Source organism: Pinus tabuliformis, chromosome 2_2 (assembly GCF_031772625.1).
Source record: "Pinus tabuliformis cultivar Carrire ecotype Pingquan chromosome 2_2, CPIR1, whole genome shotgun sequence".
Lineage (NCBI taxonomy): Eukaryota > Viridiplantae > Streptophyta > Pinopsida > Pinales > Pinaceae > Pinus > Pinus tabuliformis.
The window spans coordinates 1,145,453,969-1,145,598,147 of record NC_142300.1 but is presented as its reverse complement, the minus strand read 5'-3'; positions in this window follow the sequence as shown (position 1 = coordinate 1,145,598,147).

Below are 144,179 nucleotides of genomic sequence, written 5' to 3'. Positions count from 1 at the left end.
TTACACATTTTTTATGCATGTTAAAGTTTGCATGTGGTCAAGTGTACCATGATGTAATGGTTGTTGTCATTCATGAGTTTGTGGTATGTGTTTTTGATAAGGTCATGCATTGATGAGTATGCCCTAGCTAGAATGATGGTTGCATGGTTATATGCTTAGGTGTTATGTTGCTACATGCTATCATGATTATGTTATACATGTATCACGCTGATTTATTGATATTCCAGACAAGGTATCCTCCCCGAGCTATACTAAGGTACTTTGGTTTATTGTGATTTGGTTTAATTGACATGATATACCTTGCAGGAAAAAATATCAAATGGCTAGCAAGATGGTAGATTACAAAGACTCTCCCTATGAATTAGATGAGCAATATGGTGTTGGGAATTCTTCCGATTTGGCAGATACACTAAGAAGCTTAAAGGAAGAGATAAGGAGTTGTAAGGCATATATTGACATAATCATACAAGCACATGAGAAGTTAAGAGAGGTAAATGCAGTGATACTTCAGAGTTTGTTAGATTTGCAACGATAGGGACAACTTCAGATCAACCATGAGCAGGAGGACAAAACTAATGGGTCATGTGGAAGTAGGTTGCATGGTGGTCATAGGTCAGATAGAGATGACACAGTGAGAGATGGCAGATTGTTGGACACTTTGGATAGGAGAGGTTACAGACACAAATACCATTCTAGTTTTGGTTCTGACAAGCATGATGATCGATATCATTATCATCTGTATAGGAAGAGTGATAAGGGATGCTTGCCAGATAAATTTAAGAAAGCAAAGCCACCAACATTTCATGGAGAGATGAAGAAATCATAGGAGACAGATGCATGGTTTCTTGGTGTGAGATATTTCTTCAGGTTGCATGACTATTTAGAGAATATGAAAGCCATAGTAGCTACATTCAGCCTCAATGGTAAAGTAGACATTTAATGGGAAGATGTGAAGAATGTCAGAGGTATACATGAGGAAGAATTGACTTGGAGTGAGTTTGAGCGACTATTCAAGAGGAAGTATCTATCAGAGAGCTACTTTGATGACAGGGAAAAATAATTAAATGAGCTAAAGATGGGATCTATGATAGATGTTGAGTACACTAGCAAGTTCTTGGAGCTACTAAGGTATGTGCCTTCAAGGAAAAGAAGGCCAAGAGTCAGAGATTCAGTAATGGGTTACCAATGGCATCCAAAAACAATTGAGTTAGATGATCTTAGGTCATTCGAGGAGGCCATCCGAAAGATAAAGCATTTCTACGAACAATTGAAGCGCAAGTCTGAGACTAAGCTAGACTGGAAAGGTAATGCAAAGAACAACGGAAAATGGTACAAGAAGCAAGTAAGACCATAGGATTTAGGTAATAAAGAGAATGATGCACCACCTAAGAGGTTCAATGCATCTGACATAGGACAGGGACATCAATTTGAGGAGAAAAATAAGGAGCCCATGCGGTGTTGGACTTGTGGAGGGGATCATCGCAGGAGAGATTGTATAACATCCATGGTGAAAATTTCATGTAAGAATATATAAATACCACGGGTGATGGGACACTTATTCCATGCTGAATGTTGGGCAAGACATCCAAAGGGGTGTTCATTTGGTTGTTTATGGATAAGGAAATTGGCAAAGGCAATGGCTAAGGATTTGGAAAGGAAAAAGGCATTAATTGGCACATTTATTTATGAAAATAATGGAAGATAGGAGAAAAGGAAGGTGAAAGGTCACAGGTTGTATGTGAGGAGGAAATTGAAGGAAAATAATGGAAAATGAAGAAAATAGAGGCCTCATTAATAAAAATGTTTTTGAGGATCAGTGAACAACTTGGTCAGTGTAACCTTTTGTCAATTCAATTTTGGAGCACGCTCATTATTCTCTCTCTTTCATATTCTTGGGCACTTAGATTTTTCTTGGATCACTTTGGCATTGGAGCAAGAGAGGAAAAGAAGGCAAGAGGAAGCAAAGATCAAGCAGGGAAAGGCAGGATCAAGCGGCTACAACAGACTTCATTGTAGTTATCGACTTGCATGTGTATTTTCCTTGCTAGATTTGGCATGCATGGGATTGCATGTTTTTATTTTCTACCATGGCATGGTTTTTCCAGTTGTGGTAGTATTTTTAGCCTAACCTTGCCATTTCCTAATAACTTTGATGAGATGGTTTCTCTCATGCGGTTTATGTGGGATGGTCATATTGGATTCGAAGCTGAGTGGGGTGGATCTCTGAATTGAAAAACACATGGTGATATTGGTCCTTGAATTGGTTTGAGGATCCATGAAGCCACTGGCCTAGTAACCCCTAAACCACATTGTAGGTTGTTGTAAAGCCAGATTGTGTGCCTTGGTGGGGCTAGGAATCCTTGCCAGTGAATGGCGGGATATACGGTAAAGCCAAGAGGTGGATTTTCTCTCCATTGAGCCTAGTGATTCTGGGATGGAATGCACGATAAAACCTGGAGAGTATGTCTTAGTGTAGGGCCTAGTGATCCCTAGATCAGACTGCGGATGCACGGTAAAGCCTGAGAGACTAGGAGGCACTCAAATTCCTCACGGTGTAGGCGGAGAACTCTGGTGGCATCCACATTGATTGGTGTTTTTGATATGTTCTATGAGTCCCACATTTATGCTTGGAATATGGCACAGGGGTGATTAATTGAAGAGACACTTGGCTCAACCAATCTATGGTCGGGTGGAATGTGGTAGTCCCATCTCCGGTCGGTTCATTGCATTGATAAATGAGAAATTCATTCCATTGATTTTCATGTGCAAATATACTGGTGTATATATGGATTCTGATGGTTGATATGTTAATTTAATTATGTTCCTATTATGTCGGTTATATGTTCATTTTATGGCAACAACTATGTTTGGCTCTCAACATGTTTTTACTTGTATTTGAATGGATATTGTATATATGACTTAATAAGTTATAAGACAACAAATGACATGAGGAAATAATGGCTCATGGTGATTCTCAGATAAGTAAGAGATCCCTACACTTAACTCTATTATTTACACTTGTAGGTTACATGTCGATGATATGTTTGATGAAATGCCTGTCATGGCTAGTAGGGGTTTAGTTAAGGCCTTGATAAACTATTTCCTTTTGCATCATTGTTTCCATGTACTTTACTTAATTTTGATCTTTCATTCCATTTCGGGTAGTGGCCTAGGCTTTGGGCCTGAAAAAGTGGCTCAAATCTCGAAGTCACTGGCACATAACTAGTAATTTTCGACCACAGTGACTGGAAGGCGGGCCTATGAGAGCGACTTTAGGTCTTTGGTCACTCCCTTTCCCATAACATGAGAGTGATTGAACCTTAAATTGTCTAGAACAGCAGAGGGACCCAGGGACATGTTGTCTGAGTGGCTAACTTGTCTCTTAAGGGTTCTGTGGATGGTTTTGGATGGCTGCATGTCATGTTCCATTGATTCCACTTCCTTAAGGTTACCTAGGAGGTCGAATATGATCATAGTATCCTCTCGTCTCATGTTTACCCCAGTTGGCATGGTTACTTGGGTAGATGTAGGAGGAGGTTGTTATAGAGTGGTATCAGAGCATGGTTCAATTCTTGGACTGGATGGGTTGAATGTGTTAGTCATGCTTGCATGTCAGTTGCATGTGTGTCTCTTACACTTACATACTTGTTACATTTTCTTGATTTTGGATTAGGGTTGTAGTATGGTTATCATGGAAAATTTGATATTGATTTCATGAAGAGTATTCGACATGAGTATGTGACTGGTTGTATCTGGTTATTTGTCACTTGCATTTTGATTTTATGTCACCTACTTACATCCTTGTATGTTAGGTCACACTCTTGAATATTTTGGATTACATGTATCAATCTTGTAGGTTGATTACAACAATTGATCGCTTATGTTCGACTACATACATCTATGCATATGTGTGGTTGATTTGGCATTGCTTATGCACACTGTTGGTTGCGTGTGGCAATGTGTACAATGGAGTAATGATTGTTATCATGCATGAGGTCATGGTTTGTGAAGTTGATATGGTCATGCATTGATGATTGGACTCTAGTTAGAATGGTGTGTATATGGTTTGGTACTCATGTATTATATGTAGATATACAATTTTTATGCATGTATGGTCTTGGTTATAATTTGAATATTAGGTCAAACATGCCTTATCACGTCATTGTATGCAAATTTAGGTCATAATGGTGTTATTGGTTGTTATGATGCTAATGTATTGGATGAGATAGAGCAAGAGATGTAGATCATCATAATGAGGTTGCAACATTAGACCTTGGGATAAGAGCATATCATCATACATGTAATGTATGTTGGGCATGCAGGTATGTAGGTTAAGTATTTTTATATGCATTAGGATTATATACATTAGGTTTATGTACACGTCTTTTCATGTTATGGTTACATACATGATATATTCTAATTGATTAGTGTAGTTATATGCACGTGTGTTGAATAGTCAAGAATGATGGTAACATGTGGTCGTATGCATTGCTATTGTTGTTTTATGTTAGATAACTTGATGATTAGGTTATATGTTGTTGATGGGCATGATATATAGATTATTGTTGTTATATGCTTTTAACTTGATGATTATGGTTATTTCATTGAGATCTTGATGTTGTAATTTCGATTGGTCATATGTGTGATGGTTATGTTCATTGCATTGAAGATCTTGATGTATTGTGTTAACTTGGTTTGACCTATGCAAATGGTTATGGTCACGATATTTATGTATGAGCTGACATATTTGTGATATGGTGTCGTACTAATCTAGATTGATCATACATATGTGATTGTTATGCATGAACGAAAAATGCTTATGAGCTTATGATGTGAACATGTTAGTTAATCACTGCTATGGATATCACGATTTAGGTTTGAGTTGATATGTTGTGAAGTTGTATTTTGCTAACCTAGATTGATTGTGCAAACAAAATAGCCTCCCCTGAGATACATTAAGGTACAAGCTTTCTTATGTCGTTGATTTAGTGTTTGACTGTTTGATTATGACATCTATTTGGTATGTGAGTGGTTGGTGTCTAGTTGATGTATTTAACATAGTATGCTTGCAAGTTGGTTAAACGTTTAATGAATTTCATAACATGAGTATGCGTTCCAATGATCTTGCTTTAAGATAGTTTTACTAACACATATGTGTTGAGACAGTTGATATGTACTTGAGTGTAGTAGGTTATAGTTGTAGCATTATGTCTAATGACTATGAGTTGACTATGGACTATGACATGCTTGTTGGTAAAAGTTGATTTCAAATTGATAGATATGCTTGTCTTGATATTTGGAACATGTGGTTGACATGTGTGAGAAGTTGCAGGAAATACACTTGGTATTAGCGTGACAAGGTAATAATTGATGTGTTTATATAACTAACAGTTGGGTGACATGACAATATATAGTAAGACTCAGTTGCAGCATGGTAAAAGGTAAAAGAAAGGAGTCATGTAAGAATTCCTTTGGCTATGTTGGAAACCCTAATTCCCAACGAATGAGTGCTTTGCATACAGGGAGTCTTCTTAACCTTGATTTTGTTTGACATTATGTGGATATGTGCTAGATTCATGAACATGTAATTGACAAGTATATTAGCTATTCTTTAGTTATGAGTGGATATGTCAAAGGATTGGAGTCCCTTGAGAGATGGCGTGCATTTGTTCAATTGCAAGCAACGTGCTTAGCACAACAAGATGAGGTAACTGATGCGTTGTTATGTTTATTTATACACTGACAGTTATGCATTTCTGGAAATATCGTGCAGGGGACTGCATGGCAAAGAGAGGATTCCATGAAATCTTGAACAAGGCTTTGGTTGAGTTTCCCTAGGAACCATGGGGATTGAGTCATGGTGTTGGTTGTTAGTCTTGTGCTTTTGGTCCTTTTTTATTTGCTTTCACTTGATTTGCAATTTTATTTATGTCTAGAGTATGGCCATACCACTTCATTTGCGGAGTCGTGTTGTTATTGGTTTTCATGTTTTCTTCTTGTTGTTGTTTCTATTCTTGCCTTTTATGCTTTGAGTCTAGGGAATTGGTTGGGAAAGAGAAGATTTGATGGAGCTCGGGGAGAGTTGTGTAGTACCCAAAAGGTAATGTAAGATCCAAATGAAGCTCGATGCACGAGTAAATGTGACAGAAGGTAAGACTATGACAATTGATTAGACTAGTTGGGTCCATCGTGGTAAATGGACGGTGGTAGTACAAACATGAGAAATGTAACCAGAAAAGGTAAAGTAAATGGACCTGAGGTGTCAGATGGTTTGACCAAGTTGGGAATGGTGGTTCTAAATGTTGTCATGTTGTGCACAAACAAGGAAGTTCTCTTAACCAAGACCTTATGTTATCTAGTATTTATGTTGTGATCATGATTTCTTTATGCTAACTATTATATGCATATATGTATGTATATACTTTGTTATTCTGACAGGGTCATCATGGATCATGATTATTACCGTTAAAATATATATGTATATATATGTGTGTATGTATGTCATGTTTATATATCATGTATATAGGGATTGTTCTTGTGGAGGAATGATTGCTTACGCAAGCGAATGACATGAAGAGGTTCCTAGTCTATGAGGAATCAAGTGGGAAGAGTATTCATGATGAACATATGAGGTCAGTATCATGTGAATATGAATTTATATTGTATGCTTGTATTATGCCTATGCTTATGTTATGGACAGGTTATACTGAGGGATACATCAACAAAGTGAAAGAAGTGTGGTCTGCAACATGCTGGAACAAGCATGGATAAGACACTGGAAGCAAGGATGCTTGGTAAAGAGTCTATGTGATTTTGGATGTGTGGTACAACTGTTGTGCATATGTCATATATGTTGTACTTGTTGCACCTATGATGTTGTGTGCACGCGGTGTGGTGTATTATTAACGTGTGTACATGTTGATTATGTAATGTTTTGTACATGGTGTAGTACAAATAGTGTTGTATGAATGTTGGATATGCATTGATGTGTACAGATGATGCTACGTACATGTTGGAAATGCAGTGCTATGTACAAGTGGTGTTGCGTGCATGTTGTACATGTGGTGCTATGTACATATGGTGTGGTGTGCATGATTGTACAAGTGGTGTTGTGTGCATGTGGTGTTGTGTACATGTTTTACAAGTGGTGATGTGTGCAGGTGGTGTTGTGTACATGTGGTGTAGTGTACATGTCGTGCGTGTGGTACTGTGTACATGTGGTATTGTGTACACATTATATAGTGGTGCAATGTACGTATGGCGTTGTGTACACATTGTTCAGGTGGTGTCGTGTGCATATGATGTTGTGCACACATTGTGCAGGTGGTGCTTGGTACATGTGGTACTGGTGTACATGTGGGATTGAGTGCATTTTGTACATGCTGTGTTGTGGGCATGTGATACTATGTATATGCATTGTGTAGTGATGGTATGGTGACATATGCATTCATTGTGTTGCACTCTAGACACCTACTTGTGTTATGTTGTACATCAGGTGTAGGTGCATGTATTGTGTTGTACACCAGATGTAGGTGTATGTATTGTGTTGTGTTGTACATCGGGTATAGGTGTATGAGTTGTGTTGTATACTGCGTGTACGTGTATGCATTTTGTGGTGTCACACGTTGTATGCGGATGAATGTCTTCTGATGTACATTGTGCATGTATATGTATGTACATTGGGTGTAGTTGTATGTGTTGTATGTCAGGTCTAGGTGCATGCATTGCATGGTGTTGTATGGAATGTGTGGTTGTGTGTGTGTATGATGCACACTATGCATATGTGCACCTGATGGAGGAGAAGGCACTAGGTGTTTGCTGGGTTTGGCAACCGATCCAATGTGTGTGCAAAAGAACAAATGTAGAAGTAAGGATCAATGAAGGATAAGTATTGGTATTGTATTTTAGTTTTATTATGCATGTGGTTTATGACTATGGTATATGATGATTAAATGAGATCTATGATTCTGGTTTATGATGGTTACATGCGATTTATGATTTTGATCTAATGATAGTTGTGTTTGAGCTACACTGATATGATATTTTTATACATGTTGATTTGGTCAAACATGCTAGTTTGACTTGTTGTGACAGGGAACGAATATGATTGAAAATGTACCTTATGGATGAGCTAGCAATGAGGTATGATGTGAATTTATTTCAATTTATTTTAAATCTAATAGAATTTATGTGCTTGGAACAAGAATGTGTGAACATGCCTGGTTGGGTGCTTGAAATCGACTGCAAGAATTAGCAACAGTAGTGAAAGAATTGGAATATGCAACAGTATGTTGGTAAAGCACTTCAGGAACAAGGCCATTGTGGGAAACTGGTACCCAATTGTGTCCATTGATTTCCAGGAGCATGCTATGTCTAGTATGACGATTTTGAGGCAGGTATATGCCTTGGTTTTTATATCTTCCCATGCGAGGAAGCCTTGCAAAGGAATGGACTACTCGAGATGGGTGTGCCAGCGGAACTTGGAAGGTGAGTGACTGCACAGAAGGGTTGACTGGATTTCCTGAGGGACTATGTAGCAGAGAAGGGAAGGTCGGGGATGGATTTGTTTTGGTCATGAGCATTGCTAGATGGAATCAGATGCACATTGGGAGTGTGCCCTAGAACAATGAACCAGTAATTGTTCACTGAGAGGACAGGTGGTGCGAGATTGCAACGTTATACATTAGATGCAGCTTTGAGTGTGGCAATAGATTCTAGACTTTCTAGGAAGGAGGTGAATCCTGGTACTACTTTGAGGGTGGAGGTGTGAGCCTTTGGATTCCCTTGTTGATTGATATGGGCATCATATCCTTTATTTGTTGGTTTAACAAATGTGCATATGTGTATATGTAAGTATTGTAAATACCATAATGAGATGTGTTATAAAGCTCCTGATCCAGGTGGATATTGGTGGCCACCTGCCAATTCCACATGGACCCCCACCATTACTTCTTTTAGTTTTTCAATTTCCTTAATTGTAGCACAATTTACTATTTTTAGCAGTTTTTTGGGTCCTAAACTTCCAGAGCCATTTTGAGGCCCTAAACGACGTTTTTTTGGAAATCTACCGCCAACGATTTTGTATTTAAAATTGTTTTTTATGCCGTAGTCCTCAGAGAGATCTTTCCAACGGGTTATCATGCGCGTCAAACGGAGATAATATGACCAAGTCGCGACCCTGGGAAGTTGGTTGTCCAACTCACCCCAACGGGGCCCATAAACTCTTGGTGTTACATCTCCTTGGGTTAGGGTTTTGGTTGTTTAGGGTTTGCTCTTATTGTTCAATAATAAAAAGGCCCTTGAGCCTCATTGTAAGGCAGTTCAGAGGCATGTAGCCGCCACATCTCTTCTCAAAGATAAGCTACCATCGCCCTAGCTGGTTTATTTCCATTTCTGTTTGTAAGCATATTCCAAAATTTTACATTAATGAAATGAAGTATTATTTCCGCTGCATCTTTGTGTTTATGGTTATCTCTGTAATTTGTTGTGTTCCTATTTAAATCCGGATCAGCTCCACTTTGCGGTATGTTGTCATGATGTTTTGTTTTAGCAGATGGTCATTGTAAATAATGCAACAAGCTATGTTATAAATCTCCATGGGCAGTGTGTTTTGTTTTCATCAGTCTTGTTGGTTATAAGTGTCATTGAACACCAAGGACGGTGTTCCCCCAAGGGTGAGAGTTCTGTAACAACCCTGGTGAAAATTCCATGTAAAAATATATAAATACCACGGATGATGGGACACTTATTCCAAGCTGAATGTTGGGCAAGACATCCTAAGGGGTGTTCATTTGGTTGTTTATGGCTAAGGAAATTGGCAAAGGCAATGGATAAGGATTTGGAAAGGAAAAAGGCATTAATTGGCACATTTATTTATGAAAATATTGAAAGTTAGGAGAAAATGAAGGTGAAAGGTCATAGGTTGCATGTGAGGAGGAAATCGAAGGAAAATAATGGAAAATTTAGAAAATAGAGGCCTCACTAATAAAAAGGCTTCTGAGGATCAGTGGGAAACTTGGTCAGTGTAACATTTTGTTAGTTCAGTTTTGGAGCACTTTCATTATTCTCTCTCTCATACTCTTGGACACTTGGAGTTTTCTTGGATCACTTTGGCATTGGAGCAAGAGAGGCAAAGAAGGCAAGAGAAGCAAAGATCGAGCAGGGAAAGGCAGGGCCAAGCAGCTACAACATGCTCCATTGCGGGTATTGACTTGCATGTGTATTTTCCTTGCTAGATTTGGCATGCATGGGATTGCATGTGTATTTTCCTTGCTAGATTTGGCATGCATGAGATTTCATGTGTTTCTTTTCTACCATGGAATGGGTTTTTCTAGGTGTGACAATATTTTCAGCCTAGCCTTTCCATTTCCTAATAGTTTTGATGAGATGGGTTCTCTCATGCAGTTTATATGGGTTGGCCAGATTGGATTCGAAGGTGAGTGGGGTGGATCTTCGAATTGAAAAACACATGGTGGCAGTGGTCCCTGAATCGGACTGAGGATGCATGAAGCCACTGGCCTAGTAACCCCTGAACCAAACTATGGGTTGCGGTAAATCCAGATTGTGTGCCTCGGTGGACCTAGGAATCCTTGCTAGTGAATGACGAGATATACGGTAAAGACAAGAGGTGGATTTTCTCTCCGTTGGGCCTAGTGATTTCGAGATGGAATGCACGGTAAATCCTGGAGAGTATGTCTCGTTGTAGGGCCTAGTGATCCCTGGATCAAACTGTGAATGCATGGTAATGCCTCAGAGACTAGGAGGCACTCAAATTCCTCACGGTAGGCAGAGAACTCTGGTGACATCCACATTGATTGGTGTTTTTGATGTGTTATATGAGTCCCACATTCATGCTTGGAATATGACACATGGGTGATTGGTTGAAGAGAGACTTGGCTCAACCAATCTATGGTCGGGTTGAACGTGGTAGTCCCATCTTTGGTCGGTTCATTGCATTGATTAATGAGAAATTCATTCCATTGATTTTCATGTGCAAATGTACTGGTGTATATATGGTTTTTGATGGCTGATATGTTTATTGTAATTGTGTTCCTATTATGTTGGTTATATGTTCATTTTATGGCAACATCTATGTTTGGCTCTCAGCATGTTTTTACTTGTAATTGAATGGATATTGTATTTATGACTTAATAAGTGATAAGGCAGCAAATGACATGAGGAAACAATTCTTCATGGCGATTCTCAGATATGTAAGAGATCCCTACTCTTAACTCTGTTATTTACAACTGTAGGTTACATGTCGATGATTTGTTTAATGAAATGCCTATCATGGATAGTAGGGGTCTAGTTAAGGCCTTGATAAACTATTTCTTTTTGCATCATTGTTTCCCTTTACTTTACTTAATTTGGAGCTTTCATTCCATTGTGGGTAGTGGCCTCAGCTTTGGGCCTAAAAAAGTGGTTAAAATCCCAAAGTCGCTGGCACATAACTGGTAAGTTTCGACCACAGTCGCTGGAAGGCAGGCCTATGAGTGCGACTTTAAGTCTCTGGTCACTCCCTTGCCCATAGCTTGAGAGCGAATGAGCCTTAAATTGTCTAGAACAACAGTGGGACCCAAGGACAGGCTGTCTAAGTGGCTGACTTATCTCATGAGGGTTCTGTGGATGGTGTTGGATGGCTGCATGTGATGTTTTGTCAATTCCACTTCCTTGAGGTTACCTAGGAGGTCGAATATGATCATATTAACCTCTCATCTCATGTTTACCCCAATTGACATGGTTACTTGGGTAGATGTGGGAGAAGGGTGTTACAGATTTCCCACAGTATCAGGGTGGTAGAACTCAGTTATATAGTGCACAGGAGGCATGGACTATTGGGGATGTTGGAAAAAACATTCCTTGTATTTATGCAGCAATGGATTACAAACATGCATACCCTCAGGCATCTATCATTGAGATGTACGGTAAGCTTTGTGTTAAATTTATTTCTATTTTGATTGACCCTGGATCTAATTATAGCTATTCTAGTCCTAACTTGGTGGATAAGTGTGGTTTGAGTAAGGAGTTTCATGCAGAATCTTGGTTAGTGTAGTTGGCTACAAGTACAAAGAAGCAAGTTCACCATGGGGTAAGAGCTTGTGCATTTGACTTGAAACGTATGTCTACCGCAACACATTTGAATGTATTACCATTGGGATCATACAATCTGTTGTTGGGCATGGATTGGTTGTACCTTAATAGTACTAAGGTGGATTGCTATGACAAGGCCATTGAGAGCTTGGATGACAATGGGAACCAAGAGTCTTACAGGGAAAGAAGAAATCCACATCGGTTAGGATGGTAATGACTATGCAGGCAAAGCGTAGTCGCAAGAAAGGGTGTATGTTATTCGCAATGCACATGTCTAGTGACAGGTAAGGAAGTTGAGGATGCAGATGTATTGAGAAGGTACTCATTTCTATAGTAGTTCTAGGATGTATTTCCTGAGGAAATTACAGAGTTTCCACCTCACAGGGAGGTATACTTTTCTATTGAGTTAGTGCTAGGGGTAGCTCCGGAATCAAAATAGCTTACAGGATGAGCACACTTGAGTTGGTAGAGTTGAATTTGTAGTTGAAGGAAATGTTGGATAAGGGATACATCATGCCAAGTGTATCACCATGGGGCGCACTAGTATTGTTTGTAAAGAAAAAAGATGGTACTCTCAGACTATGCATTGACTACAGGTAGTTGAACAAAATGACCATCAAGAACATGTATCTGTTACCGAGGATTGATGACTTATTCGATCAGTTGAAGGGAGCAGCAATTTTCTCGGAGATTGATTTGAGATATGGATATCATCAGATACACATCAAAGAGGAGGACATCTATAAGACAATTTTCCAGACCAAGTATGGACATTATAAGATTGTTGTAGATCCATTCGGTTTGACTAATGCTCCAGGTACATTTATGTGCTTGATGAATGGTATCTTGCATCCGTATTTGGATAAGTTTGTTATTGTGTTAATTGATGACATATTGGTGTATTCTAAAAATGAGGAAGAGCATGTCGAGCATTTAGCAGCAGTCTTGGGATCGTTGAGAGAGCATCAATTGTATGCTAAGCTCAACAAGTGCAATTTATTTCAAACTGAGGTGCATTACTTAAGGCATGTTGTCTCCAAGGAGGCAATTGCAGTAGATACAGAATATATAAGGGCCATCATGGAGTGGGTAGCTCCCAAAAATGTAGATGCGGTGAGTTCTTTCATGGGCTTAGCAGTTTACTACAAGAGGTTCATCAGGAACTTCTCACAGATTGTTTATCCTATCACATCATTGCAGAGAAAAGGTAAGAAGTTTGAATGGAGAGAGGAGTGTGAGGCTTGTTTTGAGCAGCTTCAACAGTTGTTGACACATGCACCAGTATTAAAGATTGCAGATCCAGACAAAGAGTTTGTAGTATGCACAAATTCTTGCAAGAAAGGGTTTGGTGGAGTCCTTATGCAAGATGGACGGGTGGTATGCTACAAGTCGCGAAAACTGAATGAGCACGAGCAGAACTACCCCACACATGATCTTGAGCTAGTAGTGATCATACATGCATTGAAGATGTGGAGGAACTATCTTCTTGGTAGGTGGTTTGTGATGATGAGTGATCACATTGGGTTCAGGAACTTGTTTGACCAGCCAAATCTGAACGCCATCCAAGCTAGATGGTTGGCCATGAATAGTGAGTTTGAATGCGAGATCAAGTATATCAAAGGAAAGGAGAATATGGTGGCAGATGCTTTTAGTAGGTGAATATAAGTAAATCACTTAGTAGTTATGAGATCCTATGGGACAGACTTAAATGATAAGATCTTCTAGGCAGGTTAGCAGGATATAAGGTATATGGAGATTATGTACAGGTTGCAACAAACTACTGGTATAGGTACATGTAGTAGTATAGGTAGATGTATAGGTGGTAGTACAGGTACATGCACAAGTACAAGTATATCTAAAAGTACAGGTAGTGGTACATGTACAGGTACAAGTGCAGGTGCATAGGATGTGGACTATTGCCTTACCGTAGACGAGTTGGTTAGATTCAGAGACATGATATATGTGTTGGATAACAATGAGCTCAAGAAGGTGATATTGAGGGAGTTTCATGCGAAACCATATTCGGGTCACCCACGTTATTAGAAGAAATTGACCGTAGTGAAGAAATTTTATTATTGGTCGAACCCAAAGAAGGATGTGGCTAGGTATTGTGATTTTCAGCATGCGAAGGAAGAATGTAAGCATCCAGGTGGACTGCTACAGCCGATTGCGATTCCAAAATGGAAATGGGAGGTCATTTCCATGGACTTCATCACAGGTTTTTCAAGGACAGTGAGACAACATGATTCCATCATGGTTGTTGTGGACAAGTTGACAAAGGTTGCGCACTTCATTCCATTGAAGTCTACGTTCCGAGCTAGCGATGTAGCACATGTATTCATAAGAGATGTAATCATACTGCATGGTGTTCAAAAGAATATTGTGTCAGACAAGGATGTGAAGTTCATTTCCAAGTTTTTGGAAGGAGTTGTTTGTAGGTTCTGGCACAGAGTTGGCCTTCAGTACAACTTATCATCCACAGACAGAGGGATAAACTGAGAGGGTCAATAGGATATTGGAAGACATGTTGAGGATGTATGTGATGCATCAGTGGTGAAAGTAGGAAGAACATCTTCCACTGGTAGAGTTCACTTACAAAAATGCATATCAGGAATCTTTGAAGATGATTCCATTTGAGGCATTGTATGGGCAGAGTTGCAATATTCGTATCAGTTGGAGTGATCCAGTTAACAGGGTATTGATTGGACCAGACATGTTGGCGGACATGGAACAGGAAATGCAAGGAATCAAGAAAAACCTAAAGAAAACACAAGATAAGAAAAAGAGCTATGCAGATCAGAATAGGTTGTTCAAGGAGTTCTAGGTTGGCGAATAGGTGTACTAGCACATCAAACCGAAGAAGATATCCTTACAAATTGGATCATGTCCCAAGTTGGCACCATGGTTTTGTGGACCCTTCAGTATTGTTGAGAGGATTGGGCCAATAGCCTATCGACTTGCACTGCCTCCAACAGTGAAAGTCCATTATGTTTTTTATGTGTGCTTTCTTAAAAAGTATGTTAAATATGTTGATCATGTGATTGACTGGTCTATATCGCAGGTGGAACCAGATAGATAATTCCAGTCGGACCCTTAGTGTATATTGCAGAAAAAGGTGCTCATGCTCCGGAACAGAGCAATCGAGCAGGTTAAGGTGCAATGGAAGCACTTTGGGCCTGATAAAGCTACATGGGAGATGGCAGATCAGATGCGCGATATGTATCCTTCTTTGTTTTCCGATTGAGGCAAAGAAGTTTTGAAATGGTGTTTGGTATATGTCTTGGTATATGTTTTGGTACATGTTTTGGTGATGTTTAGTATATGTACAAATGTATATGGATGTAAATACCGCCATGAGCTATGTTATAAATCTCCAATAAGAAGTATGGTTGTCATGTCATTATGATGTTATGGTTTTTATGTTTTCATGTTGGTTTGCTTCTCAGCAGGTTGATCATTGTAAATACCGCAACAAGCTAAGTTATAAAGCTCCATTGACAGTATGTTTTGCTTACGACAATTTTATGGTTATAGGTGTTGTTGAACACCGAGGAAGGTGTTCCCCCAAGGGGGAGGGTTCTGTAACATCCCTGGTGAAAATTGCATGTAATAAAAGTTAATAAAGGCAAAATAATAACCACGGTTGATGGGAAACTTATTCCAAGCTTAATGTTGGGCAAGACATCCTAGTGTGGGTGTTCATTTGGTTATTAATGGCTAAGGAACTTGGCAAAGGAAATGGAATTTTTGGCATATTTATTTATGAAAATAATGGAAATTAGGAGAAAAGGGAGGTGAAAGGTCACATGTTACATGTGAGGAGGAAATTGAAGGAAAATAATGGAAAATGAAGAAAATAGAGGCCTCATTCATAAAAAGGCTTCTGAGGATCAGTTGGTAGCTTTTTTTTCAGTTTAGTTTTGGAGCTCTCTCATTATTCTCTCTCTCTCTCTCTCTCATACTGTTGGATACTTAGAGTTTTCTTGGGGCACTCTTGGAGGGTGTGGCATACTTAGATTTTTGGAGCAAGAAGAGAAAGGAAGGGCAGTAAAGCACAAGAGGACATTGGGATCAACAACTACAACGGGTTTTTCTTGCAGGTACCGAGTTGCATGTATGTTATCCTCACTAGTTTTGGCATGCATGGCATATGCATGTGGTTTGTTGGTCATGATATGTCATTGGCATGGAGGATGACGGGGATTGACAGTGGATTTTCCTAGCCTTGCCATTCCCTGAATAACCATGGTGATTATGAATTTATTTCCTTGTTTTGTTTTGGGTTGGTTCTCGTGTTTCCTTAGCTTGGGTTGAGTTACTAGTTCTTGGAGCCTTGGTTGGAAAAACACTCTGGATCCCTATAACAACTTGGGTTGATTTATTAGTCCTAGAGCCTTGGTTGGACAAATGCTCTGGAGCCTGGTATAAGTTGTGGTTTGAGTTACTAGTCTTGGAGCCTTAGTTGGAACAAATGCTTTGGATCCCTGGAAGGCTTGGATAGAGACCAATCTGATGATGGTTTTGTGATGCCCAATCGTGAGGCAGAATCATTGTTTGATGGGTTGAGGTGGTTGGTCTCTAGAAGCCTTTAATGGTTTTGGATTGATGTGTTCTATGAGATCCCACATTCATGCTTGGAACTTGGCATGGGGGTGAATAGCTGAAGAGAGATTTGGCTTAGCCATTCTACAGTCGGGTGGAACGTTGAAGTCCCATCCCAAGTTTGGATTTTGCATCATTAATATGAGGTTATTTCTCCTTATATTTCTATGAGTATTATACTGGTTTATGTGTGGATTATATGGCTATGATTTCCTTTGTATTTCTGTTTCTATCATGTTGGTTATGTATTTGTTTTATGACAGTATCAATGTATGGCTCTCATCATTTTTCTACTTGTAAATGAATGAACAATGTATCTATGACCTAATGGATGAAATGGCAGTTAATGTGTTGAGGCATCAATGCTTCTTATTGATTCTCAGCTAAGTATGAGACCCCTATGCTTATATTTGTTATTTACTCCTGTAGATTACATATTTGTGATATGTTTGAAGAAATGTCTGTCATGGCTAGTAGGGGTCCAGTCAAGGTCTTGTTCAAGTAATTGTATTTGTACTATCATTTCCCTGTTATCTTACTGTTCTGAAGGTGTCATTCAATTCTGAGTAGTGACCTGGGCCTTGGGACTGAAAAAGTGGCTCAAATCTCGGGGATGTTGGCACAACACTGAGGAAAATAGTCTCTGGAAGCTGGCATGCCTTGTCATGAGAGCGTCCAGAGCCTCCTGGACGCTAGCAGGCCTATAACATGGGAGCGTCCAGGGGTCAAATGGTCCAAAATCTTAGTGGGACCCAGGGGTTAGTTGGCTGAAAGGTTGGGTTGGTTCCTGAGGGTCGTAATTTTGATGTTTAATGTATGTATGGTTTGTTTCTATTGGTTCCACTTCCTTAGTGTAACTGAGAAGGTCAAATAATGTCATAGTAGACTCTTGTCCCATGTTTACCTTGATTGGCCGACTGCTTGGGTAGATGTGGGAGGATGGTGTTACAGACTTGGTGGAGTGAGGATGGTATTTTGGTATGGTCTAAGGTCTTGGTTTGTCTCAATTTTATTTGAATCTAATAGTGGAAGAGTTTGACTGGGTTTTCCCTTACATAAGGGTTTTATCCCTGACTAAGTGCCTACTTCTAGTGGCACTGATCTTCATGCTTTTGATTTGAGGATTGCTTGATGAGAAGAAGATAAAAGAAGAACATAAATAAAGTTAATAAGAACGCAAGAATATCACAAGTAATTATCAACATAAGAAAATATTTTTGCCTTTTTTATTTTCTAACATGGTATCAAAGCTAAGGTGAAGGAGGAAATAAAAAGGAAGTTGAAAGTTCTATTCAAAGAAGAGTTAAGAAGGAAGGAACAAAGGAAGATCATTAAGGAAAGGATCAAATAATAAAATAAAGGCCTACTATCCATATCAAGTAAAGTAGACATAATAAAGTCTATGTCAACCTCAATGAAGAAAAAAAATAAGCTAGAAGGAGCCTCCAACTACAGGGCATGGAAGAAGAGGATGGATCTTATTTTTGCTAAGCATAAAGTTTTGGATTTTGTTCTAGGAAAAGTCAAGGAACCAACAAATGACTCAGGAAAGGAAAAATAAAAGGAAACTGACATATTGACCATGAATTTAATTGTAGATGGAGTGAAGGAAAATTTAATCCCTTGCATGTCTAATATAAAATCTGCAAAAGAGATGTATGAAGCCCTCTCTAAGTTATTTAGCATCAAGAACATTGGTGAAATAGCTAGTCTCAAGAATGAGCTAAGATAAATAAAGATGACAAAAGATGACACTATATCATCATATTTTGTAAGGATCTCTAGAATAAGAGATGAACTCCAAGCTATTGAAGAAGTTGTACCAGAGAAAGAACTCATGATTGTTGCATTACTAGTTCTACCAAAATAATGGAGCTCTTTTGCATTAGGAATTAACAATTGGAAAGACACACCAACATTTGAAAAAATGTGGAATGCATGTAGTCAAGAAGAATCATGTATCTCATTAGTAAGTGACAAGAAAGAGGATAAAGAAAACAACACTTCAAATGCCTACTATGCTCATCACAAGAAGAAGGGAGTATACAAGAAGTTTAAAGGACCAAAGAAGAAGGTTGATCTATCAAAGATTGAATGCTACAATTTTCAGAAGATGGGACATTACAAGAGTGATTGTCTTGGAAATCCAAAAGAGAAGAAGAGAGAAAGAGAACATGCAACAGTTGTTGATGAAGCACCACCCAAGAAGAACAAGACTGAAAATATGAAGTCAAAGACTTGGTTTCTAAAGTCTCTTAGGATTGTTATCCCTTGCATATTGTTCTATTTTAAGTTTTGTAGTGTTTTCTTTTATGTTTTGATTTCTAGAGTTCGTAGATATAACATATATTATTACAACTTTTTGAATAAGTTGTAGGTATCCCTCATAAATATTGGATTAAGAGGGAGCCTTCACCATTCTACTAAAATATAAGTATATTATTCTTTGTTTCATCTTTAATGTTTGATTTCTCCCTCACATCGGAATTTATTTGTATTGTATACTCATAATCCTTTATTTATATTTTCCTTGGTAGGAAATCATGTAGAATACACAAAGGATGTGGAGGAAATTTCAAAGGAAAGACTCAAGTCGTGAAAGAAGCTTTGTTGCAAAGGAATCCATTGAGAATGATACTCTACAAGTTTCTTAGACTATAAGACTTTTTGCAAGATTTTCTTCATACAAAATGTATGATCATTCTCATTCTCATTTGCTTTATATTACTAACTCTCTTATGTCTAGGGTTTTGAATCATATAGATTCTTGTTAGGGTGATTAATCACTAGATTGAATCTACCCTTTTTATATTGTCTCTCATCATTTGATCATTTTTGTGAAACCCTAGTCTTGATGCTAAGGGTATGCCAATGTTAATAATGAAATCCTAGTCTTCTTAGGGTCAATTGATAAATTTAAGAACCTATGATGAAATCCCACTCTCTTGATGTTTAGGGTTTGTTGATATTATAAAACCCTAGCCTTTTTAGGGTTTATGGTTGATGTCTAGGTTATATAATGAAAACATAGATTTTTAGGGATTGATAATTTAAGGTTTATGAACAAAACCCTTGTAATAACTAAAGTAAGGTCCTAGGAATGAAACCCTAGGTGTATATTCTTTCGTATGATCAAAACCCTAGATTGATTTTAATTGTTGTATATCTAACTTCAATGTCTTGATGTTTGTATCTAGGGTTTACCTAGTAGATATTTATATAAGATTCTAATGCATGATACGATAAACTTAGATATAAAGTTCTTTCACTGTAATTAGAATGCCAACTTGATTATTGATATTCATGACAAGTGAAATCTAGAGTTCCTAACAAAACCCATGTAGAGTTTGACATGAAATTCTAGGGCATAATATTGAAGCCACAAATTTAAAATGTGATTGATTGCTAACTTGATTTAGTTGTTGATATCTAAGACTTTAAGTCTCAATGATGGGATCTAGGGTTTGTGACAAAACCCTAGCTAGTTGTTGAAGTCTAGAATATAAAAGATGTAACTCTTGTTGATTATGAACCTAACTAGGTTTAGGTATTTGATTTTTAAATATGAGTGTTTTGATGCCTCCACTGTAATTACATGATTTTTATATAGTTGAATTCATGGTTCTGTATATTTGTACTTGGTTGTACTTGTTGTTGAAAATTTTGTAGGTACATAATCTTCAATATGTTCAGAATCGAAGATAACTTGATAATAATGATGAGCATAATGAAGTAAGCTATAAAAATGATGATGACTAATATGACCTTGTTCCCAAAGAAATTAAGCCTTGAGAAGTTGAATTTTTTGTGATGTTATAAAAGAAGGAAGTTGTTGATCTCCCTAAGTTGAGAGGGAGCTTGAATATAAGAAAGGGTATATCTACCCAGTTAGGAGGGAGGGCATATTATGATAATTATAGTAAATGCCTTGAATAAAGAATGAATAAAATTAATACATATGGATGTTCATGTTTCATGAAGTTGCAAACAAAAGACTTGAAAAGTACTGAGGTTGTGTTTGGTGTTGCTGAAGAAGTCAAAGAATAAAGCTTCCCACAAGATGTATTTGAATAACTTGATGATGATATAAGTAGCATCAGAATGATTGAGGGCCCAAAAGTTTTGTCTTCACTTGTATATATTTGAAAGTCTATTACTAATTGGGGTTATGTTTGTATAGGTAAATCTGTCCATAAGAAGGTTGAACATTTTGGAAGCATATCTGGTTTAGTTGATTAAGAGAGATGAAGCATCGTAGGGTGACAAGATGCTTGGGAGGACATTTGGCCACCCTATGTGTTGATGTCTCAATCCCGAATCAAGGAGGGTGGTGTTAGTCTTGGAGCTCCAAACTTGGATATGCACCTAGATCCTTGGGTTGGTGTTAGAGCTTAAAATACCAATGGTATCTAGAGTGGTTGAAGCTTGAGTACACCTTAGTCCCAACCGATTAGAACACCCTAGTTAGGTATTTAATTAGTAGCATTGCGTGTGATGTGACTCTTCATAGAGCATATCATTTTGAGATCTTCCATTTACCTTTGTATACATGTAATTATGAATATCTCTCTAGTTAAGAGGGAGTGTTGAAGAATGTAGCTAGTGTCAATATTCATAATTGTACTTGAGTCATGATGTAATATATTTATCAAAATAAAGAAAAATAATTTTTATTATGAAAGAAAAATGATTTACTAAGCATGGGTTTCATGCTTTATTATTTTATTTTTAGGGAAAAGACTCCATCATAGGCTTCTAGGATTTGTGTCAAGAGTCCTTGTCCTTATTGTCATGTAAAAGACCCTTCTTGGGCTTTATCAATCAAGAAAGAAATCTATTCTAATGTAAATTAGGTCATTTAGGCCTCCTCCACCAAGTCATCCTCAAAGAAGGACAAGTCCACAGGGTCTTCACTGGGGGAGCAATATCATGCCATGTGCATTCATATTAGGGGATATATAGTGAGGAAAAAAATGACATAATATATTGAACATATAATAGGGGGTAAAGGGTTTTTATATTGATAGGTATAAAAAGGGAGCTCAAAGTTAATGAACAAATATAAAGGGGTATAAAAAAATGTTAATGGAAAAATGGATACCTACAATATCTAGTGAAAGTAGGGGATTTTTAAATTGGGAAGGTGTATTGGGTTCATATTGGTAGGGCATTAAATAATGTGATTTTAGAGGTATTTTCTAATATGTAGTCAAATTAAGGGTATTGTTTAGTATGCCACGAACACACTAATGTGTCAAAGATTCATTGAGTGAAGCCCCTGTGAACAAGTCAACCTCATCAAGGGAATTCGATCTCACAGATTCACTATATATTGGCAGCTATTCAACATCATTTGAAGCGCCAACCAAAAATTTCGATCTACAGTAGTTGGAGGCAGAAAAGAAGAGTGAAATTACCAAGAAAAAGGAGAAAACCCTAGTGAAGGAGAAGGAGACACTTGTCAAGCAAGAAGAAGTTGTTTTTCTCTCTATTTGACTCACGTGTGAAATTTTGAAGCTTCTAAGGAGGTTGAAATTTCAGATCTATAGTAGGGTCGAAATTTTGGAAGCTGGGGGTTGAAATTATGTGTTGTTGTTGGGTTGAAGCTAGGAGGCAAGAAGAGACTATTGAAGTTTATATTTTCATCTTGGAAGGTTGACTTGGTGGACTAAGGAAGGTATTTTGGTCTTGTCCAAGGTCTTGGATTGTCTCATTTTGATTTGGATCTATTAGTGGAAGAGTTTGACTGGGTTTTCCCCTGCAAAGGGGTTTTAGCCCTGACTGAGTGCCTAATTTTGGTGTCATTGATCTTCATGATTTTTATTTGATGATCGCTTAATGAGAAGAATCTAAAAGCAGAACATAAATAAAGTTACTAATAACACAAGAATATCACAAGTAATTGTCAACACAAGAAAACCTTTCTGCCTTTTTAATTTTCTAACATGGTATTAGAGCTAAGGTGAAGGAGGAAAAAAAGGAAGCTTGAAGGTCTATTGAAAGAAGGGTTAAGAAGGAAGGAACAAAGGAATATCATTAAGGAAATGATCATATAATAAAATAAAGGCCTACTATCTATGTCAAGTAAAGGAGACATTATAATATCTACGACAACCTCAATGAAGACAAGAAATAAGCTAGAAGGAGCCTCCAACTACAGGGTATAGAAGAAGAGGATGGATCTTATTCTTTCTTCATTGTATTATGGATTCAGTGTCTCATCCTCTTCTCTAGTGGGCGACACTTTTTTTGTAGGTTTTTCCTCTAGTGGTGTGGTTGTTGGATTTCAGGTTGACAAGGGGTCATGCTCACTGTCGTTCACATTCCCACTTTGACTTTTCCCTACGCTGCAGATCCACTTACCTAGTCATCTGAGTTTGGTATCGACCCCATCCTTTTTTGCGCCAGAGGTTCAAATATAGGGCCCGCGTTGTGGACTCTCTTCTCTTATCAAAGACCCTATTTTTGTGGTTGGAATTTTGCATCTTGGTTGTCATAATTTATATTACGGCTTAATGTCCCATTTATATTTTTTTATCAACAAATTCACTAGTGTTGGCGATGGGGTTCACCGACCTTTTCTTTGGTGTTGTCTTTCTTTTGGATCCTTGCCTCTGATCCTTCCAGGGTTTTCAGCTAGGTCTATTATCGACCCGTATTTGTGGGCTCTACCCCATTCTTTTGGGGATTTCTTGACAAATTTTTGATTGTATTGGTTGCCAATTAATGGGTTTTTGTGGTTCCTTTCTTGGGTTTATCCAATGGGCCTGCATGCCCTATAACTTGTATATTTATTTAGACATGTTTCATATCACGATTGCATAGACAAATTTTTGACTGTATTGGTTGCCAATTAATGGGTTTTTGTGGTTCCTTTCTTGGGTTTATCCAATGGGCCTGCATGCCCTATAACTTGTATATTTATTTAGACATGTTTCATATCACGATTGCATACACACATCGTGTATCTACATAATGTAATTTTTATTTTATTTAATAAAAAATATGTTTTTTTTTTTTTTCTATACAAAAAAAGAAGAGGTTATAGACACACACACATACACACAAAATATTTTTGTAAGAAGTTTTAACGAGTGTTATGATGTGATGATAATGATGATGATTAAAATCCACTAAAAACTATATGGTCTAGTAAACATTAAGAAGATAAGAGATTAATCAAAATTCTTTAACATTTTACTTGTATGCTTAAAAAGAAGTGAGAGAAGCATTCAAATATCACCATAGTTTTTCTGACTTAAAAGGTCAATAAGGTTGGTTGTTTGACAAATATTTTGATAATTAGATCGAACATGATTATAATATGGACATTCTAAGAGAAAATGATCTTCATCTTCAACCCTCTTAAGATCACATAGGTGACAAAATTTTTCATCTCATGTCTTTTTAGGAATTGACCAACACTCAAATTTCTATTAAGCTCGTGAGAATTAGTTCTTATCTTGACCATGTTTGTTTTATTCTTAACACTAGTCAAGATAGAAAGATAATTTTGGTTTTTAAGATTGGGGTTGATTACCTACTTATAATACCTTAGTTTTATTTTTCCCTCTAAAGTATTATTACCCCATGATTTCTCTTTAAATTAGGAAGTAATATTATTTTAAATACTATCCATATTTTGCAATATGATGTCCTTCGTTATTCCCTAATGATCCAACCAAAACTGAGCATCTTTATACCACCCTAAAACTTAACTTGGATTTTTTTTTTTATCATGGAAATTTAATATGATATGTTTAATGGTATGGTTAAAATATAGCATATATCATAATCAAGTTTGTTAGTGTATGTGACATAATATGATTCAATGATTTTTTTTACATTGGATGTAATAAAGTTTATATTATTTGTTTTTTTAAGAAGTTGATAACTTTATTATAATTTAAAAACTGGTTAGTAATATTTAAAAATTTATGGGTTTTCATTTAATTTAAAAAATAAAATTATCTATATATATATATAAACAATATGTATGTATTGATGATGATGATGATGATGATGATCCACTAAAATTTATATGGTTTATGGACATTTAGAAGCTAAGAGATTAATGAGAGTTCTTCAACATTTTAATTTGTCCTAAAAAATATTGTGAGAGAAGTGTACCATTGTCACCATAGTTTTTCTCACTTACAAGGTCAAGAAGGTTCGTTCTGTGACAAATATTTCGAAAAATAGATTAAACAAGAGTATAAGATGGAAAATTTAAGCGAAAGTGTTTTTCATCTTCAACTTCTTAGGATTGCATATGTGACAAACTCTTTCATCCAATGACTTTTTGGGAATTTAGCAAACACCACTTTAACTATGAAGCTCATGAGAATTAGTTCTTATCTTGGAAATGTTTGTTTTCTTCTTAACACTAGTCAAGATAGAAAGATAATTTTGGTTTTCAACATCGGGGTTGATCACCTCCTTATAAAATCTTAGATTTGTTTTCCCCTCTAGCTCTTTATTACCCCACAAATTTTCCATAAATTTGGAAGTATATACTATTTTAAATATCATCCATATTTTGTAAGATGATCTCTTTATTTATTCCCCAATAATATAGCTAGCACTAGACATATTTATGCTACCCTTAAACTTGAATTGTTTTATCATGGATATTTAATATCATATGTTTAATGGTATTGCTAGAACTTTCTAGCAAATATCATAATGAATTGTGTTACTCTCTCTAATATCATATGTTTCAATGAAGTTTTTTACATTTTATTACATTGGATATAAAAAAGTTTATATTATTTGTTTTTGAGATGTTGATAAATTTATTATAATTTAAGGATTGGGTAGTAATATTTAAATTTTTCTATGGTTTGTTATTTAATTAAAAAAACAAATTATATATGTATAAGTGGTGGTGGTGGTGGTGGTGGTGATGATGATGATGATGAATGTCCATTAAAACTTATATGGTCTACTAAGCATTAAGAAGGTAAGAGATTAATAAGACTTCTTTAGCATTTTATTTTTATGCTAAAAAATAATTAAGAGAAGCATTCCAATAGCACCATAGTTTTGTTTACTTAAAAGGTCAAGAAGGTTGGTTGTGTGACAACTATTTTGAAAATTAGGTCGAACATGATTATAAGATGCACAATCTAAGAAAAATGTTTTTCATCTTCAACCCTCTTAGGATCGCACAAGTGAGAAACTCTTCCATCCCATGGCATTTTGGGAATTGACCAACGCTCAGTTCACTATGAAGCTCATGAGAATTAGCTTGACAATGTTTGTTTTCTTCTTAACGTTAGTCAAGATAGAATGATAATTTTGTTTTACAAGATTGGGTTTGATCACCTCTTTATAAAATCTAAGTTTCCTTTTTCCCTGTAGATCTTTTTCCCCACAATTTCTCTTAAATTTGGAAGTGATAATATTTTGAATATTATCCATATTTTGCAAGATGATCTTCTCCTTTATTCCTTAATGGTCCAACCAAGACTGGACATCTTTTTTCCACCCTCGCTTGCGCTAAAGGTGGGGGTTTTAACAAGAGTTAGAAAAAAAAAAGGAAACCTCTTGGCATCCATTGTGTATAACATCTTCTTATACATAAGATAGCTAATCATAGCCATGCTTTTAATGGAGGAAATAATTGCTTTAATCAAGAGGATAGTGTATGGAATATTTCCTTTAATCTTGAGGTTGTAGGTTATAAATTGCTTTTAGAAATGTTCAATCTTCCTCCACAACTCTCTAGATATACCATGACACCAAATCTTGCATCCATGTAACAAGAGTGACGAGAGTCTCTAAGAGGAGATTTTTTTAATCCCAATTCCAAAGATACGTCAACTTACATTTGTTTTCAAGCCCATAGTAAGTTTTGCAACCTCCATTTCTCATTTTTCTCAATACAATAATTCCAATTGAGCTTGCGACGTATGCTAAATCCTAGATATTTGTATGAATGAACTTTCTCCAAGTAGTTATTGTCATAAATAAAAGTATCATATGTGTTCTTCTTGGATTTAATTATCATGACTTTAGTTTTGTCAGTATTAACAATCATACCCATCTTGGAGCAGAAATCTTGGAGGATTCTGAGTTTCTTTCCGAGATTGTAATGGTTCCTTGCCAAAGGAACAATATCATCAACATAAAGGAGAAGAGTCATGACCCCACCAGTGAGCATGGGGGCAACACAACTTGCATCTTCCAAACACTTTTCTAGCTTATCAATTTATATGCCAAAAATAGTAGGGGATAAAGGGCACCTGTGCTTGACTCCAACATTGCATTTAATTTCTTCTAACCGATCCTTAGTGGTCCTAAGCTTGGCAATAAAATTCTCGTATAACTGTGTCACAGAAACCCTCAACTCCAAAGGAACCATTATCTCTTCTCGTATCTTCCATAGTTTTTTTCTAAGAATGGTGTTATAAGCTTTTTTAAAGCCAACAAAACAACATAAGAGATTAGTTTTTATTATTGTGACAATTCCCTACAATTATTCTGAGAGTAACAAGATGGTCCATGATCAAATGGTATCTCTTAAACCCAGCTTGGCATTTAGATCTTTTACCATGGCTCTCAAGGCAAACTCTAATCTTATTTTCCAAAATAATCTCAAACAACTTAATTAAAATGTGCTTGATCATAATGGTTCTTTAATTAGAGGGTTGCATTTATCCCCACTACTAAAGATAGGCACAATAAGGCTTAGGGAACCCTTGCTTATCTGAAATTAGTGAGCCACTTAAACAAAGACTTAATGTTTTCCAAAGAAAATATATCATCCTCTATAAGGGCATTCAAAATAGTTTCCATAGCATTAGGGGATTCGTAGAGGTTGTTAAGGTAAATATTCTGGTTTTTTTAAGAAATCAAATGATTTTCTTTAACCTCATGAATCAAAATTTTCCTCTAAAACTTTCTAAGGTCAGACTTACAGAAATGTAGTAACAATTCTTTCTTTCTATTTATACAATACAACATCTTTATTTTAATAAAATTTTTGTATATAATCTTATCAAGTTTTAATATTTGGTTAGAAACATCCTTAATTATTTTTCAATATAATTTTATTTTTAATATATTATTTAAAAATAATTTTTAATTATACACATTAATTTTAAATCAAGTCTAAGCCATGTTATAATATGAGATAATACAATCTTAAAAATATGTGAATATTTTTATAAAAAAAATTAATGTATTAAATATGATAAAAAAGTTTGATATATCTTTTTATTTTAAATGTGATTTATGGATATCGAGTGACCACTACACTATGGAAAGATTTACTTGTTGATCAAATTAGTAAGACCTAAGCTCAAAGGTATCGAAGAAATTTAAACCCAATACTTAGTAATATAAACTTTACCAATTAAACTATCTCTTAAAACTAAAAATATTTGATATATCATAAAAACAATTAAAATATATTTAACATAATATTGTGAAATACATGATTTGGCAAATTAAGTTATATATAGGACTTCAAAGAATAAAATATAAGACTTCAAATTAGTGAAAAGACGAGCCACATAATTTGGCGAGTTATATATATATATATAAGAGTCAAAGAATAAAATATAAGACCACAAATTAGTGAAAAGGCGAGATAAAATATAAGACCTCAAATTAGTGAAAAGGCAAGATAAAATATAAGACCTCAAATTAGTGAAAAGGCGAGATACATGATTTGGCGAGTTATATATATATATGTATATATATGAATCAAAGAATAAAATATAAGACCACAAATTAGTGAAAAAGTGAGATAAGAATTCATGGCCCATGATTTTGTTTATTTTAGATAAAAAATTGATTATAAATTTGGTTTAATAGTTTTAAATTAAATAATCATTTTTTAAGTTGGAGATCAGTTTTTATATGTATTTAGATGTAAAATTTATAATGACTTTGGTTTGTTTTAGATGATTTGAATTATTTGTTTGTGGGAAGTTGACGATGACGACCACGACAACATAAAATTTATAATGATTTTTATATGTTTTAGATGTAATCAAATGTGAATTATTCGTTTGTGGGAAGTTGGTAAATTTATTATACTTCAAAGGTTAATAAGTAATATTTATAATTTTTATAAATTTTTATTTGATTTAAAAATAGATTAATTATTTTAATAGGGTTAATAAATTAATTTTATTATTTAAATAATATTAATATTTTTTATTAATTTGGTTTAAAATTTGGAAAGTATTTTTGTAGTGTCAAGTATTTTAAGTGTGAGATCACAGTTGAATTGTTATCACTATACACATTAGTTTTGTCGGTCTCAAACTCAACCATTTCTAAAGAGGTTTCTTGACCAAGTAACTCGGCTCCACCTGACTTGCCTGGACTGTGTACTGTTCATTTATAGACCTCAAGGTGTGGCCTTTCCCCTTGGTACTGCGCAATGTGTAGTTCTTGCCTCCCAGGACTGCTGCACTGCATAGTTTTTGTGCCCAAGACCCAACCTTGACGTTCAAGATTGCGCAATCATTCCTCCAACCTTGTCCTAACTGCGCACTGCACAACCACAAGTCTCAAGATATTTCCTTGAGCCTTTGATCCGCGCAATTACGCAGTAGCTCAATCTCGCTTTCCTCCTGAAACTACGTAGTATGTCCTCCCAATGTCCATCGCCTCAACCTGCCTCATTTTCACCCACGACTGCGCAGTTTTTTCCCTCAGTCTGTGTTGAATTACGCACTGTATAGTCTCATTGATCAAGCCTCACCTCTGGTTTCTTGAAATGCACAATTGCGCTGTCACTGAGCCCTCACTCCTGACCTGTCACCTGGTCCCGGTTCAGTTAATGAATCCAAATGCACTATCTTAGACTAGGGGATTTTCGGACTAATGTCGTCTCACCATGAGTGAATTGCAGATGTAGGTACTCTCTCACACCATGACATGATGATGAAGAAGAAGATACATAAGGGAAGCATGTTGAAAGACATCTTTGCATCTAGACATGCAAATCGAGGCAAAGAAAAGGGACACCAATTTGCGACCACAACCCAAGACTTAAGATCATTGGAGACTCCTTATCACCAAGCCATGAGGAGGTGGAAGATAAAAGCATTCTCAAGCAGATATCAGAGACACAACAACAATAGTGGCACAACACTTCCACATCATCAATCAGTCCATGTCAGCAGTGTCATGTCATGAGTTATCATAGGCCACATCATCATTGTGAATCACGTATATTCAAAATTTATTGTAAGGTGGAATTCCAAGGGACACACATGGAATATGAAGAGTCATATAAGTTGAAAGGTCGTAGGATGTCAAATAGTCATGAGGGTAGTCAAAGAGTCACTAGGAGGGTGAAGCATCAGTGCTTGGTTATATATACACCCTCATTGTATGAGCAAAGGACTTTTTCACGTTGGCTCCTCCCGGAAGGCTCTAGAGAGACTAATTAGTTCTTAGGAGGAGCAAGGAGTGGATCCAACACTCCACTATTGAAGCTAGTGATGTTCATTATATACATGTGTCTTGGAAAATTTATTTAATAATATAAGCCTCCAAGGCCAGCCATGCATTGATTATGGATATTTGTGAGATTATTCTGTGAATGTTTGTAATTCATGCTTGCTTTAATATGTGCTAAAGTAGTTGAACTATTTCGGTTATTTTGGTACTTATCATATTGAGAATGTGTTGTAATTGCCATTATCGTTGTTTCATCCTCGTGGACTATTCCGTTGGATATTAGAAATATCTTCCTCGTCATATTAGTTTCAATAACCGTCACATATTTGTGGACTATTCCGCTTGATTTTGCATGAACCCTTCTTGTTGGTATGTGTCTTTACTAGGGTGGTACTACTACCTCTCTCTTAGAGGCTCACTTCTCCTCCCTTCCATAGTGAAATAACTTTGACACACATATGATCAAATACTCACCAGGAATGCCCCCTTTCTTTTCGAAGGCGCATGTGCGCTCCTCTCTCTTGCTGACAGTTAGAGACAAGGCATATCTAAGAGAATACATGGCAGCCAGAAAAATATTTTGGATGGGATCCTACTCCAAAAGGTGTGAGGTCTAATTAGGACTTCAAATCGTGGAGACCACTTGGTTTACATATTTGCAGCACTGTGAACAGTGGCACTAGAAGGAGGGCTATATGACAAGCTGAGCCCATGGAATTTAGTCTAAACCTCTTATCTAAAATGGCTCATAATCAAATCTTACTCCTAGGGTGTTTCTCTATTTTCCCCTTTATCAATTTTCAATCCCCGATGAGCCTCTCTATCACTTGTCCCAGTTAAAGTTTGATGGTTAGGATGGAACATCCATAACCGAGCACATTTATGATTTTCTTAAATTTTGTGAATCTTACAAACTCAATGATGAAGAGTTTTCTTGTGTGATTTTATTCTTCACCCTTGAAGGTCATTCTAATTGATGGTGGCATTCCTTGCCACCTACTTCCATCCATTCCCTTCATCATTTCCTCAAGGAGCTTCATCAAGCCTTTGACAGGTATAATTACTGAGTTGTTTGTAAAAGAATCAATCCCTTAAGAATGAAGCCTAATGAATCAGTTGAGGATTTTTCTAATTGATTCTGTCACCTTTGTTGTGAAATTTCTAAAGAAGACATGAATCAAGATTTCTTGATATAAGAGTTTGAGCGATTGGTTCTTATTTCTTTACACGATGAAGATACACCTCTTGATTTTTCTACTTCCCCAACTCTTGTGAATCATGAGACACCTTTAATTTCAGAGGAGGAATTTAATGCTCCTTTTGTTCTTCGTCCTCCTCCTTTTCCAGTTCCGATGGAGGTGCCTCTCTACGATGGTAATAAATTTGAAAAATCCACAAATCAAATTCCTAATCCATCTTCTCATTCTTCTTTTATTTCTCATAGCTCAGATTCAATGGAGGAAATCCTAGAATGGCTCATGAAGCCCATGGGGAAGACTAAATTCCCCATTCTGCAACATGATGTTATCATACATAACTCTAGCATCTAATATGATCTAGATTTTTGTGACCGTCTATCATCTACATGCCATGACTCTTTGTACTATGATCCACACAAACAATCTACTCCACCATCTAGTCTTTCACACTCTCTTTATTTTTGAGTTGTTGGTTCAAATTACGATCAGGTACAATGTAGTCACTTTACACAGGCAAAGGAGCAGGAAGGTGACGATGCTCTCAATATTTCTTATTTTTTTCAAGATCCTCCATGTCAAGATGATGCGCTTCCATGCTTGGATGATTATCAATATGCTAATATTGGTAGTGAATCAAATGCAATCAACTATTTCGTTCAAATTGTAGCCTTGTGCAACAATCATTCCGATGATGGTGACTCTACTCATGTATGCGGCTGCAAATGCCCAAGTAAATCATATGATTTTTAGAATCCTCCAAAACATGTTGATTTGACCAAATTAGATTCAGAATGTGATCCAGCCAAAGAAAATGTTTGTATCGAAACTTCCTCTTCATTTCACAATCCCTTGTGCTCTACCATTTGTGATGCATCTACCTATGACAAAGATACTCCATGTTGTTCAAGTTCTTAATCCATTGAGTTAACTTCTCAATTGACACAAGGTGGTGAGATAATTAAGTACTCTTTCCATCCCTCATCATATTTTCTCTTGCATGAAGACAACTCTCCAAACCATATTGCTCATTACATTTTCCTATTTCATACATCTTCAGATTTACAATCATATGAATATTTTAAATTGAGTAATATAGTTGTTGAAGTTGAAAAATATGATCAAGTCAGTGATAGAGATGGTTTCCACTTGGTTAATAGTGATCTCATCAAGATCAATGAAAGCATCTATCCTCACACCATGTGCGATCTGATTCAATCTTTAGGATGTGATTTTACAATTTTGGAAAGTTTCGGGACTTGTCAGGGAGTTAGGGCACTTAAATTTCCGTTGATGGCTATATAAGGATCTCACAGCTCCGGTAAGACCCCTGAATTAAGTCAAATATGGTTTTCTTCGCAAAAATCTTATTTATGCATGGCTTCACTCAATGTAAATTCTTTCTTGAAATATATTTGGCATTGCGGATATGATCTCTCAAATTTTCAAGATCTGATTTCTGATTGGATTCAAGATGTTTTATCTTCATGCAAGTCTCTTGTATCAAAATTGGGTTTGGAATGCATATCTCTCATAGAATCATCAAATTTTGAAGTTTATTATCCTAAAGATTATCTTTGGCCAAAGGAGTCATACCTATCACACTCTTTTGAAAACAATCAACTCCTCATCCTTCTTGCAAATATTTTGATGCTAATCCTTTTCTTCATCGCACTTGAAATCCTCTTGAGTATTAGTGAATGCATGGATTATTTGATGAATCAAATTCTTCTTCACTTGTTTTACCCTGACTAGTTTCATGTGTTTGTTATACTAGCATTCTTGTTCACTTCTCTTGATGATTACGATGCTAGTACAATGTGTAACCAGTCACAAGAAAATGGTTTGTTACACTTGTCACATGAGGAAGATGATTCTACTATGTAGAGCATTTCTAAAACTATTCCAATTGATTTACCTTTGTTAATTACAAGCTGGGAATTTGATGCTTTAATCAGCTCATCTGATCATTATTCTGTCTTTGATGACTGTCATTCGTTTTATCATTTTCTCACTAGTAAATCCAATGACAATTGTTTTACATCCTTCGATCTTTATCGTTCAACATCTTACTATTCATATTTTTACTGAACCGTTGAGGCACGTCATCCTTCACTGATGGTTATGTCATGTACTCACTGTCTTGACATGACTTTTGAATATGATCAAATCTATTCCCCCCCACAAGATTCTCATTATAATCATGTCCCTCTAATTGAAAATCCATGTTTTCAAAGATTTCGAGGTTTTCAAGAGGACCATCATGAATTTTATGATCCAACAATTGAATGGTTGGAGAAATCTTACTCAACAAGCTCCATTGCAATAAACAAGTTTCAGCCTTTTCTCATGCTTGCTAAGCAAGATGACACAAAAGAAGGTGCATTCGTGAGAAGTATTTGAGGTTTGTCCGATTATGGTTTCCATCGTAAAGGTAAGAATGTGAATCAGATGAAAGTAGTAGTTGTGACACATCTTTCTGCCCATACAAGACCTTCCTTTTATTGTCCAAGTTATTCAAGCTCTCATCTTTTCTCTTGCACACTACTTTTTATTGGTTTTAATTGACCGTATCTATGTGATTGCAGGTCGAGAATGACTACATGGCTACATTAGAAATTTCATTATACGTGACCCTGACCTATTAGCTTTTAGGTTAGGAGTAGGATTAGCTACATCTTAGTTTTCCCCTTTCTTGCACTTATCTCGTGCTTATTCTCTTTAGTCTCCCTTGTTTTTTCTTACTTTTCTCTTGCATTATGATTTGGTTTAGCTTCTTTTGCTTGTGCTTTGGTTTTTATTTCTTGTTGTGTCGTGTCTTTTCCTTTTTTTCATTGACATTGCATGAAGATGCTCCGTTGACTCATAAGGGAATGTGGAAAAATATAAAAGGACTTTGTGACACCACAACACTTGGCTAACTCTTTGTCCTTCTTCCTTGTTTGGGTTACATCTTTTGGTCGATGATGTTCCAACGGAAAATATGATTCTTGAGTTAAAAAAGCCTTGTTTCGAAGCATTAACTCCATGTCTATTCTAGAAACCTTATCTCTGCACTCGGGTTTTTATGTTTTATTGTTTTCAAGTCGATCCAATCAAGTAGAGAAGGACAAGGGGAAAATCTAAATGAGCAAACCAATATCAGAGGTCTTATATATACTTCTCTAAAGGGACAACCTCTCCCGCTTTCAGTAAGTCAAGATCCCTCTTCCACCCATAAATAAATAAGTGTCGATGCACAATCCTATTTAAATAAATAGATAAAGGCAAAAGAAGAGAAAGGCTTCCTGCGCAGAAAGTTGAAGCAAGCAACTCCACCGGGGTACTTTCCAGGTTCGCTGTTAGTGGAGCAATTTTTATGTTCCTGAAGTGACTCTGTCGAGGTACTGTATAGGCCTGCTGGTAGTGGAGCAACACCAGAGATGAGAAACTATACTCTGAAAATTTGAAGCTCATGAACATCATTACCTTATCCTGATTCGAAAAATTATGTGATTTTTGATCCCATGTTTGTGTTCAACTGTGTAAAGGAATGAAGGGGACTATGTTTATGCACGAGGTAAGAGGGGAAGCCATGGTAATTTCAACGATGAATCAATACTTCCTGAAGAACCAGACCTTGCACGAAAGAATTGACTAAGGCAGAGAAGCAAGAGTCCTACTAGTGTGTCGCCAAGTATTGTCACTGCGAAAAATACCCTCCAAAATTTTGCGTACACTTAAATTTTGGAGCCTTCTTTAGATCTTACAATCAGTTGTTCCATATTCACTTCTTGGTCAAATAATTATTTTGAGCTCCCATCTTCTTAGACTAGAAGTTCTGAAGTCACTTGCTTACACATGCTCAATCTGTAACAAGTGCATGCGTGCATTATTTTAAGCAAGCTTGGAGAAGCATAACACTCTCCTATTAGGATTGTGCCTGTGCGATGTCTAATCCATGTCGACAGTTAGTGTGCACTCACAATGATAATATCTCATATTATAGCTGCATTTGTACTTCTATTTCACTGAGTTTTGCAAATTGTCACTCCTGCGCACATTTGTTTTTGCGAGTGTTGCTTTCACTTGCTTGTACTGTAAATATATTTGTTATCTTTACTCTGGCATGTTTTGTTTTCACCGTCGTTCGTGCATCACAAGTGTCATTCACATTTTTATCTTCATATAGCAAATATTGTCTTCTGGCATGGGAATTTCCGCTTATCATGCAAAGTGGAGTTTTGGTTTGTTTCAAGGGGAAATCTTTGTGATAATGACTTGTTATTATCATGTAGGCTTGTTTTGCACTCATTTCAAAATATTCACGCATTGTCGCACAAGTGTCGTCATTATCATCACAAAGTCTATCTTGAGTGTCACACTTGTCATAAGTTGTCGAAGGTTGTCGCACTAAGGCAAGTATGTGTTCATATGTTCCGAATGATCTACATTGTGTTGCCAAATGTCTAAGTGTGTTATCATAGTCCAGTTCTATCACTATTCACATCAGTTTCATTGATCCCTCACTTAGCCAAATTTTGGAAAGTTCCCAACAACCTAGCCTCATCTAGCCCTCCTGAACTGTGCATTGTGCAGACTCAGATCTTAAGCAACAATATCGTCTCTTGGAACTGCACAATGTGCGGTCTTTGCCTCTCATAAATGTGTAATCACCCAGTCCCCTTTTTATACCAGAACTGCGTAGATGGCTGAACTAGTGCCCAACCCCTTAGCCTAGCTCACTGAGCTCTTAAATTGCACAATCTTCTTCCTCAATCCAGCTCGAATTGCGAATTCCACATTATTAGAGCCCAAGCTCCACCCCTAACTTCCTGAACTACAAAATTGCATATTCATTGTGCCTTTCCCTTGGCCCACCACTGGTTCCGGCTCAATCAACGGATCATCATGCAACATCTTAGATAGGGGTTTATCAGACTGATGTCATCTTGTCATGAGTTGATTGCAGACACAAAAATCTTACCATGCTATGACAAGATGATAAAGAAGGAGATGGAGAAGGAAGACATTTTAGATGACACCTAAGGAGTTGAGGACAAAGGATGATCATCAAGCAAGAAGATGAAGGAACACTGGAATATGATCAGGACTGCATGAAGACTCCATCTAATTTACAACCTTTTGGAGGATAGATATGAAAAACAAAGAACATCTCTCATGAAGTTGAAGTAATAAGGAAAACTTATCATTGCCACATCATTATGTCTTCAATTTCATGTATTTCTGCAAACATTGAAACTCATTTCATGTATTTTCTTTAAGTGTTTTGGTCCTGTTTGCAATATAGGCAAAGTGTTGTCTTTTCACATATTGGCTGTTGTATAACGTGTAAAATCCTATTATGATGGTTTCAAGGGTCTAGATTTATGTACATGATTTTTCCAACCATGTAAACTCCAGTTCCACTCATTCACAAATTTTTGAGCACTGTCACACAAGTGTCATCACGGTCGTCGCAAAGTGTATCTTAAGTGTCACACTTGTCGTAACTGGTCATAAAGTGGTCACATAGAGGGAAATGTGTTGTTCATGTATCATGGGTGATCTATGTTTTTTTGTCGTCAAGTATTCTAAATGTAAGATCACAGTTGAATTATTATCACTATACATATCAGTCTCACACAACCATTTCCGAAGAGGTTTCCCGACCAAGCAACTCAGATCAACCCACCTTGCCTGGACTATTCACTGCGCAGTTCTAGACCTCAAGGTGTGAAATTCCCCCTTGGAACTATGCAATGTGAAATTCCTACCTCCCAGGACTATTGAGTTGCACATTTTCTATCCACAAGGACCAACCTTGACTTCCAAGATTTTGCAATCATTCCTCCCAACCTAGTCCTAAATGCACACTGTGGAAGAAAAAGCCTCAAGATCTTTCCCTAAGCCTCTGAACTACGCAACTGTGTAGTAGCTTTGTCTCTCTGGCCTCGTGAAACTGTGCATTATGTCCTCCCAATGTCCATACCCTCATCCTGCCTCATTGTCACCCATGACTACGTAGTATTTTCTCTCAGTCTAGCATGAACTACGCACTGCATAGTCTCAGCGATCAAGCCCCACCCTTGGCTACTTGAACTACACAATTGTGTAGTCATTGAGCCCTCCCTCCCAACCTGTCACCTAGTCCCGACTCAATTAATGAATCCAAATGCACTATCTTAGACTAGGGGGTTTTCATAATGATGTTGTCTCACTATGAGTGAATTGCAGATGAAGGTACTCTCTCACACCATGATAGGATGATGAAGAATGAGATGCATAAGGGAAGCATGCTGAAAGACATATTTGTAGCTAGACATGAAAGCTGATCAATCGAGGCAAAGCAAAGGGACACCAATTTGCGACCACAACCCAAGACTTGAGATCATTGAAGACTCCTTATCACCAAGCCATGAGGAGGTGGAAGACAAAAGCATTCTCAAGTAGATATCAGAGACACAGTAGTAGGAGTGGTTTTACACAACCACATCATCAAGCAGTCCATGTCAGTTGTGTCATGTCATGATTTTTCATAGGCCACATCATCATTGTGAATCATGTATATTCAAAATGTATTGTAAAGTGGAAGTCCAAGGGACACACATGGAATATGAAGAGTCATGTAAGTTGAAAGGTCATAGGAAGTCAAAAAGTCATGAGGGTATTCAAAGAATCACAAGGAGGGTGAAGCATCACCCCTTGGTTATATATACACGCTCATAGTATGAGCAAAGGACCTTTTCACCTTGGATCCTTCCGCAAGGCAATAGAGAGACCGATCATTTCTTTAAGGAGCAAGGAGTGGCTCCAACGCTCCACTATTGGAGATAGTGATTTTCATTATATACATGTGTCCTGAAAATTTTATTTAATAACAGAAGCCTTCAAGGCCATCACATTCTTCATGCATGAATTATGGATATTTTGTTGCAAATCTCTTTCCGAATCCATCGTATTTGTTATACTGGATGATCGATATTTCAAACCTCCAATTGTGGTTCATCTTCAGGATGTAGAGTGAATGTGGAAAACTAATCGTACCAAGGTTAATAATAAATAGGAGTATAGGGTTGAAAAGTGTCCAACAATGCAAACCCTAAAAATAATTCTATAAATAAAATTATAAATTTTTTAAAGTGTGTGATTTAATATATAATTGATGTATTTATTAAATTTTTTGAAGATTAAATGATTATGAAGAGTTTTATATATGCTAAGAGTTGTATAAAATAGTAAGGAATATATCAAAGGTTATGTTTAATATTGGTGATAAAAAGAACGTGATAGAAAGTTATCCTTATACCCCTAGAATTTATGGAGCTCCTAAGGTTCATAAAGAAGGGATTCCATTTAGACCTATAGCAAACACTATTGGTGGACCTACTTATCATCTTGCCAAACATCTAGCCAAAAAAATGAAACCCTTAGTTGGCAACACTGATTCATTAATAAATATTCCACTAATTTTATCAATGAAATTAAGAACATCAAGCTTGATAAAAATGACACTCTTGTTAGTTTTGATGTCACATCTCTTTATACCAACATACCTATTGATGCAGCTATGGAGGTGGTTCGTAAATTAACTAACCATGACACATCCAAACTCGTTGAATTATGCCTTAGATCTACTTTCTTTAGTTTCATGGGTGATATTTATGAACAAACCTGTGGAGTGACGATGGGATCTCCTCTTTCACCCATTATTGCTAATTTATTCATGGAGTATTTTGAAACCAATTCCCTAAAAACTTCCCCTTTAAAACCTAAAATATGGAAAAGGTTTGTAGACGACACCTTCATCATATAGCCCCATGGGCATGATACATTGGAAACTTTTAAAAAACACTTGAATAGTCTTCCTTCATCCATAAAATTCACCATGGAAGTAGAAGTTAATGATAGCCTTCCCTTTTTGGGCATCCTCATTACCAGAAAACTTGATGGTTCCATATCCCACCAAGTATACCAAAAAAGACCCATACTGAGCAATATCTTCATGCTACCTCTCACCACCACCCCACCCAAAAATTAGTAGTTCTAAACACTCTAGCAACAAGAGCTGTTAGAATCTCTGATAAATAACACTTGGAAAAAGAAAAATCACACCTCATAAATGTATTCCTGAAAAATGGATATAAAAGACATCAAGTTATCAAAGCTATTAGAAATTCCAACAAAGAAACTTATAAAAACAAGAATAGGGGTAACTTTTCTGGCAAAGAAAACCTTCCTTACATACTTGGGACCACCGAGAATATTTCCCACATCCTCAAAAGAAATAATATTTTAACCACCTTCAAACCTTTAAATACCATCCACAATTTCTCAAGTCTGTCAAAGATCCAATTGACCCTAAATGCCTGAAAGGGGTTTATTTAATTCCATGCTCATGTGGGGTTCCACATGTAGGAGAGATTGGTTGATCTATCAAAATTAGAATCCAAGAACATTCTACTGACAAAAAAATTAATCGCTCAAAAAACTCTGCTCTCGCAGAACATTCCAATAAAAATAAACATCAAATTTGCATTGATAACACTCGCATCCTTGCTAAAATTGACCACTACTTTCACAGGAAATTTAGAGAGGCTATAGAAATTAACAAAATCCCGAAAAACCTAAATAGGGATGAGGGTTGGATGATAAGTAAAAATTGGATTCTGGCCTTAACCTCTAAAACTATATCTTCTCAAAATTCCTCCCTTTAATTATTCCTTTAACCAATGAGTTGCCCCATAAATTTTATATTTAATATTTCTTTATCATAACATAATACATTTTTCATCATTAAGTTAAATCAATACCAACATCTTAACATTTAAAACATTATTCATTCTACTACATATGATATTATTCTTAATTATCATTAATCATTAATCTAATAACATAACCTCGCATAAAATTCCTTCACATTTTTATACACATCTTATCATATTATAAAACATTCAACATTAATTAATCCCAAATAAATTCAATTAAATCCACATAACATTATATTTAATTATCATTCATTTATAAATCATAAAAACATAACCTTTAATATATCCTTTACTATTTTATACAACTCTTAACATATATAAAACTCTTCATCATCATTCAATAAATTCAATAAATGCATCAATTATATATTAAATCACACACTTCAAAATTTTTATAATTTTATTTATAGAATTCTTTTTAGGGTTTGCACTGTCGGCCACTTTTCAACCCTATACTCCTATTTATTATTAACTTTGGTACGATTAGTTTTCCACATTCTCTCTACATCATGAAGATGAACAATAGTTGGGGGTTCGAAACATCGATCATCCAATACAACAAATGCGATGGATCCGGAAAGAGATTTACACAAGATAATAATCACATAAACATGAAATCTAAAATTATGGATATTTTGTAAGACTATTCTGTGAATGTTTGTAATTCATGTTTGCTTTCATTTGTGCTAAAGTGGTTGAACTATTTCGGTTATTTTGGTACTTATCATATTGAGAATGTGGTGTAATTGCTATTATCGTTGTCGCATCCTCGTGGACTATTCCGCTGGAGAGTAGACATATCTTCCTCGTCATATTGCTTTCAATGACCATCGCATCTCTATGGACTATTTAACTTGATGTTTCATGAACCCTTCTTGTTCATGTGTGTCTCTACTAGGATGGTACTATTACCTCTCTCTTAGAGGCTCACTTCTCCTCCCCTCTGTAGTGAAAGAACTTTGACACACATATGATCAAATGCTCACTAGGCACAACCCCTTGATTTTCGAAGGTGCATGTGCACTCCTATCTCTTGCTGACAGTTAGAGCAAAGGCATATATAAAAGAATACATGGCAACAGGGTTGATATTCTAGATGGGGCCCCTACTCCAAACGATGAGATGTCTAATTGGTACTTCACATTGGGGAGACCCCTTGGTTGAGGGGTTGGTTTCCTTACCGAGAGGCCAATAATGTAGATACCATGGTCATCATACATCAGATCCTACTTGAATCACTGGCTAATTAGGACACAACATAATTATTTGGAGAGGTTTATTGCAACTCCGGACCAAAGTGGCGTCATGGATAACCCGTTTCCTTCCTCCGATCTATTTGTGTTTTTAGTACATCGTCCTACAAGTTATTTGTCAGAGAAGATGATACACTATGTTTCACATATGCAAGGATATCACTCTTGTAACTCTCATACTCTTTTCTCATTCTCTATTTTGACCACTTTTGGGCATATTTTGGTACTATCAACAATGGAGGGTCAATTTTACAACTTGCTTCGTGTTCAACCACCTTTTTCTTCCCATGCTAGTAGGGTTAGTTATGGAATCTTAGTTGGACTCCCAATTTCACCATCATGAATCAACCTTCTCAAAGGATTCTTTGCTTCGTCACAATTCACAGGAAATTCTAACATAGTCTCAGGCTAAATGCATTTCCTTAATTAGTCACGTTTGGCTCGACTTCTCAACTTTGAACCTCGACTCCTTTTCACTGGTTACAGATATAGGGGTCTCCAAAGCTCATCGGGGTCTTCTTTATCCTTTATTTGTTGTCGAGCCTCATGGTGCTAGTAAACTCTAGGTGGTGGGCATGGGCTCAGTATGTTTATAAACTTTGTTTGGAAGGAAATTGTAGTTCAAGGTTTAGTTGTACGTTTTCGGTTGTAGGCCTGGAATTTTCCAAAGTTCGTTCTATGTCCCATGCTTGTTATGGCCTTCAAAATGTCGAAAATTCAAGGTGCTTCGTAAAGGCTCTTGGCATAGACAAGGTCAAGTCAGCGGGAAATTGTGGCTCATGGTTTAGGGTTTGTCTCTCTTATGTGCACCTATTTTATTCTCGGTGGCTTGTGGTTTGTGGCCTCGTGGTTCATGGATTTTTGGTGATCTGTGGTTTGTGGTTCATGGTTTCTGGGCCTTGGTCACTAGAGATTAGCTAGTGCAATCATTCCAGGTCATGTTATATATTGATATTTTGTTTTAATTTACTATGGGTAGCCTCTTTTAGTTTTGGCTTAGTTTAGATGGCTTTGTAGAATAGAGCCAGTGTCTATGTAACTCCTTGAAGTGTAGTATGGGCTCAAGCCAATCTTTCTTTTTGTCTGCTAAGCTTATTAAGCCAGACACATGTAATCTTAAGCAACTCAATTTGTGTTACTGGGTTGGTTTCCCTACGGGCAAGCTAGTAATGCAGAGACCCATCTCTTGTAATGCTCTTCCTCAGTAATACAATGTCGAAATATACACACAAAAAATATTAAAAATTGAATGAACTACACATCTCTGTCTTATTATTCTGATTAGGAAGTACTTGCTATATATATATCTATATATATCTATATATATATATATATATATATATATATATATATATATATATATATATATATATATATATATATATAGATATATATATATATATATATATATATATCTATATCTATATATATATATATATATTAACTTTCATTTTGTTTTAGTCTTTAGACATTGAATATTTTTTTAAATAAAGCATTCAAATATTTTCTTTTAATACACACACACACAGATATATATATCAATATATATATATATATATATATATATATATATATATATATATATATATATATATATATATATATATATATATATATATATATATATATATATATATCAAATTGAACAATCAGACGGAGAGCTCTGGAGAACGACGGTCATGGCGGTAATGGCAAACCCTAGGTTTTCGACCCGGTGAATCACAGGAACCATGGATGGCTCCTAATCTGGTTATGTTTTTCCTGGGATATGATGACCCTCGCGGGCCCATCGAGGGTTCTTACATATTATATGCATTGACCCATACTGGGAACTCTGGTAACAGTTTTTTAGGGCTCGCAGAAAACTGAACGGCCGTATTTCTCGCCTTGATTTCCCAGTATCCACTTGCAGTCGGTCCCCCTGGTCGGTGGTCAGAGCAGGTTTTGTCGGTTTGCTATGGTGGAGGAGGATCTTGTGGACTACGAGGAGGACCCCATGCCACATCAAGACATCTGGGCATATAAAAATCAACCGGCTATGGATCCTTGGGGTAAAGATTTGCCTAGCTCGACAGTTGTTGTACATCCGCCATTCCACTCGCCGCGCACTGGAAAAAAGCAGCATCCGGCTGTCAACATAGCGGACCTTCCGGTTTTAGAGTGCCCTCCGCTCTCGCCGGCAACGCTTCATCTGCTGGGTTCATGCCTTCAGACCTCTCCATCCTTCGACTCTCCCCTTCCTCACCCCACACAGCCTCCCCTGATATCCCCCTCGCTTACTTCCCAGCCCTTAAACCCTTCCACCACTCCCATAGCACCAGTTGGGCCCCCTGAACTTCAGCGACCCGCTCTATCTACCTTCCATCCGGGATCCTGCAGTCTGAATCCACATTCCCCTATCCGTTCGGGCTGCTTCAGCTCTCCGCTTCTACATGCTCGTCCGACCAGGTCTTCCCAGCATAGCACCTCGGACCCGTGTCGCATGCTCCTAAAGGAATTCCCTATTGGCAGGCGTTCAGATAAGCAGAAAAGAGGTTGGTGCCTTCGGGCCATAGACTCAGATATTAACTTGACCTTCGGGGAGGACGTTCAAATGGAGGATGCGATTGATACTGCGAGGAGAGTACTGGTTGGCCGGGTTCGTGGTCGGACCTATTCAGTGGAAAGATTGAGGCAATGGACAGAGGAGATTTGGGGCTCCTTACTAAAAGAACTGCCAGCCATAAAGGTCTTAGCAAGAGGCTGGTTTGCTCTGCACTTCCATAGAGCAGAATACACTCAATGGATTTTATCCCAATTCTGGCATATCGAGTTAGCTCCTGTTCTTCTGAAGCGATGGGATCCCCTCTTTGATCCGGAGTGGGAACAGCTGGGTGCAGGGCCTATTTGGGTTAGACTACCGGGACTACCCATGCAATTTTGGACTCCCCAGGTGTTCAAACGCATAGGAGACGCACTGGGTACCTATCTGGAACATGACAAATCCTATGAGCGCACGGGAATTATGACCATGGCAAGGATATTAGTACATCTCGACACCAGGGTGGGGCTGGAGGAAAAAATCACCTTGCATCGCAGACATTTCTCGCGCAAACAGTTGCTGGACTATGAGGGTGTCCCTTTTCGTTGTAGGAGATGCCACAAAGTGGGCCATCTGTACAAGGATTGTCCATTGCTCTCGAGAGTGACATCAGAGAATTCAAGAGGAACAAAGCAACAACCATCAGTAGAGCAGAACAAAGGTGACTTAAAGCAAGGCGAAGATGACTTGAACCATGGCGAGATCCCACCGGAGGCGGATACTGGAGCCACAACGAAGATAAACAGTAGAAGGAAAGCTGCATCATCGCCAGCTCCACCTCGTACCCGTTCCAAGACTGCGGCGGAAGCATCATCTGCCCCGGGTAATGAATCATTTCCCATAACCTCTGCACTTTTTTCAGAAGTTATGTTTTCTGTATTGCACTCATCTCTGCATCCTCCATTCTCCGATCCGGGCTCTATCCCCTCTATTCCTTGCTCCATTGCCCCACCCCCTCCCACCATCTCCACCACTCCCTCCTCTTGCAGGATGGCTTCCTCTCGCCCTAACCCTTCTACCTCCCATACTGGTTCGGGATCGCACCCATACCACCTTCGACCTCGTGTCCGACCAAAATTTTTGGGTCTGGGACTATCCCCTGGACGGGCTTCAAAACACAAACCATCTAGGGGCCGTCCATCCAAAATCAAATCGGCCATCCAGACTGTTGTGGCAGATGTAGCACAAGGACGACAATGCACTATTGAGAGGGCGCTTAGAGCAATTGAGCCCTTAGCCCTTGGTTCCCCATGATTTGGCTCTCCTACAATTGCAGGGGATTAGCCAACCCCAAAAAGCGTTTGGCTCTCAAAAGGCTGACTCAGGAATACAGATGTGACATCCTCTTTCTACAGGAGACTCTTTGCTCATCGGACAACACTGTGAGAACACTTCAAACCATCCTGTCGGGTTGGACTTTTCAAGGATTGGATGCAAACGGCAAATCCGGTGGACTTGCTATTGGTATAAACCCCAGGACTGTCAAGATCATCTCATCCTGGGGTGGATGGGGCTTTATTGGAATGGACATCTTCATGGGAGAACTAGGGCTAACATTAAAAGTTATCAACATCTATGCCCCAAATCAGAATAGACTGGCCTTCTGGCACAATCTATTAGAAAATAATCTGGTCACAAATTCTACCATTATTGGTGGAGATTTAAATTTCTCCTTGGGGGTAGGAGAATCCTGGGGACACCATGCACAATTGGACCCTATCTCCGAGCAGATGAGTATGCTACTGGACACACACAAGCTTGTTGATGTCCCCATGAACAAGAAGGTCCCCACTTGGCATAACAGGAGAACGGGGGCAGCTGCCTTGGGACGGAGATTGGACAGATTCCTTATACATGAAGACCTCATAAATAAACTACCCCTGTACAGACAATGGGTAGGCACTGGCGGCTTATCCGATCATCTTCCTATCCTACTACAAGTCAGTGGATCAACAAAGAAACCACGCTCCCCCTTCAAATTCTATGCTGGCCATTTGCATGATCCTGACTACATCAATCTGGTCACAGACTTCTGGAGATCGCAACCCCCAATGAGGGAGCAGAGGAAGGCAACTGATTTCTGCGATAGACTCAAAGCATTAAAGAATAAGACTGAGGACTGGGCTAAGAGAAAGAAATTGAGAGATGATCAGATCCTCACGGATATTGAGATACAGATAGCACAGTTTATGGATGAAAGGGGGACTGGCTTCCAAACGGAGGATTCAAAATTACTTCTGAACAACCTGGAGAAGCAAAAAATCAAGTTGTTACAAGACAAAGAAGAACAGTGGAGGTTAAAAAGCAGAGCCATTTGGCTGAAAGCGGGAGATAGCAATACCAAGTTCTTCCACAATCTTGCAAATGGTAGAAAGGCCTCCAACACTATCTGGAAGCTACCTAGTGAACCGGAAGGATGGGCAACAACGCACCAACAATTGGCCAAATTGGGTATAACACACTTTAAAAGGCAATTTACTGCTCCGACTGCCATAAATCTCCCCGAAATTATCAACCTGGCAGGACACTTTCCAAGATTTGTTGAGCAGGAGGATACCGAGAATCTGATCCAACCGGTCACCATGGAGGAACTGGAAGGAACACTAAAGTGGTTCAAGAAAGATAAGAGCCCGGGTCCGGACGGTTGGCCTGTAGAGTTCTATCTGGCCTTCCTGGAGCTGCTGGGGGAGGATCTGCTGGCAGTCATCGAAGAAAGTAGAATCACCGGGCATATTCACCCCCCTATGAACTTCACCTACATAGCCTTGATCCCCAAATCTGACTCTCCATCCTCTTTCAATGACTTCCGGCCAATTGCCCTTTGCAACTGCCTATACAAGATTATCTCCAAAATCATTGCTAACCGGATCAAGCCCATCCTATCTACCCACATCTCTCAGGAGCAATTCGCGTTCCTCCATCACCGCCACATTCAGGAGGCCATTGGTACTGCACAGGAAGCCCTACACTCTATCAAGCAAAAAAACCTTAAGGGCATCTCTCTCAAGATAGATTTAGCAAAGGCTTTTGACAAAGTAAATTGGCTTTACCTGAAAATGATCCTTACCCATCTGGGCTTCCCCCCGTTCTTATATCCTGGATCATGGGTTGTATCTCATCTGTTTCCTTCGCTATACTTATCAATGGATCGGCCTCATCCTCTTTCAATATTGACAGAGGGATCAGGCAGGGCTGCCCGCTATCCCCACTCCTCTTCTTGCTTGTCATGGAAGGCCTGAGCAGACTTATAGCATTCGCCAAAAGAAGTGGGAGATTTAGTGGCCTAAAAATCATGGAGCATTTTTATCTAACTCATCTACTTTTTGTTGATGACATCCTGATATTCTTAAACGGGAGTGTCCGGGATACTACCTCGCTCAATGAGATTCTACTCCTATTCTGCAGTGCTACAGGCATGGAAATAAACCGGGGAAAATCCACTATATCCCTATCGGTTTGTACTCTACAGGAATCACAACTTGCCTTGCAGAAATTTACTTTCCAAGAAACTGATCTAATGGAGGGAATCAAATACCTGGGCTTCAGGCTTAAACCTGATGGATACAAGATTGAAAACTGGACCTGGCTCATCACAAAAATAGAAAAAAGAATCAGTTGCTGGTATCACAGGCTCCTTTCAAAAGCGGGCAGACTCATCCTAATTAAATCCGTCCTTGAAGCCACCCCGGTATACTGGATGTCACTTGCCTGGATACCTAGGGGTATACTTCACAGAATTCAACAAATTTGCTGTAGGTTCCTCTGGAATGGCAAGAAGGAGGGAAAGACTTTTGCATGGGTAAAATGGACCAAGATTTCTACTCCTAAGAAGTGGGGAGGGTGGGGACTAAAAACTCTCCCGGCATTTGCACAAGCCTTGGCTGCAAAACAAGGATGGCTTTTATTGAAACAGAACAGTCTATGGGCGGAGGTCATACATCACAAATACATTTGGCCATTGACCATCACTGACTGGATTCGAAGACCGAATTGGAATAGAAATGGCATCTCTGGGATATGGAGGGCCATCCTAAATGCTATGCCCATCATAAAAGATAGCCTGTTATGGAAAATTGGCAATGGCACATCTGTCTGAATTGGTATAGACCCATGGCCGGGATGCGGGAACTCCCACAGACTACCAGATGGTCTGGTACTCTTTTTAAATAACAGAGGTATAAAATTTCTTTCACAGATTGGCGACCAGCAGAACTCCACAATTTTTTCACAGGCCTGGTTAGATGAACAGCACTGGAATATACCTGCTGAGTGGTATGATGATTGGAAGAGATATATACAGGCCCTTACTGAGACTCATATTAGATTAAGGGTAGATGAGGACGAACTCATTTGGGCCCTAGCAAAATCTGGGCATTATTCGCCGAAGATGGGCTATGATAAAATCATTGAACACAGAAAACCTGAGAACCTCAAGAGCTGGTGGGTCTCCCTATGGAAACTGAATGCTCCTCCAAGAACCAGACTGCTGATGTGGAACATATTGGAGAATAAAGTCCCCACTGGTTCTTACCTTAAGAAAAGGGCTTTCTCGGGGCCATCCCGATGTGTGATGTGCTTACAAGATGAAGAAACGACCCAACATCTATTCCTCTCATGTCCGACCACCAGGACTATTTGGTCTCAGGTCATACAATCTCTAAATATAAATGTGAACTGGCAGGGGGTGGATATAAACTCTGCGTGGGATCAGTGGTGGACCACCGTAGCAGCGGAAAAGCCAAGGAATCTCCCCCTCCTGGTTTCTTGGCACATATGGGTCAAGAGAAACTCCATCATATTCGAGAACAAAACTGTCAACTGGAACCTCCTACACCCTATTATCTGTGTGGCATACTCAGAACTACCAAACGAGATCAATCATGAACAGCCCAGAATCATCCGACAGGAGCAGATAAATAAAGATATGCCGTGGGCCTACTTTGATGGTGCCGCCCAACAACAAGGCTGTGGTGGCGGCATCCTTTTGCATCTATCTGATTCGCATTACTATATGATTAGCATGGGGCTTGGTCCCGGAACAAACAATCACGCAGAATTGATATCTCTGCGACACCTTTTATACTTTGCCATCATGAAAAACTGCCGACAACTGCAAATCTTTGGCGATTCAAAAACTGTGATTGATTGGTGTAACAACACGACTGTTTGTCATGCATATACATTGAAACATATCTTGGAAGAAGTTGTTTTTTTCAAAACTTTCTTTGACCAGATATCTGTTTCTCATATCTACAGGGAAAGAAATGGAACTGCTGACCAGCTTTCGAAAGAAGCGACGCATCGTCCTCTAGGCGAGTGGATGATCGAGGAAATTTCTCCAGCAGGGACATACAGATATTTCCACAGGCCATATATAGATGGGGCATTTCAGTGAGGCAGAGGCCTCTATTATCAGATTTTGGATGAAAACTTTTTGATTATGTATTGTATATATCTCAGTATATGCTAGTTAACTGAACCACTTTATGTACAGGCGTTTCTGCTATATATTTTCATGTAGGTCTCAGCACCTAATATTGTACACCCCACGGGGTTTTTTAAATTTCTGCAACAAGACTTGACAGTGGTCGAGGGCCACAATACAGCATATGCCTTCGGGCATCAACAACATGTAATTTCTTATTAATAGAAATTATGAATTTTCTTTCTCCGGAAAATATATATATATATATATATATATATATATATATATAGATATATATATATCAACATAAATTAGTTGATTAACATAGGTCTTCAAATAATTTATTTAAACCCATTGTTTGAAAAGTAAAAGGTTTATATATCTTACTGATACTTTTTTTAAACTTTTAATTAATTTATCTCATTTTAAAGTTGATATGAATTATTCCTTCAAGCAAGGACGAAATCATGCATCGCCCCCAGACTAGGTTGTAAAATGCACCTCTCAGCACAAAAATTTAATATGGCATTTTAACATTATTGTAAAAACTCTCTAACCAATGTCATAATATGGGTTGTGTTAGTTTATGCAACATCATATGATTTTACTATGTTTTTCATTATTTAGATGTAATCAAATTTATATTATTTGTTTTTGAAAATTGATAAATTTGTTATAATTTAAAAATTAGTCAATAATATTTAAATTTTTTATGAATTATTATTTAATTTTAAAAAATAAATAAATTATTCGCCCATGAGGCGCAAAGAAAATGATGACATGGTGTTCTCTTAAGGCACTCCATGGTGTAAAGGTCGTGGACTTGAAACTCCATGGACAAAAATCCATCCATGCTAATACATAGTGTGGCCTAGGCTAGGTGCAATCCCTAAGTAATTTTGACAGTTTAGATGCCCCTCGGTCGCTACTACTCAAGCCACGGGTTAGTTATGCCAATCAACATAAGACTCATATAAACTAACAAACAAAGAAATGTCTAAATTAATAAATAAAGTTAATATATATATATATATATAAAGAAATGTGTAGCATTTTCATTATGTAAATTGGAAAAGGTCCAGGTCCCATACAATCTTGGAGAGCAAGCTCTCAGAAATATTCATTAATTTAAACTAAAGAAGGATCATCTTGTTGCCAACATTATCTACATATGAGCTTTGTACATAGCTTATACTATAAACTCTCCAAAAAACCCCACAATATTCTATAGATCGACATAACATAATTATAACTTAAAAAAAAACAACTACCTGTTGCTACTAGGTTCAATTTATCCTCTCGAAGCTTCATTCACAACCGTAACCAATTCTTCAACACCATCTGCTCCAGGTTTTGGATCTCGTCCAGCATCAACATCTACATTACCAACATTGTTGGGGACCATACCTTCCCTGAATATGAAGACTTCCTTTAACACCCCAACAATTGCAATCTCCACTTTAATTTCAATATTTTCCACCTTTTGTTGCAAACTCATCACGTCAATGTACAAACTCTCCATAGTCTTATGCAAAATCTCCATGTCTTTGCCAAGTCTCGATAACTGGGTGTACATAATTGCCATATTTTTGTTAATATCCTTAACTATTTCCTTAACCACTTGCTTACATGAACTATCAACCGGACCTTCAATGTTCTCGGAGCGTCCCGACCATGTTCTGCCACCATTGTCGTTGCTTGCAGAGGCCATCTTCACAGAAATTTTGCCCTGAATTGACACAATCCTTTGGTTTACCATTCTCAACCAACTTCAATATATAATGGCTTGGTTAAATCTGACATTCTTCCCCATCTTGTCCTTCATAAATTCTAAGTGATTTAGTATCATGTCGAAGCAGCTACCCTCCATCTCCTCCATTGCTAAAAATAACCTGGAGCAATTTGCGATGGTACCTACCTCCCTTGCGAATGTAACTATATTAAAACACCAGGTGAATAACCAAGGATGTGTTGCCCACCTATCCTCTCACATGAACTTCAATCTAATGCTGCTACACCTATGCAAGAACTCCTTACCAACCACCCCATCTCTCAATGCACTGCAAAGAGCCATCGGGTATATAACCTTATTAATTGCCAAATTGATATGTTGAAGACCCGTACACCATCTATACAACGCCGACCTAGAGCAATTAATACGAATCAGGGAATGTGACATATTTTAACAGATTGATTGATACTTAATAAGCCTTTCTCCAAGGCCACCCTGATGTCGGCTTGCGCGTCCTCTAGCTCGTTGTTAGACCACAACACATGGAACATATCAACCTTTTCAAATTTTTTTAATAAATAATTTATTATGATCATGATTGAAGAGGATTCAACTTCAAGGAGGTTCTCATTCTCGAAGATATTCAAATATTTTTGAATAATCGTCATAGAGTCACCGACTATAATCAATTTGTTTATTCCATTAGTCACGCTAATATTCAAACCCTGCCAAAGAGAGAGAGAGATTCAACTTGATTGTTCGTCGTGGTGCCTAGTCCCCATGTGAACTTTATTTCTGTTTTTTATTCGAGGTTAACTATTACACCTCCCTCTCTAGCCTCCTCAAGGTTACCTTTCGAAGCTCCTTCAAAATACAAATGGTTCTTCCCGACTTTTCTTTTCCATTCAATAAATTATTCCCCATTCAGTCTGATACAAAAGGAAGGGACAACATAAGGCTTTGAAAATGGGGTTTTAAGGTTAGCAGAGGAGATTTTGAGCCATTCTTTTTCATAGTTAGATAAGTCCTTCATATCCGAAACATCAAAACACCTAGAAGATATAGCCTCGAAGAGAAGTGTCATTCCTTTGATTGCTGCAGTTTCAAGATTATAGCACTTATTCTGAAAGATAGCCTAGTTACGACATAACCAAATCGACCAACATAGGTATTTTGGAATTGTCATCCAGCATCGCCTTAACAAAGAGTTCAGGGAATAGGGAGATTTACGTTTCCAGTGAATAAACATCTCGCTTCATTCCTCATTGATATGGGGGGCAGAAGCTAGGGGCACTAAAACATAGTTCTTGGTATCCACAATAAAGAAACGATGGAAAAATAAATGCTTGATATTTTCCTCTGAATTACCACATAACACACATCAGGAGGGGCCGCTAATTTTCCTTTTCCTTAAATTTTTTGCCGTAAGGGTTTTCTCATGAACTAATTCCTAGCATAATATATTAATCTTAGGGAGACCATCTCCATTCCAAAAATTTTCCATAATTTAGTTGGGATGGAGGAGGAGGGATTCTTGATTAAGAGAGCGTAGCCATCTTTAACAAAATATTTTTTGGATTAACCACCCATCCAGGTGTGACTGTCTCGTTTTCTTATGATGATCAGAGAAAACCCTTTTAGATTATTAATAAAATAATGTCAATGCATGAGGAGGCCATTGGGTAGGTCCAAAGGAAACCCCCACACCACAAACCCTGGTCATCCCAACAAGAAATATTTTCTAGGTAAGAAAACCCACGCACCACGAACCAACCTGAGAGTTCCAAATCAAGGACTGACGAGCAATCAGACCTGAGGAGGATGAATTTCCCATTCCCAGGTTGCCAGCCAAGATAATTCAGAATGAGAGATGACAAAGTTTTGTAGAATCTCCAAATTTTTGAGCCTTTACCTTCCCATAATTCTCCTTCCGATGTGATGAGACGATTTTTGTGGAAGTATTTCCTTATAAATGTCTTTTTCCACCACTATTTGGAATCCTAGAGGAGCCTCCAAACCAGTTTTTCCCCCAAAGCTAGGTTCATAAGTTCAGGATCCTTAATTGCTAATCCTCCCATGTTCTTAGGCTTCTTTACCAAGTTCTAGTTAACAAGATGGAATTTGTGATCATTTCTCTTGCCTCCTTACCATAATAATTTTCAAATGAGCCTGCTTATTTGTTGGTTAATGAAGGCTGGTGCTAAGAGACCGACACCCTGAAACACCAAGAGAGAGGAGTGAACTGATTTGATGATGATAACTCTCCCAGAAAAATTCCCCAAGAGTGCACCCTTTTCCTTATTTTCTATAGATTCTCCCAATATTCCTCGGATGCCTGCTTAAGGGAAATGGGAAACCGAAGATAGTTGAAGGAGGTTCAATGAGCATCCAAAGGAAATCCCAATGGGCGAGTGATTGCGTTCACCATTTGCACTTGACAATTCCAACCAATCAATTGGCATTTCAGTTTATTTATCAGTCCCCCAGAAAGAAGAATATACCTGTTAGTGTCAGTCTTTACAGCCTTCCTCCAGTGATCAAATATGCTCTTACAAAGTGGTCTCAGAGTGTCAAGGTCAAATTTTGTCATTTCAGTGAGTCTTCAAGCAAAATTTGGTCACTAAGCATTAGGTCTAGGGTTTGCCCAAATGGCAGTCCATGTCACTACTCAGCTGAGTTTATCATCATTCATAGGGTTGTCATTATCATGTCAGTGTCTAATGAGTCATTTTACACCTTGTTCATGCTTCATGTTGCACCCAGGTAAGGTCATTTCCCTCTCCTAGGGTTTTGAAGGCAATTTCTCTTGGATGGTCAAATCACCAGCAAAACTTGTTTCCTGATGTTCATACACCTTCCCCTATCCTTAATGTACCTTATCAAACACTTCCCAACACTCAGATCCCCCAAAATCCTCATTTTTGCACAAACCCTAGTTTCTAGCTACAACCTGGCAATTTTCTAGGTTTGGCCTGTGTTTTTCCCTTTTCGACCCCTTCCCCTCACTCAATCACTGAGATTCCACTTTCCCCTGCTTCCTAACATCCCTCCTCACTCCCACAAATTTCCCCAAGAATTTAGAAGCCCTCTATCCCCTTCATTTCACTCCATTTCGACAAAATCCATTGTTTCACACATCGGGACAAGTTTCACTCAAAAGCTGTTTCTGAGCAATCAAAGATGAATTTTACAAAACTGAGAGAGGTTTTTGTCCACAACATGCCAAGGAAGAAAAACCTCTTTCACTTTTTACACAGGTTGCATGGTTTGAGAGAAATGTCAAAAATACCGGCGAGAACGAAGGTGCTCCAAGGACGGTTGGCCAAAGCACAAAAACGAAGGAAAACGCCCGATCCACTCCAAATTTTGGCCAAAGCCTCTTTGACTGAGCATGGTACTTGATTGGGGACTCTCAGCCCAAATTTCAAGAAATTTGGAGAAAATTTTGTCATTTGTGAATTTTTTGTGCAATTACAGGTTTTTCCCAAGAACTGGTCTCACCCCGGGTGAGACCAGTTTGAAGGGCTGCTCGGAATTTTGCAAACTTGGCATTTTTGGAAAGGGCATTCAAAAAGAAAAATTACCAATACTTGGGAGAAGCCTGATTTTGAGTTTTGAGCCTCCAAAAGCTCAAAATACACCTAAAAAATGACTTTCTGCCCACTTTTTGAGTTGCAGAAAGTGACCTTGGGAGAAATGGTTTTTGAGGGGTCAAATCAACACTAAATTCAGAAATTCCACTTGGGATGGAAAGTAGACAGACCAAGCTTTCCAATGAGCCATCTTGCATCTAATTTGGATCAGTGGAACCCACTCAAAAGTAGCTGCAAAGGGGCGCGACCAGAACTTCTAGGGGCGCGACCAGAACTTCCAGATTTGCCAGAATTCACATTTTCGGTCAAAAAACACTGTTTTGACTATGGTTGACTATTATTACTTGTAGATGATGGATAAATGTAATATTTTCATGGCACTTTGGTAGATTTTATCTTTCTTTACCCTTCTAGAAGCTTCCATGATGTAAAAAGTGAAAAATTAATGCATGGATGAGTTAGCTAAGTAATAGAGGCAAGTTGTTTGGCTGCCTATTTTCTAGTTCTTAGTTTAGAATTAGTTCAAACTGCCCCTAGGAAGCTGAGCTCGACCCCTAGAGGTGGGGAAAGGAGTTAGATGGTTTAGATGGTCTATATTATGCTCTCTCCTTCTCATTTTCATGGTTGGACTCTTGTGTAAGGAAGCTTTATTGTATATTGTGCATCTATTTCTGCAATTGAAGGCAAGGAAAGCCAGGGTTTTACAGACATCTTTGAGGATTCTTGTGGATCTGATTGTTGATGGTGTGTCTTCTAATTGTTCTTGTAAGTTTGTTTATGTGTTTCACATCTCTCTTATGCTTCTAAATTGGACAGATGAAGTGGTAAAGTTTGAACTCATGTTTTGACATGCTCAGCTTTTTAGTTTGTTCAATTTTAGTGTTTTCTACTGTCTAGAGAGGATTCGAATTGTGTGTTTGCCCTCTTTAGCTCCTCCTCTATCATCTCTGATCATCCATCATCAGATTAAAGCATCAGCACTCGCTCCTACCTTGCCCCTTAGATTCCCCTGTGAAAACTGTGCTCAATCCCCGCACCTTGAATTGCACTTCCACCAATTGCCACCAAAAACCCCAAAAATCATCAAATCAAACCCCCTATCAATTTACTAGCCTAAAATCTTTATTTCTATTTGGTCAGCCTAATTATATTATAAGATCTATCAAATCTGACCCGAGAGAGCCTTCTCATACCTCGTAGGGCTAGCTACGAGGTGAAATGGTTTGATGTAGCCTTGAGAGTTTGTCTATCTCAGCCTAGGTGAATTCCAAGCGCTAACATATTGGCGACCATACTGGGGAGAACATATTAATCGTTTGCTCATTGTCGTGTTATTTCATAAGTCTTAGACGGAGCCTGAAGTTACGCCAGAAGCCTTCGAAAACGCTCTTGTTTTACATCAGCGCAAGTAGATAAACGCTGCTTCAGTCTATCTCCGTGGGATTTGTGAACATAGCGCTTCATTTGCATTTTACCCCAGTACATATATCAAGTTCAGATCTGATTGTTGATGGTGAACAACGATCAGACACTGGCAAGGCTGAAATCATTCACTTGGCGACTCTAAAATATTTTCGAGATCAGATCCAAAGACTCCACTGGAGGATGATCCCGACTAGCAAAAACATGAAAGGAGAATATGGCAAGAGCAGGTATTCAAGTTGGAATTTCATCCAAGATATTTTGTTCTTTGTTCTAAATTATTTCTTCTCTTTTCCCAAGAATGTCAAGAAGGCTTTGCAAAGTATATTATGCTTGAGAAAAGATCCTCGGCCTGCAGTTGATTCTTTCCCTTTGAAGATTGTGAATACCAAAGATTTGCATGCCTTTGAGCTTGATCAAGATCCTTTTTCCGAATTTTGTGATGATCATATTCAAATTGATGAATCTCAAAAGACCAAGTCTGATTCTATACCTGCTGTACATACCCCTATACCTTGTAAAATTCCAGATCGGTATAAACCTCTTGTTTTACCTTCTGTTCTTCATGCTTTCCCCAAAAACTATGATCTATACTTGCCGATGTTTGATGGTGAATGTAAGAATGTCAACGCTGAGCAACATGTCCAGAATTTTGAGAATTTTCTAGATCTTTTTGAAGTTGATGATGAAGATGTTAGTATAAGGCTTTTTGCTCTTTCTTTGCAAGCCAAAGTGAAGAGTTGGTTCAAAGCCCTGCCTGATGCGAGCATCTCAGATTTCCAGCAGTTTGTCAAAGTTTTTCTCGATAGGTGGATGATTGGGCAGAACCTTTTCTTGATTGTAGAAGAGTATAACCAGTTGAAAAGATTGCCAGGGGAGACAGTACAACAGTTTTCAGCCAGATTTAACCAAGTTTATTATTCGATGCCAGTTGATATAAGGCCTACTCCTAGATCTGCTCTCTTGCACTACCCGGGTGCCTTTGATCCGGAGATGGAGTTTCAGCTGAGAGAAAAGAATATTGCAACACTTCACGAGATGCAAAACAGTGCAGTAAGTGTAGAGGCTCATCTGCTGATCCGAAGGGCAAGGTTGAAGGAAGAAGAAATGAAAAACATAGATCCGGGAAAATCGGCATCTTTAGAGGTGAAGCTTGACATTTTGGTAAGTGCAGTGGAAAAGATGATGGACAAGATCAACACAAGAAATGCTTATGATGTTCAAGATCAAGGCTCGCTGATTGAAGAAGAACAAGTTGCTGATCCAAAACATTTTGTTTCTTTTCCTAGTTGTTATAGATCTGATAATGATTGTTTTGTAGATCACCTTGGAGAAGAGAGATCTATTGATATGACATGCATGCTTGATGATGTGTTTTATAGTGATGATTTGCCTCGTTTTGATCAGTATGATGATGATTATGTTCTCCAAATAGAGGCTAATTTTGCAATCAAACAAGCAGCTAGTTTGTGGAAGGAAAAAGTTCATTTTCAGCAGCTTGAATACAATGTTCAGCCATCATATATCAGCTATGACAGTGACGAGGAAAGTGCAGCAAATTTTGAAGTAAGTGAAGGATCTTTGCCTTTTTGTTTTGATTCATGTCAGTTCATTAGAGACAACTTCCATGAAATTAGAAATCAGCTGTCAACAAGTCTTGATCTAGATCATCTTGAAGGCAATAAAAACCTTGTTCAAGACTTCTCATATTCAGATTTGCAGCCCCCAAATGCCATTGGTTGTCAAGTTGCAGATGAAGGCATGGAAGTTGACATATTTGATCAAATGATACAAGAAGGTTCCCTACCTTTTTGTTTTGAATCAATTCAGTTTTTGAAGGGTAGATTGCATAGTAAATCATTTAATGTTGAGGATGAGACAGATGACAAAATTCTTGAGCAGCCTGTAACATCAGATTTGCAGCCATCAAATGAACTTGAAGGGCAGATTACAGATGAAGGTATGGCAGCCGAAATAGATGATTTGATGATACAGGAAGATTCTATACCCTTTTGTTTTGAAGCATTTCAGTTTATAAGGCAGAATTCTCATAAAATCTCTCAAGAACAAAATGAACAGCTAGAAGGATGTCATACATTTTCAATGGATACATTGCAGCAGTCTTTTCAAGTTTTTCATGATCCAATAGCTGATGTTTTGGATGAGGTTTGCAGTCAAAGTCTTTCTCCATTTACTATGTGTGAGCTTGAAAAATATGCTGATATGAATTTGATCTGGCAGCCAGTTTCTTCGTCATTTTCAGCAGGGGTCTCATCACAAGGCTCAGATCAAAGTTTGCATGCATGGTATGAGGAAAAGAGAAGTAATCCATTGGATGAGCTAAGTTCCAGTGAGCTTGAATTTCAAGATCCTTATGCAGTGTTTTTGGAGGTGGATAGAGAGTTCATATCATTCAACGGATCTGTTTCTCAGTTGCCATCAGAGTTGCCTTTCAATAGTTCTCTCTTGTTGTTCATAAGTGAGAACTTGCGGAGATTTCAAACAGCAGATGAGATACTTACTTGGTTACATTGGTTGTTTCATTTCACTTGATCAGGTGATGAATGAAACTGTTAGAGTAGGTTTTGATGAATAAGCTCCACTTTGAGCATCATTTTCAGTTTGTCGGTTGTGTTTAAGTATTGAGTCAGTTTTTAGTTGAGTCATGAGTCCTTTGTTAGTCCATTTTTAGTCTTGTGGTTAAGTTAGTTTGTGTCAGTTTTCAGTCATGCACTTCATGCTTAAGTAATTGACTCCATTGCCCAATAAATAAAGCACTGGTCTGCTCTCCCAAAGTTCTGCGGTTCTTGGCACCTCCAAGGAGCTACCATCCCCATTGGAGCCAATGTTAGTGTCAGTCTTTACAGCCTTCCTCCAGTGATCAAATATGCTCTTACAAAGTGGTCTCAGAGTGTCAAGGTCAAATTTTGTCATTTCAGTGAGTCTTCAAGCAAAATTTGGTCACTAAGCATTAGGTCTAGGGTTTGCCCAAATGGCAGTCCATGTCACTACTCAGCTGAGTTTATCATCATTCATAGGGTTGTCATTATCATGTCAGTGTCTAATGAGTCATTTTACACCTTGTTCATGCTTCATGTTGCGCCCAGGCAAGGTCATTTCCCTCTCCTAGGGTTTTGAAGGCAATTTCTCTTGGATGGTCAAATCACCAGCAAAACTTGTTTCCTGATGTTCATACACCTTCCCCTATCCTTAATGTACCTTATCAAACACTTCCCAACACTCAGATCCCCCAAAATCCTCATTTTTGCACAAACCCTAGTTTCTAGCTACAACCTGGCAATTTTCTAGGTTTGGCCTGTGTTTTTCCCTTTTCGACCCCTTCCCCTCACTCAATCACTGAGATTCCACTTTCCCCTGCTTCCTAACATCCCTCCTCACTCCCACAAATTTCCCCAAGAATTTAGAAGCCCTCTATCCCCTTCATTTCGCTCCATTTCGACAAAATCCCTTGTTTCACACATCGGGACAAGTTTCACTCAAAAGCTGTTTCTGAGCAATCAAAGATGAATTTTACAAAACTGAGAGAGGTTTTTGTCCACAACATGCCAAGGAAGAAAAACCTCTTTCACTTTTTACACAGGTTTCATGGTTTGAGAGAAATGTCAAAAATACCGGCGAGAACGAAGGTGCTCCAAGGACGGTTGGCCAAAGCACAAAAACGAAGGAAAACGCCCGATCCACTCCAAATTTTGGCCAAAGCCTCTTTGACTGAGCATGGTACTTGATTGGGGACTCTCAGCCCAAATTTCAAGAAATTTGGAGAAAATTTTGTCATTTGTGAATTTTTTGTGCAATTACAGGTTTTTCCCAAGAACTGGTCTCACCCCGGGTGAGACCAGTTTGAAGGGCTGCTCGGAATTTTGCAAACTTGGCATTTTTGGAAAGGGCATTCAAAAAGAAAAATTACCAATACTTGGGAGAAGCCTGATTTTGAGTTTTGAGCCTCCAAAAGCTCAAAATACACCTAAAAAATGACTTTCTGCCCACTTTTTGAGTTGCAGAAAGTGACCTTGGGAGAAATGGTTTTTGAGGGGTCAAATCAACACTAAATTCAGAAATTCCACTTGGGATGGAAAGTAGACAGACCAAGCTTTCCAATGAGCCATCTTGCATCTGATTTGGATCAGTGGAACCCACTCAAAAGTAGCTGCAAAGGGGCGTGACCAGAACTTCTAGGGGCGCGACCAGAACTTCCAGATTTGCCAGAATTCACATTTTCGGTCAAAAAACACTGTTTTGACTATGGTTGACTATTATTACTTGTAGATGATGGATAAATGTAATATTTTCATGGCACTTTGGTAGATTTTATCTTTCTTTACCCTTCTAGAAGCTTCCATGATGTAAAAAGTGAAAAATTAATGCATGGATGAGTTAGCTAAGTAATAGAGGCAAGTTGTTTGGCTGCCTATTTTCTAGTTCTTAGTTTAGAATTAGTTCAAACTGCCCCTAGGAAGCTGAGCTCGACCCCTAGAGGTGGGGAAAGGAGTTAGATGGTTTAGATGGTCTATATTATGCTCTCTCCTTCTCATTTTCATGGTTGGACTCTTGTGTAAGGAAGCTTTATTGTATATTGTGCATCTATTTCTGCAATTGAAGGCAAGGAAAGCCAGGGTTTTACAGACATCTTTGAGGATTCTTGTGGATCTGATTGTTGATGGTGTGTCTTCTAATTGTTCTTGTAAGTTTGTTTATGTGTTTCACATCTCTCTTATGCTTCTAAATTGGACAGATGAAGTGGTAAAGTTTGAACTCATGTTTTGACATGCTCAGCTTTTTAGTTTGTTCAATTTTAGTGTTTTCTACTGTCTAGAGAGGATTCGAATTGTGTGTTTGCCCTCTTTAGCTCCTCCTCTATCATCTCTGATCATCCATCATCAGATTAAAGCATCAGCACTCGCTCCTACCTTGCCCCTTAGATTCCCCTGTGAAAACTGTGCTCAATCCCCGCACCTTGAATTGCACTTCCACCAATTGCCACCAAAAACCCCAAAAATCATCAAATCAAACCCCCTATCAATTTACTAGCCTAAAATCTTTATTTCTATTTGGTCAGCCTAATTATATTATAAGATCTATCAAATCTGACCCGAGAGAGCCTTCTCATACCTCGTAGGGCTAGCTACGAGGTGAAATGGTTTGATGTAGCCTTGAGAGTTTGTCTATCTCAGCCTAGGTGAATTCCAAGCGCTAACAATACCAATCTAAGAGATTTTTAAATCTAGATGCAATCACCAAGGGGGTTCCATTGATTAGAAGGGTATCGTTGACAAACTGAGAATGATTAATTTCCTAAACATTTCTTGCAATACTAAGACTCGGGAGAGAACTAACCAGCCTCTCAACTTCAAGCATTCGACTAAAAGATTCAACCATGGTTATATAAAGAATAGGCGATAGAGGACAACCTTGCCAAAGGCCTCTAGAGGCGGTGAAGAAGGGGGTCAGGCGACCATTAATTAATGGAGAGATCCCAAGAAAGCCAATACAAGAGTTAATCTGTAAAATGAGATCATTACTAAAGCCTAACTTTTCCATAACAAGAAAAAGAAAGGAATGATTTACCCAGTCAAACGCATTTTCCATGTCGAATTTGATAATCATTCCAGCTTCTCCTGCTTCTTTACTAGAGTGCATTGCTTCCTGCACTAGAATGATGTTGTCAAGAATGTTCTGATGCTTCATGAAGCCACCTTGATTCTTTGAGATAATGGAAGGAAGCAGAGGTTTTATTCTATTGGTAATGATTTTCATCAATATTTTATAAGAATAATTGCAAAGAGAGATAGGTCAGAATCTATAGAAGGATGAAGGATTGGCTTCTTTTAGGATTAGGGCTAGAAAGGATGAGTTGGTGATTTCCCCCAAGCTTCTTTTTTAATCTGCTATAATTCAACATTTTAATGAGATATTTTTTTATGGTGCTCCAAAATATTCAATAAAAACAAATATAGAATCCATCTGGTCTTGGAGACTTCTCAGGTTCCAAATTCCAAATCACACTTCAAACTTCTTCTTCTAAAACTTCACTAGAGAGAACAAGATTGGTTGTAGGGGAGATAACTTGAGGCATTTCCTGAAGAAATCCGGAGGCCAATCCTAAAGGAATACTATATTTATTGAGAAGAGATTTAAAGAAGTTATAAGCCTCCATTTTAATTTATGCATAGGAGCTATTTGTTTTCCCTCCCTCAACCTTTATCTCCCTAATTCTATTCATGTTCTCTCGAGCCACAACTTGTTTGTGGAAGAAGGAAGTATTAGAGTCCCCAACTTTCAATCAAAGATTGCGAGATTTAAGCCTCTACACATTTTCCTCTTGCTTGCTAAGATTGAATATCTAAGAGGACAGGTCCTTTTCCTTTTGGATGTGTTTTTCTTCAATCTAAATTTTCTCCATCATGTTATAGTGATCTTCTAGTTTATGGACTTTGTCTCTTGTTTCTTTCCCTAGGGATTGGTAATTCTCTTCCAACCACTTTCTCAACTCTTTTTTGACATTTTTTAGCTTAGTTTCCTAAACATAATTGGGGGAGCCCTGAACATCGCAGAATTAGGCCTGCCTTACCATATTCCCAACCTCTTTAGATTGACACCAATCTGCATTGAATTTGAAGGGAATCAATCCAAGATTTTAAGTCTTCTCCATTGTGATCATGATAGGTTGATGATCTGAATCTCCTTGTGATTCAATAGATGAAAAGCATTCTAAACCATTGAGAAGCCAGTTGTTATGCATCATGAACCGATCCAGGCAAGCAATGATATATTGGTCCCCGAACCGTCTATTAGAGCTTTCCTAGTCTTAGGCTTGATATCAATCAAATCTCGTCGTTTTATTGTTTTCTCCATTCTATCTTTGAATGGGTCCCTGTTCAAAGACCCTCCTCTTTTTTGTGTCATATTTATGACTATGTTAAAGTCCCCTCCCATTATATTGTTAATGTGGTAGTTCCTTTCCTTAATAACTTCTAATGAGTCCCAGAATTCGGCCTTATCGCTATATAGAACTGGGCCATAAATATTTATGAATGGAATTATTTCCCCTGAATCCTTTTCCTTTAGAAGATCCATAATCTAGGAATTTGTCTTAATTTCTTCAACCAAAGTAAAGTTCTTGTTTAACTAAAATATGTCGAGCCCTCCAGAGGCTCGCCTTGAAGACTTAACTAACCCAAAACTTTCTCTCCAAAAATTTCCAGCTACTTTGAGAACCTTCACTTCTTCTAACTTTGTTTCTTAACGAACCACCACCAATGGAGATTCTTGTTTGATTATGTCTCTAATTGCTAGGATTTTAGCAGGGTTTCCTAGCCCCCTTATGTTCTTGGACATTACTTTTATTACTTGCGAATGGAGGAGGAGAGACCAACTTCCTTTCCATCTTTGTTTACCTTTTTTCCATTTCAGAATCTTTGAGATAACTGGTTGATTCCCCAGCTTTTTGTTTAGTTTTGCTTCTCTTTCTCTCTGTTCCGTCTTGTTCAACCTCCCTTTTTTCTTCGAGGGGTTAGTTTCTTGACTGCTACATTCATCAGCCCAGGATAAATTTAGAGACATATTTCAGGTGAGGACTCACTCTGAGTCTTTGAACAGGCTGCTAGGGGTGAAGTTTGGGGTGTCAAGGGCAAGAACAATCTTTGGAGGCGTAACTTCATCTCCACCTTCCTTCAGCTTGCTTTTTGCTACTATTTCTCTTTCTTTAATTACCAGAACCTCCTCCACGCTTTTCCTTTGAGGGGGAGCCTTCATCTCCAGTTCCTCATCACTTAGCACTTTGATGGGTTTGAGGAGGAAAGAGAAGTGTTGTTGGCCATAAGGCCTCGAGACTTTGTTATCGGTCCTTTTACTTTCAGAGCTCTTTTTGGGTTTTTCCATTTCTCATCCTGAGAAGCCAGAGAATCCATACTTTTATCTTTCCCATCTTTGACGCAGTCTCTGGAAAAATGACCATAATCATGACAGTGTCTGCATTTAAATGGGATTTGTTCATAGTCCAAGGCTTGTCTATGCTTCCATTCTCCCAAATTTATATTAATTTCATCCGGAAAACCCTTCTCCAAATATAATTCTACACAAATTTTTGCACAGGAAAATTGGTAGCCTTTGGGTTTAAACATGTCCAAGTATTTCCCAACTCCATTACCAATAGTCCGGAGGCAGTCATCACTCCAACAAGAGATTGGAAGGCGTGGAAGCTTGACCCAAACTGGAATAACAGTAGGGATGTCCTCGTCTGGGTTAAAGTTGAGGGACCATTTGTTCAAATACCACTTTATCCTCCTTTATTTCAAATAAGAAGATAAAGAATCCATTTCCAACCACAAAAAGAGCAATCTCACCCTTCATCACAGGAATTCAATATTTCTTTATCCAAACTTCCATTGATCTGGGTGAGGGCCACATACCCGTGAATTTCTCAATCAAGACTGTCTCGACATAAGAAAGGGAGGTTCGACGCGCCCCATCCGCCAAGGATACATTATTAACCTCATCGTTCTGATTAACGAACTTGGATGCAACGACAGAAGGATGTGCATGCTTTGGGAGGGAGGCCACCAGAGAATGGAAGGTGGCATCAACTGAGGAGTCTAGCAAGGGCAGGGGGGCGCCCCCTTGCCACTGCCATAAGAGAAGTTTGCAGTTCTTAGTTCGAACCAGGGACTCCCGCCTAAAAAGCTCAGATGCTAATCTCCTATGCGACCACCATCCCTCTAATTAATAAATAAATATTATTACGTAAAAAAATAATATTAATATAAAACCTTTGCCCAAACAATATCTAGTAATTAAGATACACAATATTTTTGCATGACATGTTTTAACTAATGATGTAATATGTATATTTTTATATTATTCATTTCCTAATAAATTAATTTCATAAAAAAATATTATATAAACTAAATTTATATTTATCTTAAATATATAATTTATTTTAAATTATATTACGCATACAAATTTTAATATATCACAAAATAATTAAAATATATTATTTTTTAAATAAATGATTTCCCAAGTTATATGGGATGATTATTTTTTTACAGAGTGAGAAGACCTATCATAACTCAATGGTCAAATCAACAATGGGCATATCCGTCACTGGCTACTTTGTACGAATGCAGGCTAACTCATCACTATATTAAAAAAAACCACTCCAACTTGGAATTACATATTAGTGGTCCTTAAGGGGGCATAATTTCACTCCTATCAAATGCCTCTAGGTCTTGGGCTGTTAAATTTGTTTCCTCACTTCCAAGGAAGAGAAGCTCTTAGCCAAGTAAAAGCAAATTTATGGCATACTCCAAGTCCATTATGTGGAACATAGACACACAGACACACATACATTTTTTATTATTATATGATTTCTATTTTTTCAACTAAATTAAATGTACATTTATTATTATTATTTTTATTTTAAACTAGAATAAGAAAATTTTATATTAAAAATGTGTGCTTGGAAACACGACCATACAATAAACATGACAGATGATGTTACTAAAAACTATTAAGTGGTGGGGCTTATTTTCAAAAAAAAAACTAGAGCCTCATTACAACAAGACTTGCAAAACTAGCATACCTGGTTTCATAGATCCTCCATAAGACATCCAATATCTTAAGACATGTATGGTACATTAACACTATTTGTGGGTCCAGAGAAGGTGGTTGTCTTTACCCAAATCGATTTCCTCTACAATATGTACTATGAGATTTATATAAGGAAGAGCGACATTATTAGTGCTGACAAAAACCCTAGGAGAGGACCGACCCATTTGAAGCTAGTCGAGAGATAATTGAAGATCATTTAGGTGTTAACGAAGAGAGGTATGATCATCCTCGGTACTATGCATCTGAACCTTATGTTCCACAAGAAGTTCCATTTCCATGGTCAACATGGAGACTGTCTGGTTGTGATGAATTTAAGTTGGAAAATTTCATTTTGAAACTGGCCTATTCTTATGCCACTCTAGTTGGGGTTCCTTCCCAATGTCATTCTTATATATATCCAAAAATGTGAAACAAATGGTTAGCGTACGAGATTCTAACAGACCCGTGATTTGCAATGTAGTGGCCAACAAATGCTTGCTTAGCATTGGCCTTTTCATAAACACTCGTGAAGTGAGTGAAGTCTCACCCGAGACGCTAATGGGTGATTGTTGAAGTCAAGTTTCTGCAGTCTGATAGGATTGTCTTATAGCTCACGACACACTACTCCTAGCTTACACATGCTTCACCGTATAACTGTCATTGCACATTGCGTAGGGTACTAAACCTGGTTACCCATCAAAGAATGTAGGTCCAAAACAAATATGCATGATATATAGCCTTAGGCACATACCTAGTCATTAAACATAAAATCGACACCAAACCTTGAAAACTCCACTAGTGACAAAAACATTAATTGACAATTCAAACCACTCATCCCTTCACACTCATTTGAAAAATTTCAACACAGAAAACATCACGGGTCCAAACCAAAACATATCATCTCCATATTCAACAATCCCATACATGCTATTTTAGTAATCATTTGAATTATTAACTAGTCGCTACAAATATCTAGAAAGTGTTTCAGGATCTAAAGCATCAAACATCATTCAATATTCACCCAGATACACAATAAGAAAAGAGAGCAACTCCTCCATTCACTAGTTTATATTCATATTAGCAAAAGAAACATTATGTCCAGGATTACATACAATAAGTCAACATGCTCATCGAGATTCCATAGTAGCATTATACAACACCAATAACCAAAATATAAGAATAAATACCAAAATCATATAACAAGAAACAAATTCATTATAATAACATTCCGTAGCAACGACATACTTAACCACATACCCATTGGTTACAATCAAAAGACTCAAACATCAGGCATAGACTCTATGACTTAGCTTTTCATGTGCTCGACCATCCAACAACAATCACTCAAAATTATGTTGTCATCAGCTACTGCCAATGCTTCTGCCAACTCCTATTCTATCCTCATTGGCCCTTCTTATCATTGTCTAGAAGTCTCTCAAATCCTCTCAGCCTCCTACCTAACCAATCCGGTTGTCTTGCAAAACCATTAAGACATTTTCCTCGTCCTCCCAACTTTTTCTTGTCTCCTTCTTCTTCAAAATATCTCCAACTTCCTACTCACCATAATCTCCTCAGTCGACTCCACCCTATGAAGAATCATAACCGCCAATATTCCTTTGTATGTGTCTTCCTTCCTTGGGCACCATTGCCATCCTTATGCACAATGTCAATCTAGATAGTGCTCTCTTGGTTGCACCAACCCTATGTTGAACTAAATATATTGTGCCAACCTTATGCTATGATCCATCTTGTCCTTTTCGGGCTCCTTATCACTACTGCGTATTCCTACACTTACAATTTTTTTGCAAATTTTTTTTTGGGCTCCAACAAAAATAAAGGGATCTACAACCCAAGAAAAAACATAGATGTTTCTCCTAAGAACACACCTCAAATAAAGCACCCAAAATGTGAGGCCAAGCACCAAATAGTGAGGCCAACAACCAACTTTAATATGACCACGACATGCTACCAAAACAACTTAAAAATAAAGGAGAAAACTAAATACCTAAAGGACCAATGAAAATAAAGTTAAACCATGCAATACACACATATACCAACATAGGCTTGGAATAAATACTTGATCGTGATAATTTCTCTCCTTTAACATGAATATAGGAACCCAAATTAAAATTCATAGAGAGAAGACAAACCCAAATTAACATTCACAGAGAGGAGGGATGACTAGGGACTTAAGGGATTGGAGTAAGGACATTTCTCCCAAGAATTCCTGCACAACATAAAGAACTAGAAACACTTGCAAATTACCAGAGGATAATATCCCAGAAATGAAACACCTTGACTGGAAAATAGGGGATATAGGTGGAGAACAAGAAGACCCTTGAGATTCTTCTACCAAAGATAGGACCAGGTAGACCAGACCAATAACCCTAAGATTTCAATTTCAATCCTCAAATGGAGAGGATTACAATTTATATTTCCTTTCATATCACAATGGATAAGGGATAATACCATTAGTTTATGAAATCATTCCATAGATAGAAGGACAAAGATATATCATACCTTTAAATTCCATAGAGAATAATGAGGACACAATTGCATGTATCTCACTTCACACTTGAGCAATCTCATTCACACCACCTATCATGATAACATAACATCACCTCAAGAACCTAAAGTTTTATGCCCCATATATGAAATTCAAATGGCTCGTGTCAATAGTCAACTAAGTTCATCATGACCAATTCACATAGTGAAATCTCACGCTCCCACTAGAGTGCATTCATTATGGCTCCAATTTCCAAACCATCGCACTAGTTGCAGTGTTTAAAACCTACATGCACGAGTAGCCTCATCAATATATTACTATAAATATATTATGAACCTGGAAAGATTATATCCCTATGCATCATTGCTTCGAGGCCTGTTTATGACCTCTGTCTAGCCACCAGTCTGGGGGTGGAAGGTATTTAACTTGGTGAGCTTTGTGTCTAGCAATGGCCATAGGGTTGACCAAAATGTGCTTAGGAACCTGCTATCCCGATCTAATTTATAGGTCTTCTATATCCCAAAATGTATCCACACTCGTTCCAATAAGAGCTTGGCAGTGGCTTCTGTTGTGATACTCTTCTTGCAAGAAACTAATATGGCCATCTTAGAAAATGTATTGACAATCACAAAAACATAGTCATTACCATACTTCGAAGTCCATGGAGATGGATTCCCAAGGTTGGATAGGAGTAGAAAAAGGGGTGTACATTCCCAACTTCTTAATGGCTGGATTGGCTATGGCACAGGTAGTGCAAGATCTCTGAAATATTTTCCAACATCTTGTTGGAGTTTTGGCCATTGAAAATACTTCTACAATAATGTCACTATCTTCTCCACACCAAAGTGTCCTACGACCTTGCTGTAATGTGCCTTACAAATCAGCTTGGAATTGATCCAAATTGGATCATTATATTGTTTTTCATCCATCTCGGTGCATTTAGAGTGGAAAACATGGAGGAATCAGCTCACGAGACCGTTTTTACTAGTGGGACCGAGTTTGGCAAAACGGGGTCTAAAACCTTCTGGGAGCGTTTTGAGGCATCAAACGACATTTTTTGGGAGTAGAAATTTACCGCACCTTTTCATGATGTTCTACACACATAAATATTTCTAACAACACAAGAATCGCATCAATAAAAGTCTGTATGCAAAATTTATGCCACTCGGAAGCTGACCTTCCTGTTTTCACACCTATAATTTGGGAGGATGTCGTCTCAACCCCCATTATTCATGGAAAAGGGGCTAGCCACGTGTTTGTGATGTAAAATACTCTAGAAGAGTATATTTTGTAACTCTAGTTAAGAGTTAATTTAGTCAAACTTAACCACTAGTAGGCTATCGGGCTGTGTTATAACTGGGCCACTAGGGGGAGGAGGCATTCCATTCTTTCGAGAGAATTTTGTTCCATAGTTGACAAAATATAGTCAGGAGAGATAGGAGGTAGAGAACACATAGACGATATTTTCACTGTAGCAGCCCACGATCCACAGGAATTACTTCTTTGTATCTGCAGCCATATTTCCAGACAGAGAAAAAGAGCGAAGCAGCCTCACCTTTCAGTTGGGTTTTCTCCCGAAAGGGTTCCACGAAGAGAATATCTTGTGTATTATGTGTGTGTGAGATTATTTTTTCGTTCTCTACTTTTCTACTTGATTTACTTTTACATGCATGCACTGATTATAGTTAATTTTATAGATTTAGAAATTAGATAAAACTGTAATAGTGTAGAGTCTCATATTTTTAATATAATATTATCAGATCTGTTGTGATGATTTGTCTAGTGGAATATCCACAATAGTTTATGGATAATTTGTTATCAGAGCAGGTTTCTTTGGGTACTTTGTGGATATTGTAGGGATATATATTGGCGAGGCCGAAAATCATGAAACCCTAATCATGGGCGATGAATCTGTAAACGAACCTAGTGATCCTACAGAGGTGAGGCTTTCGCAGCTTGAAGAACAAGTCACAGATATAAACTGCAATGTAAACCTCCTCATGGCCGCCCTAAGCAATAAGCTAGGGATATTTGGAGAAGAAGGGTGTTTGAATGCAGAGGATAAATCATAAGGGGGATCAGGAGATCTGGAAGTTGTAGATAAACAGCGAAGAAAGAACCCAAAAAAGATCAACCCAGTTCGAGTGTCGTGAACCAATCCCTATTTAATGTGGAAGGAAAAGTCGATATCAATCCATACCATGGCGAGATCGAAACTCTGAAATTGAGCCACTGATTGCAACAACTGGAAATTTATTTCAGTGTCCATTAGATCGAGGAAGGGTATAAGATCTCATTCATGCGACTGAAATTGGAGGGCCATGCACAGACTTTGTGGGAGAGACACACAGAAACTCTGACATTGGAGGGTATCTCTCCAAAGAACCCAAATGTACTTCTCAAGTATTTGAGGGGTTTACACCTCCATATGCATGAGAAAGTGATGTTTTTCAAGCCCAAAACAATGCAGGACGCTTGTGTACATGCATAGTACCTAGAGAACATAGGCCTGAAAATAGCGCAATCAAGTGGATCAAAGAAAAAGGAGCAACAATACACTTCTAAGGAGGGGAAGAAGAAGCAAAAAGGGGGAAAAGATAAAAATATGGTAGTCACAGCACACCAGTGCAAAGATTCTAGCAACCACTACAACATTGATGGCCATATAGAGAATAAGTGCTGGAAATTGTATCCAGAGCTAAACCCGAAGAACAAGAAGAAAGATAATAAGAAGAAGGATCTCATGGCCACAGATTCAAGCAACCAAGTTGAAAGAAACTCAGATGTGGATGAGAATATTGTCTGTACGTCAGTGCAGAAGGAGGTGAATCTGAGTAGCCTTCGGCAACATGAAGAGAAAGAAATCACCAAACTCTTCCATGTAAAGATACAGGTCAAGAAGACGAAGATTGATGCTCTGTTTGACTCAGGATTGTAGACAAACCTCATTGCAACAGATTTGGTCAAGAACTTGGGGCTGGAATTTCATGATCATCCAAACCCATATCCACTGGGATGGGTACATAAGGATGCAGAGCTGAAGGTAACAAAATAGTGTAAAATTAGATTTGCTATAAGTGTTGATTTTATTGATGAAGTAGATCTCAATGTGGTTCCCCTTGATGTATGTGGAGTCGTGTTTGGGAGTCCATATATGTACATGTGTGATGCAATATTCATGAGGAGAGCTAACTATTTTTGGAAAATCAAGGATGGAAATTCATTCATCATCAACGCGCACAAAGGCAAGGCAAAAATTTCACTGGTAAGTGGAAACCAAGCCAAGAAATTGCTCAGTTCTAGCAAGAAGTATGTTTTATTGTTTTTAAGAGAAAATCAGTCTGTAGAGGAGTCAATAGCAGGCAAGGCATCCATAGAGGGGTGTACTAAGAAACAAACATAGTAATTGGATGAGTTGTTACATGCATACAAGGACAAGTTCTGAGAGCCTAAAGGGCTACAACCTAAGAGAGAAGTGGAACTGGAGATCTAGCTATTGCTAGACTCCCCATTGCCAAATATTGTGATGTACAAGAAGCTTGTTATATAAGGAAGTGAGGTGAAGAAACAGTTGTAGCAGTTGTTGGAATATGGTTTCATTCAACTCAGTACATCACCATATGGTTCACCCATCATCATTGTGCCAAAGAAGGATGGAACTTGGTGGATGTGTATAGACTACGGGGCGTTGAATAAAATCACACTCAAGAACAGATACCCCCTGCCTAGGATAAACGATCTGCTAGATCATTTGTAGCAAGAAAAGTATTTCACCAAGCTGGACTTGAAGTATGGATATCCCCAGGATTGTGTCAAAGAAGAAGATACATGGAAGGCCGCCTTCAAAACCAGGCAAGGTTTGTATGAGTGGTTAGTTATGCCTTTTGGCCTATGTAATGCACCTGCTACATTTATGAGATTAATGAATGATGTACTGCACCCTTTTATAGATTCATTTGTTATTGTCTATTTGGATGATATACTGGTATGCAGTGCTTCCAGGTAGGACCATATTTCACATTTGACACAGGTTCTGGAAACATTAAAGGAAGCACCAACTGCTAGCAAATCTCAAGAAGTGTGAGTTTGTGAAGAAGTCCTTGGTGTATTTGGGATATGTGATTGGTGGAGGAGAATTGAAGATAGATCCTTCAAAAATGGAGGCCATCATGAAATGGTCGGTGCCTACTAATGTTACTGAGGTTAGGAGTTTCATTGGAGCAGCACAGTACATGAGGAAATTTGTAGCCTCGTTTTCAGCGGTAGTAGCACTGCTCCATGCCATAACAACAAGTGGAAAAAGTTTCTAGTGGGGAAAAGGGCAGCAGAATGATTTCGATTATTAAAGAAGAATATCAGTGAAGCACCAGTTCTTCCATTACCAAACTTGCAACAACCCTTTGGAGTGGAGACAAATGTGAGTGGGTATGATACGGGAGTTGTCTTGACGCAAGGAGGAAGGCCCGTTTGCTACCATTCTGAAGTATTTCATGGGGCATTTCTTAACTACCCTACCTACGACAAGGAGCTCTATGCCATGGTGCAAGCTGTGAATAAGTGGAAGCACTATCTCATGGGAAAGGAGACAATAATACACACAGATCACCAGCCGTTACAGTACCTGCATGCCTAGAATAAGCTACAACAGACCAGGCACTACAAGTGGATGGGATTTTTACAGTAGTTTCATTTGGTATTCAAGTATAAGAAGGGAAACACAAAAAAGTTGGTTGATATGCTTTCAAGGTGTTAGCACTTGAATTTGGCCTCAGGCTGAAAAAGACAAAATCCAAGGCAACATCAAACCACTTAGCCTCGTAGCTAGCCCTACGGGGCAGGAGAGGGCTCCCTCCGGGTCTATCTCGGAAAAAGGTCTTCAAAGGGCAGAGATGACCAATAAAGAACATTGATTTTAGGCTAGTAAACTGATTGTGAAGGTTTGATTTCATATTTTTAGGGTTTTGGAGGAAAACAGGAGGAGAGCAATTTTGGGTGCGGGGATGAGACACAGCTTTTGCAGAGGTCTTTTTGGGGCAAGGAAGGAAATTGTCTTGATGCCTTTGATTTAAGTGAATGGATAGGAATGACCGGTGAGGAGCTAAAGAGAGCACGAAACTTTCGAGAGTTCTCTTCAGACAGAGGAAAACATAGATATTAAGTAAACTTAAAGGCAGAGCATATAAATTATGAATTCTACCTTAACACTTCATTTACGTAATGTGCAGAAAAGAAAAGTGGGAAAATGATACACATAACACACTTACAAGTACATGAGAGAAGCACACCATCAACACAAATAACCACAGGAATCCCAAAAAGTGCTGCAAAACCCTGGTCTTTCCTTTGCCAAAATTGCAGAGATACAAAGTGTAATACAATAGAAGCTTATCCCTCAAGAGTCCAACCATGAAAATGACTAAGAAAGTACATAATATAGGCAAGCTAACACACTTCCTTGCCTCTAGGGGTCGATCTCATCATCCTAGGAGCTGTTTCAACCAATTCTAAACTGAGCACTAAAATCTAGGCAGTCAAAACCACTTGCCTCTATAAGCTAGGAAACCAATTCATTCATTAAATTTTTGACTTTTTATGAATGAATCTTCTAGAAGAGATAAATAAGTGCCATGACATCATAAAATTACATCAATTACATCAAGGAGAATGAAAAATCACTCCAAAAAGTCAAAACTAGTCAAATCTGCGTTTTGTTGAGCTGTAGGTGAAAATTTGGCAAATTTCCCTGATGCGTAGCGCCCCAATTCTCAACGCGTAACGCGCCTTTGAGCCAACTTTTGAGGCACTTCCCGACATCCAAATGAGGAAAAAGTAGGCTTGTTGGAAAGGTCTGGATGTCTACTTTCCAGCCCAAGGAATTTCTCAATTTGGTGGTCATTTGCCCCTCCAAAATTGCAATCTCCTAAGACTGCTCCCTGTGTGTCCAAAAAGTGGCAGAAAGTCATTTTTTGCATGTTTTTTGACCTTCTGAGGGCTCAAAACCTGATGAAATGTCTTGGCAATTGCTGAGAAAGTGTAATTTGTCATGAAAAATCCAAAAAGGACGAGTTTTTGAGGAATGGACTTGCCCATCTTCATGGTAGCGCGCGGCGCGCTACGCGTTGAGAGCAAAAACCTGTGTGTGGCACAAAAAAGTCAAAATTGACCAAAGTTGCTCAAAATTTCCTGAAATTTGAGCTGGAAGTGCATCATTGAGCACCATGCTCCTTCAAGGTAGCCTCAGCCAAAATATGAAGGGGATCGGGCCTTTTCCTCCGTTTTAGTGCCTTGGCCAACCGTCCTTTGAGCACCTTCATTCTTGCTTTACACACATGCATTCGAGCCCAATAGTGATTCTTCATGTGTCAGAGCATGTCTTTGTCCGTGTTTGCCTTTGCTATCAACCTCTCTAGATGTGTGTTCACCTGAATGAGCATAGAGCTTTGCTCCTTAGGTGTCAAATCACCGGGTCTCTTGCGAGCCAAGTTCCGGTCTTCTCGGATCCTCCGCAACTCATCAAGAGAGTGTTCATCCTCTAATTGCTTGTTGCGCTGCTCTAAATAAGTAATTGTCCAATTTGCCATCTCCAATTTTTGCTGCAACAAGTCATTTTCAGCCCTTAGCTGCTGGATGATCTCCTCTGACTCTAGGCTAGGAGAAATGATATCAAGGTCAACAACATCTATGCCTGGAACACCTGATGGCCCCTCATCAATCTTGGGCTGCTTGCCTCTCTCTGGTACCTGTGCTGCTGTCGAAAGCGAGGCCCCTTCCACCTGATGTGGAGATAACACTCGCTGTGCTGATGAAGAAGGTGAGACCCCTTCCACCTGATGTGGAGATAATACTCGCCGTGCAGATGAAAATAAGGCCCTGTGGCCTCTCTGATATGTGACAAATGGAGGGGAGCTGACATGCTCGGGCTCTGGAATGTCAAACTGATGTGAAGGCCCTCCCTCATCACGGACAACCTCAGGAGGTGGCTGTGGCACTGTGAACAAGTCACGAGAAATGAAATCCTCCCATGGAATACCCTGTTGTGCCAACTGATGCATGACCACAATCTTGATCAGTGCATAATGATAGATGCTCTTGTGTTGCTGTGCTGGGCTCTTTCTTTGCACCAAGGGCACCATCCTCTCTATATTTCGGTACATGAAGAATGGAATGTTCATCATTCGTACCCGTGTGAAATGCATCAACAAACGGATATGGTACGAATATAAACGTGAAAATCTGCCCTCGCAAGTGAAATAGCGAATGATGATCCTCATCAAAGGTGCATAATCGTCTCTTAAGAATCTGAAGGGAAAAACACCAGTTAGGTGCCTCATATATACAAGTTTGATATATGGCTCATAATGAAATCTGTCCAACTGCTGGCGCTTGTTCCACTCTTCTCCAATATTGGGTATCCCTGTTGCTTGAGCAACAATCTCGGGTGACAATGTGAAGTCCACTCCTGCAAGATTCACATGCCCATTGTGAAAATGTAGGACAAACAAGCGGGCCAATTCCCTGTGGTGTTGAATTTGGGAGATTCTTTCACAATATTCATAGCATGATTGATATCGGAAACATGACACTGCAAGTGGACAATCTTGTAGATAATCCAAAGAGGTGGGCTCCTCCCTGACATGCTAACCACCTTTACCACCCCTGTGATGCCTCCTTGGCACCTCTACCTCTGGTGTTGTTTCACGGTCATCACTTTGCTCATAATCTGTTTCGGTTTCTGACATGGTTTTGGAGGCAAGTGACTGAAAAATAATGTTGACTGTGCACCCAATGAACTGTTGTTTTGATTTGTTTAGATGCTGAAAAGATTTGGAGAGAGAAGCAGTTTTGGTGGCTTGCTGGCGATTTCCTGAGCAAGGAACCCAACGCGTAGCGCACCCAGCCTGATGCGTAGCGCGCCTTCAACGCGTAGTGCCTGAGTTAAATTGAACTGGAAAATGCGCGCTGATGCGTAGCGCGCCCTCAACGCGTAGCGCGCCTCCTCTGATGCGTAGCGCGCCGCTACAACTGCTCAATTCGCCCAATGAACTGTGAAACCAACTTGACAAGTATTCTCTTGGAGTGTTGAGAGGCAAATGAGTTACCAATGAGGGATGGCATGCTTTTATAGGCTTTCCTTTTAATTTTTACTTGCCCAAAACCCACTTTGTAATGTTTTGAATGTTGACACTTTTTGCTTTAATTGGCTCTGACCTTTAATTTCATTCCTTTAAAAAATTGGTTGAAATGATGATTTCTTCTGAAATTTTTTGCAGGGATAGCTTCTGGGTTGCTTCGACAAAGGAGACCAAGGCTGCACTTCGACATTTGCAGAATTTGAAATTTTGAGAATTTTTACAAAAATGAGATAATGACCTTGTTTTCAAAAACAGAGTTTTTGAGAACAAGGTAAAAATTTAGCTGTACAATGATGAGAAATGTCTAATGAAGGACATCCCTCTGGCCTGTTGGTCCTTGATGACCTCTCAAGACAAAATTAGACTCAACCCTAGACCTAAGACCTTAAAACTTAAAGCAAGATGAATGACCCTTTGAGGACTTTATTTATTTGAACAAATATGAACTAGCAGCGCCAAACAAGAGGGGAATAACGACACAAACTCCTTCCACCAAGATTATGGCATGCCTAACGGAATGCAACATGATCACACTGATGAGACACCTAACTATGAAATGCAAAGAGCTTTGGTCTCTGGTGGAGGGCTACTAGACCGACTCTAACATTGGCTCCAATGGGGATGGTATCTCCTTGGAGGTGCCAAGAACCGCAAACCTCTGGGAGAGCAGACCAGTGTCTTCCAACCATTGGGCGATGGAGTCATTATTTACATATTTGACACAAACTTTGACAGCTTTAATGACTGCAGATTTGACCGAAAAATAGACAAAACTTTGACCCAAACTAACTCAACTTTAGACAGAAAATGGACTGATAAAAACAACTTGACAAACCTCAAACCAACCAATCTCCATCTTCAGAATTATAGCCTTCACCGCGGGCCCCAGACTGAGGATGAAAGATCAGCACACACATGCGATAAAACAGAAGTAAAATGGTATATACAATGATGGTGAGAAGAACAAAAATGCTCAGACATGGTACCTCTTCAGCAGTCGACCATTGATCGACCCTCCGGGATAATCATCTCCGTTCATTTCCTTGAGAATAAAAGCATTTTGACCACGATATGCTGCAATCTTATAGGGACCCTTCCATAAATTATCAAATTTGCCGTGCTTCCCTTTGTCTTCATTCCGAGCATCCCACTTCAAAACCACATCATCTATTTGAAAATCATCTAATTTTGCTTTCCTGTCATAAATCTTCTTTATGCGCTCTTGCAACTTGAGAGTATTGTGAAGAACCTCCTCCCGTGTCTGCTGTAAATGAATCATCTGATTAATTCGCCTCTGCATGGGATCTTCCTCACTATCAATTTCTTGAAGCAATTTGACCATCGGAATAGCAAGCGAAGTAGGAAACACTGCATCTGCCCCGTACACCAGCTCGAAAGGAGACATGCCAATTGAATTTTTATGACTTACCCTATCAGCCCACAGTGCATTCACCAACTTTTTATGCCAGCTCTTCTTATTGATTTCCAGCAATTTTTTAATGATATTTACCAAGGACTTATTTGAAGATTCTGCCAGCCCATTTCCTTGCGGATGGTAGCAGTAGAATGCCCCAAGCTGATATTATACTTGTAGCAAAAATCAACCATTCTCTTTGATTTAAATCCTGCTGCATTATCTGTAATTAACTTACTTGGACAACCAAAACGTGAGAGTATATTATTTTCAAGGAAAGAAATAATTACCGCATCTGTAGCCTGCCGGGTGGGAATGGCTTCAATCCATTTTGTGAAGTAATTTGTGGCTGTCAATATCCATCTATGTTGTCCTGACGATGCCGGATGAATCTCACCGATAAAATCCAAGCCCCACTGCTAAAATGGTGCACTGACTTCAATTGGTTTGAGAGGCAATGGCTGCAATTTCTGTTTTCCTTGAAAAATCTGGCACTCATGGCAACTCTTAACAGCTTTATATACATCTGAAAACAATGAAGGCCAATAAAAACCTGCTCTTAGGATCTTGTTTGCTGTAGTCTTCCAAAACAAATGACCCCCACAGTCACCTTTATGAAAATATTCCACCACTGTTTTGGCTTCCTCCTCAACCAAACAATTCAGCAATATTCCACCGGGGTCTTTCCAATATAGTGCAGATTTAAGGATGCAAAACTTGGCTGCTTTCAACTTCAATGTCCTACTTTTATTTCGAGGCATCCCGGGAGGTGAAGACAAATTTTGAAGTACATATTCAATATCAGCATACCAAGGAGAAGAAATAAAGATGTCAGATACCTGTTGTGCTGAATTCTCCTCATCTTCATTTGACATGGCAGCCATCAAATTGATGTCTAGGACATGTAGATTTGTTTCAGCCATCAACTTAGCAAGACCTTGCCCTTTGATCAACTTAGTGGGTTTAATCTCCACATCATACTCTAATAATGCAGCAATCCACTTTCCCCGCCTTCCTTCCGGTTCTGTCTGTACCAACACATCCTTTACTGCCGTGTTAGGAACATAAGCTATAATGTGGGAATGCAATACATACACACGGAAATCCTTCAGGGCCTTCACAAGTGCAAGTGCTTGTTTTTCAATGATGTTATACTTTAATGCTCCATCTCTAATAATACGGCTGAAAAAAGCAATAGGCTTCTCAACTCCATCTCTCTTTTGCATTAGTACAGCTACCAATGTGTGCTCAAAAGCGAATGAAAACAAAATAAAATATTGTGTGTAATCCGAACTGATTAGAGTAGGGGCTGAAGATAAAACCAACTTTACCAAATTGAAATATTTTACCGCCTCTTCGGTCCACTTGAGCTGGCTGTCCTTTTTCAGCATGTTTGTGATTTCTCTAAGATGCTCGACAAGATTCGGAATGAAGCGACACAGAAAATTCAGCTTACCATTAAAGGATTGTATTTCTTTTTTGTTCCGGGGCTGCTCAAGTTGCTGAATAGCTTCAACACGTGCAGGATCTATACGGATGCCATCTTTGGAAATAATGTGACCCAAGAGCTTGCCTTCACTCATGGCGAAAAGACTTTTCTTTGGATTCAGCGAAATACCATATTTTCTGCACTTTTGAAAAACAATTTGCAAGTGATATAAATGTTCTTCATCGGACTTTGAAAATACAATCAAATCATCAAGGTAAAAAACTAAAAAGACATCTTTCTCATTGGCAAAGGCCATTTCCATCGCACGCTGAAAAGTGGCACCTGCATTTTTCAAGCCAAATGGCATTTTTGCATAATGAAATGTACCCCATGGAGTAGTGAATGCAGTTTTATCACGATCATCGTCATGCACCAAAATCTGATTGTACCCGGAATAGCCATCGAGTAGTGACATCCTTGATGCTCCAACTACTCGCTGCAATATATGATCCATTTTGGGCAGCGGATAATTGTCCTTTAAAGACACCTTATTCAAATTTTTGAAGTCAATGCATAAACGGATCTCACCGGTCTTCTTTCTTATGGGCACCAAATTTGATATCCAATCGGAAAATCTGATAGGTACTATGATTCCGGACTTGTACAACCTATTCACTTCTTTTTCTATCAATGGGAGCAATTTAGGATTGATTCTCCTCAACTTTTGGCGGAAAGGCTTTTGATTTGGCTTTATAGGAATAGTATGCTGAATGATATTAGTATCATATGTTTTCAGATCTGAATAGTCCCATGCAAAGACATTAGAAAACGAAGACAACAATCTGACATACTGTTTCTTTACCTTTGGTGACAATGACTTAGACAATTTTACCAACTTAGGATTCTCAGCTGCTCCAATATTTACCTCCTCAACACCTTCTTCGGTTGGTCTCAATGTCGGCTTGCGGGCTACATCATCTTGATCAAACAAATCTTCCAAAGGAATCAATCATTTAGGAATAAAATTATCCTTAAGTTGCAGCACATCCATTTGATTCACTTCATCAAGTTCTGTATCTATGGAGATGTCTTTAAACTCACCTTCAACTTGCAGAAAATCTTTAATTTCTTCATCATCCTGGAAGACTTGCCAACATCTTTGATTGTCCGGAACTGTAGGACGGTGCTTCACATAAATCTCAAACTTGTTGCTGGAATTCATGGGAATTTTTAAGTTACTCGCTGCCTTAGCCAATGCATCAGCAACACCATTTTGTATGCGGGGCACACATGTCAAAGTATGCTCAGAAAACAATTTCAAAATATCTAGGACAACATTTCGATATGCTCTCATACGAGGATGATTGGCCTGAAACTCACCTTTCACTTGCTTTATTACCAACTCGGAGTCGCCATAGACTGCAATCTTCTTTGCTTTCAGCTTTCGAAGAATTTTAAGGCCAGCAATGAGAGCCTCATATTCCGCCTCATTATTTGAACAATCGAATACTAGTTTATAAGAGCAAACTCTCACCTTGCTTGGGACTTTGTCTTGGGCAGAAAAGGGACTTCGAATCCACACACCAATACCAGCACCATCGCTGCCCACAGCGCCATCGAAATCCATGGTCCAAAGACCATCTTCATCTTCCTCCAAGTGCTAAAAATGTGTTGCCTCTGTTTTTTCTGCTTGTTGCCCATTAGCTTCAGCTGTTCGCTCCATGGCAGCTGGCGTTTCTTCTCTTTCCTTTCGCAAAACTTCTCGAAAATTTTCGGTAATCTCTGGTATATCTTCTACTTGAACTAACTGACTATCTATCTCATTAAAATTATCAGCAAACAAAACAAACGACTCCAAATCTGTATGTACATAATTTACAGGATGATTTATCGGCTTTTCTTTGCTAGTTATCATGTATTTCATCTTTTGCTCCCGATATAACTTTCTCATTTGACCGAAGACTGGAATTGTAGCATAAGAAAAGTCTAGCTGAAGTGTACCTTTCAACTTAGCTCCCCAAGATCTTGAAAGCAACATACCAAATCGCGGAGGAATCCGCCACAACCACATCCATCAAAACATTTTTAGCTGGAATTTGATCTAGGCTTACCACCAAGTCCTTGATCAAACCGATACATTTTACCTGGCTGGAATCAAATGAATACAGATCATGATATTTTCTTGTGATATCCAATCCCAACCTTTCCATGATTGCTTTCAGCATCAAATTGTGCGAAGCACCCGAGTCAAACATAGCATTATGTACAATATACTTGTGCAACCTCAAACTGATATAGAAGGGAGGAACATCATTTTCAGGAGACTCACCATTCAAAGCAGGCCCAAAAATTAATTCTGGCTGATCATCTTCTACATTTACCGTGTCAAGCATTGGATCAATATTCAGAATTTTGGAAATTTGACCTCGGTAGGTGGTGTTCTTCATGATTTCAGTCAATGGAATAGACACTTTCAGCTTTGAAATTTCATTCTCCAAACTAAATGCTGAAACTTTTTCACCTTCTTTGGCCGGAACTTCTCTTCTTTCGATTTTATCCTTCATTATACCTGGTGGCTGATTTACCTTATCCGCTGAAGATGATTGACTTGCTGAGGGATCAATTATGTCTTTTCCTTTTGTCTGTGGGGAAGCTGAATCATTTTTTGCTGAAGTATCTTTACTTTTCTGAATGGGATTTATGGGAACAACTCAGTTTCTTAATTGTCTCTGCTGAGCGAACAAAGCATTGAGATATCCTCTTTGGTATTCCTCTGATTCTTCCTCAAGTGCTGCCTCATTTGATAAGATATAATTCTCATCCTGATGTATGATGGAATTTCTCACAAATTCTTCTTCTTCTGTAACATAGGTAGGCAGATCATCAGGAGTGAAAAAGTGATTTTCCTCTCCTATAGTATCACCTTCATCCTCGGATTCTTGGCTAACAAAATTCTGCTGAAGCGGAGGTTTTACTTGCTGTTGAACTGCTGTTTCTTGTGCCCTTGTTTCACGTTGCTTGATTCTGTATTGTGGCTATTGTGGACCTCGGAAATTAGGATTACGGATATGTGGTTCCGGCTTGCTGAGATGAGTATTTTCAAGCAACGTAGCTACCTTGCGAAGGAGATGATCTGATGTAGAAGCTTCTTCTTTGATTGTCACTCGCTTTTCGGCTTTCATCCTCGCTCTCTTATCATTCAAATTCGCTTCAACACTAACAACAATTTTCTGCATATCCTCCAAGGTAGGCGGATCTCTATCTCGCAATGAATAAGCCATCTCCGGATCAAAACCATCCGGGAATTTGAGAAGTGCTGATTTTCTAGATGGCCTTAAATCATCTGGAATAGCATTGTAAACTGTGTTAAATCTGATAATGTAATCTTGGACCGACTCACCATGATTACGTTTGAGATTGTTGTACTCTGCATTGATCTGAAGTGGATCCTTTCTGATTTCCCATCGATCTAGAAACTGCTTCTGAAGTTCTTCCAATGTGGGTATGCTTCTAGCTATCAAACCTCTGAACCATTTTCTTACTTCTCCATCAAATGTTTGTACAAACAAACGCATAGTTACATCCTCTTCATCTATCTCATATAGATCAAAGAAAGTTGTCATCTTTTCTATATGCTGCTGAGCGGAAACACCCTGAGGAGTGCCATCAAACATGGAAATTTTACTCTGATAATCAGCTGGCATATCATGCAGATTTTGAGGAAGAGCAAGTGGAGCAAACCAGGCAGCCATTGCTTTAGGTAGATTGGGTCTAGGAGTAGCAGGTGGAGTAGGTGTAGCTATAGTATGAGGAGCTGTAATATGAGGGACTGTGGTTTGAGGAGCTGAAGGAGTATGAGGAGGAGAAGTGGTATGGGATGTAGAAGGCGAACCAATTGTAGATTCAGGATAAGTGATTATAGGAGAAACAGAAATAAAAGGCGGATTGGTCTGCTCATGCACCGTGATAGTGGATCCAATACAGACAGATATAGTTTCAACGAACTCAGCAAGATTAGTAGCGTGAATATCTGACTGGAGAGATCTTAGGATGAAATTTTCAACCAATTTATTATGTCTCTCGATTTCAAGAGAAGCAGCAAAATCAGGGTTGGGAACTAGAGAACCAAGTGCACTTTTAGATTTGGTTTTGAACAAGGACAACTCAAAACTCTCGTCAAAATCAATGTCTTCAAGATACTCAAAAATAGCTGGACATGAATGAGATTTGAATATGTGTTTAGAATCTGAAGCCAGTTTGGATATCGAGGAACAAATAACCGATCAACCTGTGAAAACTCTCAACTAATCATCCAAAAGTTCAGAGTTTACAAATGAACTGGGATAAAATGCAATCAAGGTGGTTGTATTCACAAGCTCACGGAGATTGACTGAAGCAGCGTTTATCTACTTCCGCTTATGCAAAGCAAAAGCGTTTCGAAGGCTACCTGGCATAACTTCAGGCTCCGTCTAAGACTTATGAAACAAACACATCAATCCACAAACAAGTTTGTTCTCCCCAGTATGGTTGCCAATATGTTAGCGCTTGAATTTGGCCTCAGGCTGAAAAAGACAAAATCCAAGGCAACATCAAACCACTTAGCCTCGTAGCTAGCCCTACGGAGCAAGAGAGGGCTCTCTCCGGGTCTATCTCGGCAAAATGTCTTCAAAGGGCAGAGATGACCAATAAAGAACATTGATTTTAGGCTAGTAAACTGATTGAGAAGGTTTGATTTCAGATTTTTAGGGTTTTGGTGGAAAACAGGAGGAGAGCAATTTTGGGTGCGGGGATGAGACACAGCTTTTGCAGAGGTCTTTTTGGGGCAAGGTAGGAAATTTTCTTGATGCCTTTGATTTAAGTGAATGGATAGGAATGACCGGTGAGGAGCTAAAGAGAGCAAGAAACTTTCGAGAGTTCTCTTCAGACAGAGGAAAACATAGATATTAAGTAAACTTAAAGGCAGAGCATATAAATTATGAATTCTACCTTAACACTTCATTTAATTAATGTGCAAAAAAGAAAAGTGGGAAAATGATACACATAACACACTTACAAGTACATGAGAGAAGCACACCATCAACACAAATAACCACAGGAATCCCAAAAAGTGCTGCAAAACCCTGGTCTTTCTTTTGCCAAAATTGCAGAGATACAAAGTGTAATACAATAGAAGCTTATCCCTCAAGAGTCCAACCATGAAAATGACTAAGAAAGTACATAATATAGGCAAGCTAACACACTTCCTTGCCTCTAGGGGTTGAGCTCATCATCCTAGGAGCTGTTTCAACCAATTCTAAACTGAGCACTAAAATCTAGGTAGTCAAAACCACTTGCCTCTATAAGCTAGGAAACCAATTGTTAGGCCCCTATACTACTAGTGTAACCCCTTATTGTTATTAGTATAACCCACTTATTATATTGATGTACCCATGTAGTGCCCATATTGTTACTATTGTGCCCCATAGAAGCCCACTATTATTATTATTATGCCCTTACATTATTATTGTTATGTCGGCTCTGATTATGTTATAACCCCTTAGACTCCTATATATAGAAAGGAAGTCTTTTCATTTGTATCATCCAAGAATTGTTCATTTATGTAATGTAAAGGAGGTTGCCCCATCGAAGAGGCTGAATTCTAAGGCGTTGATCTATCTTTTTTATCTTTTCTTGAGCTGGTTTCATAACATTTGGTATCAGAGCTTTGGATTCTAGGGTTTCGCTGCTCCAAACAAGTCATCGTGGAATTTTCACTATAACATTTTTTCTGTGATGTTTCAGAAGTCTAAAAACAAACCCATTTGAGAAGAATGGACGCTGAACCTTGGGTCCGAATTTCAGATATTTTTACGCAATATTTGCGGAGATATGATCTGAGGAAGTTGGTCTTTTTGCAGACTCCTGAATTACACTCAAAACAGGTGACCTGGGGAAAATCGTCATAACTTTCTTTCTGAGCATCGGATTGAAATTTTGTAAGAAGGTACAGAAAGAGGACAGACTGTAGTTTCTGTTTATATATTCTTTAGAGTCAAAGGTTGAAACAGTGACACGTGGCACTTCATACAAGTTCGCTCTACTGAACTAGTCTATAATAAGGTCATTGCGGGAGATTGTGCATAACTCTTTCTTGGAGAATCCAATTTGGATCAGACTTGTGGCATTGGAAAGAGGACATAGAGGGCTACTTAGGTCACAATTTCAGAACTTAAAGATCCGAAAGTACATAGTTACAGTCGTTTCAAGGTAGAGCTCCTAAAATCAAGAAAAAGCAAGATGAGGAAGTTTGATGGCAAGGATCCGGTAAATTGGATACTTCAGATGGAGCAATATTTTGATATACATGGTGTACAAATGTTACAAAAGGTATGTATTGCATCTTCATATTTAGAACCAGATCAATTTTTATGGTACAAAGGGCTTTGTTCTCGTAAAAAACTTGTTACTTGGTCAATTTTCACGGAGGAAATGATAGCACATTATGAGGATACAAAGAGCAACACCTTCTTTAGAGCAACACCACAACAATTGGAAAGAGTAAAAGGGCTTTGTGACATAATGGAAAGCAAAATTATGGAAACCAGGAAGCATACCCCTCACAACTATAAAGATGGAAGTGTTGTTTCTCCTAGCCTTCCACAACCTACAAGGGTTACACCACAACAATTGGAAGAAAAAAGAGAAAAAGGGCTTTGTTACAATTGTGATAGCAAATGCACTAAAGGTCATAGGTGTGCTGAGAAGAAATTATTTTACATATAATATGAAGAGGAGGAAGAAAAGGATCAAGAAACATCAAAAGAAGAGGATATACGTAAGGACACCACCCCAGAGAAAGAAGAAATGAATCAGACCATATCTTGTAAAGCATTGGCAAGAATTACCACTCCTCAAACTCTCAAGATAGAAGGACATATCAAGAAGAAAAAGGTGCAAGAAGTGAAAGATCACATCGATAAAGAAGAAATGAATCCAACCATATCTTGTAATTCAATGGATGAAACTACCACTCCTCAAACTATCAAGATAGAAGGACACATCAAGAAGAAAAATGTTCAAGAAGTGAAAGATCACATCGAGCATCAAGAAATGAATCCGACCATATCTTGTAAAGGACTGGAAGAAATTACCACTCCTCAAAAGATAGAAGGACATATAAAGAAGAAAAAGGTTCAAGCAGAGAAAGATCATATCGAGCATCAATAGCAAGTTCTCCAACTTTTAAAGGATAACGCCACTTCGGTGCAAAATCAAATGAAACAACAGGTAGATCAACATCGTAGTGAAAAATGTTTTGATGTAAGTGATTGGGTATTTTTACTGCTACATATCAAGCAAGCTATTTATGAGAAGGAAATGTTGGCAATACTACATGCACTTAAAAAATGGCGACCTTACCGAATGGGAAGACGCTTCAAGGATGAGGATGTGGAAGCATTGTTTTGTGTTATTTATATTATCCAACCAAATTGGATAAATGAAGCAATGGATGAATGGAAGAAGAACGAAGAAGTATGGCCACTTATTCAAAAGTTGCAAAAGATCCCAATTCAAGCAATATTACCAGAAATTGAAGAGCAAGGAAAAATCATATTGGAACCTGGAGCAGTCACAGAAACAAGAACCCGACAGCTACGAAATCGATCAATTTCAGAGTATCTCATCAAGTGGAAGAACTTACCCGCTGAATATTCCACATGGGAGGACAAGAATTTTATATAGAAGCATCAAGAACTACTCAAGCGTTGAGGACAACGCTTTTTGAAGGAGAGGGGCATGTTAGGCCCCTATACTACTAGTGTAACCCCTTATTGTTATTAGTATAACCCACTTATTATATTGATGTACCCATGTAGTGCCCATATTGTTACTATTGTGCCCCATAGAAGCCCACTATTATTATTATTATGCCCTTACATTATTATTGTTATGTCGGCTCTGATTATGTTATAACCCCTTAGACTCCTATATATAGAAAGGAGGTCTTTTCATTTGTATCATCCAAGAATTGTTCATTTATGTAATGTAAAGGAGGTTGCCCCCTCGAAGAGGCTGAATTCTAAGGCGTTGATCTATCTTTTCTATCTTTTCTTGAGCTGGTTTCATAACACCAATTCATTCATTAAATTTTTGACTTTTTATGAATGAATCTTCTAGAAGAGATCAATAAGTGCCATGACATCATAAAATTACATCAATTACATCAAGGATAATGAAAAATCACTCCAAAAAGTCAAAACTAGTCAAATCTACGTTTTGCTGAGCTGTAGGTGAAAATCTGGCAAATTTCCCTGATGCGTAGCGCCCCAATTCTCAACGCGTAGCGTGCCTTTGAGCCAACGTTTGAGGCACTTCCCGACATCCAAATGAGGAAAAAGTAGGCTTTTTGGAAAGGTCTAGATGTCTACTGTCCAGAACAAGTGGAATTTCTCAATTTGGTGGTCATTTACCCCTCCAAAATTGCAATCGCCCAATACTGCTCCCTGTGTGTCCAAAAAGTGGCAGAAAGTCATTTTTTGCATGTTTTTTGACCTTCTGAGGGCTCAAAACCTGATGAAATGTCTTGGCAATTGCTGAGAAAGTGTAATTTGTCATGAAAAATCCAAAAATGTTGAGTTTTTGAGGAATGGACTTGCCCATCTTCAGGGTAGCGCGCGGCGCGCTACACGTTGAGAGCAAAAACCTGTGTGTGGCACAAAAAAGTCAAAATTGACCAAAATTGCTCAAAATTTCCTAAAATTTGAGCTGGAAGTGCATCATTGAGCATCATGCTCCTTCAAGGTAGCCTCACCCAAAATATGAAGGGGATCGGGCCTTTTCCTCCGTTTTAGTGCCTTGGCCAACCGTCCTTTGAGCACCTTCATTCTTGCTTTACACACATGCATTCGAGCCCAATAGTGATTCTTCATGTGTCGGAGCATGTCTTTGTCCCTGTTTGCCTTTGCTATCAACCTCTCTAGATGTGTGTTCACCTGAATGAGCATAGAGCTTTGCTCCTTAGGTGTCAAATCACCGGGTCTCTTGCGAGCCAAGTTCCGGTCTTCTCGGATCCTCGGCAACTCATCAAGAGAGTGTTCATCCTCTAATTTCTTGTTGCGCTGCTCTAAATAAGTAATTGTCCAATTTTCCATCTCCAATTTTTGCTGCAACAAGTAATTTTCAGCCCTTAGCTGTTGGATGATCTCCTCTGACTCTAGGCTAGGAGAAATGATATCCAGGTCAACAACATCTATGCCTGGAACACCTGATGGCCCCTCATCAATCTTGGGCTGCTTGCCTCTCTCTAGTACCTGTGCTGCTGTCGAAAGCGAGGGCCCTTCCACCTGATGTGGAGATAACAATCGCTGTGCTGATGAAGAAGGCGAGAACCCTTCCACCTGATGTGGAGATAATACTCGCCGTGCAGATGCAAATAAGGCCCTGTGGCCTCTCTGATATGTGACAAATGGAGGGGAGCTGACATGATCGGGCTCTAGAATGTCAAACTGATATGAAGGCCCTCCCTCATCACGGACAACCTCAGGAGGTGGCTGTGGCACTGTGAACAAGTCACGAGAAATGAAATCCTCCCATGGAATACCCTACTGTGCCAACTGATGCATGACCACAATCTTGATCAGTGCATAATGATAGATGCTCTTGTGTTGCTGTGCTGGGCTCTTTCTTTGCACCAAGGGCACCATCCACTCTATATTTCGGCACATGAAGAATGGAATGTTCATCATTCGTACCCGTGTGAAATGCATCAACAAACGGATATGGTACGAATATAAACGTGAAAATCTGCCCTCGCAAGTGAAATAGCGAATGATGATCCTCATCAAAGGTGCATACTCGTCTCTTAAGAATCTGAAGGGAAAAACACCAGTTAGGTGCCTCATATATACAGGTTTGATATATGGCTCATAATGAAATCTGTCCAACTACTGGCGCTTGTTCCACTCTTCTCCAATATTGGGTATCCCTGTTGCTTGAGCAACAATCTCGGGTGACAATGTGAAGTCCACTCCTGCAAGATTCACATGCCCATTGTGCAAATGTAGGACAAACAATCGGGCCAATTCCCTGTGGTGTTGAATTTGGGAGATTCTCTCACAATATTCATAGCATGATTGATATCGGAAACATGACACTGCAAGTGGACAAGCTTGTAGATAAGCCAAAGAGGTGGGCTCCTCCCTGACATGCTGACCACCTTTACCACCCCTGTGATGCCTCCTTGGCACCTCTACCTCTGGTGTTGTTTCATGGTCATCACTTTTCTCATAATCTGTTTCGGTTTCTGACATGGTTTTGGAGGCAAGTGACTGAAAAATAATGCTGACTATGCACCCAATGAACTGCTGTTTTGACTTGTTTAGATGCTGAAAAGATTTGGAGAGAGAAGCAGTTTTGGTGGCTTGCTGGCGATTTCCTGAGCAAGGAACCCAACGCGTAGCGCACCCAGCCTGATGCGTAGCACGCCTTCAACGCGTAGCGCCTGAGTTAAATTGAACTGGAAAATGCGCGCTGATGCGTAGCGCGCCCTCAACGTGTAGCGCGCCTCCTCTGATGCGTAGCGCGCCGCTGCAACTGCTCAATTCGCCCAATGAACTGTGAAACCGACTTGACAAGTATTCTCTTGGAGTGTTGAGAGGCAAATGAGTTACCAATGAGGGATGGCATGCTTTTATAGGCTTTCCTTTTAATTTTTACTTGCCCAAAACCCACTTTGTAATGTTTTGAATGTTGACACTTTTTGCTTTAATTGGCTCTGACCTTTAATTTCATTTCTTTAAAAAATTGGTTGAAATGATGATTTCTTCTGAAAATTTTTGCAGGGATAGCTTCTGGGATGCTTCGGCAAAGGAGACCAAGGCTGCACTTCGACATTTGCAAAATTTGAAATTTTGAGAATTTTTACAAAAATGAGATAATGACCTTGTTTTCAAAAACAGAGTTTTTGAGAATAAGGTAAAAATTTAGTTGTACAATGATGAGAAATGTCTAATGAAGGACATCCCTCTGGCCTGCTAGTCCTTGATGACCTCTCAAGAAAAAATTAGACTCAACCATAGACCTAAGACCTTAAAACTTAAAGCAAGATGAATGACCCTTTGAGGACTTTATTTATTTGAACAAATCTGAACCAGCAGCGCCAAACAAGAGGGGAATAACGACACAAACTCCTTCCACCAAGATTATGGAATGCCTAACGGAATGCAACATGATCACACTGATGAGACACCTAACTATGAAATGCAAAGAGCTTTGATCTCTGGTGGAGGGCTACTAGACCGACTCTAACACAAGGCAACCCACATCAAATATTACAGCGTTAGGGAATCTTATGCACATGGATCCATTCACCCATGATGCATACAAAGAGGCATATTCAGAAGATGAGGACTTCAAGGAGGTGTATTAGCAATTGCAGAGTCTGAGTCACATGCATGATGGCGACAACACCGTTGACTACCATCTCTAGGATGGGTTACTCTAGAGGCTAGATAAGCTACGTGTTCCTAAAGGTGAGCATTTACAGCTGACTAGAGAGGCTCACACCTCCAAGGTTGCAGGGCACTTTGGTGTAGGGAAGACCGTGGCTAACTTGCACAGGTATGTGTAATTGCCCAAGATGCAAGAACAAGTAGCTAGGTTCATAAGAATATGGTTGCTTTGTTGTACTATCAAGCCTAGCAACATGAAACAGGGTCTGTATCATCCCTTACCTATACCTACTTGTCCTTGGGAAAGAATTTCCATGGACTTTGTGTGAGGTTTACCGACAACTAGGAAGGGACATGGCTACATGTGTGGTAGTTAATAGGTTCAACAAGATGTGTGTTTTGATGCCTAGAAGACCATCAACGGACAAGAAGCAACAAACTTGTTCTTTGGATAGGTCTGGGTACACTTTGGGATACCAAGGAGCATCATTTTAGACAGGGATACAAGATTTCAGAATGCATTCTGAACTACATTGTGGTAGAAGATGGACACGAAGTTGAAGAGTTCTACAACATTCCATCCACAGACAAATGGGAAGATAGAAGTAGTCATTGAGACTTTGGTGCAACTTCTGAGGGGTTACAACCAGAAGTATTTGAAGACCTGGGATGAAAATTTTGTATATATACACCATTCTTATAATAGAGCAGTCCAACTTCTACAGGAAAATCCCCATTCGAAACTTGTTTTGGATATTTTCCACCTTCACCTTTGGATATTTCATATGGGCAGCAAGGAGGAGTGAAGGAAGAAATTACAAGAGATGCTTTGAGGGCTGAAAAAATTGTAGAGAAGATCAGGCATATCGATCTACAGGTATAGGAAACACTGTAAAAGTCACATGTGAAGTATAAGGCCATGCATGATCAACACAAAAAAAATAAATCATTCAAGGTGGGAGATAGAGTATGGCTACAGTTGAACAAGGAGAGGCTGCATGGCCCCGGTAAGAAAATCAAGGCTCTAAGGTATGTTCCCTTTGAGATACTGGAAAAGGTGGGTGATAATGCCTATCGACTCAGTTTACCACCAGATATGTTCATTTACTCAGTTATAAATATGGATAATTTGAAACTCTATGAGCCTTCCAGTGGAATATCCATGAGTTTACATATCATTTAGTATCAGAGCAAGTTTCTTTGGGTATTTTGTGGAGATTACAGGGATCTAGATCGACGAGGCCGAAAATCGTAAAACCCTAATCATGCGTGATGAATTTGTAAACGAACCTCGTGATCCTCCAGAGGTAATTTTTTTGTGGCTCCAATGACAAGTTGTAGATATAAACATCAATGTAAACCTCCTCATGGAGGCCCTAAGAAATAAGCTGGGGATATTTGGAGAAGAAGGGGGTTCGAATGCATAGGAAAAATTAGAAGGGGGATTGGGAGATCGAGAAGATGTAGATAACCAGCCGAAGAAAGAACCTAGAAAATATCAACCCAGTTCGAGCTTCGTGAACCAATCCCTATTTGAGGTGGAAGAAAAAGTCGATATCAGGCCATACCATGGCAATATTGATGTTTTGAAGTTGAACCACTGGTTGCAACAAATGGAAGCTCCCATAAGATCCAGGAAGGGCAGAAGATCTCATTCGTGCGTCTGAAATTGGAGGGCCATGCACCAACTTGCTGAGAGAGCCACACAGAAACCCTGAGGTTGGAGGGATAACCTCTAGTGACTAAGTGGGAGGATTTCAAAACCCTCATTGAGTCACAATTTTATCCCACTGGGTAAGTGGAAGACTAGTGAATCTGGTGGCATTACTTCAGGCAAACTTTGGGCCAAAGTGTGCAGAGTATACCACAGAATTCAGAAAGATGGCTATAATGTTGGCTATCTCTCCAAAGAACCCAGATGTACTCCTCAAGTATTTTGGGGGTTTGCACTGCGATTTGCGTGAGAAAATGATGTTGTTCAAGCCCAAAACGGTGGACGAGGCTTATGTATAGGCACAATACCTAGAGAACATAGGCCTGAAAAGAGCACAATCAAGTGGATCGAAGCAAAAGGAGAAAAAAGACGCTTCTAAGGAAGGGAGGGAGAAGCAAAAATGTGGGAAATATTAAAAGACGATAGCCACAACACACCAGTGCAAAATGTTAGACTCCGTCTCATGTCAGAGATTGATTCTTCTTCAAAACCCTGTTTTGAAGAAGAAATCATTAAATGTGTTGCTTTAGATTATGTAATTTATCTCCAGCTCTTCAAAAGGGAGCAGCTTCCTCAGCTCCTATCTCTGCAAAAGCGCAAACCTTGTCTGCAAGCATTTGGGCAGACCAGTTTGATGACCGAGACCCAGAGGAATCACAAGAGTTCATTCTTCAATTGGTGGTACTTTGGAATGTCCAGTGGCTTGGTTGTGTCTATATCTGTCCTCATGTACAGTCAAGAAAATGTTGGATGGGGTTTGGGGTTTTGTATTCCCAACCATGGCAATGGCAATAGCACTCTCTGTTTTTATGTGTGGGATAAGATTGTACAGACATAAACTGCCTGGTGATAGTCCATTCACTGGAATTGCCCAAGTCTTTGTAGCCAGTATCCGTAAATGGAATGTCTCTATTCCTTCTCTGGAAGAAAAGAAAATATATGTTATTCAAGAAGAACATCTTTTAAAGGGTGAAAAGAGTAGAGAGCTTTTGCCTACAAATCAGCTAAGGTTTCTTGACAAGGCAACTGTGGCGGTTGATTTAGATTACAAGCATAAAAACATCAAATGATCACATCTTTGTTCCAGTGGCCAGAAAAAATAACCAAAAACGAGCGTGGTATAACACTATTTCAGAGGATAGGTATTGGTATATTTACTTCCATTCTTTCTATGACTGTTGCTGCCTTGACAAGAATGAAAAGGCTCCAAGTGGCAAAGGATAATGGATTGGAAGATATGCCCCATGCCACGATTCCATTGAGCATTTTTTTGGTTGCTTCCACAATACATACTATTTGGTATATCAGATGTTTTTACAATGATAGGACTGCAAGAGTACTTTTATGATTAGATGCCTGACACAATGAGAAGCTTAGGTATCGCTCTCTATTTGAGTGTTTTCAACATAGGTAGTTTCTTGAGCAGTTTTTTATATTTCTATTCTTGAGGAACTAAGTAGCAGAGGGAAGAAGCAGAGCTGGTTTGCTGACAATCTGAACAGAGCTCGTTTGGACTACTTTTATTGGTCTCTGGCTGCACTGAGTGCACTGTTCCTATGCATCTATGTTGCATTTGCTAGCTGCTTCATATATAAGAAAGTAGAAATCGATATTTGCCATGATGATGAAGAAACAACCTAATAGGCAAAGATATCGATTCCTCGATAATTCAATTATGAATTCTTCAGTCCTATTTATAAAGTGACATGCATATCTCAAAGCATTGGAAGGATGTATATGCTGGGTATGATTAGTCCCTTCGTACATTGGGCACTGTATTCATGGTTATTACTGTGATCACATGCTCAGAGTCTATAAATTTGTGGTTCTTGCTCGCATCACTCTCTGGTTCGTTGGTATACATTGCGGTATATAACTATTCCTGGCGAAGCATTCAATTTTGACAATCTGTTTCCTGGAATTTTCTATCTTCATCCACTCATAAAGGAATATTCATTTTTACCATTAGCACAGGCGATAGAACTAGAATATGGAGAAGTTGAAGAAGTGACATTTGTTGCTTATCGCGTTGCTTACAGTGTTCTGGGAACTGTAACGTCGCTTTCAGGGCAGTCCAGGGAAGGCATTTCTTTGGAGGCAAGATCACTCTCAAAAGGCTATTATGAAGAAACAACAACAGACAGTTCAGGGAAATATCGACTTAGGGGCTTTCTACCCAACACAAACTATTCTATAAAAATTGCAGTGAGGGAAGACTCTGGAAGCTAATCAAGAATTGAACGGGCATCTCCAAGTTTGGTTGACATACAGATTGGCTTTACAGATATCAACAATTTGGATTTTGTTGTCTTTGACCAACCAGAAACAACCATTATAACCGGTCTCGACCTTGACAAAACTGTGAAAATGTTTCTTTCTCATGGAGCGAATCCTTTGACAATCAATGATGATTGCCAGACACCTCTTGACATGGCAAGAAGTAAAGACCAAGTCACCGTGGTTCGGATAATTGAGGGATGGATTTCTCTCTTTTCTGGTATGATTCGGGAACTTTCTGGACCTGGCTTCTTGGAAACCTTAGCACCTCAGTGGCTATCAAAAAATCTGGGCCGTGGTGTTACCTTGTTATCAAGTGACCCTGATCATCTTGGGAGGACCTCCTTTGCATCCAAATCTACCTGCAACACCAACACAATTGCGTTGGAATCCTTTCAACATTCCAGATACGAAAAACAAATTTCATTGATGGATTGTTCACTGTAAGTCGAGCTGGTAGTTCATTCCTTCGGCATGGTTTTGCAGTGCACATGTATGTCGCAATTGCATCTATGGAAGGCTGTGCATTTGTTAATGCTGATGGGGACTTTTTGATAGTTCCACAACAAGGTAAGGCCTTCCATTTCCCTGATGAGATCATCAAGAGCACGTTGTAATCAAGATGGACGCCTAGGTATGATAGCATTTGATCTATCCTCGACAGAAGCCTCAATCTCATTTATGTGCCTCCTTATAACGGACTCGGGAAGAATTTTGCGCTCAAGCCAAAGCCTCAAAACCTTTAAACATTGTCTACGATTTTCATGCGCTAGACTTCCAGGAGGAGCAGCAGCACTCAACAGCCACGGAAATGCAGATTGGACAGCAGATGGACACATATCTCCAGCAATTCCTTTCTGTCCACGCGAACATTGTATGATAGAATCAACCAAAAAGAAAAGGTCCACCCGTCGATAGTAACTTGGTTCATTTTCCAAATGCCAAGATCACGACAACAAATGGGTGAGCATATTGGCATATGGCTTTCACAACGCCAAGTCAAGATACGCCTAAAACAGAACGAAAACATCTGTCACAGCGGAAAAACAGGGTCAATCTGACTATTTTGATCCTCAGCCCTGATTCTATGGGATCTGAGCACCAGTTATGCCTCGTAATTAGCCAAATCATCAGCATATTTAGAGAAACGTTGTATTATTTTAGTATAGAATGTAACGCTCCTTTCGATGATTGTAAATTGCAGTTCAAACAACGCCCTGATTATGGGGTCGATCTGTTTTCCCCTTAGTAGTATTATATTTATTGTATTAAAATATTCATGAGAGGAGAGAGGGGAGAGATTTTCTGAGTGCTGAGAGCTGGAGGAGAAACTGAGCTTCATTGTACAGTTTTGTGACAGAGTTTTTTAATGAGAAAACCACAGCTCTGACTTTTGAGATCCTGTGGTATGACAGTTTAACATTAGTTTTCCCTTTGTTTCATATGTAACCTGTTATGTTTCATTTCATTTCATGATCATTTCTAACTGAGCAAATGAAGTGTTTAGGTAGGAATTCATAGTATTATATGCTCCGCCTATAAGTTTGCTCATATTCAATGTTTTCCTCTGTTTGGCAAGGATTCAACTCCATATGCCCTTGTCAGCTCCTCACCAGTCTTGCCATCCCATTTAAATCTAAGTTTAAATGCTAAATTTCTTGCCTACCTTGCCTCAGTCGATAACCTGTGTTGTTCATTATATTTCTCTGTTTCAAGCTGTGATTTTGCCCATGCAGCCCAGAAAAACCCCGTTATTTTATTAAAAATCCCCTTTTATCAGTTTACTAGCCTAATATCTGTGTTACCTTGTGAGTCATCTTGCCATTGAAGATTTTACGGAGATTGACCAGAGAGAGCCTTCTCCTGCCCCGTAGGGCTAGCTACGGGGCTGAATGGTTTGATGTTGCCTTGAAGGTTTACCTTTCTCAGCCTGAGGTAAAATCTCAAGCGCTAACACAAAGATCCTAGCAACCACTGCAACCACAACAATTGATGGCCATACCTAGGAGAAGTGTTGGAAATCACATCCAGAGCTAAATCTAGAGAACAAGAAGAAAGATAATAAGAAGAAGTTTCTCATGGCCACGGATTCAAGCAACCAATTTGAAAGCAACTCGGACGTGGATGAGAAGATCATTTGCACGTCAGTGCAAAAGGAGGTGAATCTGAGTAGCCTTCTCAAGAAGACGAAGATTGATGCTCTTTTTGACTCAAGATCGCTGGCAAATCTCAATGCAACATATATGGTCAATAAGTTGGGGCTGGTATTTTGTGATCATCCAAACCCATATCCACCAGGATGGGTACATAAGGATGCAGAGCTAAAGGTAACAAAATAGTGTAAAATTAGATTTTCTATAAGTGCTTATTTTATTAATGAAGTAGATCTAGATGTGGTTCCCCTTGATGTATGTGGTGTTGTGTTTGGGAGTCCATACATGTACATGCGTGATGCAATATTCATGAGGAGAGATAACCAGTACTGGCTCATCAAGGATGGAACATAATTCATCATCAACGCGTACAAAGGCAAGTTGAAACTTTCACTAGAAGTGCAAACCAAGCCAAGAAATTGAAAATTAGTCTGTAAAGAAAATTAGTTTGTAGAAGAGTCAATAAGAGGCAAGGCATCCCTACAGGGGTGAACTAAGAAACAAAAAAAAAATTGGAGGATTTGTTACAGGCATACAAGGACGTGTTACGAGAGCCTACATGGCTACAACCTAAGAGAGAAGTGGAACACGAGATCCATCTAATGCCAGACTTCCCATTGCCAAATATTGGGTTGTACAGGCAGTCTGTTATAGAAGCAAGTCAGGTGAAGAAAAAGTTGCAGCAGCTTATGGAATAGGGTGTCATTTGACGAGTACACCACGATGTGGGTCACCCATCATCATTGTGCCAAAGAAGGATGGCACTTGGCAGATGTGTATAGATTACATGATGTTGAATAAAATCACGCTAAAGAACAGATACCCCCTGCCCAGAGTAGACGATCTACTAGATCAGTTGCAGCAAGCAAAGCATTTCACCAAGCTGGACTTGAAGTCTAGATATCACCAGGTTCGAGTCAAAGGGGAAGATACATGGAAGACCGCCTTCAAAACCAGGCAAGGTTTGTATGAGTGGTTAGTTATGCCTTTTGGCCTATGTAATGCACCAACTACATTTATGAGATTAATGAATGATGTATTGCGCCCTTTTATAGATTTATCTTTTATAGTCTATTTGGATGATATACTTGTATATAGTGCTACCTGAGAGGAGCATATTTTACTTTTGACACAGGTGCTTGAAACATTAAATAAGCACCAACTACTAGCAAATCTCAAGAAGTGCGAGTTTGTGCAGCAGTCCTTGGTGTATTTGGGATATGTGACTGATGGAGGAGAATTGAAGATAGATCCTTCCAAGATGGAGGCCATCATGAAATGGTCGGTGCCTACTAATGTTACTAAGGTTAGGATTTTCATTGGAGAACCACAGTACATGAGGAAATTTGTAGCCTCATTTTCTGTGGCAGTAGCACAACTCCATGCCATAAAAGCAAGTGGAAAAAGTTTCTGGTGGGGAAAAGGGCAGTAGAAGGCTTTTGGTGAGTTAAATAAGAAGATTAGTGAAGCACCAGTTTTGGCATTACCAAACATGTAATAACCCTTTGAAGTGGAGACAGATACGAGTGGGTATGCTACGGGAGTTGTCTTGATACAAGGAGGAAGGCCTGTTTGCTACCATTCTGAAGTATTTCATGGGATATTTATTAACTACCCTACCTAAGACAAGGAGATCTATTCCATGGTGCAAGTTGTGAAGAAGTGGAAGCACTATTTGATGGGAAAGGAGAAAATAATCCACATAGATCACCAGTCATTACAATACTTACAGGCCCAGAATAAGCTACAACAGACCAGGCACTACAAGTGGATGGGGTTTTTACAACAGTTTCGTTTGGTGTTCAAGTATAAGAAGGGAAGCACAAACAAGTTGGCCAATTTTCTTTTAAGGCAACCCACATCAAAAATTACAGCGTTAGTGACTCTTATGCACATGGAGCCATTTACCCATAATGCATACAAAGAGGCATATTCAGAAGATGAGGACTTCAAGGAGGTGTATTAGCAGTTGTAGAGTCAGAGTCATGTGCATGATGGTGACAACACCATTGACTACCATCTCTAGGATGGGTTACTCTACAAGCTGGATAAGGTACGTGTGCCTAAAGGTGAGCATTTGCAGCTGATTATAGAGGCTCATATCTCCAAGGTTACATGGAACTTTGGTGTAGGGAAGACCATGGCTAACTTGCAGAGGTATTTGTAATTGCCCAAGATGCAAGAACAAGTACCTAGGTTCATAAGAGGAGGCATTCATTTTTCTACCAGCAAGCCTAGCAAAAAGAAATATGTTTTGTATCATCCCTTACCTGTACCAACTCATCCTTGGTAAATCATTTCCATGGACTTTACGGGAGGTTTACCGACAACTATGAAGGGACATGACTACCTGTTCATGGTAGTTGACAGGTTCAGCAAGAAGTGTGTTCTGATGCCCTGTAAAAAGACCATCTGCGGAAAATAAGCAACAAACATTTTTCCTTGGGCAGGTCTTGGTACACTTTCGGATACCAAGGAGCATCATTTCAGACAAGGATACAAGATTTCTCAATGCATTCTGGAATACATTGTGGGATAATATGGACACTAAGTTGAAGAGATCTACAACATTCCATCCACAGAACAGAGAAATCATTTAAGGTGGGAGACAGAGTATGGCTACAGTTGAACAAGAAGAGGCTACAGGGGCCTCGTAAGAAAATTAAGGTTCTAAGCTATGGTCCCTTTGAGATACTGGAAAAGATGGGTGATAATGCCTATCAACTGAGTTTACCATCATATGTGCACATTTACTTAGTTGTATATGTGGAGAATTTGAAACTCTATGAGCCTTCCAGCTAGATTAGCAAGACGAATAGGTCCTAGCTTCTGTGGAGGATTTAGGAATAGACGATCAGGCAGAGTTGACAGAAGATATAGTTTAAGACCTTTGGCAGATTAGATTGAAGGGACAACTTCCAAGCAAAGCTAAATGTTACACTAGAGAGAAGGTGAAGGAAAAATTCCCTCACCCCATTCAGTAAAAGCTTTTGTGGACCAAAATCCCCCCAAAATGGGGAGGTGTGGTCTGAATTGAATCATTATATTGTTTTTCATCCATATTGATACATTTAGAGTGGAAAAAGTGAAGGAATCATCTCACGGGACCATTTTTACTGGTGGGACCCAGTTTGGATAAATAGGGTCTAAAACCTTCCTTGAGCGTTTTGAGGCATCAAATGATGTTTTTGGGGAGTAAAAATTTTCCTCTCATGCATAGAATATTTTCGTGTTATTCTACAGACATAAAGCTTTCATACAGCGCGACAATCACATCAATTGGAGTCTGTATGAAAAATTTATGCCACTCAGAAGTTGACCTTCCTGTTTTCACACCTATAGTTCATGAGGATGTCGTGGCAACCCCCATTATTCATGGAAAAGGGGCTAGCCTCGTGTTTGTGATGTAAAACACTCTAGAAGAGTATATTTTGTATCTCTAGTTAAGAGTTGATGGAGTCAAACTTAACCACTACTAGGCTATCAGGCTGTGTTATAACCGGGCCACTAGGGGGAGGAGGAATTCCATTCTTTCGAGAGAATTTTGTTCCATAATTGAGAAAAGATAGATAGGAGAGATAGGAGGTAGAGCACACAGAGAAGATTTGTGCACTATAGCAGCCCACGGGTCACAAGCATTAATTCTTTATATCTGAAGCCATATTTCCAGACAAAGAAAGAGAGCGAAGCGACCTCACCTTCCATCTATGTGTTCTCACGAAAGGGTTTCCTAGAGAGAATATCTTGTGTATTATGTGTATGTGTGTGAGCTTATTTTTTCGTTCTCTATTTTTCTGCTAGATTTACTTTCACATGCATGCACTAATTAAAATGATTTTTACAAATCTAGAATTAAATAAAATTGTAATAGTGTAGAATCTTAGATTTTTAATATAATATTATCATATTTGTTGTGATGAACTATCCAATGGAATATGCATGGCAGTTTACAGATCATTTGGTATATAGCAGGTTTCTTTGGGTTTTTTTTTGGAAATTGGGATCTAGATTGGCAAGCCGAAAATCGTAAAACCCTATTCATGGGCGACGAATCTTTAAACGAACCTCGTGATCCTGCAGAGGTGAGGTTTTCGCGGCTTGAAGAACAAGTAGCGGATATAAACCACAATGTAAACCTCCTCATGGGAGCCCTAAGTAATAAACTGGAGATATTTGGAGAACAAGGGGGTTCGAATGCAGAGGGAAAATCAAAAGGGGGATCGGAAGATCAAGAAGGCATAGATAACTAGCCGAAGAAATAACCCAGAAAATATCAACCCAGTTCAAGTGTTGTGAACAAATCCCTGTTTAAATTGGAAGAAAAAGTCGATATCAAGCCATACCACAGCAAGATCGATGCTCTGAAGCTGAAACACTAGTTGCAACAACTCGAAGTTTATTTTAGTGTACATCAGATCGAGAAAGGGCAGAAGATCTCATTCGCTTGGATAAAATTGGAGGGCCATGCACTGACTTGGTGGGAGAGCCACACAGAAAACCTAATTTTGGAGGGAGAACCTCTAGTAACTAAGTGGTAGGATTTCAAAACCATCATTAATTCACATTTTTATCCCATTGGGTACGTGGAATACCAGTCGATCCGGTGGCATTACTTTAGACAAAATCCAGGCCAAACCGTGCAGGAGTACACCATAGAATTAAGAAAGATGGCTATACTGTTGGATATCTCTCCAAAGAACCCAAATGTACTCCTCAAGTATTTGGGGGATCTGCACTACCACCTGCATGAGTAAGTGATGTTGTTCAAGCCCAAAATAGTGGATGAAGCTTGTGTATAGGCACAATACCTAGAGAACATAGGCTTGAAAAGAGTGAAATCAAGTGGATCGAAGCAAAAGGAGCAACAAGACACTTCTAAGGAGGGGAAGAAGAAGCAAAAAGGGGGAAAAGATAAAAAGACGACAACCACAACACACCAGTGCAAAGATCCTAGCAACCACTACAACATTGATGGCCATATAGAGGAGAAGTGTTGGAAATTGCATCGAGAGCTAGACTTGAAGAACAAGATGAAAGAGAGTAAGAAGAAGAATCTCATGCCACGAATTTGAGAAACCAAGTTGAAAGCATCTCGGACGTGGTTGAGAAGATCGTTTGTACGTCAGTGGAGAAGGAGGTGAATCTGAGTAGCCTTCAGCAACAAGAAGAGAAAGAAATGATCAAACTCTTCCATGTAAAGATACAGGTCAAGAAGACGAAGATTGATGCTCTTTTTGACTCAGGATCACAGGAAAATCTCATTGCAACAGATCTACTCAAGAAGTTAGGGCTGGAAGTTTGTGATCATCCAAACCCATATCCACTAGGATGGGTACATAAGGATGTAGAGATGAAGGTAACAAAATAGTGTAAAATTAGATTTGTTATAAGTGATTATTTTATTGATGAAGTAGATCTAGATGTGGTTCCCCTTGATGTATGTGGAGTCATGTTTGGGAGTCCATACATGTAAGCCAAGAAATTGATCAGTTCCAACAAGAAGTATGTTTTTTTTTTTTTAAGTGAAAATTAGTTTGTAGAGGAGTCAATAAGAGGCAAGGCATCTGTAGAAGGGTGTACTAAGAAACAAAAACATCAATTGGAGGAGTTGTTGTAGACATACAAGAACATTTTCCGAGATCCTAAAGGGCTACCCCATAAGAGAGAAGTGGAACACAAGATCCAACTATTGCCAGACTCCCCATTTCCAAATATTGGGCTATACAGGCAGTATGTTATAGAAGCAAGTGAGGTGATGAAATAGTTGCAATAGCTGCTCGAACAGGGTGGCATTCAACTGAGTACATCACCATGTGGGTCACTCATCATCATTGTGCCAAAGAAAAATGGGACTTGGCGGATGCGTATAGATTACAAGGTGTTGAATAAAATCACACTCAAGAATAGATACCCGCTTCCTAGGATAGACGATCTGCTAGATCAGTTGTAGCAAGAAAATTATTTCACCCAGCTAGACTTGAAGTATTCATATCACCAGGTTTGAGTCAAAGAAGAAGATACATGGAAGACCACCTTCATAAACCAAGCAAGGTTTGTATGAGTGGTTAGTTATGCCTTTTGTCTTATGTAATGCACCAGCTACATTTATGAGATTAATGAATGATGTATTGCGCCCTTTTATAGATTCATTTTTTATTGTCTATTTGGATGATATACTGGTATATAGTGCTACTCGGGAGGAGCATATTTCACATTTGATGCAGGTGCTGGAAACATTGAAGAAGCACCAACTACTAGCAAATCTTAAGAAGTGCGAGTTTGCGCAACATTCCTTGGTGTGTTTGGAATATGTGATTGGTGGAAGAGAATTGAAGATAGATCCTTCCAAGATGGAGATCATCATGAAATGATCGATACCTATTAATGTTACTGAGGTTAGGAGTTTCATTGGAGCAGTACAATAACTGAGGAATTTCATAGCCTTGTTTTCAGTGGTAGCAGCATCGTTCCATGCCATAACAACAAGTGGAAAACGTTTCCAACAGGGAAAAGGGTAGCAGAAGGCTTTCTGTGAACTAAAGAAGAATATCAGTGAAGCACCAGTTCTGGCATCACCAAAATTGCAACAACCCTTTGAAGTGGAGACAGATGCAATTGGGTATGCTATGAGAGTTGTCTTGATGCAAGGAGGAAGGCTTGTTTGCTACCATTCTGAAGTATTTCATGGGGCAGTTCTTAACTACTCTACCTACAAAAAGGATCTCTATGTCATGGTGCAAGCTATGAAGAAGTGGAAGAACTATTTGATGGGAAATGAGACAACAATCCATACAGATGACCAACCGTTATAGTACTTGCAAGCCCAAAATAAGATACAACAAACTAGGCACTACAAGTGGATGGGGTTTTCACAACAATTTCATTTGGTGATCAAGTATAAGAAGGGAAGCCCAAGATGCAAGAACAAGTAGCTAGGTTCATAAGAGGATGCATGTTTTGTTGTACCAACAAGCCTAGCAACAGGAAACAAGGTCATCCCTTACCTGTACCTACTCATCCTTGGGAAAGCATTTCCATGGACTTTGTGGGACCTTTACTGACAACCTAAAAGGGACATAACTACCTGTTCATGGTAGTTGACAGGTTCATCAAGATGTGTGTTTTGATGCCCTATAAAACTAAATAAGGGGACTAAAGCAAGGTATTAAATAACACATATTACTTACATGGATTCAACTGGTTTTTGATTTATGGAATGGGGGTAGGCGCTAAGGGGATCACACCACCTATTGAAATGGAAAAAGTGAAATGTAGATATGCGAGTCCAAGGAACGTGGGAACCTGAATAGCAACCATTAGCAAATAAGAAGAAACAAACTTGTTCTTTGGACAGGTCTGGGTACACTTTGGGATACCAAGGAGCATCATTTCAGACAGAGGTACAAGATTTCTCAGTGCATTCTGGACTACATTATGCGAGAATATGGATACAAAGTTGAAGAGATCTACAACATTCCATCCAAAAACAGATGGGAAGACAAAAGTAGTCAATATGACTTTGGTGCAGCTTCTAAGGGGTTATAACCAGAAGCATCCGAAGACCTGGGATGAAAATCTGGTATATATACAACATTCTTATAATAGAGCAGTGCACACTTCTACAAGAAAGTCCCCATTCAAAACTTGTTTTGGATATTTTCCATCTTCACCTTTGGATATTGCATATGGGCAACAAGGAGGAGTGACGGAAGACATTACAGGAGATGCTTTGAGGGCTGAAAAAATTATAAAGAAGATTAGGCAGATCCTTTTGAAAGTACAGGAAACACTGCAAAAGTCGCAGGTGAAGTATAAGGCTAGGCATGATACACATAGAACAGAGAAATCATTCAAGGTGGAGACAAAGTATGGCTACAGTTGAAAAAGGAGAGGCTATAGTGGCCTCGCAAGAAAATCAAGGCTCTAAGGTATGGTCCCTTTGAGATACTAGAAAAGGTGGTGATAATTCCTATCGACTCAGTTTACCACCATATATGTACATTTACTCAGTTGTAAATGTAAATAATTTGAAACTCTATGAGCCTTCCATGCTAGATTAGGAAGAGGAATAGGTCCTACCTTCTGTGGAGAATTTGGCACTAGACGCTTAGGCATAGTTGACAGAAGATACAATTTTGTAGAAAAGATCCAAAACTACAGGACAAGGGCAACAAGACCTTTGGCATATTGGGTTGAACGGACAAATTCTAGGAAAAGCTAAATGGTACACCAGAGAGAAGGTGGAGGAAAAAATTCCTCCCCTCATTCAGTAAATATTTTGGGGACCAAAACCCTCCCAAAATGGGGAGGTGTGATCTGAATTGGATCATTATATTATTTTTCATCCATCTCGATGCATTTAGAGTGGAAGAAGTGGAGGAATCAGCTCACGGGACCATTTTTACGTGAGGGACCTAGTTTGGAAAAACAATGTCTAAAACCTTCCGGGAGCATTTTGAGGAATCAAACGACATTTTTTTGGGGTAAAACTTTGCCGCTCAATGATAACACCTTTTCATGCTATTTTACACATAGAAGCAGCCTCACCTTCCAGCTGGTTTTCTCCCGAAAGGGTTTCTCAGAGAGAATATATTGTGTGTTATTTGTGTGTGAGCTTATTTTGTCGTTCTCTACTTTTTTAGTCTATTTAATTTTACATGCATGCACTAATTACAGTTAATTTTACAGATCTAGAAATTAAATAAAGCTGTAATAGTGTAGAATTTCTTATTTTTAATATAATCTTGTCAGGTCTGTTGTGACGAACTTTCCAGTGGAATATCCATGGAAGTTTACAGATCATTTGGTATCAGAGCGGGTTTCTTTGGCTATTTTGTGGAGATTGCGGGGATCTAGATCGACAAGGCTGAAAATCGTAAAACCCCAATAATGGGCGATGAATCTGTAAACGAACCTCATGATCCTGTAGAGGTGAGGTTTCCGCATCTCGAAGAATAAGTCACAAATATAAACCACAATGTAAACCTCCTAATGATGGCCCTAAGAAATAAGCTATAGATATTTGGAGAAAAAGGGGGTTCGAATGCATAGGACAATTCGAAAGGGGGATCGAGAGATCGAGAAGACATAGATAACGAGTCGAAGAAAGAACTAGGAAACGATCAACCTAGTTTGATTGTCGTGAACTAATCCATATTTAAAGTGGAAGTAAAAGTCGATATCAAGCCATACCACGACAAGATCGACGCTTTGAATTTTAACCACTGGTTGCAACAACTGGAAGTTTATTTAAGTGTCCATCAGATTGAGGAAGGGCAGAAGATCTCATTCGCGCGGCTGAAAATGGAGGGCCATTAATTGACTTGGTGGGAGAGCCACACGAAAACCCTGAGGTTGGAGGGAGAACATCCAATGACTAAGTGGGAGGATTTTAAAGCCGTCATTAAGTCACAGTTTTATCCCATTGGGTACGTGGACGACCAGTGGATTTGGTGGCATTACTTCAGGAAAAATCTAGGCCAAAGCATGCTGCAGGAGTACACTACAACATTCAAAAAGATGGTTATAATGTTGGTTATATCTCCAAAGAACCCAGATGTACTCCTCAAGTATTTGGGGGGTTTGCCCCGCCAACTGCATGAGAAAGTGATGTTGTTCAAGCCCAAAAATGGTGGATGGGGCTTGTGTATAGGCACAATACCTGGAGAACATAGGCCTGCAAAGAGCGCAATCAAGTGGATCAAAGAAAAAGGCGCAATAAGACGCTTCTAAGGAGGGGAAGTAAAAGAAAAAAGGGGGAAAATATAAAAAGACGACAACCACAACACACTAGCACAAAGATCCTAGAAACCACTGCAACATTGATGGCCATATGTGGATGATAATATTGTCTGTATGTCAGTGCAGAAGGAGGTGAATCTGAGTAGCCTTCAACAACATGAAGATAAAGAAATGACCAAACCCTTCCATGTAAATATACACGTCAAGAAGACGAAGATTGATGCTCTGTTTGACTTAGGATTGCAGGAAAATATCATTGCAGCAGATATGATCAAGAAGTTGGGGCTGGAAGTTTGTGATCATCCAAACCCATATCCACTGGGATGGGTACATAAGGATGCAGAGCTGAAGGTAACAAACAATGTAAAATTAGATTTGCTATCAGTGTTGTTTTTATTAATGAAGTAGATCTGGATGTGATTCACCTTGATGTATGTGGAGTCGTGTTTGGGAGTCCATACATGTACATGTGTGACGCAATATTCATGAGGAGAGCTAACCAGTATCGGCTCATCAAGGATGGAAAATCATTCATCATCAACACACATAAAGGCAAGTCGAAAGTTTCACTGGTAAGTGCCAACCAAGCCAAGAAACTGATCAGTTCTAGCAAGAAGTATGTTTTATTTTTTTTAAGAGAAAATCAGTCTAGTGAGGAGTAAATAAGAGGAAAGGCATCCATAGAGGGGTGTACTAAGAAACAAAAACAATAATTGGAGGAGTTGTTACAGGCATACAAGGACATGTTCCGATATCCTAAAGGGATACACCCTAAGAGAGAAGTGGAACACAAGATCTAGCTATTGCCAAACTCCCCATTGCCAAATATTGGGTTGTACAAGCAATCTGTTATAGAAGCGAAGTGAAGAAACAGTTGCAGCAGCTGCTAGAACAGGGTGTCATTAGACTGAGTAAATCACCATGTGGATCACCCATCATCATTGTGCCAAAGAAGGATGGGACTTTGCATATGTGTATAGATTACAGGACATTGAATAAAATCACGCTCAAGAATAGATACCCCCTACCCATTATAGACAATCTACTAGATCCGTTGTAGCAAGCAAACTATTTCACCAAGATGGAATTGAAGTCTGGATATCACCAGGCTTGAGTAAAAGAAGAAGATACATGGAAGACCACCTTCTAAACCAATCAAGGTTTGTATGAATGATTAGTTATGAATTTTTGCCTATGTAATGCACCATCTACATTTATGAGATTAATGAATGATGTACTGCGCCCTTTTATATATTCATTTGTTATTGTCTACTTGGATGATATACTGGTATATAGTGCTACCTTGGAGGAGCATATTTCACATTTGACGTAGGTGTTGGAAACATTGAAGAAGCACCTGCTGCTAGCAAATCTCAAGAAGTGTGAGTTTTCGAAGCAGTCCTTGGTGTATTTGGGATATGTGATTGGTGGAAGATAATTGAAGATAGATCCTTCCAAGATGGATGCCATCATGAAATTGTTGGTGCCTGTTTCGTCAATTTAGTGATGTCTAAATTGCAACTTTTAAATGTCAACCTGGGGCTCGTAAGCTGATGAATTGAGGTGTACTATATGTAGTTAGGTAACTGTTTTCTTAATCTTTTGTCGTTTTTTTAGCTTTTTTAAGTTTGTTTTCAAATGTATCTTTCCTACTGTGATGTGATGGAAATGGAATAAAGCAAGTGAAATGTGGATGATTGTGGTGAGCTCTAAATGATTTCTCAAAACTTAAAAAGTATTCTACAAGAAAGCTTGAACAACAACTGCAATAAAATCAACTCTTAAAGGAAAATGAAGACATCAAATAAAAGACTAATGACATCGGCCCAGTATCTCTACTGCTGCAAGAAAATGAAAATGAAATCTATATTAAATCCAACTAATAAGTAAAAACAACTATCTCACACTATTTCAACCTTTCATCTCAATCCTCTCTATGAAAAGATCTCATGGAATGTTTAAGCAATGTGAAATTGAAGTGAAACTACATAAAAGAGACTAGTCACAAATACTTTAACTTCCTCTTAACTTCTTGCCTTTCAGCTGAATTTATCATGTAAGAAACAGTTATGAATAAGTCAAGTAATGTGAGTTCTAAAGCAAACTAAACCAAGCTGTGTTAAGTGCTATTTTGGCTATCAATAAAGATATTGGATTATGGAAAAGGAACCATCAATAGATGAACAACTTGATATCTAAGAGCAGAAAGTAAATATGCAAATTAAAGAAATGACAGTAAGGAAAATCAAAGCTGCAAAACAATTAAGGTCAACAACATAGACAAGATGATCACGCATGCCACTAGCTATGAAAAGAAAAGAAAGAAAATTGTCCCGGGCACGCCTAAGAAACCTGCATAACACACTGATCAATCATGAACATAAAAGTGCAGAAATGTAAATCAGCAGAAATCAAAGTTTATGTACAGCTATTATACATGTTGAAAACGCAGCAATTTAAAAGTCATCTGTACAGCTATTATACATGAAATCAGAAAAAGAAATGCAAGAAATTAAAGATTACTATACAGGACTTCAGCAAACAGGGGCCCTCTGTCTACTTCAGCCGATTCAATGAGCAGATATACGCTTAGATGTAAAACAATCTTCTCATGTATTAAACATCAAAATGTCAAGTACATTGGGGAGTTCAAACAAAATTATTACAACAACGACTAACTATATAGCGTTCAAAGACGCTTTATTTATAACAGAGGAAAGCAAACTAACTTAACGAAAACTAAGCTATTCAAGCAGCTGTGTAAAAACACGTAATCTTGCTGCGTCCTCGGATTTAGGCAACGGTCGTTGTGGGCATTCAATCTGTTGTTGGATTCATGTTTCCCACTGTCTTCATGGCTGAGGAAGATGCCACCTGTTCTTCACGTGCTCCAAAACAGAACACGCAGAGCCGTGCCACCGCCAATGACTTCTGTTGACCGTGTTTGCTTCCTCGTTGACCACGGGTTTTTATGACCGGTTTGGGTGAGCTGGAAGGACACACACCATGTCCTTGGTTCCACGAACTTGCCCATGTGGCTCTTCTTCCCGGAGGACACCTGGAACATATCATTTAATAAAACAGCTGCGGAATCCGGGGTTGGCTGCGGAAACCGGGATCAGCTGCGGAAACCCTGTGTGAGCTGCGGAAACGCAACACTTTGAACCAAAATTCTAAACCAACAACAGTCATTAGCATAATTAGCAAACCATGTAAAAAGTCCTAAAATACAATGATTTGAGCAATTTGATGGAGGGAATGAGTGGCAAAAGAAGGAAATGAATAGGAAAAGGAGGCTGAGAGGATGTGTGAAGAAGTGCAGGTTTGAGGCTCAACAGTGCCTACTAATGTTACTGAGGTTATGAGTTTCATTGGAGAAGCATAATTCTTGAGGAAATTTGTAGCCTCGTTTTCAGCGGCAGCAGCACCGCTCCATGCCACAACAACAATTCGCAAAAGTTTCTAGTGGGGAAAAGTGCAACATAAGGCTTTCGATGGGTTAAAGAAGAAGATTAGTGAAGCACCATTTTTGGCATTACCAAACTTGCAACGATCCTTTGAAATGGAGATAGATGCGAGTGGGTATGCTATGGGAGTTGTCTTGATGCAAGGAGGAAGTTTCATTTGCTACCATTCTGAAGTATTTCATGGGGCATTTCTTAACTACCCTACCTATGACAAGGAGATCTATGCCATTGTGAAAGTTGTGAATAAGTGGAAGCATTATCTGATGGGAAAGGAGACAGTATTCCACATATATCATGAGTCATTACAGTACATTTAGGCCCATAATAAGCTACAACAGACCAGGCACTACAAGTGGATGGGGATTTTACAGCAGTTTCATTTGGTGATCAAGTATAAGAAGCGAAGCACAAACAAGTTGGTTGATATGCTTTCAAGGACACCCACATAAAAGATTACAACTTTGGGGACTCTTATGCACATGGAACCATTCACCCATGATTCATATAGAGAGGCATATTCAGAAGATGAGGACTTCAAGGAGGTGTATCAATAGTTGTCGAGTCAGAATCATGTGCATGATGGCGACATCACCGTTAACTACCATCTCCAAGATCGGTTACTCTAAAGGATGGATAATATATGTGTTCCTAAAGGTGAGCATTTTCAGTTGATTAGAGATGCTAACACCTCCAAGATTGCAGGGAACTTTGGTGTAGGGAAGATCGTGGCAAAGGTATGTGTATTGGCCCAAGATGCAAGAACAAGTAGTTAGGTTCATAAGAGGATGCATGCTTTTATGTACCAGTAAGCCTAGCAACACGAAATAGGGTCTGTATGATCCCTTACATGTACCTACTCGTCCTTGGGAAAGCATTTCCATGGAATTTGTGGGAGGTTTACCGACAAGCATGAATGGACATGACTACCTGTTCATGGTAGTTGACAAGTTCAGCAAGATGTGTGTTTTGATGCCCTATAAAAAGACCATCAACAGACAAGAAGCATCAAACGTGTTCTTTGGATAGGTCTGGGTACACTTTGGGATACCGAGGAGCATCATTTTTGACCAGGATACAAGATTTCTCATTGCATTCTGGACTACATTGTGGGAGAATATGGACATGAACTTGAAGAGATCTATATCATTCCATCCAGAGACAGATGGGCAGACAGAAGTAGTCAATAGGACTTTGGTGCAGAAGTAGTCAATAGGACTTTGCTGCAACTTTTGAGGGGTTACAACCAGAAGCATCCGAAGACCTGGGATGAAAATATGGTATATATACAACATTCTTATAATAGAGCAATCCACACTTCTACAAGAAAGTCCCCATTCGAAACTTGTTTTGGATATTTTCCATCTTCACCTTTGGATATTGCATATGGGCAGCAAGGAGGAGTGAAGGAAGACATTACATGAGATGCTTTGAGGGATAAATTTTTTATAGAGAAGCTTAGGGAGATCCATCTAAAAGTACAGGAAACATTGCAGAAGTCGCAAGTGAAGTATAAGGCCACGCATGATCAACACAGAACAGAGAAATCATTCAAGGTGGGAAACACATATGGCTACATTTGAACAAGGAGAGGTTCGAGGGTCCTTGTAAGAAAATTAAGGCTCTAAGGTATGGTCCCTTTGAGATACTGGAAAATGTGGGTGATAATGCCTATTGACTCAATTTACCACCATATATGCACATTTTCTTAGTTGTAAATGTGGAGAATTTGGAACTCTATGAGCCTTCCATGCTAGATCAGGAAGAGGAACAAGTACTACCTTCTGTGGAGGATTTGGCACAAGATGCTCAGGCAGAGTTGACATAAGATACAATTTTTAGAAGAGTTCTAGAACTACAAGACAAGGGAAACAAGACCTTTGGTAGATTGGGTTGAAGGGACAAATTCCAGGAAAAGATAAATGATACACCAGAGAGAAGGTGGAGGAATAATTTCCTCACCTCATTCAGTAAAAAAATTTGGGGACCAAAAGCCTCCCAAAATGGGAAGGTGTGATCTGAATTGCACCATTATATTTTTTTTCATCCATCTTGATGCATTTAGAGTGGAAAAGGTGAATGAATCAACTCACGGGATTGTTTTTACTAGCAGGACCTAGTTTGGAAAAATGGGGTCTAAAACCTTTTAGGAGCGTTTTGAGGAATCAAATGAAGTTTTTGGGAGTAAAACTTTGATGCTTCATGGTATCACCTTTTCAATCTATTATACACTCATAAATCTTTCCAACGGCACAATAATCGCGTCAATCGAAGTCTGTATGCAAAAGTTATGTCACTCATAAGTTGACCTTCATGTTTTCACACCTATAGTTCAGGAGGATGCCGCGTTAGCCCCCATTATTCATGGAAAATGGGCTAGCCACGTGTTCTTGATGTAAAATACTCTAGAAAAATCTAATTTTTAACTCTAGTTAAGAGTTGATTTAGTCAAACTTAACCACCAATAGGCTATCGGGTTGTGTTATAACAAGGCTAGTAGGGGGAGGAGGCATTCCATTCTTTCGAGAGAATTTTGTTCCATAGTTGAGCAAAGATAGCCAAGAGAGATAGGAGGTAGATAATATAGAGACGATTTGTGCACTATAGCATCCCTCGGGCCATAAACATTACTTCTTTGTATCTGCAGCAATATTTCCAGACAGAGAAAGAGAGCGAAGCAGCCTCACCTTCCAGCTGGGTTTTTTCCCTAAAGGGTTTCCCAAAGATAATATCTTGTGTATTATGTGTGTGTGATCTTATTTTGTCATTCTCTACTTTTCTGCTTGATTTACTTTTTCATGCATGCACTAATTACAATTAATTTTACAGATCTAGAAATTAAATAAAATTGTAATAGTGTAGAATCTCATATTTCTAATATAATATTATAAGATTTGTTGTGACAAACTTTCCAGTGGAATATCCATGGTAGTTTATGGATCAGGCATGCTCGCTTAAAGGAACACAAATATGTCCCAGAAAACACAACAATCCATCATGAATGTGGAAGTATGGAATTGGCTCTCCAATTATCAACATCTTGTAGGTGGCAGTGAATTCTAAGTCATTGTAATATCATTGCGGCCATCCATAGGTCATATGCCCACAAGAGTTGAGAATGGTTCTCAATGCCACAATCAGGGGTTGGTTGAGGCAGTCTTTGAAATGAAGGGTGCTACCCTTCTTGTATTTAATGTTCAAATGGAATTATTCTATACATCTGCACAATTTATGATGGTGATCGTTCTGCAACTACCCCTATGTTTGCATAAATTGAAGAGGGTAGCGATCCATGTGGATGATCGTCTCCTTCCATAGAATATAATGTTTCCATTGTCGTCAGGCTTTCATAATAGAATATATTTCATTATCATAGGTGGAGTACCACTGAACCATATCAGACAATGTATCAGTGTGATAGGCCATTGAATTCACTTGTTGAGTGAGGACTGCACCAATAGCATAAATGGAGGAACTTATCTCAATCTCAAATTGTTGTTAAAGGTCTAGCAAGGTGAGGATTGGTGCAAAGCAAAGGCGGTGTTCGAGCTCAATGAAGGCCTTCTATTGTGACTTAGACCAAAAAATATTTTCTTTTTCTCCACCCTTTGTAACTTGACTTAAGGGCCAAGTGATATGACAGAACCCCAATATGAATCTATGATAGAAATTAGAAAGGATCAAGATGCTGGAAATATTTGTCAAAATCATTAGAGCCGGACAATCCCAAATGACTTGGATCTTGGCTTGATCCACATGCATGCCTTCCTCATCAATTATGTAGCCTAGATATTGGACCTGCTACATGCTAAAGGAGCATTTCTCTAGGTTGGCACAAAGCTTGTGGTGCTACAGGGTTTGAAGTACCTATCAAATATGTTACATGTACTCTTTTGAACCCTTGTTGATGATGAGGATATCATCCAGATATAGAACCATGAATCAGTTGGTGAAATGCCATAAGATGTCATCCATCAGCCTCATAAAAGTTGCGGGGGCATTTTTCAACCCTAAGGGCATGACCAACCACTCAAAGAGACCCTCCTTGGACTTGAAGGCAATCTACCATACGTCAGTGGGTTCAATTGGAACTTGGTGGTAGCCGAACTTCAAATCAATCTTACTAAAGCACTTATCCCCCTTGGGCTATTCGAGAAGGTCATCAATCTATAGGATCAGGCATATGTTCCTGACTATGATTTTTTTTGTGCCCAATAATCAATGGGGAGTATTCGGGTCCTGTCATTCTTCTATACAAGTACAATTGGGTTCCCACAAGGTGAGGAAATTGGTCAGATGTGCCCTTTTTGCAACAACTCCTAGATGTATTGGTTTATTTCCTCGTTTTCTAGAAGAGAACGACGATATATTGAACCATTTGGTATAGGTTCTCCAGGAGTCAGATAATTGAAATGCTTGACCTAAAAGTGCAAACGTACCCTTGTGGGTGAGGAGAAGATGTCCCTGCACTCTTCCATGACCTTATCAAATTACTTCTACTGCTAGAGGGGTCCTTTTTTGGGGCCATGGATGTTGCCACAAACTTTCCCTTACTTTGAGTGTGAATCAAAAAGAAAAAAAAATATCCCAGTCTGATAGATGATCTTACAACATTGCTTAATATATATCAAATAAATGGTAGTAGACGTGATCTTCGGTATCCAGTATATCTTTCTGCCCAAAATAATAATAATCATATGAGGTTTGGACTAATGCACAACATGGCACTTTCAAAAATATGGTTGGCCTAATAAATAATCACAAACTTCAAGGGAAGAAACATCTCATATTACCTCATCCATGAAAGAATTGATTTTGTAGGGCAGGAAACAACATTGACTGATGCAAACATCTTGCCCTTGGTGGAGCCACCTAATGATGTAGGGATACATGTTTGGTGTTTTCGAGAGTCCCAACAGCTTAACAACCTCTATTAAGATGAGGTTTTTTTTACTCCCACTATCGACAATTAATTATAGTGGAGAGCCCTTCACCCATATCTGTGAATGGGAGAGGTGCTCACCCTCCTCCAAATCTTTAGGCTCACTCTTCCTGACCTTGGTAGTGGAAATGGTGGCACTAGGTTCTATGTCAATGATTTGTTTCCTCTTCTTAGGTTCTAGCTCATAGTCCAAACATGCATCTGACTCTGATGCTTTTAGCTCAGTCATTAGTGACTAATTTGCGCGGCATTCACTTATGTTGTGAGTGGGGCTATTGTGGAACTCACACCACTTTCTTATGTCTTTCTTCATCTTCCCATTGCTATTCTTTGCTAGTGGCTTTGATGGGTTTCTTGGGTCGTACCACTTTGTATTTGTCCTTTGTTCTTATGGTTTGGAGATGCCCTTTTCGTGCTTCGAGTTTGCAGATCCAAAGTCTCGCTTCTTTTGTTTAAATTTATGCTCGATCTTGACAACATATTGGTATGATGCATCAAGAAAGGAGATGTCTAGGAACTCCATTTCTACCTGGACGTATTTATGCAAGCAACCACGCTACTTGAGAACCAGATGTATTTTGGAGTCCTTGATACCCAACTTTGTGTGTAGGGTATAAAAGATATTCATGAACTCTAACACTACTTGGTCCGTTTCTTGCCGTACTGTGGTCCATTTTATGTACTTGTATTCATGGCTCCCAATAGGGTAATATTGTTCCTTAACAACATCTCAGAAATATTCCTAAGAGGGTGCCACTGAAAGTATTGAGGGTTCCTCCTTATCCTGCTACTCACAATAAGTTTCTCACCAGTCCTTGACATGGGGGTTGGCCTTAAGAAGTGCAAAAGTAATCTTTTCTCTATCAATAAAATAATGGATCTAAAAATATCCTTCTAATAGATTTCACCATATATCTAGAACACTTGCATCTATCTAGTATACAAATATAGGAATGTCAAAGTGAACTTGTACCTTAAAGGGGATGGTTCCTCTTAAGTGATTTCTAGATGAATATGCTTCATCCATTGGCAACCACCTAAGGATCTGAGAAACATTATCCAGCGTCTTGTTCCTTTGTCACTCGAGGGCTTCTTTGAGAAACAATTTAAAATGATCTCCTACTCCCTTGTATTTATTTTCGTCCAACACAGGAGGTTGTCGGGGCTGACGAGGCAAATCTTGTAAGGGCTCAACCAAGTCTAGTCCCAACTCCTTATACCCTGACCTCATTGGGGGTATGCACAAAAAAAATAGAGAAAGAGAATATTGCATTGATACCACTGATCCAAATTTATGAAGGAAAGAAATGAAATACATATTTAAACAAAAACACAAATAATCAAAATGATACTTCAATTAATAAATAGCAAGTATGGGAAATTGTTTACATGTAGAATGAAAACAAACTAGCTCAGGGGATAATAGTTTATCTCTGAGAAGAGATGTGACAGATATATGCCTTATGATTTATGTTACAATGAGGATCTGAGGCCTTTTTATCGTGAATAAATAATGAGGAACCATAAACATCTAAAAACCTAACCCTAGGAGATGAAACTCTAAAAGCTTATGGGCCCCAATGGGGTTAGTTGGAACATCAACTTCTTCGGGTTGTAACTTTGGGATATGATCTTTGTTTGGCGTGTATGATAGCTCGTTAAGAAGGTCTATATAGGGACACAAATTTTAACTGCAAATGTATACTTTATCTAATGTTTGCCCATTTTCCTAAAAAAAAATCATTTAGGGCCTCAAAATGAATTCAGAAGCTCAAGACCCGAAGAACTTCTAAAAATAGAAAATTGTCAAAATAGGAAGCTATACTAGAAAATAGGAAATTAATAGGATACAGCATTGGGGGTGCAAGTGGAATAGGCGGGTGGCCACCAATATCCACATGGATCAAGGTTGGGTGTCATCCCAGGTTATTTTAACAACTTAGATGCCCCTAGATTGCGGATATTCAAGCCATAGGTTAGGCATGCCATTCATCTTAGGACTCACATTACCTAACAAAAAACATAAAAATATAATTATCTAAATCAAATAATTTAATATATTAATTTTATTGTTAAACTTAATATTCAATAAGATTAATAAAACCCTTGACAACTTTGATGGTCCGTAAGGGGGCATAATTTCACTCCTACCAAATGTCTCTCGATCTTGGAATGTTAACCTATTTCCTTATGTCTGAGGAAGACATACTCTTAGCAAGAAGAAACAGTTTTAGGACATACTCCAAGCCCAATTATTTTGTAAACAATGTTATCATTTGTACCTTAAGAGATTTTATTCATCTTGACACTTGGTAGATCCAAAATTAAAATGGACCTATGTTGGTTCTTAATAATATTATTTATATTTAATATAACATTCACATCTCTATATATAGAAATATTCTTATATATATATATATATATATATATATATATATATATATATATATATGCACAATTTGTTGTGCTCAGGGGCACATTCTATAGCCTAGTATGAGGCTAATATGTGATTTCATCTGTGCTCAACGTGGAGTGAACATGTGTTCTTTTAAAATTAAAATTAAAGATAATACAAAATTAAGGTGGAAAATGAAATATCTTAATATTATTTTATTACTAAAATTAAATATAATAATATTTTAATATTATTCTTCCTTTTGCAAAATAACTTTATTCTTACCACTATGTATGCACAATTTGTTGTGCTCAGGGGCGCATTTTATAGCCTAGTATGAGGCTGATATGTGATTTCATCTATGCTCAACATGGAGTCGACATATGTTCTTTTAAAATTAAAATTAAAAATAACATAAAATTAAGGTGGAAACTGAAATATCATAATTTTCTTTTATTACTAAATTTAAATATAATAATATTTCAATATTATTCTTCCTTTTGCAAAATAACTTTATTCTTTCCACTTCCTTGATTTAGTTAACATTTTATCTTTTTTATTTGATTAAAGTTTAAAACAATTTTTTAAAACCTATTATATTTTAGGTTATTTATTTATTTTTGCTTTAAAAATCAGTATAGATTCATCTTAATCACAGATCTAGCAAGCGCCAAGAGAGATCAAATCTCTTGAGGTACAAACCTCTTTTCACCAATTTTTTCCTCATTGGGTATCCATAATGCATCTCTAATAATCTAATTAGTGTTATAGTTTATCATTGAGCCTTAAGCTTGTGTTACATCCCTTCCTTTACCTCATACCTAGATCCGTAGAAATTTATTAGCCTTCTTCACAATGTTATAGGGTCAAATTTGCACTCAAAATTCATTTTTTGCATCTTCAAGCCCTTGGAGAGTAGTGTTAACCCTTTGTCCAAAGTTATTGTGCATAAATTAACATTATTGTATCACTATAGCATATACCTAAGATTCAATCCCAAGTTAGGGTGCCTTCATCGAGTCTTCCTCTCACTCAATGTGTCTTTTCCCAAGCCTTCCTTGTGAAGGGTGACCTAAATTGGGGGTGAAATTCAAGTCAAAAAAGAGGTAATGTTTCAAGTAACTAAAATTCATGAAAACCCTTTTACCATGGCCCTAGAAGATCCAATATAATGTTCCCCCCTTTGCTACCATGGGTTTCCCTCACGAGAACCCCTAGGCCTTCATGCTTGAAAACCATCTCAGGACTCTCAGCTTAGCTTTTGGGATTGAATATTGACTAACTTTTTGTCTTCAAATTTGAGCACATAAACAAGTTTTCTTCTCCCAAGAAACCCAACTTTTCTCCCAGTAGCATAAAGAGGACCTCTTCATGGGGAAGCACTGAATCATGTTGGCCAAATTTGTGAAGATAGAGTTGATGGTTATGGAGAATCATCGACTTAAATTCATCAATATTATTGTCTCCTCACCATTGAAACCTGCTACTATTGAACAAACATAGCTAGTCATGCCACTATGCCCCTTAGTTCTCTACATCTGGCACGATAGACTTATCTACATAATAGATTCTTGTTGTTTTAGTGATTGTACATGATATTTCAACTCGACTGCTACTGCTTTGAAGACTAACCAAGGAACAAATACCTCAATTAAGAGAAGCATTATACGCTATATATATTCACATTTTGTTACAGCGAGAGGCACATTCTATAGCCCAATATGAGGCTAATGTGTGATTTTTTATGTGCTCAACGTGGATTTGACACGAGTTCTTTTAAACTAAAATTAAAAATAATATAGAATTAAGGTGGATAGTGAAATATTGTAATTTTCTTTTATTACTAAATTCAAATATAATAATATTTCAATATTATTCTTCTTTTTGGAAAATAACTTTATTCTTTCTACTTTTTTATTTAGAAAAATTTTATATTTTTATTTTGATTAAAGTTATCAACATCTTGTAGGTGGCAATGAATTCTAAATCATTGTAATATAGATGTGGTCATCCATAGGTCTCATGCCCACAAGAGTTGAGAATGATTCTCAGTGCCACAATCAGGGGTTGGTTGAGGCATTATTTGACATGAAGGGTGCTACCCTTCTTGTATTTAATTTTCAAATGGAATTATTGCATATATTTGGACAATTTCTGATGGTGATCATTCTCCAACTACCCCTATGTTTGCATAAATTGAAGAGGGTAGTGATCCATGTGGATGATCATCTCCTTCCTTAGAATATAATGTTTCCATTATCGTCAAGCTTGCATAGTAAATATATTTTATTATCATAGGTGGATTACCTTCATACCATATCAAAGAGTGTATCATTGTGATAGGCCATTGAATTCGCTTATTGAGTGAGGACTGCACCAATAATATAATTGGAGGCATCTATCTCAATCTCAAATCATTGTTGCAGGTCTGGAAAGGTGAGGATTGGAGCAAAGTAAAGGCGGTGTTTGAGCTCAACGAAGGCCTTCTGTTGTGGCTCAAACCAAAAAAAATTAATTTTTCTCTGCCCTTTGTAACTTGACTTAAGAGCCAAGTGATATGAGAGAACCCCAATATGAACCGTTGATAGAAATTAGCAAGGCTCAAGAATCTGCAAAGATTTTTTAAAGTCTTTGGGGTCGGTCATTCCCGAATGACATGGATCTTGGCTTGGTCCACATGCATGCCTTCCTCATTAATTACGTAGCCCAGATATTGGACCTGGTACATGCCAAAGGAGAATTTCTCTAGGTTGGAACATATATTATGTTGCCACAGGGTTTGAAGGACCTATCAAATATGTTGCATGTACTATTTTTAACTCTTGTTGATGATGAGGATATCATCTAGATATAGAACAACGAACACTTTGGTGAAATTTATAAGATGTCATCCATCAACCTCATAAAAGTTGCGAGGGCATTTATCAACCCCAATGGCATGACCAACCACTCAAAGAGAACCTCTTTGGACTTGAAGGCAATCTTCCATACCTCAATGGGTTCTATTCTAACTTGGTGGTAGTTGAAATTCAAATCAATCTTGATAAAATACTTATCCCCCTTGAGCTATTCGAGAAGGTCATCAATATATGGGATCAGGTATCTATTCCTGACTGTGATTTTGTTCATTGCCCGATAATCAATGGGGAGTCTCTAGGTCCCATATTTCTTCTATACAAGTACAATTGGGCTCCCACAAGGTGAGGAACTTGGTCGGATGTGCCCTTTTTGCAGCAACTCCTAGATATATTGGTTTATTTCCTCATTTTCTAGAAGAGAGCGATGATATATTGGCCCATTAGGTATAGGTGCTCCAAGAGTTAGATAGAACAAATGATCCAGGTGGATATTGGTGGCCACCTGCCAGGTCCACCTGGACCCCCACCATTGTCTTTCTCAGCATTTTCAGTTTCCTTAATTGTAGCACAGTTTACTATGTTTAGCAGTTTTTCGGGTCCTGAACTTCCGGAGCCGTTTTGAGGCCCTAAACGACGTTTTTTTGGAATTCTGGGGCGACCGAGCCCTATGTTGCCTCCCAAAGTGTTGCCTCCCAAAGTGGTAGTGCTCGGATAGATCTTTCTAACGAGCTATCGTACGCGTCAAACGGAGATCGTATGCCAAAGTTACGACCTCGGGAAATTGATGTACCAATTTACCCAAACGGGGCCCACAATTTGGCGTTTCATCTTCTAGGGTTAGGTTTCGGTATGTGAAGGGTTTTCCATTGTCTCTCAACAATAAATAGGCCTTCGAGCCTCATTGTAATACAGTTCAGAACAGTTCAGAGGCATGTAGCCGCACATCTCTCCTCAGAGATAGCTACCATCGCCCTAGCTGGTTTATTTCCATTTCTGGTTGTATTCAGTATTTTCCATTAATGAAATGAATCATTATTTCCGCTGCATCTATGTGTTTATGGTTATTGCATCTCTGTATTTATGGTTATCTCTGTAATCTATTGCGTTCCCATTTAAATCTGGATCAGTGGTATCAGAGCGGTCTGCTTTTTCTCTGTTTTTCTTTGCATGTCCCCAACGAGGTCAGGATATAAGGAGTTAGGGCTTGAACTGGTCGAACCTTTGCAAGACCAACCTCGAAAATCCCGACGGCCTCCCATGGCGGATGAGAAGAAAGACGAGGGGGCAGGAGATCCTATCAAAATCTTGCTCGAAGAAGCCCTCGAGCGGCAAAGGAACGCGATGATGGATAGCTTTGCGCAGATCCTTCAACGGCTACCCAGAGGCGACGCATCGGCTTCCAACAGCGACTCTGGAAATGCCACACCGTTTAAGGTACAAGTTAATTTTGAAATCCCCATCTTCGAGGGTCAAATAGACGCAGATGCCGTAGATAAATGGTTAAATCTGCTAGATGGGTATTTTTCTGTTCATGAATTTTCAAGTCGGGAAAAGATTGTTTTCGCTCTTCTCAAAGCAGCCCCCCACGTCAAGGACTGGTGGGAAACCTACTGCGAGCAGAAGGATGAAAGTACAGGCTCACTATTTTCAGCCGCACCCACTTGGAATGACTTCCGGGATGCCATCAAGGAGCAGTACTACCCTGTCGGAAGCTATGAGGACAAATACATCAAATGGACCACACTACGGCAGGGACGAGACCAAGATGTGCCGGAGTTCACAAACATTTTTCATACCCTTCGCACACAGCTGGGTATCAAATATTCTGAGCTGCATCTGGTACTCAAATATCGTGGCTGCCTACACAGATACATCCAGGAAGAGATGGTGTTCTTGAACATCTCCTCACTCGGCACAGCATACCGATACGCTGTCAAAATCGGGCAAAAGTTCAAACAGAAGAACCGAGACTTTGGATCTACAAATCCGAAGCCCAAAGGACAAAGCCAAGGCGGGGTGACCCAAGACAACCCGTCGAAGCCGCAAGAAAAGAACAACACCACGAAGCCGAAGAAGGACACAGGGAAGTGGTGTGAGTTCCACAAGAGTCCCACTCATAACACAAGTGAGTGTCGGACCAAGCAATCGCTGGTGGCCGAGTTGAAGGCTTCCGAATCAGATGCATGTTCCGATCCTGAGCCAGAACCCGACAAGGGGAATGGTAAAGGGAAGCAGATCATTGATGCGGATCCCAGTGCCACTGTTGCCACCGCCAAGATCAAGAAAAATGAGCCCGAAGATCCAGAGGAGGGGGAGCGTCTTTTCCACTCACAGATGTGGGTGAAGGGTTCACCGCTGCGATTCATTGTCGACAGTGGTAGCCAAAAGAACCTGGTTTCAGCAGAGGTCGTGAAGCGGTTGGGCCTACCGACTACACCGCACCCGCAGCCGTACAGTATCGGGTGGCTTCACGAAGGACGAGATCTCAAAGTTCGCCAGCAGTGCCGCCTTCCCTACAGCATCAAGCCCTTCACAGACGAGGTATTGTGTGATGTTACACCTCTGGATGTTTGTGATGTACTATTAGGCCAGCCATACTTATGGAGGCGACATGCTGTGTATGAGTCAAGGCCTCGTGCTGTCATTATTTCTTTGAATAATTCATTATACAGGATACCAGAGGTAGCCCCACCTACTGCCACATCCTTGATCACTACCAAGAAAGGCAGCAAGCTCATATCACAGACCAGGAAATTCATTTGTCTGGTTCACTCCCAAAATAAGGGGAAGATCGTTGCTACATCCATGACCCCTGCAAAGGGTTCCTACACGCAGCAGCAACAACAAAGGGATACGGTCATGACAGAACACAGGAACAACTTCTCCTCACCCACAGGGGTACCACATAAGTTTCAGGTGGGCAACAAAGTCTGGTTGCATCGACAGAAAGAACGCCTTACCAGAACCCATCAGAAGCTCAGATCACTCCAACATGGTCCTTACAGCAGTGCCAAGGCTATGGGGAACAATGCTTTGGAGCACATCATTCCTCCATTCCTTCGCCTGCACCAAATGTTCAGTGTGGACCATCGTCGACCATGCTTCCCACCATCACTGGACACATCAGAGATTGCAGGACAAGTTCAGCAGATGGAGGAACTCAACGCAATGGGGACCATTGCTTCCTAAGGGGGGAGGAATGATCCAGGTGGATATTGGTGGCCACCTGCCAGGTCCACCTGGACCCCCACCATTGTCTTTCTCAGCATTTTCAGTTTCCTTAATTGTAGCACAGTTTACTATGTTTAGCAGTTTTTCGGGTCCTGAACTTCCGGAGCCGTTTTGAGGCCCTAAACGACGTTTTTTTGGAATTCTTGGGCGACCGAGCCCTAATGTTGCCTCTCCCAAAGTGGTAGTGCTCGGATAGATCTTTCTAACGAGCTATCGTACGCGTCAAACGGAGATCGTATGCCAAAGTTACGACCCCGGGAAATTGATGTACCAATTTACCCAAACGGGGCCCACAATTTGGCGTTTCATCTTCTAGGGTTAGGTTTCGGTATGTGAAGGGTTTTCCATTGTCTCTCAACAATAAATAGGCCTTCGAGCCTCATTGTAATACAGTTCAGAACAGTTCAGAGGCATGTAGCCGCACATCTCTCCTCAGAGATAGCTACCATCGCCCTAGCTGGTTTATTTCCATTTCTGGTTGTATTCAGTATTTTCCATTAATGAAATGAATCATTATTTCCGCTGCATCTATGTGTTTATGGTTATTGCATCTCTGTATTTATGGTTATCTCTGTAATCTATTGCGTTCCCATTTAAATCCGGATCAGTGGTATCAGAGCGGTCTGCTTTTTCTCTGTTTTTCTTTGCATGTCCCCAACGAGGTCAGGATATAAGGAGTTAGGGCTTGAACTGGTCGAACCTTTGCAAGACCAACCTCGAAAATCCCGACGGCCTCCCATGGCGGATGAGAAGAAAGACGAGGGGGCAGGAGATCCTATCAAAATCTTGCTCGAAGAAGCCCTCGAGCGGCAAAGGAACGCGATGATGGATAGCTTTGCGCAGATCCTTCAACGGCTACCCAGAGGCGACGCATCGGCTTCCAACAGCGACTCTGGAAATGCCACACCGTTTAAGGTACAAGTTAATTTTGAAATCCCCATCTTCGAGGGTCAAATAGACGCAGATGCCGTAGATAAATGGTTAAATCTGCTAGATGGGTATTTTTCTGTTCATGAATTTTCAAGTCGGGAAAAGATTGTTTTCGCTCTTCTCAAAGCAGCCCCCCACGTCAAGGACTGGTGGGAAACCTACTGCGAGCAGAAGGATGAAAGTACAGGCTCACTATTTTCAGCCGCACCCACTTGGAATGACTTCCGGGATGCCATCAAGGAGCAGTACTACCCTGTCGGAAGCTATGAGGACAAATACATCAAATGGACCACACTACGGCAGGGAGGAGACCAAGATGTGCCGGAGTTCACAAACATTTTTCATACCCTTCGCACACAGCTGGGTATCAAATATTCTGAGCTGCATCTGGTACTCAAATATCGTGGCTGCCTACACAGATACATCCAGGAAGAGATGGTGTTCTTGAACATCTCCTCACTCGGCACAGCATACCGATACGCTGTCAAAATCGGGCAAAAGTTCAAACAGAAGAAGCGAGACTTTGGATCTACAAATCCGAAGCCCAAAGGACAAAGCCAAGGCGGGGTGACCCAAGACAACCCGTCGAAGCCGCAAGAAAAGAACAACACCACGAAGCCGAAGAAGGAAACAGGGAAGTGGTGTGAGTTCCACAAGAGTCCCACTCATAACACAAGTGAGTGTCGGACCAAGCAATCGCTGGTGGCCGAGTTGAAGGCTTCCGAATCAGATGCATGTTCCAATCCTGAGCCAGAACCCGACAAGGGGAATGGTAAAGGGAAGCAGATCATTGATGCGGATCCCAGTGCCACTGTTGCCACCGCCAAGATCAAGAAAAATGAGCCCGAAGATCCAGAGGAGGGGGAGCGTCTTTTCCACTCACAGATGTGGGTGAAGGGTTCACCGCTGCGATTCATTGTCGACAGTGGTAGCCAAAAGAACCTGGTTTCAGCAGAGGTCGTGAAGCGGTTGGGCCTACCGACTACACCGCACCCGCAGCCGTACAGTATCGGGTGGCTTCACGAAGGACGAGATCTCAAAGTTCGCCAGCAGTGCCGCCTTCCCTACAGCATCAAGCCCTTCACAGACGAGGTATTGTGTGATGTTACACCTCTGGATGTTTGTGATGTACTATTAGGCCAGCCATACTTATGGAGGCGACATGCTGTGTATGAGTCAAGGCCTCGTGCTGTCATTATTTCTTTGAATAATTCATTATACAGGATACCAGAGGTAGCCCCACCTACTGCCACATCCTTGATCACTACCAAGAAAGGCAGCAAGCTCATATCACAGACCAGGAAATTCATTTGTCTGGTTCACTCCCAAAATAAGGGGAAGATCGTTGCTACATCCATGACCCCTGCAAAGGGTTCCTACACGCAGCAGCAACAACAAAGGGATACGGTCATGACAGAACACAGGAACAACTTCTCCTCACCCACAGGGGTACCACATAAGTTTCAGGTGGGCAACAAAGTCTGGTTGCATCGACAGAAAGAACGCCTTACCAGAACCCATCAGAAGCTCAGATCACTCCAACATGGTCCTTACAGCAGTACCAAGGCTATGGGGAACAATGCTTTGGAGCACATCATTCCTCCATTCCTTCGCCTGCACCAAATGTTCAATGTGGACCATCGTCGACCATGCTTCCCACCATCACTGGACACATCAGAGATTGCAGGACAAGTTCAGCAGATGGAGGAACTCAACGCAATGGGGACCATTGCTTCCTAAGGGGGGAGGAATGATCCAGGTGGATATTGGTGGCCACCTGCCAGGTCCACCTGGACCCCCACCATTGTCTTTCTCAGCATTTTCAGTTTCCTTAATTGTAGCACAGTTTACTATTTTTAGCAGTTTTTCGGGTCCTGAACTTCCGGAGCCGTTTTGAGGCCCTAAACGACGTTTTTTTGGAATTCTGGGGCGACCGAGCCCTATTGTTGCCTCCCCTCCCAAAGTGGTAGTGCTCGGATAGATCTTTCTAACGAGCTATCGTACGCGTCAAACGGAGATCGTATGCCAAAGTTACGACCCCGGGAAATTGATGTACCAATTTACCCAAACGGGGCCCACAATTTGGCGTTTCATCTTCTAGGGTTAGGTTTCGGTATGTGAAGGGTTTTCCATTGTTTCTCAACAATAAATAGGCCTTCGAGCCTCATTGTAATACAGTTCAGAACAGTTCAGAGGCATGTAGCCGCACATCTCTTCTCAGAGATAGCTACCATCGCCCTAGCTGGTTTATTTCCATTTCTGGTTGTATTCAGTATTTTCCATTAATGAAATGAATCATTATTTCCGCTGCATCTATGTGTTTATGGTTATTGCATCTCTGTATTTATGGTTATCTCTGTAATCTATTGCGTTCCCATTTAAATCCGGATCAGTGGTATCAGAGCGGTCTGCTTTTTCTCTGTTTTTCTTTGCATGTCCCCAACGAGGTCGGGATATAAGGAGTTAGGGCTTGAACTGGTCGAACCTTTGCAAGACCAACCTCGAAAATCCCGACGGCCTCCCATGGCGGATGAGAAGAAAGACGAGGGGGCAGGAGATCCTATCAAAATCTTGCTCGAAGAAGCCCTCGAGCGGCAAAGGAACGCGATGATGGATAGCTTTGCGCAGATCCTTCAACGGCTACCCAGAGGCGACGCATCGGCTTCCAACAGCGACTCTGGAAATGCCACACCGTTTAAGGTACAAGTTAATTTTGAAATCCCCATCTTCGAGGGTCAAATAGACGCAGATGCCGTAGATAAATGGTTAAATCTGCTAGATGGGTATTTTTCTGTTCATGAATTTTCAAGTCGGGAAAAGATTGTTTTCGCTCTTCTCAAAGCAGCCCCCCACGTCAAGGACTGGTGGGAAACCTACTGCGAGCAGAAGGATGAAAGTACAGGCTCACTATTTTCAGCCGCACCCACTTGGAATGACTTCCGGGATGCCATCAAGGAGCAGTACTACCCTGTCGGAAGCTATGAGGACAAATACATCAAATGGACCACACTGCGGCAGGGACGAGACCAAGATGTGCCGGAGTTCACAAACATTTTTCATACCCTTCGCACACAGTTGGGTATCAAAGATTCTGAGCTGCATCTGGTACTCAAATACCGTGGCTGCCTACACAGATACATCCAGGAAGAGATGGTGTTCTTGAACATCTCCTCACTCGGCACAGCATACCGATACGCTGTCAAAATCGAGCAAAAGTTCAAACAGAAGAAGCGAGACTTTGGATCTACAAATCCGAAGCCCAAAGGACAAAGCCAAGGCGGGGTGACCCAAGACAACCCGTCGAAGCCGCAAGAAAAGAACAACACCACGAAGCCGAAGAAGGACACAGGGAAGTGGTGTGAGTTCCACAAGAGTCCCACTCATAACACAAGTGAGTGTCGGACCAAGCAGTCGCTGGTGGCCGAGTTGAAGGCTTCCGAATCAGATGCATGTTCCGATCCTGAGCCAGAACCCGACAAGGGGAATGGTAAAGGGAAGCAGATCATTGATGCGGATCCCAGTGCCACTGTTGCCACCGCCAAGATCAAGAAAAATGAGCCCGAAGATCCAGAGGAGGGGGAGCGTCTTTTCCACTCACAGATGTGGGTGAAGGGTTCACCGCTGCGATTCATTGTCGACAGTGGTAGCCAAAAGAACCTGGTTTCAGCAGAGGTCGTGAAGCGGTTGGGCCTACCGACTACACCGCACCCGCAGCCGTACAGTATCGGGTGGCTTCACGAAGGACGAGATCTCAAAGTTCGCCAGCAGTGCCGCCTTCCCTACAGCATCAAGCCCTTCACAGACGAGGTATTGTGTGATGTTACACCTCTGGATGTTTGTGATGTACTATTAGGCCAGCCATACTTATGGAGGCGACATGCTGTGTATGAGTCAAGGCCTCGTGCTGTCATTATTTCTTTGAATAATTCATTATACAGGATACCAGAGGTAGCCCCACCTACTGCCACATCCTTGATCACTACCAAGAAAGGCAGCAAGCTCATATCACAGACCAGGAAATTCATTTGTCTGGTTCACTCCCAAAATAAGGGGAAGATCGTTGCTACATCCATGACCCCTGCAAAGGGTTCCTACACGCAGCAGCAGCAACAAAGGGATACGGTCATGACAGAACACAGGAACAACTTCTCCTCACCCACAGGGGTACCACATAAGTTTCAGGTGGGCAACAAAGTCTGGTTGCATCGACAGAAAGAACGCCTTACCAGAACCCATCAGAAGCTCAGATCACTCCGACATGGTCCTTACAGCAGTACCAAGGCTATGGGGAACAATGCTTTGGAGCACATCATTCCTCCATTCCTTCGCCTGCACCAAATGTTCAATGTGGACCATCGTCGACCATGCTTCCCACCATCACTGGACACATCAGAGATTGCAGGACAAGTTCAGCAGATGGAGGAACTCAACGCAATGGGGACCATTGCTTCCTAAGGGGGGAGGAATGATCCAGGTGGATATTGGTGGCCACCTGCCAGGTCCACCTGGACCCCCACCATTGTCTTTCTCAGCATTTTCAGTTTCCTTAATTGTAGCACAGTTTACTATTTTTAGCAGTTTTTCGGGTCCTGAACTTCCGGAGCCGTTTTGAGGCCCTAAACGACGTTTTTTTGGAATTCTGGGGCGACCGAGCCCTAATGTTGCCTCCCCTCCCAAAGTGGTAGTGCTCGGATAGATCTTTCTAACGAGCTATCGTACGCGTCAAACGGAGATCGTATGCCAAAGTTACGACCCCGGGAAATTGATGTACCAATTTACCCAAACGGGGCCCACAATTTGGCGTTTCATCTTCTAGGGTTAGGTTTCGGTATGTGAAGGGTTTTCCATTGTTTCTCAACAATAAATAGGCCTTCGAGCCTCATTGTAATACAGTTCGGAACAGTTCAGAGGCATGTAGCCGCACATCTCTTCTCAGAGATAGCTACCATCGCCCTAGCTGGTTTATTTCCATTTCTGGTTGTATTCAGTATTTTCCATTAATGAAATGAATCATTATTTCCGCTGCATCTATGTGTTTATGGTTATTGCATCTCTGTATTTATGGTTATCTCTGTAATCTATTGCGTTCCCATTTAAATCCGGATCAGTGGTATCAGAGCGGTCTGCTTTTTCTCTGTTTTTCTTTGCATGTCCCCAACGAGGTCAGGATATAAGGAGTTAGGGCTTGAACTGGTCGAACCTTTGCAAGACCAACCTCGAAAATCCCGACGGCCTCCCATGGCGGATGAGAAGAAAGACGAGGGGGCAGGAGATCCTATCAAAATCTTGCTCGAAGAAGCCCTCGAGCGGCAAAGGAACGCGATGATGGATAGCTTTGCGCAGATCCTTCAGCGGCTACCCAGAGGCGACGCATCGGCTTCCAACAGCGACTCTGGAAATGCCACACCGTTTAAGGTACAAGTTAATTTTGAAATCCCCATCTTCGAGGGTCAAATAGACGCAGATGCCGTAGATAAATGGTTAAATCTGCTAGATGGGTATTTTTCTGTTCATGAATTTTCAAGTCGGGAAAAGATTGTTTTCGCTCTTCTCAAAGCAGCCCCCCACGTCAAGGACTGGTGGGAAACCTACTGCGAGCAGAAGGATGAAAGTACAGGCTCACTATTTTCAGCCGCACCCACTTGGAATGACTTCCGGGATGCCATCAAGGAGCAGTACTACCCTGTCGGAAGCTATGAGGACAAATACATCAAATGGACCACACTACGGCAGGGATGAGACCAAGATGTGCCGGAGTTCACAAACATTTTTCATACCCTTCGCACACAGTTGGGTATCAAATATTCTGAGCTGCATCTGGTACTCAAATATCGTGGCTGCCTACACAGATACATCCAGGAAGAGATGGTGTTCTTGAACATCTCCTCACTCGGCACAGCATACCGATACGCTGTCAAAATCGAGCAAAAGTTCAAACAGAAGAAGCGAGACTTTGGATCTACAAATCCGAAGCCCAAAGGACAAAGCCAAGGCGGGGTGACCCAAGACAACCCGTCGAAGCCGCAAGAAAAGAACAACACCACGAAGCCGAAGAAGGACACAGGGAAGTGGTGTGAGTTCCACAAGAGTCCCACTCATAACACAAGTGAGTGTCGGACCAAGCAGTCGCTGGTGGCCGAGTTGAAGGCTTCCGAATCAGATGCATGTTCCAATCCTGAGCCAGAACCCGACAAGGGGAATGGTAAAGGGAAGCAGATCATTGATGCGGATCCCAGTGCCACTGTTGCCACCGCCAAGATCAAGAAAAATGAGCCCGAAGATCCAGAGGAGGGGGAGCGTCTTTTCCACTCACAGATGTGGGTGAAGGGTTCACCGCTGCGATTCATTGTCGACAGTGGTAGCCAAAAGAACCTGGTTTCAGCAGAGGTCGTGAAGCGGTTGGGCCTACCGACTACACCGCACCCGCAGCCGTACAGTATCGGGTGGCTTCACGAAGGACGAGATCTCAAAGTTCGCCAGCAGTGCCGCCTTCCCTACAGCATCAAGCCCTTCACAGACGAGGTATTGTGTGATGTTACACCTCTGGATGTTTGTGATGTACTATTAGGCCAACCATACTTATGGAGGCGACATGCTGTGTATGAGTCAAGGCCTCGTGCTGTCATTATTTCTTTGAATAATTCATTATACAGGATACCAGAGGTAGCCCCACCTACTGCCACATCCTTGATCACTACCAAGAAAGGCAGCAAGCTCATATCACAGACCAGGAAATTCATTTGTCTGGTTCACTCCCAAAATAAGGGGAAGATCGTTGCTACATCCATGACCCCTGCAAAGGGTTCCTCCACGCAGCAGCAACAACAAAGGGATACGGTCATGACAGAACACAGGAACAACTTCTCCTCACCCACAGGGGTACCACACAAGTTTCAGGTGGGCAACAAAGTCTGGTTGCATCGACAGAAAGAACGCCTTACCAGAACCCATCAGAAGCTCAGACCACTCCAACATGGTCCTTACAGCAGTGCCAAGGCTATGGGGAACAATGCTTTGGAGCACATCATTCCTCCATTCCTTCGCCTGCACCAAATGTTCAATGTGGACCATCGTCGACCATGCTTCCCACCATCACTGGACACATCAGAGATTGCAGGACAAGTTCAGCAGATGGAGGAACTCAACGCAATGGGGACCATTGCTTCCTAAGGGGGGAGGAATGATCCAGGTGGATATTGGTGGCCACCTGCCAGGTCCACCTGGACCCCCACCATTGTCTTTCTCAGCATTTTCAGTTTCCTTAATTGTAGCACAGTTTACTATGTTTAGCAGTTTTTCGGGTCCTGAACTTCCGGAGCCGTTTTGAGGCCCTAAACGACGTTTTTTTGGAATTCTTGGGCGACCGAGCCCTAATGTTGCCTCTCCCAAAGTGGTAGTGCTCGGATAGATCTTTCTAACGAGCTATCGTACGCGTCAAACGGAGATCGTATGCCAAAGTTACGACCCCGGGAAATTGATGTACCAATTTACCCAAACGGGGCCCACAATTTGGCGTTTCATCTTCTAGGGTTAGGTTTCGGTATGTGAAGGGTTTTCCATTGTCTCTCAACAATAAATAGGCCTTCGAGCCTCATTGTAATACAGTTCAGAACAGTTCAGAGGCATGTAGCCGCACATCTCTCCTCAGAGATAGCTACCATCGCCCTAGCTGGTTTATTTCCATTTCTGGTTGTATTCAGTATTTTCCATTAATGAAATGAATCATTATTTCCGCTGCATCTATGTGTTTATGGTTATTGCATCTCTGTATTTATGGTTATCTCTGTAATCTATTGCGTTCCCATTTAAATCCGGATCAGTGGTATCAGAGCGGTCTGCTTTTTCTCTGTTTTTCTTTGCATGTCCCCAACGAGGTCAGGATATAAGGAGTTAGGGCTTGAACTGGTCGAACCTTTGCAAGACCAACCTCGAAAATCCCGACGGCCTCCCATGGCGGATGAGAAGAAAGACGAGGGGGCAGGAGATCCTATCAAAATCTTGCTCGAAGAAGCCCTCGAGCGGCAAAGGAACGCGATGATGGATAGCTTTGCGCAGATCCTTCAACGGCTACCCAGAGGCGACGCATCGGCTTCCAACAGCGACTCTGGAAATGCCACACCGTTTAAGGTACAAGTTAATTTTGAAATCCCCATCTTCGAGGGTCAAATAGACGCAGATGCCGTAGATAAATGGTTAAATCTGCTAGATGGGTATTTTTCTGTTCATGAATTTTCAAGTCGGGAAAAGATTGTTTTCGCTCTTCTCAAAGCAGCCCCCCACGTCAAGGACTGGTGGGAAACCTACTGCGAGCAGAAGGATGAAAGTACAGGCTCACTATTTTCAGCCGCACCCACTTGGAATGACTTCCGGGATGCCATCAAGGAGCAGTACTACCCTGTCGGAAGCTATGAGGACAAATACATCAAATGGACCACACTACGGCAGGGAGGAGACCAAGATGTGCCGGAGTTCACAAACATTTTTCATACCCTTCGCACACAGCTCGGTATCAAAGATTCTGAGCTGCATCTGGTACTCAAATATCGTGGCTGCCTACACAGATACATCCAGGAAGAGATGGTGTTCTTGAACATCTCCTCACTCGGCACAGCATACCGATACGCTGTCAAAATCGGGCAAAAGTTCAAACAGAAGAAGCGAGACTTTGGATCTACAAATCCGAAGCCCAAAGGACAAAGCCAAGGCGGGGTGACCCAAGACAACCCGTCGAAGCCGCAAGAAAAGAACAACACCACGAAGCCGAAGAAGGACACAGGGAAGTGGTGTGAGTTCCACAAGAGTCCCACTCATAACACAAGTGAGTGTCGGACCAAGCAATCGCTGGTGGCCGAGTTGAAGGCTTCCGAATCAGATGCATGTTCCGATCCTGAGCCAGAACCCGACAAGGGGAATGGTAAAGGGAAGCAGATCATTGATGCGGATCCCAGTGCCACTGTTGCCACCGCCAAGATCAAGAAAAATGAGCCCGAAGATCCAGAGGAGGGGGAGCGTCTTTTCCACTCACAGATGTGGGTGAAGGGTTCACCGCTGCGATTCATTGTCGACAGTGGTAGCCAAAAGAACCTGGTTTCAGCAGAGGTCGTGAAGCGGTTGGGCCTACCGACTACACCGCACCCGCAGCCGTACAGTATCGGGTGGCTTCACGAAGGACGAGATCTCAAAGTTCGCCAGCAGTGCCGCCTTCCCTACAGCATCAAGCCCTTCACAGACGAGGTATTGTGTGATGTTACACCTCTGGATGTTTGTGATGTACTATTAGGCCAGCCATACTTATGGAGGCGACATGCTGTGTATGAGTCAAGGCCTCGTGCTGTCATTATTTCTTTGAATAATTCATTATACAGGATACCAGAGGTAGCCCCACCTACTGCCACATCCTTGATCACTACCAAGAAAGGCAGCAAGCTCATATCACAGACCAGGAAATTCATTTGTCTGGTTCACTCCCAAAATAAGGGGAAGATCGTTGCTACATCCATGACCCCTGCAAAGGGTTCCTACACGCAGCAGCAACAACAAAGGGATACGGTCATGACAGAACACAGGAACAACTTCTCCTCACCCACAGGGGTACCACATAAGTTTCAGGTGGGCAACAAAGTCTGGTTGCATCGACAGAAAGAACGCCTTACCAGAACCCATCAGAAGCTCAGATCACTCCAACATGGTCCTTACAGCAGTGCCAAGGCTATGGGGAACAATGCTTTGGAGCACATCATTCCTCCATTCCTTCGCCTGCACCAAATGTTCAGTGTGGACCATCGTCGACCATGCTTCCCACCATCACTGGACACATCAGAGATTGCAGGACAAGTTCAGCAGATGGAGGAACTCAACGCAATGGGGACCATTGCTTCCTAAGGGGGGAGGAATGATCCAGGTGGATATTGGTGGCCACCTGCCAGGTCCACCTGGACCCCCACCATTGTCTTTCTCAGCATTTTCAGTTTCCTTAATTGTAGCACAGTTTACTATGTTTAGCAGTTTTTCGGGTCCTGAACTTCCGGAGCCGTTTTGAGGCCCTAAACGACGTTTTTTTTGGAATTCTTGGGCGACCGAGCCCTAATGTTGCCTCTCCCAAAGTGGTAGTGCTCGGATAGATCTTTCTAACGAGCTATCGTACGCGTCAAACGGAGATCGTATGCCAAAGTTACGACCCCGGGAAATTGATGTACCAATTTACCCAAACGGGGCCCACAATTTGGCGTTTCATCTTCTAGGGTTAGGTTTCGGTATGTGAAGGGTTTTCCATTGTCTCTCAACAATAAATAGGCCTTCGAGCCTCATTGTAATACAGTTCAGAACAGTTCAGAGGCATGTAGCCGCACATCTCTCCTCAGAGATAGCTACCATCGCCCTAGCTGGTTTATTTCCATTTCTGGTTGTATTCAGTATTTTCCATTAATGAAATGAATCATTATTTCCGCTGCATCTATGTGTTTATGGTTATTGCATCTCTGTATTTATGGTTATCTCTGTAATCTATTGCGTTCCCATTTAAATCCGGATCAGTGGTATCAGAGCGGTCTGCTTTTTCTCTGTTTTTCTTTGCATGTCCCCAACGAGGTCAGGATATAAGGAGTTAGGGCTTGAACTGGTCGAACCTTTGCAAGACCAACCTCGAAAATCCCGACGGCCTCCCATGGCGGATGAGAAGAAAGACGAGGGGGCAGGAGATCCTATCAAAATCTTGCTCGAAGAAGCCCTCGAGCGGCAAAGGAACGCGATGATGGATAGCTTTGCGCAGATCCTTCAACGGCTACCCAGAGGCGACGCATCGGCTTCCAACAGCGACTCTGGAAATGCCACACCGTTTAAGGTACAAGTTAATTTTGAAATCCCCATCTTCGAGGGTCAAATAGACGCAGATGCCGTAGATAAATGGTTAAATCTGCTAGATGGGTATTTTTCTGTTCATGAATTTTCAAGTCGGGAAAAGATTGTTTTCGCTCTTCTCAAAGCAGCCCCCCACGTCAAGGACTGGTGGGAAACCTACTGCGAGCAGAAGGATGAAAGTACAGGCTCACTATTTTCAGCCGCACCCACTTGGAATGACTTCCGGGATGCCATCAAGGAGCAGTACTACCCTGTCGGAAGCTATGAGGACAAATACATCAAATGGACCACACTACGGCAGGGAGGAGACCAAGATGTGCCGGAGTTCACAAACATTTTTCATACCCTTCGCACACAGCTGGGTATCAAATATTCTGAGCTGCATCTGGTACTCAAATATCGTGGCTGCCTACACAGATACATCCAGGAAGAGATGGTGTTCTTGAACATCTCCTCACTCGGCACAGCATACCGATACGCTGTCAAAATCGGGCAAAAGTTCAAACAGAAGAAGCGAGACTTTGGATCTACAAATCCGAAGCCCAAAGGACAAAGCCAAGGCGGGGTGACCCAAGACAACCCGTCGAAGCCGCAAGAAAAGAACAACACCACGAAGCCGAAGAAGGAAACAGGGAAGTGGTGTGAGTTCCACAAGAGTCCCACTCATAACACAAGTGAGTGTCGGACCAAGCAATCGCTGGTGGCCGAGTTGAAGGCTTCCGAATCAGATGCATGTTCCAATCCTGAGCCAGAACCCGACAAGGGGAATGGTAAAGGGAAGCAGATCATTGATGCGGATCCCAGTGCCACTGTTGCCACCGCCAAGATCAAGAAAAATGAGCCCGAAGATCCAGAGGAGGGGGAGCGTCTTTTCCACTCACAGATGTGGGTGAAGGGTTCACCGCTGCGATTCATTGTCGACAGTGGTAGCCAAAAGAACCTGGTTTCAGCAGAGGTCGTGAAGCGGTTGGGCCTACCGACTACACCGCACCCGCAGCCGTACAGTATCGGGTGGCTTCACGAAGGACGAGATCTCAAAGTTCGCCAGCAGTGCCGCCTTCCCTACAGCATCAAGCCCTTCACAGACGAGGTATTGTGTGATGTTACACCTCTGGATGTTTGTGATGTACTATTAGGCCAGCCATACTTATGGAGGCGACATGCTGTGTATGAGTCAAGGCCTCGTGCTGTCATTATTTCTTTGAATAATTCATTATACAGGATACCAGAGGTAGCCCCACCTACTGCCACATCCTTGATCACTACCAAGAAAGGCAGCAAGCTCATATCACAGACCAGGAAATTCATTTGTCTGGTTCACTCCCAAAATAAGGGGAAGATCGTTGCTACATCCATGACCCCTGCAAAGGGTTCCTACACGCAGCAGCAACAACAAAGGGATACGGTCATGACAGAACACAGGAACAACTTCTCCTCACCCACAGGGGTACCACATAAGTTTCAGGTGGGCAACAAAGTCTGGTTGCATCGACAGAAAGAACGCCTTACCAGAACCCATCAGAAGCTCAGATCACTCCAACATGGTCCTTACAGCAGTGCCAAGGCTATGGGGAACAATGCTTTGGAGCACATCATTCCTCCATTCCTTCGCCTGCACCAAATGTTCAGTGTGGACCATCGTCGACCATGCTTCCCACCATCACTGGACACATCAGAGATTGCAGGACAAGTTCAGCAGATGGAGGAACTCAACGCAATGGGGACCATTGCTTCCTAAGGGGGGAGGAATGATCCAGGTGGATATTGGTGGCCACCTGCCAGGTCCACCTGGACCCCCACCATTGTCTTTCTCAGCATTTTCAGTTTCCTTAATTGTAGCACAGTTTACTATGTTTAGCAGTTTTTCGGGTCCTGAACTTCCGGAGCCGTTTTGAGGCCCTAAACGACGTTTTTTTGGAATTCTTGGGCGACCGAGCCCTAATGTTGCCTCCCAAAGTGGTAGTGCTCGGATAGATCTTTCTAACGAGCTATCGTACGCGTCAAACGGAGATCGTATGCCAAAGTTACGACCCCGGGAAATTGATGTACCAATTTACCCAAACGGGGCCCACAATTTGGCGTTTCATCTTCTAGGGTTAGGTTTCGGTATGTGAAGGGTTTTCCATTGTCTCTCAACAATAAATAGGCCTTCGAGCCTCATTGTAATACAGTTCAGAACAGTTCAGAGGCATGTAGCCGCACATCTCTCCTCAGAGATAGCTACCATCGCCCTAGCTGGTTTATTTCCATTTCTGGTTGTATTCAGTATTTTCCATTAATGAAATGAATCATTATTTCCGCTGCATCTATGTGTTTATGGTTATTGCATCTCTGTATTTATGGTTATCTCTGTAATCTATTGCGTTCCCATTTAAATCCGGATCAACAAATGCTTGACCTGAAAGTGAAAACATACCCTTGTGGGTGAGGAGAAGATGTCCTTGTACTCTTCCATGACCTTATTAACTTGCTTCTACTGCCGAAGGGGCCCTTTTTTAGGGCCATGGATGTTGCCATGATCTTTTCCTTACTTTGAGAGTGAATAAAAAAGAAAAATAATTTTCACGTCTGATAAATGACTTTACTGCATCACTTAGTAGAGTTTAACGAAATGGTAGTAGGCGGGGTGACCTTTGGTATCCAATATATCTTTCTTCCCAAAGTAATATTAATCATACAAGGTTTGGACTCATGCACAACAATGCACTTCCAAAAATATTGTTGGTCTAATAAAACATCACAAACTTAAAGGGAAGCAACATTTCATAGTACCTCATCCATGAAAGGCTTGATATTGTAGGACAGGAAACAATGTTGACTAACGCAAGTATCTCACCCTTGGTGGAGCCACCTAATGGTGTATGGCTTCATGTGTGGTTTTTTCAAGAGTCCCAACAGCTTAACGAACTCTACTAAGATGAGGTTGTTTTGACTCCCACTATCAACAATGAACTGTAGCAGAGATCCATTCACCCACATTTGTGAGTGGAAGAGGTGCTCAACCCCCTCCATATCTTCAGGCTCACTCTTCCTAACCTTGGTAGTGGAAACAGTGGCACTAGGTTTTGCATCAATGAACTGTTTCCTCTTGTCAAGTTCTAGCTCAGAGTCCAAAAATGCATTTGACTCTACTTATTTTAGGCCAGTCACTAGTGACTGCTTTGTGCGACATTCACTTATGTTGTGAGTGGGGCTCTTGTGGAACTCACACCACTTTCTTGTGTCTTTCTTTATCTTCCCATTGCTAGTATTTTATAGTGGTTTTGATGGGTTTTCTTGGATTGTAACACCTTGGATTTGTCCTTTGTTCTTGCAGTTTGGAGGTCCCCTTTCCCTGCTTCAAGTTTGCAGATCCAAATTCTCGCTTCTTCTATTTAAATTTATGCTCGATCTTGACAACATATTGATATGTTGCACCAAGTGAGGAGATGTCTAGGAACTTAATTTCTACTTGGATGTATTTATGCAAGAAACCATGTTACTTGAGAACCAGATGTCTTTCTAAGTCCTTAATACCTAGCTTTGTGTGTAGGGTATGAAAGATATTCGTGAACTCCAACACTTCTTGGTCCCTTTCTTACCGTAGTGTGGTCCATTTTATGTACTTGTCTTCATAGCTCCCAATAGGGTAATATTGTTCCTTAACAACATCTAAGAAAGAGTCCCAAGAGGCTGCCACTAAAAGTATTAAGGGTTCCTCCTCATCTTGCTACTCACAATAAGTTTCTCACCAATCCTTGACATGGAGGGCGGCCTTAAGAAGTGCAAAAGTAATATTTTCTCTATCAAAAAAAATTTATGGATTGAAAAATATCCTTCTAGAAAATTTCACCATATATCTAGAACATTTGCTTCTATCTGGCATTCATATATAGGAATGTCAAAGTGAACTTGTACCTTAAAGGGGGTGGCGCCTCTAAAGTGATTTCTAGATTAATATGCATCATCCATTGGCAACCACCTAAGGATTTGAGAAAAATTATCCAGCATCTTGTTCCTTTGTCGCTCGAGGGCTTCTTCGAGCAACAATTTAAAATGATCTCTTACTCCCTTGTATTTATTTTCATCGGACGTGGGAGGTTGTCGGGGTTTACGAGGCCAATATTGCAAGGGCTCAACCAAGTCTAGTCCCAAATCCTTATATTATGACCTCATTAGGGATATGGACAAAAAAACAGAGAAAGAGAAGATCGCTCTGATACCACTGATCCAAATTTATGAAGGAAAGAAATGAAATACATATTTAAAAACAAAAACAAAAATAATCAAAATGATGCTTCAATTAATAAATATCAAGTGTTGGAAATTGTTTACATGTAGAATGAAAACAAGCGAGCTCAAGCGATAATAGTTTATCTCTGAGAAGAGATGTGACAACTACATGCCTTTTGAATTATGTTACAATGAGGCTCTCGTGCATTTTTATTGTGAATAAATAATGATGAACCATAAAAAATCTAAAAACCTAACCCTAGGAGATGAAGCGCTAAAAGATTGTGGGCCCCAATGGGGTTAGCTGGAACGTCAACTTCCTAGGGTCATAACTTTGGGATATGATTTATGTTTGATGTGTACGATATCTCGTTAGAAAGGTCTATTTAGGGACAACAACTTTTAACTACAAACATAAAATTTTCTAATGTTTGCCCATTTCCCTAAAATTGTCATTTAGGGCCTCAAAATGACTCCAAAAGCTCAAGACCCAAATAATTACTAAAAATAGAAAATTGTCGAAATAGGAAACTGTGCTAGAAAATAAGAAATTGATAAGATACAATGTTGGGGGTCCAAGTGGAATAGACGGGTGGTCACCAATATCCACGTGGATTAAGTTTGGGTGTGATCCCCAGGTGATTTTAACAACTTAGATGCCCTTAGGTTGTGGTTACTCAAGCCACAGGTTAGGCATGTCAGTCATCTTAGGACTCACATTACCTAATATCTATATATATATATATATATATATATATATATATATATATATAATTTAATACATTAATTTTATTGTTAAAATTAATATTCAATAAGATTAATAAAACCCTTGAATTTACATGTAATATATTATAATATTTTATTTTCGTTGTGTTGCATTGCGCAGCCCGTGACCTAGACAACGCCACCACAGAGACCTCTTCACAGGTTTGCAGCTCCAATGGAGGCCGGCGGGGGTGCCAATCCCTCCCCTCCCCTGCCCGAACTCCTCGCATTCAAGAAGCTCATCGCCAGATCTCTCAAGAGACCACTGTCCGAGACTCAGCAGAAATTCGTCAAAAAGCTGGACTGCATCCCAATCGTGGAATTGCCAATTGCAGAAACATGCAGATCAACAATCAATCTTGCAGACAGAGGGCTCATAGGACAGTTTATCGGGATTTTTCCTTCTCCCAAATCCATTGAAGCTTGGTTGTAGATGAATTGGATGGCGCTCATATCAGAAGAAATCAAGAGCCACTTTGTAGGAAAAGGATTCTATGTATTCGTGTTCGAAAGCTCTGAGGATAAAAATCTCATCTTCAGAAATGGCCCATACTTCATGGGGCCTTAGGGCTTATACTTGAACAAATGGACCCCTGATTCGACCCAGCCCATGATGTGTCATTTTCCATTCCAGTTTGGGTCTGCCTACCTCATCTTCCTTTACATTGCTGGAATCAAAAATCATTGCAAGCTATTGGAAATTTTCTTGGAAGGTATATTGATCAAGCAATGCGAAAGGATCAGTACTCATGCGCACGGATCTGCATGGAGGTTGATCTGGAAGTAGGGCTGCCAGAGGCAATTAAACTTACTGCAGCAGACTGGATGCACATCCAGGAGCTAGACTACGAGCAATTACCCTTCAAATGTCGGCACTGTCACGGCTACGGCCATTTCGCAAGACATTGCAAAAAAAGGAAGCAGAAGAGAGCGAGAAAGCAGAACAATGGACCACAGTGCAAAAAGCAGGGACAACAAAACCTAGAAGCAAAGGAATAACAAAGGAAAACAACCCTGGGCCAACGGGGTAGGAACAAAAAGATGGGAACTCCAACCCCATGTCGAAATCAGGATCTCAAAATGCAGAGCCCAGTAAGGCCGTAGAAGAGCCGGAAGTAAATAAGGACTGCAGTGAACAACCCAAATCCCCTCCTAATGGGAAAGGAACAGAGGAGCAAGGGCAAAACGCGGGAACCCCCGAAGTAGTCCCCTCCCCCTCTTATGCCGACATAGCAAGAAAGAAAGTACATGAATCACCAAGCTCATCGGAGGATGAGATCTTAGAAAGGCCTGCCAAAAGAGCAGGAAGAAAGTCCCGTAGAGAAGCAAGGGAGGAAGAAGCTGAAAGGAAAAAGACTCAAGGAAGTCAACCCACTATAGAAATGTCAATCGACAGAAGTACAAGGACAAGGCCGCCAAAAGGAGGAGGCCCAACCACCCCTAATAGTAAGTAATGAAAATCGTCTCTTGGAACTACAGAGGGCTGGGGAACCCGATGAAAATTGAAGCGGTCAAAGATCTACTGAAAGCGGAACCAGTAGACATCCTAATGCTCCAAGAGACAAAGATAGAAGGGGAGGTCCTTCTAGAGATCAGCAAAAAGAAATGGCAGAAGAACGTAGGAAAAGCAATAAGCGCAAGAGGCTCTTCCGGTGGAATAGCAACCCTGTGGAAGGGAGACCAGTTCAGGCTTGTCAACTCCCACAACACACAACACTGGAGCTTCACAGAGCTGAAGCACATAGCAAGTAAGTTAACCATTGCATTATTCAATTTATATGTACCGGTATTGTATTCTGAAAAGAAATACTATTGGAAAACATTAAATGAGTTTTTGGAACTGAATACCCCAAACAACATAATCATAGCTGGAGATCTAAATCTAGTGATGAATGAAAAAGAAAAGAGAGGGGGCAGGACCAGCAAGGATCAAATGATCTATGTAGTAGAAGACATGATACAAAAATGGCACCTACTGGATTTTAAACCAAGAAAAGTGCTCTACACCTGGACCAATAACAGGACAGGACAGGGGAAGACCACATATCCGCCAAATTGGACAGGTTCTTGGTTCAAAGCACAATGTTGATGGAAAGGAGGTTAATCTCATCAGCCATTCTTCCCAAGCTTACCTCGGATCACAAACCCATCCGGCTAATGTTAGAGGAGGAAGAAAATCTAGGCCCAATCCCTTTTAGATTCAGCCCATTGTGGAATGGAAAGAGTGGCTTTGCAGAAACGGTCTCACTAGCATGGTCCACCTCAGTCAATGGCTCCCCCAATTATGTATGGGAACAAAATTAAAAATAACAAAAAAGGCCCTCAAGGAATGGAGTAAACTCCCATCAAATACTCCCAAAGATCAAAGAATGGAGTCAGTGCAGCACCTAGAAAAGTTGCAAAGTGAAATGGATACAATAGATATAACTAAAACAAAGCTAGAAAAGGAGCAAGAAGCCCAATGCAAAACATTTTTCTCCTTCAGAAATGAAGAAGAATATTGGAGATTAAAGTCCTGGAGCATTTGGCTGGAAGCCGGAGATAGAAACACAACATATTTCCATCGAAAATGCAAAGCCCACCTCTCCAGGAATCACATCACAGAGACCACCACCTCCGATGGGAGGTCATGCAAAAGAATAGATCAAATAATATTTGCTGCTGCATTACATTTCCACCATCTTTACAGTGAAGAGAATGATGACTGTGAAGAAGACAACAAAGAATTCCTAAAGAACTTCTGGCGTTGGTCACTAAAGAGGACAATGCAGCATTATTGAAGCAAACAAATGAAGAAGAAATCAGCAAAATTATCTGGTCCATGAATCTAGATAAATCCCTTAGGCCAAATGGGTTCACCATTCACTTCTACAGGATATGTTGGGACATAATCAAAACAGATCTTATTTGAATGATAAAAGGATTCCTTCATAAAGAAAAACTGGGTGGTAGCACCAACTCAACATTCCTTGCTTTAATACCCAAAGAGTCAAACCCTGCTTCCTTTGACAGGTTTAGGCCAATCTCTTTATGCAATGATTCATACAAAATAATTGCAAAACTCCTTGCAAACAGAATAAAGGCACTGCTAAACAAACTCATATCAAATTCGCAAGGAGGCTTCATCAATGAGAGACACATTCTAGATAACGTAATTCCAATTCAGGAAGCCATGCACTCCAGCAACCTTAGAAATGAGAAAGGCATGCTAATGAAGTTAGACATGGCCAATGCATTCGATAGAGTAAAGCTATCCTTCCTCTATTAAGTTCGACTTTCCTTCGGATTCGACCAAGAATTTGCCAAACTGATCCAATCTTGTACCATAAGTCCTTGGATTGCACCTTTGGTAAATTGGAGGCCAGTTGATTTCTTCCAAGCCACGAGGGGGCTGAGGCAAGGATGCCCTCTTTCTCCATTTCTTTACATTTTAATGGCAGATACGTTGAGCAGAAAGTTGGAGCAGGACATGATAGTAGGAGCTGCCCCAGGTTTGAAAATAACTAAGGATCTCAAAGCCATAAATCACGCCCTGTTCGTGGATGATTCTCTCATGCTTGGCGGAGCTTCAAACAGAATAGCCTCTGCATTCAAAAATACTCTCCAAGCCTACTGCAAAGCAACTGGAGCACTAACCAGGGAAAGAAAAAGCGCAGTCTATAGTTGGAATGCAGAAGAGGAAGAAACTCAAAAAATAGCTCGCAATTTGGGGTTCAACGGATACTCAAAATGGGACAAAATCAATTATCTTGGACTGCCATTAACACTGGGCACAAATAGAGTCAATCTGTGGGAAGGAGTAATAACAAAAATCAAAGGCAAAATCACTGCATGGAGAGGTCAATGGCTAACTCATGGTGGCAAATTAACTCTAATAAAATCTGATCTTTCATCTTTGCCAATATATCAAGCGTCCTACCTCATGGCACCAAAGTCGATTGTAGGGAAAATTAATAAAATCATGAGAGATTTTCTGTGGCATGGAGGCAAAGGAAATCAGAACAAATTCCATTTGGTTAAATGGGAGACAACAAAGAGAACCATGAGAGAAGGCGGCC